Source organism: Rosa chinensis, chromosome 5 (genome assembly GCF_002994745.2).
Source record: "Rosa chinensis cultivar Old Blush chromosome 5, RchiOBHm-V2, whole genome shotgun sequence".
NCBI classification, from domain to species: domain Eukaryota; kingdom Viridiplantae; phylum Streptophyta; class Magnoliopsida; order Rosales; family Rosaceae; genus Rosa; species Rosa chinensis.
The window spans coordinates 13,674,618-13,818,796 of NC_037092.1; the positions used below are offsets into that span (position 1 = coordinate 13,674,618).

At 39.9% G+C, this 144,179-nt stretch overlaps 6 protein-coding genes and 1 non-coding gene across 10 annotated transcripts; 3 read left to right on the top strand and 4 right to left on the bottom strand.

Moving 5' to 3' along the window:
* Positions 1-830: 830 nt before the first annotated feature.
* On the bottom strand, positions 831-6,326 carry LOC112202611 (probable phospholipid-transporting ATPase 5). Its single transcript, XM_024343610.2, has 11 exons — positions 5,659-6,326; positions 3,970-5,423; positions 3,775-3,885; positions 3,380-3,656; positions 3,207-3,295; positions 3,031-3,115; positions 2,685-2,894; positions 2,443-2,568; positions 2,191-2,289; positions 1,916-2,107; positions 831-1,634 (listed from the first exon to the last, which is right to left on the bottom strand). The coding sequence occupies exons 1-11, from the start codon at positions 6,070-6,072 to the stop codon at positions 906-908; spliced, it is 3,786 nt and encodes a 1,261-aa protein (XP_024199378.1). The 5' UTR covers positions 6,073-6,326; the 3' UTR covers positions 831-905.
* Positions 6,327-9,830: 3,504 nt separating this feature from the next.
* Positions 9,831-15,604, top strand: LOC112165860 (multiple RNA-binding domain-containing protein 1). Its single transcript, XM_024302559.2, has 12 exons — positions 9,831-9,972; positions 10,057-11,064; positions 11,218-11,301; positions 11,414-11,537; positions 11,848-12,171; positions 12,797-12,861; positions 13,312-13,468; positions 14,284-14,385; positions 14,471-14,572; positions 14,658-14,828; positions 15,022-15,153; positions 15,243-15,604. Coding segments are annotated over exons 1-12 (2,424 nt in total). The 5' UTR covers positions 9,831-9,970; the 3' UTR covers positions 15,396-15,604.
* A 296-nt stretch (positions 15,605-15,900) lies between these two features.
* LOC121049398 (polcalcin Phl p 7-like) lies at positions 15,901-16,541 on the top strand. Its single transcript, XM_040506560.1, has one exon. The coding sequence runs from the start codon at positions 16,038-16,040 to the stop codon at positions 16,296-16,298; it is 261 nt and encodes an 86-aa protein (XP_040362494.1). The 5' UTR covers positions 15,901-16,037; the 3' UTR covers positions 16,299-16,541.
* Positions 16,542-19,657: 3,116 nt separating this feature from the next.
* On the bottom strand, positions 19,658-21,625 carry LOC112166396 (transcription factor JUNGBRUNNEN 1). The gene is made up of 3 exons (XM_024303238.2): positions 21,204-21,625; positions 20,465-20,775; positions 19,658-20,224 (listed from the first exon to the last, which is right to left on the bottom strand). The coding sequence occupies exons 1-3, from the start codon at positions 21,442-21,444 to the stop codon at positions 19,811-19,813; spliced, it is 966 nt and encodes a 321-aa protein (XP_024159006.1). The 5' UTR covers positions 21,445-21,625; the 3' UTR covers positions 19,658-19,810.
* An 8,724-nt stretch (positions 21,626-30,349) lies between these two features.
* Positions 30,350-37,314, top strand: LOC112164892 (CBBY-like protein). 2 transcript variants are annotated; one of them, XM_040507454.1, is made up of 11 exons: positions 30,350-30,871; positions 31,360-31,409; positions 31,520-31,583; positions 31,974-32,022; positions 32,132-32,200; positions 33,021-33,082; positions 34,593-34,673; positions 35,455-35,609; positions 35,716-35,800; positions 36,196-36,259; positions 36,895-37,314. In XM_040507454.1, the coding sequence occupies exons 1-11, from the start codon at positions 30,618-30,620 to the stop codon at positions 36,904-36,906; spliced, it is 945 nt and encodes a 314-aa protein (XP_040363388.1). In that variant the 5' UTR covers positions 30,350-30,617; the 3' UTR covers positions 36,907-37,314. The 2 variants fall into 2 exon arrangements, with proteins under 2 accessions (XP_040363388.1, XP_024157010.1); XM_024301242.2 differs by having other exon boundaries at positions 30,358-30,871; positions 36,116-36,259.
* Positions 37,315-37,597: 283 nt separating this feature from the next.
* On the bottom strand, positions 37,598-56,967 carry LOC112164891 (protein ROOT HAIR DEFECTIVE 3 homolog 2). 3 transcript variants are annotated; one of them, XM_024301239.2, is made up of 17 exons: positions 56,707-56,966; positions 56,514-56,580; positions 56,315-56,417; positions 55,154-55,221; positions 52,075-52,138; positions 51,908-51,979; positions 49,627-49,674; positions 49,494-49,556; positions 49,343-49,399; positions 48,015-48,176; positions 44,937-45,005; positions 44,323-44,414; positions 44,104-44,185; positions 43,700-43,868; positions 40,072-40,191; positions 39,238-39,347; positions 37,598-38,173 (listed from the first exon to the last, which is right to left on the bottom strand). In XM_024301239.2, the coding sequence occupies exons 1-17, from the start codon at positions 56,852-56,854 to the stop codon at positions 38,090-38,092; spliced, it is 1,578 nt and encodes a 525-aa protein (XP_024157007.1). In that variant the 5' UTR covers positions 56,855-56,966; the 3' UTR covers positions 37,598-38,089. The 3 variants fall into 3 exon arrangements, with proteins under 3 accessions (XP_024157007.1, XP_024157008.1, XP_040375644.1); XM_024301240.2 differs by lacking the exon at positions 51,908-51,979 and having other exon boundaries at positions 56,707-56,967; XM_040519710.1 differs by lacking the exon at positions 49,627-49,674 and having other exon boundaries at positions 56,707-56,967.
* A 48,397-nt stretch (positions 56,968-105,364) lies between these two features.
* Positions 105,365-108,387, bottom strand: LOC112168200. Its single transcript, XR_005810730.1, has 3 exons — positions 107,960-108,387; positions 107,036-107,163; positions 105,365-105,739 (listed from the first exon to the last, which is right to left on the bottom strand). It is a non-coding gene; the product is annotated as an uncharacterized LOC112168200 (transcript).
* Between the last annotated feature and the right edge of the window lie 35,792 nt (positions 108,388-144,179).

Consider the following 144,179-nt stretch of genomic DNA (forward strand, 5'->3'; position numbering starts at 1 on the left):
GATCTGGGACGAGGGACGAGGCCAGTCGATGATGCAGGCGAGCTGGGCTTCTCCAACGGAACAAGGAATTTCCGGCAGGACTGGGCTGGGATCGAGTGGAGGCCGCCAGGAAAGATGGGGATCGTGGGGAGGCCGCCGGGAAAGATGGGGATCGGGGTGCAGCACTGGGCGCGCAAGACTAGAGGCTTGGAGGCGCTGCTGCTGGGATATGCAGGTGGGAGGCCGCGATCGAGTTGCAGAGGATGCGCGCGAGTTGCGGAGGACGTGTACAAGAGCGGGGGCTGGGACGTGCGCAAGGCCTGGCCAACTGCTACAAGGCGTGCCGGATCGAGATCCGTGGGCACGTTTTTTTTTTTTTTTGGTTTGCGGCGGAAAAGAAAAAGCTTTCTAGGCTTTGGTTTCTTTTTTTTCTTAACGGAAAGAAACTAGAAAATAGTGTTTTTTTCTTGGCTATTGGCTCTGAGCGTGCTGATAACGTGTAAAAGTAAAATGACAATTGGAATTGGTCTACTCATTTCATTCATAACCCCTTTATATAGGGATAGGATTACAACGAAAATATCAATTACATTGATGATACTAAATGCTGATTGAGCTGTGATTTGTAATTGCTTGATTCCCTCTTCGTCTGTTTCTTTGACGAAGGCACATAATGTGCTTTTCCTTTAACAAAATCACATTTTTATGTAAATTCAACAATAGAAATAATTATCAGAATTTATTCATTACAGAAGGAACTGGATAAATGTAAACTTGATCATTGACAAACTTTGTTGGAACTTATAGGTAGATTATTAAGCATTATACATAAACATTAATTCCTAGAAATTAATTAATTAAAGAATAGAAAGTGAATACTACAAATTTACCTGCAACAGAATTAACAAAATACATGCATTGATCACTTATATTGGACTGCTTGTCAGTGACCTAAATATTGGACTGCTTGTTACTGATCTATATATCAACTGTCCCTTCTGGTTCAAGTTTTCCTTCATAATCCGAATCCTTGCATCAACTCTAGCCGAAAATCCTATCTGGGTCATCATCACTGAGTTGTTCTGTTCCCTCTCCCAAATTAGATTATTTTTCCCAATATCTTTCCTGCAATACTTCATTTCTTGAATCACATGGTCATCCAAAGGATAAAACGACCGTTGGATCGCAATATGGATGAAATAAGGAAGAAGAGCAACAACCACAACTAGCAATGTGACAAGCCAGTAAATGGGTGCAGGGCCAAGAGCTTCTGAAAGAACACGAAAGCCTCTTTTCGAAATATCAGGAGGTAGCGCACCATAGATGAACAGGAAGATGTACCAGATGATGATGCTGCCCCATATGAAGAGATGTTGGATCCATGTGAAGTGGGTGATGATGAGGGATATCTGGCAATTAACTGTCCATATTATGCATGTGTATGTCATGGCACCGAGGTGTGTGATGTCTGCAACATTACCATCTTTGGCGAAGGCTTTCTCTGCAAAACTACCATCTTTGTTGAAGGTAGAAAGTGTGCATATGTTTGCAAGGAAGATGACTAGAGATGCTACAATGCCGTTGAGTATCCAACCGATGATGCGGCTCCAAGTGAAGTATATGTTCTTTTGGCCCTGTTGGTAGAGAGCCGGAAACTGTTCCAATTAAGGAAAAAAAAAACATCCATTAAATTACTTAGAATGACAATCACTGACCCCAAATGCTTAGGTCTTGGAGAATGTGCTAACTCGGGACATGTACGTACAACCGCACCATAACTCTAATACTACGTGGAGATAGATTAGAGTGTTTTTTTTTTTTTAGTGCTTGCAACATGTGCAATTAGAGTTCTGATACTATGTTAGACAAGCAGTTTGGGAATTGATTCAGATTAAGCTAAATGGAACAAAAGGGTGGCTTGTGTCTAATCTGTTACCTTGAGGCACACTTCGGATGAAACATCTTGCTCAAGGACTCCCAATGATATAACAGGCAAAGATGTCAAAATTACATTGAATAGTGCCATATACCAGTCATCATATAAGACCTCCCCTGAGAAACTTGTGTATACTTCATAGTAGAACAGTGTGAGGCCAAATGCAATGTTTTTGTACACAAAGTAGAGAATCTGAAATGAAAGAAGGAATTAATTTAGTCTCAGAATTTCAGAGTATCATATGAAGATATTATCAACTTTTAGAAATTAATTACCATTTTCGAAATCCTCTTGTAACACCAGTGCCCATGAACAATAAGTAATCTCCCCAAAAATCGGAATTGAGGCAATGAGATGTCACTGGCCATGACTGCCTGTGCAATTTTCAGAAGTAAATGTTTGTAATGTCTAAGCAGAAATGAGTACTTGAAAAGCATAAGCATCTTTGAAACAAGGCTAAAAGAAAATAAGATGATCAGAGAATAGGTTGGTTGCCTAGCAATCCGAAGGTCATGTTCAAAGCTTACCTGCATTCCTTCCATGCCACTGATTCCTACTCCAATATCAGCTTCTTGAATCATGCCAACATCATTTGCCCCATCTCCAATAGCCAAGGTTGTCTTGCCTGTATGTTCCTTTACCAATCGAGTAATCTGGAAACGCCAGATTTTATGACTTGTAGTTATAATAAAATTTATGAATATGCAGTCATTGTACTCATTATAAATAGACTGCATGCAAATTCGTAAAATGCAGATGATAGACCTACCAGAGCCTTTTGTTTTGGAGACACCCTGCAGCATATAACAGAAGCACAATCAACGGCCAACGGTAAGAACTGGTCCTTCACATCACTTCTCAGAGCAATTTCAAGAGCTTTTCCATCTACTATCAAAGCCAAGGGTGCATCTTTGTTGCTTTCTTCAGACTTCACTTTCTGAAAGCCTTCAAGTTGGTTTAAAATGTCTTCCTTCATCTCCTGGAAACTAGAAAAAACAAAATATATGATTTCCAACTTACTTCAATCAAATTCAGGTTTAAAAATGGAAAACTAAGGATAAGAGTAAATAAAGAATTATCAGTTAAGTTTGAGCCCATAACAAAAGTATTTCCACCTTCAGTCGGTTACTAGCTGCACTTTCTTTGCCCAAAATTAGATGAAACTGTTTCATATCCTCCCGAAGTAAGCTGCAAGAAAATCTGTAAAAGAAAAACTCATTAGCTTCGATGAGTATTTTGGGAAGATTATGTCATAGAATTGAACCAAGTAAATGCTCTTCGCAAGCTGTACCCAATATTTATTGCAGTTTCTTTCTTGTCACCAGTGAGCAGCCATATTTTCATTCCTGCTTGTGCAAGTTTATCTATGCATTCTGGAACCTGAATTATATGCAATTAACTATGAGATAAGAGCCTTTCTACCTACAAAAGCCACACAAAAACAATGAGAGATAGTTAACTAACCCCTTTTTGTAACTTGTCTTCAATAGCAGCAACCCCTAATAGAATTAAATCCTTTTCAATCATTTCAGATGCTTCTATTAGTACTTCTTCTCTTTCAGGACCTACTGTGGTCTTAGCCTCGGTAAATATTGAGTTCCATTTTTCATACTCGACAGCATCAAGTTTTCGATAAGCAAATGCTAGAGTTCGAAATCCATCTTCTGCATAATCTGAAAGGTGTAGAGTTGTAGCCTGTTGGTAAGACCTACCATTGTCTGCAAGTCTATCAAAGATAATGCTGAAAATGGAAACAGGATACAAAAAGTCAGGGAAGATAGAGCTTTCCCGATTTAGAACTTGAGTGGAAAAATACAAGAAAGTTATCAAAAGATGAATTACTGATGAAGATAACATACTTATCTGCCCCTTTGCAGAGAAGAAAGATTTCATCATCTTCATTGCTTACAATAACTGACATCCTCTTTCGAGCACTACAGAATTCTAGAAGGTTTAAAAGTTTGTACTTCCTGCAAATAACATATGCATCATGTTTGGCAATAAATAAGTGCAAAAAAATTATTCTAACCAGAAAACTAAAATATGGGATTTACCTCTCAACCATCTTTCCAGAGGACGGATCAAACTCCTTGAGATACATAACGGACTGACTTCTTTGAAAAAATTGGAATCCAAACTCTTGTGCAGCAATTAGAAAAGATACTTCTTCTGGTGACTCTGCCTCATACTTTAGCTTATGAGCCTGATCACCATCAACAGGTATGCCTGTGTGACATAGAGCCATGACTCTAAAGAACATTGTTACATCAAATAAGTTGGACCTATAAACCCACTTTCTGTTCATAAGCCTATCATCCCAAAAGTTGAAACCTTTGATGGCAGGTTCTCCCTCCGCACTAGAGATTCTGGAACAGTCTGCACTCGAGTTCTGCATGTGCTTCTGTCCAGCAAGAGCAGCTTTTTTAGTGCTAACATCCGCCACTGAAAAGTCAAACATTTCAAAGCTTTGGCATTGTGTTTCAAATTCATCCATACTAAAACGATACGACTCAACCTCAACATTCATCCTTTTAGATGCTGCACGATCGATATTATTAATGTTACCCCCATATGAAGCTCCAGCAATAGAGCATTTCCTAAATTCCATCTGATTACACGTCAAAGTCCCCGTTTTATCCGTCAGAATCATCTCTACTTGACCAAGTTCTTCATTCAAGTTGGATGTTCTGGTTTGAACTGACTTGCATGTAACTTCATCATACAACTCTATATCCTTGTTAATGAGCATGGCTTGCAAAACTTTGACAACCTCTATAGAGACATAGAGAGAAATGGGGATCAAGTAGCCATACAAAATAAGGGCCCTTACAAATTGTAGGAAACCAGATACTCCAGGCTTTAATGGTTTAAAGAGTAGATCATCATCTTGCAGAGAAAGGTACCACCACTTGGCCATTTGTGATTTCAGAATCACCGCGAAACCAGTTGAAGTGATGAGTGAAATGAGAAGAAGCATTGAAAAGAGAAGGTAAATGACAAGATCCATCTTTCTTTCAATCCGACTACGCTTGGATGGTGATCTTGTTGAGTTCCTCACTGCTTTTGTGTCAGGTCCACTAAAGATCACAACCCCATAAATGTAATCAGTATTTCTAAGTTTCGAATCTCTTAGAAGCAGTGTGGCAGGGCACAAGGGATGTGTTACACAGTTCAACTCTAAATTCCCAACAAAGGTGTAAAGATGAGGATTTGGATCCTCACAGAGAATTGTGGCCTTGAATTCACTAAAAGCTTGATCATTTGCCAAGTCAAGTGTGGCTTCTGAGCTTCTCTTAACTTTCAGATTAGTTTCTCCATCGAGGTTCATGGTCTCGACATAACATATGCCATCCTCAAAGCTAGAAGATAGCAAGAGAAGATCACTTGGAAAATATTCATTCTTGTTAACTTTAACAACATCTCCAACACAAAGTCCTTGCCATGTCTTTTCAACAAATAAGCCACCTCCAACATGAGCCCTAACAGTTCTTGAATTCACATTCAAATCCTTGAAGAAAAAATAAAATTGTCTCAATACTATTACACACAAACACTAACCACAGACATCTAAAACACTATACTGCAAAAACATGTATGTTTTGAACTACAGTATCAAAATAATGAAAACAATATTTACTAAAAAGTGGAAAAATACTAGGTTCTTATCAAAACAGAACAAGAAAACCAAACGGTCTTGATCATATACTAAACTTTAAAGCTTTTAATCAAACAATGTGACTAACCTGCAAGAATCGGTGCCAATCCTCGACAGCCTCTTTAATCATGCTAACTCCCACAACAAACACCAAAGGAGCAATCAAACTTATTGGATTAAAGGGAGCGAAAGAATTGAGAGACAAAACTGCTGCTAGAAGGAAATAAAGATTGGCAACTCTGCGAAACTGCTCGAAAAGAGCTTTGGGAAGAAAAGTGACAATGTTGTACTTGGTTGTGGATACATAGTTCTTGGGGTACTTGTAAGGCTTAGCCTTGTGCAGCTGAGGTTCATTGCAGAAAACCACCCGGGAAAACCCCGGTTGACCCAGTAGCTGTTGGCCAGGATCAGAATCAAGAGTGTGGGGTGGTCTGAAGCATCCATAGGAATACAGCTTGCTCCATCTTATCTTCCTCTTTCTTCTTCCAGATGACCCTGACATTCTTGAGCTTCACTCTTTAGCAATGGTGCAGAAACCAACCTCTATAAGCTAGAAACCAACCTCCATTACTAATGCTATTGGTTCCAACAAAGTCCTCCATGGGAAACATCAAAATCCAGATAATAAAGAATGAAAGAAGAATTGTCTGTTCTACACTGTCCTTCTCTTGGTGTTGAAATTCTCCCTACCTTTCACTTTCAAATTTTGAGGAGAGAAGCTTCCAATGCATAGATATGCAGTTGTCTTGGATCAAACCAAGCTGGCAGAAGAAGCAGGCCGGTCTTCCATTAGCCTGTTACTTAAGAAATATCACCTTACATAAAATATACACAAATGAAGCTGGTCCAGATAACCAAGCCGAATTTGCCTCTAGATTCGAGATTAGATGAATCAAATAATCGTATTCCATTTCAGAGTTGAAGTGAATTAGAGTTAAACTATCGCTTGAACATGAACATATTCGTTTTGCCATTTTGCTAATGTGAAAGATTAAACTAAGGCAATCAATCTTTTTCACTCTATCATATCCCATCCCCCCCCCCCCCCCCCCCCCCCAAGAGATCCAATTATAAATCACACAAGGACGTGAAGTCAACCAAACCATTAACTTCATTCAAACATAAAATTCATCACTTCTTAAAATAATGTTTGTCTTGCTTGGGATCCAATTAAAGTATTAGCCATAAGAATTTCAAAATCTGTTATTTATTGCTTGAGATCAATAGGGTGCTAACAGGTCTGGGGGATAAGACGCGCAAAGAGAGCATGATCATTGTAATTTTCACAGGGCTAAATGGAGAAAGTCTTCGCAGGGGCAAACAGTGTCGCATGTACGAACACTTATCACATGCGCTAGATACTGCGTAAAAATTTGATCGGTGAGCTAGACATATTACGTGTCACAATAATGCTACTTGAAATAATATTGTAAAAAAATAAATAAATAAATAAATAATCGGAACTCCGGCCTTAGGTAAGGTTTTTTTTCCCTTCTTCTTTTCGACTTTTTCTTGAAACCATTACTGGAGTCCAAATAGTCAGTTTAGCTCATTTTGGCCTAATTTTTTTTTCTTCAAAAGGTTTTAAACTACTCCAGGTCACTTGAAATTTCATATCTATTCTCAAATTTTCAAATTTAAAATGAGCATAGGGCAATTAACTACAAGGACAAAAGTGCATAAACTTACAAAAAGAAAAGTGCAAAATGTACGAATACCTTCCTTGTCTTTTGATGTAACACTTCTTCAAAACTTATGAATGACAAATGGGTACACATGGGTATTGACAACTCATGAATTTAATTACCAACTCTTTTCAGCCGGCCGGTGATACTTGAGACTGAATGAGTTGTGCTACAACAACAGTTGAGTCGAGGTTCTGGTCATAATACTTCGGTGCTAGGTGGAGTTTATGAAGATCTAAGGCTAGACGTACATGGATCTAGTTCCCAATCTCCGAGTTGTTCATGTTAATAGAGAAGCCAATAGGGCTGCTCATTCCTGGTCTAAGCTAGGTTCCCGTTTTCATTCAAGATGTTATAGGTATAGAACTCTGTACTTGAAATTTTTTCTAGTTATCAAGACCTCCTTTAACTATATAAAGAAAAAAAAAACTCATCAATTCGCTTTTCTCTCGATCTTCCTCCTCATAAGGAAGAGGAAAAGGAAGATTTATGGACATATATAAATATCATTCATACCCATCTGTTGAGAATGTGAATCCTATATGAGAAAATGAGACATTATCTATAGGTTTATAAGTGTTTAGGTCAATTTCATTTATTATCAATTGATTTTGAATATGAAGCTCATAAAAGAAAGTTGGGTTTTCCACAATTGATTGGCTTAATTGTGGTTTTCTTCTACTACATCATAGATTCATAGCCATGAAACCTTCAGTTAGGGTCATTATTTGGCCCGCGGGCCTAAAAGCCCATGGGCGCCCGCCCGGCCGGGCCCACAGCAAAGTCCATCTCGGCCCTGCCCATTGGGCACAAGGCAGGGCTAGGGCGGAGGGTTCAAAGCCCAGGCCCGGCAGCAAGCTGGGCTTGTTGTATGCCCATTAAAGCCCGCCTGAAAGTCCTTTCAAATCTTATATCTTTTTATGTAGTTATATTAAACTAATTATTGCATTAGGCCATTTTTTTCTTTAATTTTGTATTTTATTTTGTTCAATCATTAACACTAGCCGTACACGGGTGTGGAAGAGTCACGCTCATGCATGCAATTAATTTCATTGCAACTTTCATAATCAAACCAAAAGTACGTATAGGTAACATAAGCACATATAGAAAAAGATGGATATGAAAGTCCAAATGATATACATCATGAAACCTGAAACAAAGATCAAAACCGTAATTTCTACGTCACTTAGGTCCTTATACTTGCCCTGCTGGTCACGTGTTTTCTCTTCAACTTTATCATAAGACTCTGTTTGTAGGCAAGCTAAAGGAACAAATGAAACAACACAATTCTCGTGCAAGCCAAACTTTAGATAACCATTGCCTTTTCCTTATTTTCTTCCTCGACTTGATTTTTGACCACTACATTGTTCAGGAACAAATAAAAATCACCACACACAAAACAAAAGAAGTGCAATTATAGAAGCAACAATCACTAAACCTGAACCAAAGTAATACAATTAAGAAGACAATTAAATGAAATTTACAACCATCGTTTGTAAGGAGTTAACAGTTAAGGAGGAGAAACTCTCAGTCGCCTAATAAGCCTGGTCTTTATTATATGAACATGTCCACGATGTACATGAACCCCTTGTCGTCAAAATAACAAAGATCACCAGTGTTTTAGCACCCGTCTTTATCCAAGGTCTCAGCTGTTCCCTTGTCATCTCCTACATAACCTGCAGACATCATAATTGTTTTAGAAAGGTCGATTTATTCATGACTGACATGAATTAGAATCAATGAAAAGAAAGGTGTGGGAAATAAGAGCCTTGAAAAAAAAAATTTAAAAGGATTGGCAAGAGGAAGCGACCAATATGCTAGACAAAATACCAAACAGGTCCAGGCTCCAGTCCATTATGCGCAAACACAAATGGTGCATCAGGCTTCTCTCTAAAATGTAGTATTTCATCTTTTCTTTGTTTTTCTCTTGCTCTCTTACGTTGCCCTATCAGAGATGTAATATTTCATATGTTTACAATCAATCAACTAAGGAAGCAAAACAACCAACAATTATCATACCTTTTAAGTAAATTTTCTGTTGGTGAGCTTCTTTGTCAATCGAAGTGCATGATCGTGACGGTGATTCCATAGCAAGGAGAACCGCTTTTGCCCATTCTAGAAAAAGTGGGAGAAGAAAAATTGCAAATCAGTTTTTGATTTAGGATAAAGTGGAACCTGGTTTACTCTTTTTGTCCTTTGTTTATCATATATCAGATTTTTGTAGACTTTTTTAACCTATTGACATTTTTGGTAGTTAAAAAATTTAACCATCCTCTCCAAAATTAGCTTAATTGTTAATAGAAATATTACTTTGCGGTACATACTCCCAATGAAAGAAAGTATCAAGAAATTCGAATTTGTGACCTCATTCAACTTTGTAAATGACCAGTGGACCAATTCCTGGACAAAAATCTTCTCATTCTGTATAGACAGATCAAAACTCCTAAAGTCCATAATCTTCACAAATGACATTTAGTATGGGCTGGCCCAATTCGATCGACTTGCCCTTCTCTTGTTTGCAAAGCCCATACTTTTCTTTTTCTTTTTCTTTTAACAACATCTGCTATATATTTTATTTTTGTGGGAAAAGCCCCGAAACGAAACTGAGACAGTCACCGCCACCACCCAAACCACAGTGTTTGCCGCCGAAGCTGAGAACTTCGCCGCCGCCTTCGATTCATTTTTGGTTCTAAACAATCACACACACCTGCAGCAATGTAAGTTTCAATTCTGGTTTCTCAAGTTTCCGTTTTGTTTCCCCCGGGAAAACTCACCGTCTTTTCACCTCACTAAATTTTCAGGTCGTCGAGGATTTGCGTCAAGAATTTGCCGAAACACGTCGACGATAAGAAGCTCCGGGAGCTTTTCTCCGAGAAAGGAGAAGTCACGGACGCCAAGCTCATGCGAACCAAGGAAGGCAAGAGCCGCCAGTTCGCTTTCATAGGGTTCCGCTCCGAGCTTCAAGCTCAGGAGGCCATCAAATACTTCAATAAAACTTTTATTGATACTTACCGGATTAGTTGCGAGCTTGCTCGGAAAGTTGGGGATCCCGAGATTCCGAGGCCGTGGAGTCGACATACTAAGGAGAAAGAGAAGGAGAAGGAGAAGAGAGAGAGTGAAGGTGCTGCCGCGGCGGAGGCGAAAAGCCGGAGCGGAGTGGGAGGGAAGAGGAGTGAGGATGAGGATGAGATTGATGATCCTAAGCTTAAGGAGTTTTTGCAGGTGATGCAGCCTAGGGCTAAGTCGAAATTGTGGTCGAATGACACTGTGATTGCTAATGTTGAGGGGAAAATTGGGAAAGGAGAGAAGAAGAGAGAGCAGAGAAAGAAGGGGAATGAAGAGAGTTTGGCGACGATGGATGTGGAGGTAGAGGAGGAAGTGGAGAAGGATGATTCACACAATGTGGCCAAGGATAATGTGGTTTCGGATATGGATTACTTCAAGAGTAGAGTGAAGAAGGATTGGTCGGATTCTGAAAGTAGTGACAGTGATGATGAGGAAGAGGAGGAGGAGGAAGGTGAAGAATTAGATGCTAAGGAAGAAGCTGAGGTTAATGAAGAAGAGGCAGGAGAGGAACAAGTACTTGCACAGGGTAATCCTTCGTCCAGTTTGAAAGATGAGAAAGATGAAATGCTTGATACTAGTCGGCTTTTTGTTCGAAATTTGCCATTTACAGCAACAGAGGACGAGTTGGAAGAGCATTTTTGCAAATTCGGGGATGCACAAGTTCATCTTGTTATTGATAAAGAAATGAATCGGTCCAAGGGAATTGCTTATGTTCTTTACTCGCATCCAGAATCGGCACAAAGGTACTCTTTTGTGCTTCACACAAGTGTTCTTAATCTCATTGGATGGGTTGTGGTAACTTAATGATAGGGTGTTTTTGGTTGCTAACTATCATACACAAAAAGTCATTGTTGATTTGTCTTTTTTATTTTTTTATTTTATATTATTTTATGAAGGGCATTAGAAGAATTAGACGGTTCAATTTTTCAAGGAAGATTGTTGCATGTTATGCCAGCAAAACAAAAAAACCCGTCTCCAGGGTAAGTAGTCCTCTGCCATTGGCCAGTTTGCACAACTTCTTGTTCTAGGGAATTTTTGGTGTCATTACTCTTCTAATGGGATTGATTATAACTTTCTACTTGCACCCTATAGGGCTGATGATTCGGCAAACCAAGCTTCAAAGTCTCTTAAGCAACAAAGGGAGGAGAAGAGGAAAGCATCCGAAGCTAGTGGAGATACACGAGCATGGAATAGTTTGTTTATACGCACTGAGACAGTATGTCAAAGCACTGTTGCAGTATACATAATTTCACATGCAAATTTTATCAGTAACTACTCTCCACAGTTCCAGAGATAATTTGGAATTGTTAGGTCTTTTGTTTTTCTTTCTTCTCTCTGTCTTGAGACTGGAATAAAGAACCATGATTATCTGTTCTGTCTTTGGCTCCCTTATAGTGGTATTTTGGTAGCAATAGCTTAATTATCATGAATCCTGCCCTGCTCTGTTGAGTTCTTGTTTGGCTTTGGTTTGATGATGTCCTAAATTTATGCCCTCATTCCTAGTTCTTCTTTGTTTCTTTATATAGGCTGTTGATCACTTAGCTCGGAAGTTTGGGGTGAGCAAGAGTGATTTTCTTGACCCGCAAGCTGATGATGTCGCTGTACGTGTTGCTCAAGCAGAGACACAAGTGATTGCGCAGACAAAAAAGGCTCTTACAAATGCTGGTGTAAATGTAGAATCTTTAGAGAATTTTGCTGCTGGGAAAGGTGGTGATATGAAAAGAAGCAACCATGTTATACTTGTGAAAAACTTGCCATATGGTTCTTCTGATAGTGAACTAGGAAACATGTTTGGAAAATTTGGGAGTTTTGAAAAAATCATTATGCCTCCGACAAAGACATTGGCGTTGGTATGCAGCAAAAAACTTTCTTCATTTCGATTTATTTCTATGAGGATTTGCATTAGCTTAGGTGATGTTTTAAAGTGTATCTCCTATTTAGTTCTGACATCATTGAAGTCATGCTTACTTTGTCTGTGCTAATGAGTAACTTCATCTATTGTTATATCCTTTCCCTTCCAGTAAAATTTGTCTGGCTATTATGATCCAGAGTTAGATGAAATTAAAAAAAAAAAAGGAAAAAAAAAACTGTTTATGATAACTTCTAAGAGCATGCAAGTTGGATTAGTAGGTGCAAGGCTGTTTACGAATTAGGAGAGTGGATGCCTTGCCTTGTACCTGGTAGAACAACATAGCCCAAGTGTGATCATTCAGAGTAATGAGGGGAAGAGTGAATTACATGAGATTAGGTTTATGGTCTTATAGAAATTGGAAGCAAGGTTCTTTTGCCTGTTGACTTTCTTTTTTATTCTTATTTTTTAAAATTAGATGGAGGTTTTCTTCTCATTTTGACACTTGCTGATCAAAATGCTTTTTTTAGGAGCTCCTGCTTTTTTTACTGCCAAGAGGAAGAAAACTTAATGGTTGATGATGATTGTATTGGTACTCTAATTTGTTGCTTCAAACTATCTTTCAGGTTGTCTTTTTTGAACCTTCTGGAGCTCGAGCAGCTTTTAAAGGTTTGGCGTACAAGAAATACAAGTAAGTTGTCCTTGTTTCTTGTATTTTTGCTGCCTAGAAATATGGATACAACATGGCCAGTAGGATTTACTGCATGTTTAAAAATGTTTTAGGTTGAATCTGGCCAGAATTCTTTTATTTTACTTCTGTATAATCTTTAAATTGCTAGAAAGTTTGAAGACAGGTAACTTGTACTGTTTTCAGAATATTCATGTTTTAGAAGTTTTTAAAGGAGAATATTCCCTCGAGCGTCATCTGATGATGAAATTTTTTTGTGGAATTCACATGTTTGGTTTAGAAAATTTCAGTTATTTTTTGGGGTTATTTATGCTCTTTATAGTCTATAAACAAGCATGGTGTTGGGGTATCTATTTGATGCCCACTCCTTTGCTGTTTTTGCTACCAGTAGCTGCAATGGATTATTTAATGTTACAGGGAAAGATAAACTATTTTCCTCTAACAATGGTATAGGGATGTTCCTCTATATTTGGAATGGGCTCCTGGCAATGTTCTTAGTCCAAGTTCAACAGCTGAGAGCAATGAAAAGAAGCATTCTGCTGTTGCTGAACATAAGCCACTGGTGGAAGGAACTCCAGATGATCTTGATCTTGATCCTGATAGAGTTGAGGTTTGGTGTCTCTATGCATTTTCTTTCATTCAGCTTTCTCCTTTCTCCTCTGTAGTCTTCACATGTTATCTCCTAAATACAGAGTTCAAAAATCACAATCCTTTGCACGCAACACCACTTTGTTATCACTTGAACAGACACAATTAGTATATATTAGGAAGTAGTTCTTTCTTCAAGTGTTTATAATGCTGCCTATGTCTGTGTGGTTGGTGTCACCCAGCATAGAGATTCTGGGCCTTGCCTCATTTGTATAATGTTTATATGTGGTCTAGCGTGTAGCTCAGAGAGAGGGATCCTGTGCCAAACACCACAAATTTTCTCTGTTTCTGGATTGGACTGAAAACTGGAAACCTATTAAGGAGATATCAGAAAATAAATTATGTTAGAAAGTTTTGGGATTGCTTAAAAGAAATTTTGATTCTTGGAATTGCCCAAGTGTTGAAGTCTAACGGTTAGTTATTAATAGGTATCTGGACATGATTGTTGTTATTATGGTTTTTGAATTGTAACAGGACCAATTTTTTTAATTTTCAATATTGTATATGGCATTTGATGGTTTAAAGTTGACATAATTCGGTTTAGGCTTAATTTGCATAACAAACGATAATGTGATGAAAACTTCAGTTATAGTGTTGGAATTTAATTGATTCTCCATTACCAATTGGTGCTAGGACGGAATGCTGTTTTTCTTGCATAGCTTTGGGATTGTTGGCACGTCTTGCTTACGTTTTTTTTTTACTCTCACTTTCCTTGTTCTTCTGTTACATCTTGCTTATCTTTTGTCTACCTAATACACAACTATTTTGTGCTTCCAGTCACGAACTCTATATGTCAAGAATTTGAACTTCAAGACATCTGACGAGAGCTTGAAGAAGCATTTTGAACAAGTGAAGGAGGGAAGAATATTGAGCGCCAAGGTGATAATCTGTCTGTGCTGAAACATTACTAATATTATTTTCTTGATATATTTGTATGACGCATATCATGTTTCTCTATGTGCAGGTGAAGAAACATTTGAAAAAAGGGAAGAATCTTTCAATGGGATTTGGTTTTGTAGAATTTGACTCTGTGGAGACAACCACAGAGGTTTGCAAGAGTTTACAGGTGAAGCCAAGAGTCTGGTCAAAATTATTTGCTTCTTATATGCAATTTTTGGAAATTAATTCCACCAAATATTTATTTTTTCTAGGGAACAATTTTGGATGGCCACCAACTTATTTTGCAACATTGTCATGCCAAGCAAGATGACGTGCCAAAAAAAGTTGTGAAGGACAAAAGTTCAACAAAAATACTTGTAAAAAATGTAGCCTTTGAGGCTACAAAGAAAGAGCTTCGACAGTTGTTTAGTACATATGGCGAGGTAACTACTAAATTTCTATGAGTGATAAAGAAACCTAACCAATTATGGATCATCTGATTATATATTCTGTGTTAATTGGTTTATGTGTAGAAGACGTCATTTTAACTTTCCTGATTAATTATCTTTCTGGTATGCCTCTTCAATATCCATATAGTGATAATATACTCAAAATACATTCCTTGTCATATGACAGATTAAAAGCTTGCGGTTACCAAACAGATTGGGACAGCATAGAGGCTTTGCATTTGTGGAGTTTGCCACAAAGCAAGAGGCAGAAAATGCCATCCAAGCGCTTGCAAGCACACATCTGTACGGTCGCCATCTGGTAAGGCATCAAAAGTATTATAGACATGGGGGATTCTTCTTCTATATAATGTAGAAATCAGCTATATGACTGCTTCCTATGAACTTCAGGTTCTGGAGAGAGCAAAGGAAGGTGAGACCTTGGAAGATTTAAGAGCTCGAATAGCTGCTCAGTTCACAGATGACCAAAATACTATTTCCAGGAAAAGGAAGGCTGTCGCAACCTTGGATGAAGATAACATGAAATTTGATATGACTGAATGACGAGTGGTATCAAATATTTGGCGCGTGCAGTGTGAATTTGAGTTGTACTTTGTTGCTATAGGTTATAGTTCATCTGATATAGTCAAGCTAGCTCCGGTTTTGCTTAGTTGGGGGGCTGGTGTGTGTTGTTTTATCACTGGGGCACTCATTTTTGTGAGCCATGTTTTATGTATTTAAGCAAATGCTGAAGGTATGCAAATTTTAGTATACCTTTTCTCTTCTTTTGGATTAAGGGGGATTTTAGATTTAAAATCTCTTCCACCAAAACATCCCCCAAGTTCTTTTCCCAACTTGTTGAAGAAAACCCTATTGGAGGAGGGGGAGCTGTCCGGTCCACAGCTCTAGTTCTGGACTAGTAAACCCTTTATTTTCCAAAGTCATAAGTCGCATTATTCTTGCTTGTTTAATCATCCGTTGTCTCTTGACCGAAGAAAAAAAAAAAAACAAAAAACTATACTGTTTGGACCATGCATGCGTCCTTCTTTTCAGGGGTGATGGTTGGTTTCCTAAGCAATAATACCGGGTCCAAGGACAAACATGCATCCTGTTAATTCGTTACATAAATTCTGTCTTTGGTTTCATGCCAATATTGAAGACAGAAACTGGAAAGAAACTTGTTAGTGCAATCACAATACAAAAACAATGGCGGATGATGCCGATGCTAAGGCTGGATGTGAGCGTATATTTAAACGCTTTGATTACAATGGTGATGCCAAAGTCTCACTGACCGAGTTCGCGGATGCACTTCAAGCACTCGGCACTTCTTCGCCGGAGGAAGTGCGTCAACGAATGGACGAGATCGATATGGATCATGATGGGTTCATTTCACTGGAGGAGCTCTTCGCCTTCCAACGTGCCAACCCTGATTTAATGAAGGAAGTCGTCAAGAAACTTTCACCGTAAAACGATTTGTATCATATTTATGCATCATGTCTCTCAAAAAAATTATACCTTATCGATCGCTTGTGTAAATGTGTAATATATATAATGTGTTACAAACATGTGTTATATTTATATAATGTGACGAATAATTAAATCTCGGATAAACTTCTTCTTTTGTACTAATTTAGTGGTTCATGGATCATTCATAAGCTTCCCTGCCTTTATATATATAAAACTACTAGCTTTTCTGGGTTCATTAATGTATCTCTGCCTGTATTTCTGTTTTGCAAGTTATATATATTGAAAATTGCTTTGCAGCTATTGAGGAATAGAGGGATCACGTGCAAGTACTTTGACCATCAATGATTCATTAAATAGTCAAACTGAGGTGATCATGAGCAAGACAAATAGTCAAAGAAAAAGATGGGAACTTCTTCTGGAATATTAGAGGACCAAGGAGAGGCAAAAAGACTGCCTCAACTTTGCCAACTATATATATATAAACCTTTCGAGGTCATTCATACACAAACATTGACTTCAACGTATGATTTGCGCCTGTGATTATTTTGATTCTGTCTTTTATCGAAGACAAAACGAAGAGGTGGAGGTTAGGGTTGGTTTATATTTGTCAAACTACTGCAAATTGTATTCATTCTTATAACGAAAGACAGCGACCCTTTGCTCAGGGACGGAACTAGGAATTAGATTTGAGGTGGGCTAAGTTTACCTTATGCTGACGAGAAAAATTATTCTTAAAAATTTGGCAAAGTCTACTTTGTTTTGATGGAATATCTCAATTGCATAACATTTACTAAAATATCATTCACAAAATGCATTTTGTTACTCAAATCTAACAATAGAAAATTGAAACAATTGAAAGTTAAATATTCAATATCAATACATATTCAACAACTTAAGTTGTGCTCTTCGGTTACCTGAAGCATAAAACTCATTGATAACCGAATTTGTATCAATAGTATCAACAATATCTCTCTCAATACGCACTGTCATTAAATCTGCAAGAAAATCATCACTCATCTTGATTCGAAGTCGGTTCTTAATGAGCTTCATGGCTGAAAATGCTCTCTTTGTTGTAGGGCTGTAAAAAGGCTCGATACAGCTCGTGTTCGACTCGTATTTGGTTCGATTTTAGCTCGTTCTGCTCGTGTTCGTAAGATAAATGAGTCGAGTTTGAGCTCAATAATAAGCTTGACAAAATAACAAGCCGAATTTGAACAATAATATATTCAGCTAGTCTAACTTATGAGTAGCTCGAGTTTGTTAAAACTCGACTCATGAATTTATAATATAAATAAAAATATAATTTTTTAATCTCTAATTTTTAATTTCTTTTTATTATCTTCCTTTTGAATTGGAAAAGAATCTGAGCATTTAAGTAAAACATATTATAATAAAGTCAAAAGGGATTTGTGTGATGGTTATTCATCAAATTTGGATTATTATTTTAAATTTACTTCCTTCTTTTCTTTTAAAAAAAAAAAAAAATTAAAGTCAAATGAGCCAAGACAAGCCTGTTCAAGCTCGAGCTCGTCCAATAAATTGAGCTGAGCCGAGCCTAGCTCGGGCTTAAGAAAAATATTCAAGCCGAGCCGAGCTTGAGCATGGAAAAAAAAATTTAAGCTTTAGCTCGGCTCGAGCTCAATAAAAAACAAATGAGCCGAACATGATCACCTTGGTATTCGCTCCGGCTCAGCTCATTTACACCCTTACTTTGTTGTAGCCATAGAAACAGGAAGAGTCATCACTAAACGGACTAGTCCCTCATTCAAAAAGAATGGTGTCCTTGTGTTAACAAATTCTTGACATAACTCAGAAAAGGTGCATAAATCTTAAAATTCTGAGTTCAGAGAATTGATACTCAAAATGCTCCAACTGGTCTCTTAGATCATTCAAATCAGGCACATCATGAGGATAGAATTTCGCAGCCAAACAACATATTTTGTCAATGTCAGATGATTGAAAATCAAATCGAAGATCCAATGCAGAACTAAGAATCAAGAGTTCCCTTGTTTGCTCATTGAATTTACTGTTTAGTTCCATCAATTGAAAATCAATTACGGCATTGAATATTTCAACATGATAATAATGCTCAATAGTGACACAATTTTGTAAAAAAACCCTAGCTTCCTCCTAGCCAAGAGCCGCAAGCGTCAAACTCTAGCTTCCTCCTAGCCGTCCGCCAATGCGCCTTCGGGTTGTCGTCGTCGGACGGATCGATCTACCTTGCGAGAGGAGCAGTGGGTTTGATGGGCATGGGACTAGATCATGACTGGTTTTGATGGATAGCGAGGGCTTCTTACTTTTTCCGATCTGGTTTTGTGCAGTGGTGGTGATCGACAGGTCAGATGACTAGGAGACTGGCGGCTGGACTCTTTGTTGATTGGTGAGTGTTGGTGGCAGGTTGGCTGGGCGGGTGGAGACGTCTTTCTACCAAAATCTGATGCGGTTGCATCGTGCACAGAGGCAGCGGTCTCTGATCTGGGATGGGCACAGTGTTGCCTTTTCTGGTTCGTTGGCCTTGTTTTCTGAGTTCTATGGTTGTGGAAGGGAGTCGTCGTCAGTCGTTGGAGCGGGGCGGCAGTGTTGGATGGTTGCAACGCAGATCTATGGCGGTGGTCTCTTGGTTTGAGGCCTGTGGATCTCCTTGATGGGTTGGGTTATGATTTTGGGCCATGGGCCATGGACCGTTGTTCTGCTTCTTGCAAGTCTTTAATTTAGTTTTTAGCTTTTTGTCTAGGTGGGCTTTCCCCAGTTTCGACGCACCTGTGTGCATTATTCGATCTAGTTTTCTTGTCTTAGTTCTTAGCCTGTCAATTGGGCTTGGTCTTCATTGGCTTAATTCTTGGTTTCTCTAGTTGTACACCAATTGAGGTCTTTAGGCGACTAGTTTTACTATAAAGGGGAGTTTGGTTGTGAAGGTTTGGGTCCTTCTGGTTTTTAGGCTCAAATAAGTGAGCACATTTGTTAGCAATGAGGGTCACCTGTCATATGTTTGGCGGCTTGTGCCATCTAAAATTTGGTATGAGACAACTTATGATGTACGTGCTTTCTGGCCATAAATAAGTAATGAAGTTATCTATTTTCTCAAAAAAAAAATAAAAAAAAATAGTGACACAATTTTGTTGTTGAGAAAGACGACTTGTACCTTTCATATGGCGAGCACTAAAATCTGGAGTATCAATTGTATGTGCGTCACAAAATGATACAACTAATGAACCCAACCATCTTCTCTCAACTTTTTTTTTTACCCCTAAAACTTGGTATATATATAATAAAAAAAATTCCCCCAAAATGCTGAGGTGGGCTGCTGGACACCTCAGCCCACCCTTGTGTCCGTGCCTGCTTTGCTTAACCGAAACTGAAACTACTGCAAGAATGATTTTATGTAGGTGCAAATTGAATGATTGATTACATCTTTCAAGCTTGTTTAAATAAAGGAAGACTACTGATATTAATTCAGCAAAGTATTTATTACAAGCTAGGTTAGAGAACATAATTCCCATCTGATCTATCTAAACCGATCGATATAGCGGGGAGGGATTTAGAACGCAGTCGATCATTGGACTCAGCTCATCCCAGTTGGGATTATCTGATCTTAACATCTCATATTCATTTAGATTCCAGAAGTTTATGTATGAGCTGTTCACCATTGGATCAACTACTTCATCTTTTAAGGTCAGCTGGCCTGCTGAGATATGATTGTTCCCTTCGCACAGATGATCATTGTTAAAATTAGGAGTGCTGATCCTTTCAAGTTGATCATTCTTCTGAGCAGCCGGAGCACCAAAACTTCCATCCGACTCAGAACTGCATGTTTTCGAACTTGAATCAGCTGCACTTTGCTTGGAAGTTGTCTTCTGCCAATTTGTTTCATACTTTCTAGAAGAATTGGTTCGTTTCAAAATTCTGCATAGGGTCCAAACTTCCTGCAAAAATCATCCAAAAATTATATTATTTTCAATGCATTGCACACATATACACAAATAACATGGAAGACGTACATGTTATTTTTAGATTGTCCTTCTGTTTGAACTACTAATAAGGTGAAGTATTCTTAAAATGTGTAATCTAGCTATCCTACGTTTATTGAGTGACCGCACAACATGTTACATATCTAATGAGAAGAAACAAGATTGTTAAATTTTACATAAGATTAATAATCTTACAGCTTCTTGAGTAATGTCATTGATATTAGAATTAGCACCAGTGCTTGCATTAGTAGCTGGAAGACGAAATTCGTGCATCATCCAATCTGTTTTGGTACCCTTTCCAGCACTTCCTCTATAGTATACTAGGGATTTCTTTAAGCCAATGCAAGTGTGAAATTCTCCTTCAACCGAATACACAGGTTTGTCAATGCCGGTTGCTTTCCAAAACCCAGATTTTGTGACCCTATTAGGTCTTATGCTATTTCTGTATTTCTTTCCCCTTCTGCAAAAGAAGTACCACTCCTTCTCCCCAACTAAACCACTAGCTTCTGCATTTCACCATAGAGAGAACCATAAGCATATATATATATATATATATATATACTATTACCAAATGTTTAGTTGGCAAAAAAAAAAAAAATTTGTTTTAGTAATTCTCTCACTGTAGTACTGTACACTATGAGTGCATATACAAGCTGTTAGCACTAATTCCTTTTTTAATTTTTTTTTAGAAGATTCGCACTAATTCCTAGAAAGCTTTTTACACCCTTCGATCTGGAGTACATATATACTGTAAATAATGACACTGTTATTTGCATATGCCTTTGCCTTCAAAGGAGTGCAAGAAGCTTACTGGAGAGTGCAATCCCTCATGTTTACTCTTTGCTTTACTCGCAAGTTATCTAAATATATAAAATTGATCAACATAGTGAAAATAACTAGTGATGAAGTAGAACAGGAAGCATGAAGAACATACTTGGAAGATCCCAGGGATCATATTTGTAGATGTCAATAAGTTTGATGAGCTCAAGACGAATAGGTTTGTTCTCCACCTTCCTCCTCAGGTAAAACCTCACAAGTTCTTCATCAGTGGGATGAAAGCGATACCCCGGAAGATAGTCTGCATCATCCTTGGTGTTGTTAATCGAATCCCTCATCATCATCTTCTGCACTTCCATTTTCTGTTTAGCTTCTTCCTCTTGGTGCCTTCTGATCATTATATATAGTCTACTTCAAACCTTCTTATAGCATTACAATGTGAAGAGGGATTTGCTTGGTCAAAAGTCGTGTGATTGACAAAACCAAAGAAAATTATTGTCAGTTTTGGTGGAGATCGATCTTCGAAGGATTTGAGACTTAAAGAGATGATTGTGATATATCTCTGGGGTCGGATGTTTGGACCCGAGAGAAAGAAAATTAAACAAAATTGACGTGTGGATTTGAAAAAAAGTCGCTATTTAATGGAATGGAAGTCTTTGAGAGGAACAAGTTTGACTAAGTTTGCAAATTTGGTTTGTACTGTAAACCTCAGGGGACAATGGGTTTTCACTTTGTCAAAATTGTTATCATATATCCAGTACTTTAGAAGAAACAAAAAAATCATTATGACATAATTATTTCGACAACGTTTGCTAATAATTCATGGAGTAAAAATCATTTACATTATCAACTTCTAGTAGTCCGTTTCCAAAATCAAGTAGGTTTATTAGACTCTAAAACTCATGTCGAAATTAGTATTTTCATCATAAGTCACCCTTGTTAGGTACATTTGATGTTATTGATATCTAAACCTTTAGTAGTGTCAATCAGTGCAATCATATATGGATCTGATTAATTTCCCCAGCGAAATTTTGCATGCAAATTGCAATTTGGCTAGTATAACATCATTAACATTCCACTGCATGTTAGGTCGCCAAGATACTTGACCGGTTCAGTTGACTGGTAACATGACGTACTCCTCATAAATTGTAGGAGCCCAGTAAGTCTGTACGTTGGTCCAGAGGAAGACTGGCTCAACTCCTCAGCCAACAAAGAATGGTCAAACCATAAGAAACTGCGTGCATTTTTTAACAAACCAGCAAACAAACTAGATACAATCTCCCCCTATTATGGAAACTTTACACAGTACGCAAACAAACTAGATACAATCTCCCCCTGGAAGGTATTTAGTGCTATATAAATCAAAAGTAGAAGCTGGCAGAGCGGAAAAGAAAAGTTCTCCTTGCCAAAACTAAGCAATTTTGAGAGTGTGACGGCTATGATATTCTAAACCATTTGTCGTAAAATTTACTTCTTAAAAGACATGATGAAATAATGATGAAGAAAATGTGTTTCAGCTTCAGAATATCTTTGATAGTAAGTATATGAGGATCGATAGCGGGTACAAATTAGGAGGTTAGGGTTTTGGTAGAACGCGCCCCACGAGCGAGGGAAAAACGAAAAAACAAAAGGAGAGTTTTCTCTCCCAGCCGTACGCCGGTGGCTCCCCCACCACTGCGTTATGGTCCCAGAGGGGAGTTTTGTTTCTGCATAGTGATGGGGGTCCATGGCAGCGGCGAGGCTCTGGGTTGGTGGATGGGTTGTCGGCTCTGGGTGTAGTCGGATCGATCTTGATCTGCTACCCCGGTTCATGGAGGTTTTGCGGCGGTGGTGCAGCGACGGATCTTGGGGCTCCGGCGGTGCTCTCTTTTGCCACCATCCCTGCATGTTGGGTTGTGGTTGTCCTGATCTAAATGCGATGGTGCTGATCCCGGAAGGGACTTGTCCGATCTCGTTTTTGGATTTGTGGGGGTTGTCAGCCTAGTGCTGGGGTGGTTTTTGTGGAGTGTCAGGGCAGGGCTGCAGCGAAGGGTTTTGGCGTGATGCTGTTTTGACGCGTGACGATGGTCTGGTGGCGTTGGTGTTGCTGGTGGTCGGTGGATCTGCTGGTTGTGCTTGGCCGTGGTTGGGAGTGGTGGTCTTTGGGCTGAGCCTGATTCTTGGGCCTCTCTGATGTTTTTTGTTTTTGTGTTATGTTGTTATTTTTTGGTAGTTAGTTTTCGGTGGTTGTTTTGGTAAGATTAAGTCCCTCCTCTTGTGAGCAAGGGTTAGGGCTTTGGTCTGGTCTGCTGGCGGTGCTTTCTGGCTATCAACGTGACGATGAATCACCCTTACACGTGGTCTGGCTGTTTTGGACACGGTGTCCGAACAGGTGTAAACAATTCATTGTTTATGTTTTTGGTGAGGTTGTACCACCATAGTTAGGTTTGGTTAAGGGTTAAGTTTGGTTAGGGGTTGGGTCTTTTTGACTCATGTAAGTCATTGGTGGGGTGATGGTCCCGTAACTTTGGTTTCGATGATATTTTAACCTGTATGATTATTTGGTTATTAATAGAAGGTGGTACTTTTCTCAAAAAAAAAATTATATATATAAAAAAACAGTATATGAGGATCGATCGTAAAATTTTGGGTTTCAAGGCAGGGCCGGCCCATGACCAAGGCAGTGGCCTTGGGCCTCAGTTTGGGGAAGGCCTCATCTCAAAATGCTCATTATATATATATATATATATATATAAGTTAAAAGAAAAAAAAAAACCCAAAATAAATAAAACGCATAACGCAGTCTTCTACACTGAAGACTACGCGAGAGACCAATGAAGAAAGACCCGTGACTCTATGAGGCCTCCAAATTTCCTCCTTTTCTTTTGTATTGGTAACTGTCATTGGGTTAAACACCCCAAAAATGTGAAGCTAAAATGTTAGCAGACTATGCTTTTGCAAACTTTGAATTTTTATTAGGCATGATTATCTGGTATGATATGCTATATGTTGTTGACTTGGTTAGTAAAAAGCTACAATCTAAAGACATTATTGGTGATGCTATTAAATTGTTAGAAGACTTGGTTTCTTTTTTTAAAAAGGTTAGAGAATATGGATTTACATCTGCTATGATTTCAGCTAGAGAGATTGCACTTGAAATGGAAATAGAACCTATATTTCATGAAAAACGTAGGACTTGTAGAAAAAAGCAGTTTGATGAGAATGCAAATGATGAACCAACATTATCTGTTGAAGATATTTTTAGGACTGAGTATTTTTTATATATAGTAGATCAAGCCATATCTTCTCTTCACATTAGATTTGAACAATTTCAATTATATGAAAGTGTTTTTGGTTTTTTATGTGATGTGAAATAATTAAAGTCATTAGTTGATACTGATTTGAAAGTAAAGTGTCTCAAACTTGAAGAGTTTCTTACTCATGATAATGTTTCTGATATAGATGGTTCAGATATGCATTTAGAATTAAGATTGTTAACTAATTAAAATGCTAAACAAAGATTCAGATCGAAAAGTAGAAACACCAATTGAAGTTCTGCACTTTGTTCAAAGATGTGATTGTTTCTCAAATACCATGATTGCTTATAAAATACTATTAACTATTCCTGTGACAGTTGCTTCTGCTGAAAGAAGGTTTTCAAAATTGAAACTAATAAAATCATATTTACGATCAACCATGTCACAAAAAAGATTGAATGGACTAGCTATGTTATTTATTGAAAAAAAATTGTTCAAAAAGTTTAAATACACTAACTTAATCAATATTTTTGCATCCCAAAAGGCAAGAAGAGTAATATTCAAATGAAAATTTCTCTTCTTGTTTTTGTCGACATTGTTACCTTCTAGGTTTTTTTTGTTTTTTTTTTTGTTTTTTTTTTTTGAAGAAAAGCCTCTCTAACGCTTGCCTTAGGCCTCACTTTGTCACGGGACGGCCATGTTTCAAGGCCAGTCTGTTCTTGGAATTTTACGGAGTGCTTGAAATTTTGATAAACATTGTACGATTTTCAATACCTTTAACATCACCCTGCACTCTGTTACCCTTATCCTTATGACTTTGACTCAACCGGAGGCCATAAGATGTAGAGTTTTTCTTTCAAATATAATAATACATAAAAAATAGAGTAAAATTGACACAGGAAGACAAAGCTGTAAAAAAAAGTATTTTTTAATAAGAAAGACAGGAAATCAAAACTCGATGTAAAGTAGAAGTGTAGAACACAATGACAAATTGAATAACTAGTTTGTCAAAGTAGAAGCTTCGGCTACAATTATTTAGACATATTTTCTTCTTCATTTTCGGGTTCTTCGAACCTGTACGAAGTTATACCTTGAATCTACTACTAGTAGAGTGGAAATAAGTTAGGGTTTGCAGAAGAACTGCGAGGTTATTTCTTTCACATACGCAAGCAGTAGTGTTTAATTAAAGTAAGGCATTAATGAAATAGATGAGCGTCAAAGTCAGATTAAGAGCAGAAGAAAGCGTTGATGGCTGCTATAAAGAACTGTATACATGTGTTTGTTTCCGGTTTAAGAAAATTTTTGCTGACCAGACTAAGTTAGAAAAATCTTTCTGAATCCGTGGATTAAGACAGTTTACATAATATAATGTTCGATCCCCCCCACAACTCAGGCGCTGATATGATCAAGTATGGCATGCCATGCGAGAGTCGTTAAATCTTGGATCCAGTCATCATAAGAGAGTGATCGAATTGAACACATTTGCAAGTTTGTAATTGGGTTGCTTTCCATTTGAATATCTAGAGTGTTTTACTTTATTTCACTCTCAAACTTATTAAAAGTGTAAACCTGGCAATGTTGCGTCGTGTTTGAAGTTTGTTTCCATGTAAACAGTACCTAAATACTATAACAAAAACTACTATACAGAAATTAACAAGTTACTCACTACATCCGTTAAGACTAACATCTAAGTTTGATTATTTTTAGCCCGCAAATCAAATATTATGTATAAAGCTTCGTTGAAAATTACACCAACAAATATAATTTGCTATGTTATAAACATCTTCTTCTTCTTTTATTTTTCTTATCTTCATTAACAGTGGTGGAACCAGGATCCAAAACCTGTCTAGGCTAAATAGCAATCAGTTAAATTAGACTAATTTCTCTATAATTTATATATATATATATATATATATATATATATGTACAATGCCGATAGCTCACAGCTCTCTGTACAATGACTATAGCCCATAAGAAACCAAGCAGTATCAGCAGAGGTATTAAGAGTAAGTAATTCATTCCACAATTCAAGAAGCTGTTTTTCCTTTTGAGGATACATGTATAAAAATGTAATGTACTAGCGATCAACATTTTTAGGATTAGAGAAGCAGAAAAATGAATATAACGAGAATGTTCAAGAACAAGTGAAATACTATAATTTATTTCATTCCAAAGTAATATCAAGCCACCACATTGCCCATCCGCTGGAATACAACAAGCATTACCAAAAGGAAGCTTAGAAACTAGCTTATCTGAAGCATCCGTATCGAATAGTATCCATTAAACATAAAACATCAAGAGCATCTAAAGAAGAGAGAAAGGTTACTTGAGGGAGAAAACCTGGCTGTGAACAACCACGACAATTCCAACTTAGGATTGTCATTCTAAACTATTGAAAGAAGAAGGTTCTGCATTGGATTCTTTAACAGAGTCTCTGCCTCATTTACAAGGACTTATGAAGAAAGATCCAAAATAAGGAGTCACATAATCTTGACTAGAGGTATGTAAATTTATGCTAGAGTTGAATCCGGTAAAACAAGTACACCATAAGTCTAAGCTTGTAATATGCAGATTAACAAAATCAAGAACAAACAATCAATAAAATTAATTGAGCAAAAGTAAAAGACAAATCTGGCCTTCATGAACTCAAAGCTACAATTAAACATTAATTGATAATTATCCAAGCTGAAAGAGAGAGCACAGTGACCAATTGTATAGGTAAGAACTTGAACCCAACTCACCATCATAAGTAAAACCCAATTGAAGGCAAGGGGGCATCTGCAATCCTCAATGCGAAAGAGGCGCGGAGCCATCAAGGAGTAGAAATAACCTCAACCCAAATGGATATCGAAGAGATTCTCTGGACCAGTGCTGTGTCTGATTCCAAAATCCCCAATTTTCCATTGTTGCCATGCCATATTGTGTTGGTCTCCTCCACAAAAAAACTGATGATCGAGAGATTTATGATTTGGTTCTTCAAATTGATAATCTCTGAGATAGAATTGATTGAACCCGGCCAAGGATCTTTCCATTTGGTCACCAAAGCTACCCAGAATCCCTAAGTTTGTGGGCTCAAGTCAAGTAGCTCCAGTCTCTGGATAGTTTTTTTTTTTTTCCTTTGGGTATGGGCTGAGAGAAAATATACATATACTTGGGGGTTTTGGGTCAAATTCTTGTCTAGGCTGCAGCCCAGACAACCTACCATGTAGTTCCGCCCCTGTTCATTAATAAATTAACAAATCTTACCCCACGGGTTTTAATAGATTATTAACATGTTAATGAAGAGGTTAACCAAGAGGTACAAACAACTAACACAATGACTTCTTATCGTGCATAAAATATCAAATCGATCCAAGAACCGTTAATTATGTAGGACTAAGTTGCTCACTTGTTCCATCATATATCAAATTTCAACAAAAAATGCTTGTTTCCAAATTTGAATATCAAAAAATGATGTAACCCAAAGCATGTTATTTATTCAATCATAACTTATAATAAATTAGTTTTAGATACGAGTGATCAATGATGCTAGAGATCTGTTAGTATAGAGTTGGCATTCCTTCTTTAACAAAACTCTACTCATTATTTTGAGTTTGAAGAAGCTCAAGTTTGAAGCCTGAATATAAGGCTCAATACCATGATTGTTTAATTACAATCTGTTTCACTTTGTGGTTGTCTTGTTGTCGAAGACCAACTTGAAGATCAGTTCTATTGCAAGCTTCTTCTTGCTGTCTTGTCGAAATACCAAACTTGAAGATCAGCTGCTCATGGCTCAGGTAAGCTCATGCATTGCATCTCTTTCATAAAGTCATGGTTTTTCATGGGTTCCATTCGTGTGTCAGCCATGATTAAGGGATTTGGGTGTTGGCTTCTAAGTTTGGTTTTCCAAATTGAAATTTGGAGTATGGGTTTATCTTTGCAATATGAAATTAAGGGTATGGCTTTACCTACTCCAACTGAGCTTAAGAGGTTGATAAGTCAACTGACTGTCTTGTTCTTCCTACACACACATACACAATGTTTCTTCTCGAGCATTGAAAATATTTGGGTTTTCAATCCCTTTGCTTATCAAGAGTTTATCTCTTTGGTTTTTTGCTTTTCAAAGTGTCTTGTTTTATTTTGAAAACAATTTGAAAAACACAAAACCATTCATGCATTCACATTCATCTCTTGCATTCCATGAGCTCATTTGGGTACTGCAAGCTTCAAAGGTGAAATCTTCAAGAAGAACTTGTTGCGTTCATAGCTTATGTCTTTGTTGAGATTTCTGAGTTGTTCATTTGTGTAAACAATTAGCAAGAAGTGAGTACAAACAGTTTAGCGAGTTAGTCTAGAAAGATTGTTGCGATCAATGCAATCGCTGTGTTGTAATCTTGTAACTTGGTTTCATTAGTGATTTGATTTTGGTCTTTCATGAGTTAAAGGCCACACAGATGTTTTCCCTCGATATGGTGTTTCAAAAACTTGTGTTCTTTAATGCTTTAGTTGGTTTGTTTGATTGTAAAATATATTATGTTCAATCTCAGTACTTAGGATCCATCATCCGATTGCAATCCCTAAGTTAGTGTTTGAGTGAAAAAAATTTGGTTGTGAGCCTATTCACCCCCCTCTAGGCTCCTTCTAGGATCTTCAAGATCCCAAATATTTGTACCAAATTTGGATCCCAAATGATGAAATGATGGGGCACATCATTGATTTTTTGAAACTTAATTTCCAACATTTCTCTCTAAAAAAAGATTAAATCCTTTTAACAATATACTTTAAAGTAATAATCTATACTATTATTATTAAAAGAAGAGGTTTTGTTAGCCAAAACTAAAAATTTAAATAGATTTAACCCTGAAAGATTAAAAAACTTTGAGAATAAATTAAATCACAAGGGTATATATGACAATTATAAAATAGATTTTTATTAAGAAAATAAAAAGAAATGATCCCACAACCCCCACTTTTCTCTCCTTTTTTTTTTGAATAGAAATTGAAATCAATAGATCAACAGCCAGAAAAAATGGCTAAGTCTACAAAGCTTACATAAGAAAGCCAAAATAAAAGACTACCCTACCCAAGCTATAGCAAACTATTAGAGTCTCTGATGCGCTCGCAATTTTGCAAGCCTATACAAACCCACTTTTTCTCTCCTACTATTTTATCTCTGCAATAACTGGTTTATTTTCTTTCTTTCTTTCTTTTTTCTTAAAAAAAAAAAAAAAAAACTATTACACATGCAGAGCATGTATGAAGAAGATCGACTAGTATTAATGTTTGTGTTGGAATGCCTTGACTCTCCCCAAACCTTAGTCTCTGAAGCTCTGCATTCCTTCAATGGCGGACGGCGTCGGCCTCCTTACTAAGCCACTTATTGATGGCCCTCCAACACCGATCTTATGCGATGACCACCAAATCTGGCCTTCAGAGTTTCATCACTATGTTTGCTTCGTGCCGTAGTGAAATAGTTGATGTGGATGAGATTGGTCGGGGGTCTAATTCGATGAGACCTAAGGCTAGATGGGTGCGAGAATGGGATTGTTCAATTCGCCCGTGTAGGGCTCAGCTCAAATCGGATCTGATATGTGTTGGAGGAACGCAAACTGAATCACAGAGGGAACACCTTTTCTCCAACCCAATTCTAGTGGCTGCGGGGAACTGCAGTGATGATCATGGTGGTCTGAAAACCTTGGGTGACCGGCGGAGCATGTTTCCAGTCCCCATACCAGAGTGGCGGGCGACATTACACTTCGACCTGCAAGTGTGTTCGGTGCGATGGTCATGCTGTTTGAAGCTGTGCACGTTGGCGAGGCCAGGGGTTTTCGGTATGCAGAAGTGATAGAGAAAAGCTCCCACCTAGTGGCTGCGGTGGCGAGTGGATTCATGCAGTGTTTGGATCATGCTGCAACAAGTTCTTCTGGAAACTTTGCTGGAAATTATTATGTCTAAAATGATGATGTGGCATGTTATTTAATATTGATATTTGGTATAATTTTTTAGTGTCTCAAGCAATTTCGTTTAGATACAATGATGCATTCAGATGACACATCATTTAGTGAACAAATTTAGCAGAAGAATTTAAAATAACTAGCGCTGCTCAATTTCGACATGTGTTTTCATGTTTCTAAATACTCAAACTTTGAATGGGCTTGAGTCTTGCAGCTTTGAGTTAAACTCTTTTCGATCCGGCCCTGTTGAGTTTTGGTCCAATGTGAATTTCAAATCCAAAGGAGTCACAAGAGTCATTTCATATCAAGAAAAGCCATCATAACTGAGATTCTATGGTTGTGCTCTTTAAGCTGTAAATCAACCAGCGTGGACTCCCAGTGGACCAACACACTCACACGGCCATGAAATTCGCTTCCTGCTCTATTCTCAGGCCTCGGTCCTTCTCAACCATCTTTCACGATACCAACTCTCACCTCTATGCTTTACCCAAGAACCATCTCAACTTGCCCTCTCCATTTTCCCCTGCTTTCCCAAAAAACTCATCCTTTCCCGGAAAATGTCTCCACTTTCGTCGCTTCACTGCTTTCAGCTCACTTTCCGGCGCCGACGACCAGAACCCATCTCAGGAACTCGCTGTTCTTCTTGAAGTTGACGGGTAACTTCTCTTTCTCTCACGCCCAACTAGTTTTTCATTGATTTTACTGTGCCTTGAATTGAATGGTGTTCTTAAAGGTGGTGACTTTACTTTAACTTGCATAAAGTTTACTGCTTTACCTGAGTTTTTTTTTTTTTTTTTTTTTTTTCACTTGGTGCATGTTTAGTTTGCATTGTTGTATTTGGTTCTTATATTGCTTCTAATTGAATCATAGAACTTAAGTGATTGGCTAGTTACACTTCTTTGGAAAATTTTCATTTTCTTGATCAAGTTGGTTGCATTTTCAAGCTATCTGATGAGTAATATTGGTTCTTACCAACTCCCTTCTCACTTACTTCTTGTCCTAAAAGTTTAATGATTGGCCTAAAGACTTAATCTGATATGCAACTTGCATCAGGATTCTGTTTAGATTCTAACGTTATTAAGCTTATAAAGTTGATGTTGGTTCTGCACGAAGACTTTTTCCTGATGAAATCTGTTTCTTTCAGGGTTCTTATGGATGCGTATCGTTTGGGTAACCGCCCATCCTTCAATGTAGGTGCGCAGATGCAGTAATTATGTGAAAATTTCATGGAAGGATTCAGTAACTATGTATGATGTATGCAATTATGTGTTTATGTCACGCTATTATCTTCTTGATACTGTCAGCATTTAAAAAGCTCGGGCTTGACTGTGCAAACTGGACCGAACCTGTTTATTTGGATCTCTTAAGGTGCGACATAAAAGTTATGAGCAATTTCTTCCACAACATGTTATTTTTTTTTCTTTTGGGAAGTTACCTATTTTTCTTTGCCATGGGAAACTCCTAAAGTTGAAATCAGGACTTGCTTGAGTGTTGTATGACACATGCGTGATTTGCTCCTAATTACAATAGTTTTAGTTACTTTGATTACAATGGCATGTCCGCGTGTGCATCTGGGTCATAAAAGTTTGTCCATATGGAGTGTCATACACTTGTGGCTCAAACTACTTTCCTCTTCTGTGCTAACATGCTTTGCCTTTTTCCCTCTTATTTGGTTTTAAAATGTTAGAATGTCTGGATTAAGGTTATTGACTTTGATGATCTGAAGTTGTTCAAAGCAGTTTTACATTAATTTTTCAGGAAGTGTGCTGGTGATGAGGAAAAGATGCTGATCATGTATTTTAATCGGGTGAGTTCCTGTTTTGTTGTCTTTGGAAAATATGAATAGCTTATTTTTGCTCTTTGAAACTTTACATCATTCTGTATCGACTCTTTTTAATGTTTTATCTGCTTTGCAGATTGGTTGGCCTTCGTCATTGCCCACCACTGAGAAGGAATCATTCGTAAAAAATGTTCTGCAAAAAAAGGTATACATATAAAAGATGACAATCTAAGTAGGACCCAAGCTAGATAATTAAGCTCAGTGTTCAGGGATGCATCTCAGTGGTATTTCTTCTAACAGCTGAGGTGGCTGCACGAATGTGCTTTAATGTGTTGATAAGATTCTGCTCATTGATCAAAGAGTCAAAGAAATTTTAAACACTTTGAATCACTGTTTTGATCATGTATACCTGCTAAGCTAGAAGAGAAACTGTCTAGAAATTTTAAATGTAGGTCTGATACTTCCGGTTACTCTAATACTGTCAAGAAAATTGGTTTATATTTTATTTTTTCAGGGCAACTAATTTTTGAATTCAGCAAAATAATAGAAACCTGAGGCGATGTTAGATTGAATATTATCCACAACCTTAAAGTACCTTAGAATGAATTGAGAAGCAAATATTTGATGCACCTCTGGAAGATTCTACCTATAATTATGTTGATTTTACAAAAAAGCAATAGCTACTGTGAGGTTAACTACAAAATCTTATTGCACTTGATAGCTCATTAATTTAATCTTACAATACAAGGTAAAACACATTTAATAAACAGTAGCTGTGGGAACTGGATATAATACTATTATTCATGTTGAGAGTGATGTTGGACCTAAATTTATTTTGATGTTCATGTCTACAAAATTGGTTTAGTCATGACTCGTGAGTTCTTTTTATATTTGATATCATCTTTGAATTTCATTTATATTATCAAATTATGCGTTGCTGAAATATTTTGGATGGTCATGCAATCTTTTAGCTCTACCCACTAAGAATGACACCAGCTGATTGATAATTGGTTAGTTTTTGACAGAAAATTGCAATGGATGAGTTTCTGATGTCCAATAGTTTACCTTTGCGACCTGGACTTGAAGAGTGAGTTGTCTCATACTGATTAAATTATAAGTTGTGCATCTAGAGTGTTGAGAATATATATACATCCCACATGGGAAAAATGGGACCTTGCCTACAGGTTTATAAGGGTTTGGGCCACTCCATCTATTGCCAATTGGTTTTGGATGTGAACCCCAGATTACTTTATCATGATATCAGAGTGGGTTACCCACGTGTGCATGCCTAATGGCCACACGGACTCCACGTCACCCAAGTTGTCCACGTGTATGGCTTGAAAATTCGCCACACGTGCGGGGGCGTGTTGAGAATATATGCATCCCACATGGGAAAAATGAGACTTTGCCTATGAGTTTATAAGGGTTTGGGCCACTCCATCCATTGCCAATTGGTTTTGGATGTGAACCCCAGATTACTTTATCATGGTATCAGAGCGGGTTACCCACGTGTGCATGCCTAACGGCTACACGGGCTCCACGTCACCCAAGTTGTCCACCTGTATGGCTTGAAAATTCGCCACACGTGCGGGGGCGTGTTGAGAATATATATACATCCCACATGGGAAAAATGGGACCTTGGTTTATAAGGGTTTGGGCCACTCCATCTATTGCCAATTGGTTTTGGATGTGAACCCCAGATTACTTTATCATAGAGCTTGTATTTTTCTGTTTGAAACTTAAAAGATATATATGAAGTATCCTCAAAGCAGAATCCTCCTCTCTTAGATCATAGGGTGTATCTTGGAGATCTTGGGTTAGTGTTTCGCTCCGACTTATGGTGAATGTTAGTGCAGTGACTTGAATTATTTGGATTCTTGATTAATTGTATGAACCCTTGATCAAAACTTCTCTATTAGTAAATTCATATAATTTTATGACCATAACCAGCCCATTGTTGTAATGATTCTCAATCTACATGTACTGTCTTCTTAGGTTTGAATAGCTTAGATGAAAACCATTGTGTAAAACCATTAATGACATTGTTACCCAAATAACATTCTTAGTTCACCTATTCCTTTTGGGTGTTGAAAATTTTAAACAAGCATAAAAGGCTTAGGAGTATGAATGATAAAAGTTCCAACATAGTCAATACATCAAAATCATAAATCCTATGGAAATGTTGTCAGAGAAATTATGTGAATATGTGATATTGAATGGAGCTTGCTTGTTGTTGCCAATAGATCAAAATGCTGTTGTTTTCTTTTGAAAGGTCTCGACAGCATGATTGATTATCAGAAGTTTGCGCTAGGGCAAGTCCTTAGACATGTTGGGAGTCTTTTTTCTTTATTACTGATCAAAGCAATGGAGTTTTCTGGTTGATAGTGTGGGTGAGCTGTCCCAGTCCTAGGCACTTAGAAAGTTAGAAGTGACGATCCACTGCACGACCAAAACACCATCAGTCAATTTTGTATATCACTTAACTTAGAGAGACCTCCCTACACATTCCAACATGGGCTTGGTTTTGCCAATTTTGCATCCCTTTGTGATTATCAGCAACAAATAGTAACAGTCCTATTTCTGATTCTCATTTGCAGATTTATTGATGATGCATACAATGAAGGAATACCTGTGGTCATATTGACATCCTATAGTAAAAGTGGGGATGCAATTTCCAGGTAATAGCCATAATTTTTTATTTTGTTGATATATTTACCAACATGCTATGGCTTTGGATATATTACAATGCACTGTAGCCATTGTTGGACAATTTTAAGGTTGTCATTGTGGGAGAGGTGTCCTTAAAGGTGACGCCATGAAGAATTCAGCCACTAATAGCTCCTAGTCTGTTTCTATATTTCTGCAATATCACAGATTCTAGAGTTGTTGCTTGATAGTTTATACGCTTTGCATTGTTGCAAATACATCAAGGAATTATGCTCAAGTAAATCCAATTGAAATTTGCTGATATTCTTATCGATATGTATGTACTCTTGATAGGAAAACAAGTACACTTTGGCTACAAGGTCTGGTGGAATTAAGCTTCTCACATATAAGAGTAAACTGAAATATGACTTGTTTGATTAGTGTGAGTCTAATATGGTTTATGGAGTTACACCCAAGGTAGATAATAAATCAATAACTATATGTCTATATCCAGTGATGTTTGCGCTAGTCGTGTGGGACTCCGCTTAGCTCAAGCTTGAATCATATGTAGTTTAAGCCTCATTCAAGATATGACTCCCTGTTTTTGAATTTAAGAAACTTTTTTTGACCAAATAAAAGAATTTAATAAACCTTTTGTTGCTTTTTAAAGTAGTATAAAGTGTTTTCTTATCTGTGGTTTTCCTTTACAACATTTTATCATTATCACCATTATAATGGTTCTAGTTCAGCATGCTCTACTTTGCATGTTATGGGATCAAGCTAATACTGCAACTTTCTCTTTATAAATGTCAGATCCGTCATTGAAAAGCTTGGCCATGAAAGAATTTTGAAGCTAAAGATTGTTGGGGATAAGGAGGTGGAACAGAGTTTATATGGTCAATTTGTATCCAGTAAAGTCTTTTCTTCAGGTGTGGATGAGGAACTAGCTAAGGAAGCAATGAAAGCAGGTAGATTCCCTATCTATTGTTAATGGGAATGTAAATGTTTTGTGATATACATTCTTTCAGTGCAGAAATTTGGTACTAAAGGGTCTGTTGTTGCTTTCTGGGGCAGTTTCTGCTGAGAAACAAAGGATCGCTGAGGAGGTTGCATCAATGCTAAAGTTGAATGTAGAACTTGATACTACCTCATCTAAAAGGTTAGTCCATTTTTCTTTTTACCTTCTGTTACTACCTTTTGCTTACATTATACTTGGAAGATTCTCTGTCAATATTACATGATGTGTGGGGTTATGGTCCAGTCAAGCATGCACAAGATTGTTCATAACCTCGCTACATAAATCCGCATGCTGAGCCTGATTTATCTGATGAGGGGAAAACGACAAAAAATTCCGATCAACAAAAAATTGTTTTGTTTTGTTGTTACGTTCTTTAAAGATGTAGGTTGATGCACATAATACGGAGTTTAAATACATGTAATTCAACGTTAATCTGGTGCTCTAATGGTTTTTCAGCTTACAGAAGATCATAGCTACCTTGAGGGCAGGGGCAGAAAATGCTGGACTACCTGTCTCCAATTGTGTTCTAATTGCAGGAAGCCAGTCAGGTGTAGTAGGAGCTCAGCGAGTGGGCATGCCATGTGTTGTTTTAAGAAGCAGGTATTTTTTCTTGCCACTCAACTGAACTCAAGTCATACGATCACCACCTGTGAGCTCTTCTTTTTATGTATTCACTTCAATTCTTTACCATTGATCGCATTTAGTAGGATGGTTTCAAACCTTCAGTATGAAAATATGGAAATACTATGTCCCTCAGCATGGCTTTTAAATTTCTTAGCACTGCATTGAATGGAATTGGAATAATTGTATAGAATGCACCCTGATGAAATGAAACTGAAGTTGTCAGCTAGCTCTTAAGTGTGATGATAACTTTGGCTAACTAACCAAAGGTATAATTGTACTGGTTATTCAAAATGTTGTAATTAAGGAGTTCCTGTTGGTACAAAAAGTTATCACAGATCGTTATAAGCTTGTGGCCTCATTTTGTCTGTTGCAGAAACTCTCCACTTTATTAGGAGTTAAATGATTACAATAGCATAAATTGCCTTATTTCCATTATCTTTAAATCATTGTTATTCAAGGGTCATGACTATGGAAATGTATGATATCCTATTTTCATTTGATCTATCAGTATGAAAAAGTATGATGCGGAGAAGATGCTAGAGTTGTTTGCTTTTGTATATTTATGTATATAGTTGGCTTATTATTATTATTTTTGGTTCTGTTTTGTGTAGTTTGACGGCTAGAGCTGAGTTCCCTTCAGCAAATGTGATAATGGATGGATTTGGAGGAGCAGACCTAACTATTCCTAAACTTAAAAACAAGAAATGGTTATGAAATTAACTGGACCATGTCTTGTTCCTCATCCAATGAGCCTGCAAGCACATCAACAGAGTTGCATTATCTTTCATCACTGATGTTGGGAGGGATTTATCTCCCAAAGAGGTATCTCAAGCACCGAAGACAATTCTATGCGTATATGTAGCTGTATCTTGTCCTTCTATGTCACTTGTTTGACGATTCTTGCTGGAGCTAGGCCTGTTTGCATTAAGGTCACTCCTGAATCATTGGATATCTTTTGATATTATCAACAGTTGATATCTCATAGTTAAATTCCATCCTTTAATTAATGTTCCAAACAAACCCTTTACAAACTCTCATCAAATTTAACTCATCCTTTCAAGTTCTTTGGTGTAGCAGCACTACTATAATTCTTTTTGAAGTCCCCATAAACTTTAAGCTTTACAAACTTCGAATCCGTCAGTCAAGTACTTTCTAGACAAACTAACACTTCTCTCTCCAGTACTTCTTTACGTATTGTTTTATTGTATTGTATGTGAAATTAGTTTTGTATGTAGGTTTATTGTGTTTGGAGGAACATCAACCCCATGCATGACCAAAATTCTACTGAATGATCCAACAACCAGGAATCCAGGATAGAGTAATGGAGATATATCGACTTACCAAGTCTGAGATTTGTTATTGTAGTTTAAAGAAAAACGAAACCACACTGCACACTGCATTACATGAAATAACTAGATTTAATAGGAACCCAGCTTGAACTTGAACATCTTCCAACCTGAATGAAGGCCACCTTCATCCTCCGCTAGCAATGATGCTGCTTGTTCTTGCATTCATACGACTGCCGCTATCCTGAATTATTTAACGCCATAAACCTTCACCAAAGGCTCATCAGGGTGCGGTGATTTAACCATTCACAACATTTCCTGTAGTTGATGCCCCAGCTAGTAAAGCCTCAACCAAACCAAAAGGACTTCGAGCCTTCTCTAGTAAACAAGCTATAAATGTGACTTTATTCCAATCAACTATAAATATATATCCTGTTCAGACCGAACTTAATTACTTTACGAGCATAAATTCGGGAAAACCAAGAACGATCACAGTCGCGTCAATGGGCGATCTAGAAGTCTATAACCCAATCACGGAAGCTGCGACTCCCAACACTCGCCAAAGCCATTCACTCCACCCCACCTTGTATTCTTTTTCAGCGTCCTTAGAAAAACAAAAGCAGGCGGCATTATACCAATTAGAACATTTGAAGTTTTTTTTTTCTTTTTCTTTTCGCAGAAGTCCATTTAATAGTCCGGATGAGAAATTTTTTTTCATATAAGAATAAGCTAGTTCTTCAACGCATTGCAAAATAATTGTCTAGATTGAGTGTTCACAAAAAAAAAGTCCTTGTCGGGAATACAAAAAAAAATTGTCAAAATGACAAATTTTCTTAGGGAGTGAAATCCACACTCTCCATTACAATCCACAATCCACACTCCATGTTTCTTTTTTTAGTATAATTAAGTTTTGTTATTTTGTAGTGTGAATAATAAACATGTGATATTAAGATATTAAAAAGGAAGAATTTCACAAATTATCACTCAACTATGACTCATTCGACACTTTGGATACTCACTTTTTAAATGTATTACTTTGGTCACTCAGCTTTAACTCTGTTATTCATTTTAGTCGCTTTGTTAATTTTTTTCATTAAAAAAAAATAATTTATTTGCCACAATATCAATGATATTTTTGTCCAACCAATTGTGAAAAATTGAGAAATCTGAATTGATTGGGAGAAATTATTAAAGTGAGACAAAATGCTCATTCGGTGACTAAAATGATTGACAGAGTAATAGTTGAGTGACCAAAGTGATATATTTGAAAATTGAGTGACCAAAGTGTCAAATGAGTCATAGTTGAGTGACCATTTGTGACATTATTCCTTATTAATAAAGAAAATATAAAGTGTGGATTGTAAAATTGAGAGTTGATTTCACGCCTTTTTTTTTTTCCCTAATATATCTATATTCTACATAAGTTAAGAAGTACGCTCCACCACTAGAAAACTAGTGTAGGCTTCTGAATAAGTGAGTTTTATTGTAAATAGTAAATGGAAACACCAGTACCTAACAATCTAACATGTTTGATTGATAATTAATGAGCAGAGGAAAATTATTGTAAAGGTTGACGTATCGTTCTGGTCTTGAAATTAATAATATTTTTATCTATACCGAAAAAAAAAAGTATGCTTCACCACTTTGAAACACTATATAGATTATTACCTCAAATTTGGCATTACCGTCCATGAACAGCTTCATGAACAATGTAATTGCATGCAGATTTATGTCATTTTGAAGTTTCATCCGAATGTTTGATGCATCCCAATTAACACCTGAAAAGAAATTAACGTGGGTACTTTCTTTATTGAATAAAAAGCCACGACTACATTAAATTTGAAAAAGATTATAATAGATAGATATAGGAATTACATTAAAATTGTTTATAGAGAGAACAATATGAAATGCCTTAAGGACATAACTAGATGCAGCAATTTTGCATCTAATAAAGCACTAAATTAGTTTTTACTAGCTCCCTATGGCCTAATGGTTTTAATTATATAGTACAATCATCTCTCAAATCCTTTTGTCGGTGACTGGGTAACTGGGTTAGCTAACATAACTAACATTGTGGAGTATGGATTCAAATCTCACCATCATTAAGGATAAGTCAGGTTTAGGATAGAAGAGGTGAAGTGGGGATAGTAAAAAAAAAAAAAAAATTCGTGCGCACACACAGCTGATGTAAGTTGGGCGATGTAAAAAGCTACTGGTGGCATGACCAACCATTATAACTTGTTTAATGGGTACGAGGGGTGAAAAATGAAAAATGGGTGCAAACTTGGCAATGTAAAAAGCTACCATTATATGATTAACTGGTATAATTTTTTTACTTTATAACGCAAATTCATCGACCTTTCTCGGTATGCTGAAACTAAGAGTTCAATATTCTATAGTGTATGGCCAACGAACATTCGATCTAGTGAATAAAACATAATAAAGATCTAATAAATTAGAAAGACAAACCAAAAAACTTACAAAACTAAAATTTCATCTTACCTGATGATGACTGTTTATTATGAACCACATTACTCACTCGCTCATGAACCGCATTAAACACTCGCTCATGAACCGGCTTTCGCTCATTGTTGGAGTCCTTGGGGATGACTACTAAGTACTCTGCATCGAAATCAGGACGCCAAGAATTAAAGTTTTGGCAGAAGTATTAAAATTATGGACAAACTGCTGAGTTTGTAAACCCTCTTTGGGTGATTAATGATGTGGGTGATATTTTTTAAATTTTTATGGCTATATAGGGGTCTTCTGTACTTCTTTTTCCATTCCTGGCTACCTCTTGACATTAATCAGATAAAAAAAAATAGGTACAATGAGACTTATAGGGATGACAAAAATCCCCAACAGGGCGGAGCTCCGTTAGATATCAGCCCCTAATAGGGAAAGAATTTGGGAACAAATGGGGAATGGGGATGGGGATCCCCAATCTCCGTTATCTAAGATTGGGGATGGGGGATGATATTGTGATCTTCATCCCCAAACCCGTCCCAATAATATATACATATATTCAGGGCCGGCCTTGCCCATAGACAACGTTGGCGACAGCCCAGGGCCCAAGAATGATGGGGGCACCAGATTTCTCTCCCATTTCTCTATACTATAGTTTTCTCTAATAAATTTTTTATTATAAAATACAAAATAGTCAAAACCCTACCCTATGCCCTGTGGACTCCCTCACTCCCATTTCTCTATGTCTCTCTGCCACCACCGTACTACCCCATCTTTTTCTCCTTCTTTGTTCTCTTTTTCTTTTTAATTATACTTTATACTATATAAAACCTTTTTCTCTAATAAAATACAAAACATACCCTATACACTCCTATAATATCTTTTTAATCCCTTTTCCTTCTTTGTTCTTTTTTTCTTTTTAATAATTTAAGTATACTTTATATACTCCCATCTCTTTCCAGTTTCCACTTAGCCGCAAGCACGCAACCATTCTTCTCCATGTCTCCAGATTCTCCTCTTCCTCCTCTTTCTTCTTTACTTCATCGTAGCAGCTAGTGAAAAGAATAGTTTTGGCAAAAGTCTCTCTCTCTCTCAAGTCCCAAATCTTGAAACCCAACAAATTTTTTCTTTAAATTGGTTGCAACGTTTACTCAATTTCAGATTTTCAAGTATTATGCTCCAATGTTTATCAATTATTATTCAAAGTGATTTCTAACAACTTGCTCATTCATCGGTTTTAAATTTTCAATATTAGGTGAAGTTAGATTTGCAAGTCAGTCTCGATCAGAATTGAAAAGCTATTGTTTGAATCTTGAAACTGCTTTGAGAAGTGGTGAGGGTTTTGATATTGATGCGAAATATTTGCTTATGGAGTTACAAATTTTGCAGGAGATGTTGCCAAATGAGGCATATGAGATAGATAGGCCTTGGACATCCATTTAAATTATGGAGTTTGCAAAGAAAATGGATATGTTTCCAAGTGTTATGGTCATCTACATGATTTTATTGACTATACCGATGACGGTAGCATCAGCTGAAAGAATTTTTTTCAAATTAAAATTATTAAAATCAAGTTTTTTGAAATTAAAATTATTAAAATCTTATATGCGGACTACATGACTCAAGATAGGCTGAATGGATTAACTATTTTAACCATTGAAAGAAATATGTTGGCAAATGTTGACTATGAAAAGATAATTGATGATTTTGCTTCAAGAAATGCAAGAAGACATCATTTTAGATGATTTGTAAACTTTTTTATACGGAGTTCTGGTTTTATCACTTTATGTTCCCGTTGTATAATGTTTCTCTATGTAATAGCCCCTTAAAAAAAGATTTAGAGTATGACATTTGAAAGAATTATTACATGTCTATTTAGACTAGTTGGGCACACACAAAAAATTTCGCCCTGGGCATCAAAAAGCTCAGGACCGGCCCTGCATATATTTTATTTATATATAAATGTTAATTTATTTTTTATAATATAAATCACAAATATATACACTTACTACTTTACTTTAATGGCTACACTTTCGCTTTAATGGTGTTTTGACTTTTGCAGTTGCTGTCTCTCTGAATTATAATTTATGAATTTAATTATGTTTTAATTTTATTTGTTGTAGATTTTAATTTAAAAAATGATAATATGAGAAAAAAATTATTTTATTTATTAAATTCTTATTGGGGATTTGGGGCGGGTTGGAGGCTTAGTCCCCAGTGGGGATGGGGATAGGGAATCCCCAATATATTTTTATTGGGGGTGGGGCGGGGATGGGGGTGGAGAATGACCCGGAGGATAGAGATGGTATTGTGATCCTCATCTCCAACCCACCCCATTGTCATTCCTAGAGACATAGGCTGATAGGCTAATATACTTTAACAAAAGCAAAATAAAAATCATATAATCCGAAATGTTGTTAGTTAAAGAGTAAAACCCACCACTAGGGTCAAAACTTTTCTCCACCGGACAAAATGATACCCAACTTTTAAAAGTAATCAAAATGATACCTAAATTTTTAAAAGTGATCGAAATGATACCTAAATTTAAAAAAACAAATCAACTTGATACCCAATTTTCAAAAGTGATCAAAATGATACCTAAAGTTTTAAAAACAAATCAATTTGATACCTCGGTTTAATTTTTTGTAACTTTTTGTTAAAATTGATCACGTGTGGTGCAGTATTTTATGGGGTTATAATAATATTTTACACAAAAAAACTATTTTTCAATTATTTTTTATTTTACTTTGTTAATTCTCTTCTTCTTCTTCTATCTCTGCCTCTCTCTCTCTCTCTCTTCCCATTTTTCTTTGTTTTTTTAGAAGTTGGGAAACATCCGAACTTTATTTGTTTCTATTATCGATGGTAGAATTGAAATTGAATGGAAGATTTTTTTTTTTTAAAATTCTATAGAAGAAGAAGATTGGGTTATAGATGATTGATGGCCCTCTGACCACAAATCACTTCAATTTTTGTGCTTGATTTTGCATTTGATTTAACAAAGAAGTTAAAAAAAAAAAGGGCTAAATACTGACTACTACATAGTTTGGGTCTAAAATCAATTCAGTCCCTAAACTTCTAATTTCATCAAGAACACCCCTGCACTTTCAATTTTGATCTAATAGGTCCAATTTGTTAGTCTTCCGACAATTGAGTCATTTAACTTGTTGACGTGGCTTATATATGGCCTATGTTTTATGATGTGGTGTTGAGGTGGTCTGCATAGTTGAGTCTCACTATAAGAAATCTATCAAATAAATAGTTTTTCAACAAATAATCCAACTATAACTTGAACCCATAACAGAATATTAATGAATTTGACCTATTAGATCAAAATTGAAAGTACATGGGTGTTTTTGATGAAATTAGAAGTCCAGGGACTGAATTGATTTTGGACCTAAACCACAGAGTAGTAACCAGTATTTAGCCCTAAAAAAAATAAACTGAGGTATCAAATTGATTTGTTTTTAAAACTTTAGGTATCATTTTGATCACTTTTGAAAGTTGGGTATCAAGTTAATTTGTTTTTAAAAATTTAGGTATCATTTTGATCACTTTTAAAAATTTAGGTATCATTTTGATCACTTTTGAAAGTTGGGTATCATTTTGTCCGGTGGAGAAAAGTTTTGACCCTAGTGGTGGGTTTTACTCTTAGTTAAATTACCTTTACTTCGTTTGTCAAACTCCGAAATGGCTGCTTCAGTATAAGTATAAACAGAGTGAAATAATTCTTCTTTTCTTTGTGTGTTAACCTGATCCACATTGGCTTTAAATTTTTCATATTCTGTACAACGGAGGTGTTCGAGCATGCTTTCGTACGCAGGGTAAACCACCTGGAAATTAAAGTCAGATTAATTATACTACCATATGCATATTGGCCAAAGCAGAAATTAAAAGGAAATGTAAGTAGTTTTCAGCATCTTGCAAAGCTCAAAGAGAATGACAATAACCATAACATATATAGTTTAATTGGAGATAATCAAGTAGTTTTCAGTTGTGGCAAGTCTATGTACAATTTCTTCTAATTTTATATATATACATACAGAGAGAGAGAGAGAGAAGCCATACATCCAATGCTTTTCTCACCAATACTTCTTTACGTTTTGTTTTCCTGATCTTTTTGTCAAAAAATTGGACCTCCTCATCATATCTACAAAATGCAATAGCATGATCAAGGCATAGAAATATGATGATCAGATACTAGAAATTATGCATATATATTGCAGGTAGTATGGAGAGTTGGAGACCTGCTAAGCATAAACATATTCGAATCACATTGGAACTTACTCAGAAAGATAGGTGGCAATAATTGAGCTGAGCTGCTTACTAAAGTCCCGTACTGGTCCAATTTTGACACGTCCTTCCAAGTTCAACCATTCCTAAATCATGTTGGTTTATTCATGTTAGTCTCGATCTCAATTATACTATATATATATATATATATATATATATATATATATATATATAGACACACACAGGAGTTCTTGGTTACGGACGTCCGTACCTAAGGATTAGGTACGGATTTCCATTCCCCCCCCTTCCGATTACACATTTAAATTTTAACCGTTCAGTTTTTAGGTCATAATGTATAGATATTCTCTGCAAAATTTCAGCTAAATTGGTAATAGTTAAGGCATTCAAAACTATAATTTACAATTCATGGTGAACCGTTTGTTTTCATTGTTGTAAATTACAGTTTTGAATGCCTTAACTATCACCAATAGAAGATCTATACATTAGGACCTAAAAACTGAACGGTTAAGATTTAAATGTGTGATCGGAAAGGGGGGGAAAATGGAAATCCGTACCTAATCCTTAGGTACGGACGTTTGCACCTGAGAAACTTTGTATGTGTGTTTATATATATGAAATTTCGTTAATCGAGATAAAATGATATGTACCTGATTCTGGTGCAACTGATCTACTTTTTCGTCGGCAATCGCTTCACAGCGAACGGTGGAAATCATTTCCTAGTTAATTTAGATGTACAAATGTATACGTATTATATATGAATATTTATGATCAGAAATGAAGATCCACTACCATAGTTCCATATTGAAAAAATTGAGACTTAATAAATGCGTTTATAAGAATCTGGGTCACTCCAATCATTATCAATTAATTTTGATTGTAAAGTTCATTACGTACTTTCCACATTTTTTGTGAACAGATTATATCCCAATAGGTTCTGGTTCTCTTTGATTACTTTCCACATTTTTTGTGAACTAAACAATCAGATTATGTGTTCTAAAACTCGGCCACCCAGGCTGTCTAGGAGCTGGGCGGTGGGTCTCCACTGCGAGTAATGGCAAGTAGGTGGGGGTGGGCGTGCTAGGATTTAGGCAGCGGCCTAGACGGATGACAAGCCGCCTAAGCAGTTGGGCGGATTGGGCTAGGTGGGTTTTGGCCTAGTTGCTGCTGCCGGGTTTTGTTGGCCGTCGGCGTTGGAATTTCTCTCCCTTCCTCATCAGATCTTGATACCCGACTGCCGAGACATCGTGAGCTCCTTGACCACTCCAATTCATGATTCATCAACGCTATTAAGAGGGAACATGTGGGTGGCCACAATCATCTTCTTCAAGCTCAATATTTTTTCCGCCGTTGTTCAGTTTTCATTTCAGGAATTGGTTGTGGGTGGATGGATGTTTGGGACGATGGGTAGAATACGGCTTGTGTTTGGTTGATCTGATAAAATTCTTTTTGTGGAAAATTGATTTTGGTGATCTGTGAATTGGTTTTAGAAGATTGAAGGTGCAGTTGAAATTTTGGGTTATCTAATATGTTGGGTTTGTGACTTTGTGTTCAACATGCATTGGAATTATCTTATAGAAAATTCCTTTTATGCCTATACTAGCCGCTTAACATAGGGCTGGGCACGGGCCGGGTTCAACAAAAAACTTGCTGGGCCAGGGCCCGGCCCATTTTTTAAGGTTCGGGTCCAAAACCCATTTTACACTCAACAGGAATCAGCCCAGGACCGGCTCGTTTCATTTTGGGCCGGCTTCCGGGTTTACGGGCCCAAATTGAAACTGAAACTGAAGACTTAAAGCATCGAATTCTGGCGGTGGATTAGAGGCCGCAGATGTGGTGGAAGGTGTAGCGGTGCTAGTCTAGAGACAGGGAGTGAGGATTTAGGTGATGAACCCAAAAAGATAAAGAACTGAAGATTTGAAGAAGATCTGGGTGATGGGGAGAGAGTGAGGATTTCGGTGATGAAGAAGACGGACTCAAGAAGATCTGGGTGAGGGAGAGAGAACGAGGATTTGGGTGATGTTAAAGAAGAAGAACTAAAGAAAATTCGAGTGAGGAAGAGAGGGTGAGGATTTTGGTGTTGAAGAAGAAGATCTCGCGATCTCGTTTCAAGAAGAAGAATTGAAGAACATCTCACAATAGAAGTGAGAGGAGCAGAAGTCTAAACTAATATGCCCAACAATAATCCACTCAATTTTACATGAATTGATTATGCCCAGAAGCTTAGAATGTCAGGTTGAATGAGAGAGAGAGAGAGAGAGAGAGAGAGAGGGATGAAATTTGTGAGTGAATCGAGTCACCCTTGAGGAGCTGAAGATTTGGATCGAGTGAGGTGGAGTGTAGGAAAAAGGTTTTTAAGCCCTTCCATTATGGCCAATCAGATAGAGACACATGTCTCTTACTAACTAATACCGGCCTAGCGGGCTTTTTCATTTCTGAAAGTCCAGGCCCGGGCCTGAACTATATTTTGAAAGTTAAGTTCCGGCCCGAATAGTTTTGATTAAAAAAAATGGGCCCAGACCGTACGGGTTGGGCCTTGACAGGCCGGTCTGGGTTTACGGGTTTTCACGCTTAAATGCCCAGCTCTAGCTTAACATGTGCGGTCAATTGACTTTTATTATTATTATTTTTTTAAATTAGAAAAAGTTATAGCAATTTCTCTCCGGATTTTGGGGAAGCTTCTCCTTTTTTCATGAGAGATATTCAATTTTTTCAAACATGATATAATCTATTGACTATCTTATCCTCGTACAGAAATTATTTGTTTACTAATATCTATATTATATAAGGGCATATACGGTAGTTCAAAAATTTAATCATTCTCTCAATAATTGGCTTAATTATATAAGATATATATATATTATTTATATGTTTATATGCTTTAAAAATAAATTAAAAAATAAAAAATAAAACCGTCTAGGCGCTGCCTAGGATTCTGAGCGCTAGTCCCCTGGCCACCGCCCGACTAGTGCCTAGCGATTTTTAGAACCAATCGCAATAGGTTCTGGTTCTCTCTTTGCTTACATTACACATTTGTTATAATTAACAAGGATGCAGCTATTACCATCCTACTGAACACTTAGTTCACCCTACAATTTATTTTTAACCCATAAAATTCAAATTTTGTCCTCAAAAATCAAAATTAAACTTTATTTTTATATTTTTTCTCAGAGATGATATTCACTCACTATTTTCTTTGAAAAATACTAACCGTGCACCATTTTGTGTTCTAATGAACTCAAAAAGGTGTGTGAATATCAACTCCTTTTTTTTTTACCTAAAAATATAAAGAGCAGAATGTTAAAGAAATAAATTAAAACAACATATCCACTGTTCTCTTTGCCGCTAACCAGACCTACATGTATCGATCTGATGTTCCTTCTTATGCTCTGAAAACATGATGATCAATGTTTATATATGGAAGATTACTGAACTGATAAAATCACACAGTGTCGACTACTCCATTTTCTTTCAATGTTTTTCACGGGTCGACCACATATGAACTGGTTAGAGGCTTAAGTGAGATGCATATACAGGAGACTCAAGGCTTTGGGAGGGAGGGGGAGTAGTTTTTTTTTTTTTTTCATAAAAAACAAAAGAGATTAATTCTTTATTATTTTTTTTACAGAAATTTAATCATAGGGCAATATTTAGAATATCTAATTTTAAATTGTTGTAAATATGGTGAACTGAGTAGATAGGTAGATAGTCGCTGCCAATTAACAAACCTTGTGTGCAGGAAGATTCAGGTTCTTATTTTCTTTGATTACTTTCCACATTTGTTGTGAACTATACGAAAATTCCAAGCCAGGGACCACAGAGAGAGACTCACCACCTGCAAGCCCTCCTTCACAGGTAGAATTGAAAAAACGCAGCCTCAAGTGAGCAACCTGCACAAGAATGAAGTCATGGTCTTGAATTAGGCTGGACTAAACTCTAGTGTTTAGGAAATTTTGTTATCATTAAGAACTGATTCTGAAAAACAAAATACTGCCTCAATTGTACATTAGTAATTAGTTTATTAAAATATATGAATAAATTTACTGAGATAGACACGATCATTTTAATTTTTTTTTAAATAAGTAAAATTGTCCTTTATTACCTTATGATTTTTGATATTTTGCAATATGCGTTGTCCTCCGTAAGTTTTCATCTAAAGATTCCATTTAGTGAGGACATTACTAATGTGAGACCTACCATTTTAATGAGATGGCCTCCATGAAGACAAAATATTATTAAAAAAAGTTCCTAACTCGACATAAACGCTATCCATTCTACAATTAACACTTCATTTTTTTTACTAATTTAAAATTTATCTTTTTACAAGAATTTAATAAAAAAATAAAAGACTTATTGAATTTCAAATAAAGGAATGTAAATTATACACACACACACACACACACACAGATTTGCTTACCTAAGTGACAGTTTTAAGGGATTGTGAGAGACAAATGCATCTCAACCACATGTATTAAATATAAAAGCAGAAATTATAACAACTTAAAACTGTGCATTTATTTTCAGCCGTCAGATTCACTTGTCCCTCACAGTCCCTTAAAAACTATTTCTTAAGTGAGCAGGCCTTTATATATATATATATACACACACAGTCCGTCTCAGGTGCGGACGGTACGGATTTCCTATTTTCGACCACTTTCCGGCCACATTTTTACATCTTAACCGTTTAGTTTTTAGGTCCTAGTGTATAGATCACCTCTGCAAAATTTCAGCCAATTTGGTGATCGTTAAGGCATCCAAAACTGCAATTTACCATTATAAATATGAACGGTTCCGATTCAACAGATTCGGTCCGTTCGTGTAAAATGCAGTTTTGGATGCCTTAAAGATCATCAAATTGGCTGAAATTTTGCAGAGGTGATCTATACACTAGGACCTAAAAACTGAACGGTTAAGATGTAAAAATGTGGCCGAAAAGTGGTTGAAAACAGGAAATCCGTACCGAAAATTCGGTATGGACGTCCGCACCTGAGAAAATTCCTATATATATATATATCCCATATGATTTAAGGACGCAAATTGTAGAGGTGACATATACCTCCTCCTTAAACTTCTCCCTCTGATGGATGTAATGAGGCAAACCAACCACTTCCACCTGATAAGGTCCAACAGTGTTAAAATTAATAAGACCGCAAGCTTAGACAATAAATATTGATGACAAATCTATAGAACACTAGCTATACATTTACCCTAAAATTATCATCGAATCGGCTAAATTTACGGGCCAAGGGCTTCGGAACTTCATCCCATATCTGCAAAATTTACAACATGATTAGATAAATGAGCACAAATAAAATAACAAGCTAAGGAAGACAAATTTACCTTATGTATATCTTTCAGTAAAGATTGTTGTAGCAGTTCCAACGGAGTCTAACCCAACAGCCAAAACACACACACACACACAAAAATAATAATTAATTCATGACTTAGGAGTTGGGACAACAATATAATCTCTACAACTATAAATGGAGCCCCTTTTGGTGTCAAAGGCTTCACCACATTTTGAAGTGCCTATAATACTCTTCAATAACATAATTATCAAATTAAGTTAACAAAATACTAGCCCCTTAACATGTGCTCCGCACATGTCAATTGGTTTTTATCTTCTTCTTTTTTTAAATTAAAAGTTTTTTTTTTTAGAAGATTTAAATTTAAAAAGTTATAGCAATTTCTCTCCTGATTTTGGGGAAGTTTCTCCTATTTTCATGGGAGATAATGCAATTTTTTCAAATATGATATAGTCTATTGACTATCTTATCTTCATATAAAAATAATTTGTTTATTATAATCTATATTGTGTGAGGCCATATACGGTAGTTCAAAAATTTAATTATTTCCTCAAGAATTAGCTTAATTATATAAGATAAATAGATAAAAGTATAAATTGAAAAAATAGTCAAACCACCATTATTTTATGTCCAAAAAATAAATAATCATTATTCTTTTTAGTCGATCTATTTTCCATTAACATCACAATATCACCCGTGAGAAAAACGGGCACGTTGCTAGTATATATAATTGGCTTTTTTTTTTTTTTTTTTAAAGTTAAAAAATTATGAGCAGTAATATATTTTCTTTTATTTATTTTTTGTTTTATGAAGGACTTTTTATATTTTTTTCTCTCTTATTATTGGGGAAATTATAACTTTTTTGTGGGAAATATAATTTTATTACTCTTTTATCCTTATCTATAAATACAGTAATGTTCACCTACTCAATAACTGTGCAAGAAAATTATGCTTAGTCAGCATTGGATCTAAATCCAATGGTGAAAATAATTATTGTGAAGTTTGAGTTGTGATATTTCCTAGCTATCATTGGATCAAGATATGAACGTGACTCAGCATAATTTTCTTATTCAGTTACCGAGTTAGTGAATACCATTGTCTATAAGTATAAATATATTAATATCTTTATTATGTGAGGGTATATATGAAAGTTCAAATATTTTACCAAGAAATGATGAGAGAGTTGGCTATTATATAATAGATAGAAGAAAAAAAATTAGCCACCAACATTCTCTACCTCAATTTCTACACTCATTGGATGTGTGGATATTTTTAATCAATACTATTATTAAGAGAAGAGAAAGATATCTATCAATCTATTTATTTATAAAGTCAAGTGCTCAGGCTCAACCAAATTATGAATTGTCTAAAATACCGTTTTGTCTAGAAACTCGATGAAATTATATAAATAGTTATTCTAGTAAAATAAAAAGAGTAGAAAAAACATGAATGTAAATAGTTTTTAACATGTGAATTTATAAAGAGAAGATGTTATATTTCCCAAAATTTGCCAACTTTTCCTATATTACCCCTTGACATGAGATAAAAGTAGATCAAATTTTTTTTTTTGATCGGATAGTTAGCTATTAGTAACTCACACACCCATGCAGTGGTATCCCAGTGCCAGGACACCTGCACCAACATTGCGGCGAAACCCAGGCAAAGCCAGACTAATCCACTGCACCGCAGACGGACGAACCCAAAGGGTCCCTCAAATCTGCTGGCCACGGGATGGAGCTGGGATTTGTACGCCAGCAGCGTTCCCCTGGTCAGCAGCTGACCAGGGGAATGAGATTGTTCAAACGCTAGACCTAGGGGTTTTCTCTCATTTCCACTTTTTTCCCATGTCCTTGATTCATAAAAATCTTTTTGGAAACTTTCCCCAGTTATTATTTTTTTTCAATTCCTCTTTCACTTTTTTCTTCTTTTTTTCCTTAAATTTATTAACCCACAGTTAAACAATTCTTAATCAAAATAAAAATAATAATTCCCACACACATACTCTGCATGTGTAAAAAAAAAAATTTCTGCTGTAATTTTCCTTTAAAATTACTTTTAAAAAATGAAAAACTAGAAATTTAGCTACAGATAGTGAGTAGTTTTTCCTACATACTTATCTATTTCACTATTTTTCTTTCTTTTCTTATTTTTATGTTTCTCTTGTAATTTGACTATATTATCCCTATATATTTTATAATTACTAAAGTTTATTAATATTTCAAGGTTATTTTGGTACATTTTTTCAATTTTGGCTAACAAAGTCTATTCTCTCAATAATAGTATAGCTATTGGACGAATTTGTTATAAGCTCGAACCTCTTCTAAATCACGTATAATAAACATTAACGTCGTCTGACGGCGAGTACTACTCATTGACTGCAACATGACCTACATAAGTACAATAATTAGAATACTACGTGAATATAAATTAGACGATAATAGAGATGTAAATATGGTTATAACTTTCGATAGAGAGCTGGTACCTCAAAAACCGTTCTCAGTAAAGGTTTGTTCGCAGCATTCTCTCGACCAATGTCACTGCAGCGCCTGTATATGTATAGATCGATGATATATACATTATATATATATACCCATCCAATCCATAAAATACGAGTATACATACTATTTACTACCAATTACATTGTAATATTCGGTGATTAGCATCATAGCATGGGAGTAAGTTTAAGTTTGAACCTAGTTTACAAAGTTTTTTTTTTTTTTTTGGGTTTTTGTCCATTTACCCTAATTCTATGGTCATTTATCCCACTTACCCCATTAAGTTTTTTTAATTCCCCTTACCCATCAAGACTCTAATCAGATATTCTCTAATAAACAATTAAGTTTTTTTATTAAATTTTTTTTTTTTGAGATTATTTTACTCTCACCCCTTTGTTACAGAGAGATACACAGAGACACAGAGAGAGGGAAGCCATAGGACACTTTGCCGAAGTCCCGTCACAGGTCGCTGGATTCCGACCAATGATCGCCGGTGCCCGGACTTCTCTGAAAACCTAACCGGAGGTCCCCAAAGAGGTCATCGGATATCTCATAGGTCACCTGAGAGGTTTATTGCCCCCTAATAGACGTTTATTGCAGACCTGTAAATGGATTGGATTTGGAGCAGATCGACCTAAATCCGAATCCGTTTACTAATAAAAAACTTTTACCCAACTCGCTCTGTTAACCCGGTGGATCGTTGATTGCTCAATCTAAATCCATATCCGCTAGATTAACGGATACCTGATCCGCTAATTTGATCCATTTATAATTACGAATATTTTTTAATTTTTAAATAGTAATATTAATTTTTATCATGGTACCTCATAAAACAAGGGTATCGCCAAAAGTTGAACTACGTTATCAAATTATTCCTTAGAACAATAAACTAAAGTAACAAAAATACTAAATTTCTAAAGTATTCTTAAAATATATTATAATTTTTTAAATAATAATATATAAATAAAAAATAATATTTTATTATTATTAAACGAACCGGATCATTAACAGATCGGATCAACCTAAATCCGTGTTTGATCCGTTAAATAAATGGATTAACGGATCAACGGATCAAATTTTTCATTCCAAACTCATCCAATAACCATAGATCCGAAGCGGATTCAGATCAAAATCCGCTCCATTTATAGGTCTAGTTTATTGCCCCCCAATAGACCTTTATTGGGGGACAATAAAAGTTTATGAAACCTCTCCAGAGGCCCCCAAAGATGTCTTCAGTGATTTCATAGGCAGCTAGAGATGTTTATTGCCCCCCAATAGAACTTTCGGTTGCCGGAATGGAAACTAATCCCCCTAAAATTAGACAATTAAACTTTGATGAAGGAAAAAAATAAGGAGATTACATCAATTCAAAACATTTATTGCCCCCCAATAGACCTTAAACAAAACTCTATTGCCCCCCGGATAAAATAAAAAAAATCTTTTTTCTTTCCTTGTGGGTCTTCTGCCCCATTTTACCAAAAAAAAATTTGATTTGGGCACCCACGTCGACTTCTTCTCCCTTCTTCGCCGATTGCAGACCCGGGACTGGATGCCTAAGTTCATCTTCGTCTTCATCATTCAAGCCACCATTAAACTCACCCCTAACAGCGGTACCAAAACCTAGAACCGAAACGGTGATCTAGGTTCCCAGCAATGTAGGTGGTGGTGGAGGACTCGTAACTGAAACAACAAGCGTTGCAGTAGACCTTTCTTTCAAACTTTGAGCCGTTTTGGTAAACCTGAAAGCTCTGTCGATCTGGATTCCTCCGATGACGACTCAAACTCACTCAGCCAGAACAACGACGCCGCGAGCCCCGACCCAGAACAAAACCAGGACCTGAACTCCAGGACTTGCAGAGGCTGCAATTGCGACGATCCTCTTCTTTTTCCATCTTCTTCGTGTGGTGGGTGCTCGGAATTGGAGATGCAATAGAGGTCGACAACTACGGCAACTGAGCTAGCACACCGTTGATCGAAAATCGAGGGGGAGAGGAATGACGGAGAAGATAAAGAAGAGGAAGAGAATGTTGTGGCAGAGGACATAATCGGACTTGGAGGTCGAGTAGTTAAACCAGAAGGTCTCGGCGAAGGTGTTTCGACAATGAACTGAGAGGTGGAGAGAGAGTGGCATGAATGTATTTCCTTAATTAAGTTGAGGGCAAAGTCATCTTTTTCCTTTAAACTGGGGTAAGTGATTAAAAATCTGTTGGTGGGGCAAGTGAGGTTATTTTGGTGCTTTGGGTCAAGGACCCTTTTTTTTTTTTGCTCTCATTCTATTGTATCAATTAGGCAATCAATCGACCTAAAAACCTTATACCATAAGGCCCAGTTTGGTTGGCAAGAATGTCAAAATAGGAAAAGAATTTATTTTCCTTTCCATACTGATATGGAATGGAGTAGGTTTTGGTACTTCCATGTGGGTTTTTGGAACATTACTGAAAATTAAATTTTCCATTCCTATTATAGAGTTTGGTAGGTCATAAGAATGAAATATAAAATTTAAATTTTCAATAACACCTTTTACTAATTAAAGTACAAATATGACCAGATTTGCTCACCTAAGGGATAGTTTTAAGGAACTGTGAGGGACAAATGCATCTCAACCACATGTATTAAATATAAAAGCAGAAATTATAACAACTTAAAACTATGCATTTATTTTCAGTTGTCAGATTCACTTGTCCCTCATAGTTCCTTAAAAATTGTCGCTTAGGTGAGCAGGCCTTCAAATATGACATCAACTTGTAACGAATATTGGCAGGGGAATATAAATTTTTTGAGGAATAATTTATGTAATTTTGCCTTTGACAGTGGGAAATGGAAATAGAATACCACGCCTGACTAGGTAATTCTATTCAGGCTTTATGAGGAAGTTAATTTCCAGTTAGATCTCAATATCTCATCTATTATTTCCTTTCTAATCTCTTATGACAACCAAACAACACCTCTAAATAGAAAATGAAACTGATTCCCATTTCATACCATGATTTTTTGTTATCCAAACGGAGCCTAAGAGAATACATCTACAATATACATACAAATACCTCGAAACACTGAAAAACTTACATATTTATCATTAGAATGTCTGAAATTGCTAGCGCAAGTAGGGCAGCTTGTTTCTCAAATGCAATTTCCTGAAAAACAATAGGATTCCATAGCAAATTTTACAAGCTTAATAAAGGAAATATTTTCAGTACTATGATGTTATTGTGGTAATCCTGGAGTAATTTTTCATGAAATTACAAGAAGTTAAAACAATGGTGTAAATAGTTTTTGAAAAATATAAGATGCAACTCTTTTATATGAGAGTTTCTATTGAAACCTCCAAATCTGCTCACTTGACCTCACTCTATTATGAGTTATTAAATGACATATATAACCTACTATAAAATGATTATTAAGGACAATAATTATTCCAAAAAAATATTATATTTATTTTCTGTAGACTTTCTAATTCAATAATATTAGATTGTATTCCTTATTATTTTCCCTATCTATTTTCATTTTCCAATTTCACTACATACTCATTAAAGCATTCATATATATTTAATAAGAATTAAAAATATGATTAAGATCATGTGACATAAAAATGTATGATATATGTTGATCGCATATTGGTGAGGGAAAACAAAATAAATCCTCTTATGATTTATGACCTAAATCTAAGTCAATCCATTATATTTGCAAAAAAAAAAACTAAAAATATTTAAATAATTAATCATATGGTACAAAAAATACCAAAAAAAAAAAATTAAAAAACGAATAAATTTTTTTTTTTGAGAATAAGAACAAATCATTTTTTTTTTTTTTTTGCACAGCTAAAATATAATTTTTTTAAAAAAAAAGCATAATAGTTTATGGCATTTTCTTATTGATTAGACATTAATTTTGAAACTCAAGTTTGATTAAGAAATGTATATTTAGTTAAGATTTATAGAGTGATTAAATCATTGAAATGACTAAATTTTTTATTTTAAAGATAATAATTTGTTTGTAAATTATATGATTGAGGTTATTTGGGGAAGTTTAGTGAGTAAATGTAGTATTTGAAAATTTGATAAGAAGTGTAAAAAGCATAGAGGCCAAGTGAGTAAATTTGGAGGTTCCAATAGAAAAATTCATTTTATATTTATATGCAAAGCGTATAAGCGGACTGATGTGGGGAAACCGGGAAAGTCAATCCTCCCACAAATTGAAGTAGGAATTTAGCGTAAAGTTGATTAATACCTGGCCTCTCTCCTTGCCATCGTTGCCCTCCAAATCCATGACAATCGTGAAAGGCTTAATCTCAACACACTCGGCCAGCCAAATACCCTGTGTTGTTTGACTTCTGAAATAAATGTATACTTCGATCATCAGAAATAGAAAATTCAGAGGATGAACTTGTAGTAACTGTACGTAAATTAAGCTCATGCAGAAACCGAACCTTCCTGCTGCTGCATTCATCTCCCTAAATTTAGTGTGGAAAAGATGGTTCAATAAAGTGCTCTTCCCTGATTCATAGGCAACCAACTCATCAACAAATGAGGACAATAATCATAAATAGCTATATAAACATATGAATATGGCTGAAGTTCGATTAAATAAATCGACTGAAGTAAAAGGGTAGCTGGGTTTACCGCTACTCTGAGGTCCCATAATGGAAACAACAGCATAGGAGATTCCGCACTCAGCAAGCTTCACTTCCTTCACAAAGTTGTCCAGACCAACAGCATTGAATATGCCATCGCCGTCGATTAGTTGCATGACACTGTGATCGTCCTCCATTCTCGATCGTTAGCCTTTATAAAGAGAAAATCCTTGAATTTGTGTTTATTTTTCCAGGTAAGAGAATGAGAAACTGGATGTCAATAATGAAGCGATGTACACACACACACATGTATATATATACACGGACAATACTTGGCTGATCAGTCATGGGCAGCCAGTTCTGACCAACCCCACTCAGGGTCCAACACGTGTTTTTTTTGGCCCCTCTCCGGGGTACTACCCTGCTTCGCAGCAGTACTATGCTTGCTTCCTCAGCACAGCGCCGCCGCCACCGACTGGATCGAGTGCGTGTGGAAGGCTTAATTGGCTTGGGGGAACACGTGTCTTCCACTTAGTGGTTATGGTCAGCCAAAGCTGACCGGTATGGTCAGCGAAGTATATACACCCCACGTACAATCAGATCGATGATTATCCTTATACTGTTTGGACCAAGTCTCATTCATATCACCTCAAGTCCTGGCGTATGTGCTTTTTTTTTGGAAGAAAGATTTCATTAAGGGCAAAGCCCAAACAAAGACCCAGCAGCTTGAACACAGGTCCAAATACAACAAGCAAAGAAAGTTGACTTCCAACTAAATCCACAAGACCGAAATAGCGACAGAAAGCAAATCCAGAAACAAAAACAAAATAAGGAGCAGTCGACCACTGCCGTAATCAAGTCGCTGCTGTGCTGCATGTGGGCAAGGTAGCCCATCATTTCTCAAAACCACTGGCGTATGGTTTAATAAATAATATTTTAGTTTTTTCCTGGCAGGTTCATTGATATTTGTTCGTTAGGTCTATGCTAACTATTTGTATACAGTTCTTTCTGAATCCCTCGAAATAAAATGTCTACTTGTACGTACGTACCAATTCCGTTGAAAGAGTCTAACAGATACAAATCCAGAATGGAAAGGAAACCGGACAGCAAGTTGTGAAATTTATATCTCTAATTAAAAAATAGGAAAAGACATGATTATAATATAGAAAATTACACACAAGTGATCTTTTGAAACTTTAATTATTGATAAGGCCACTTAATTTTTTTTATACACATAAGGCCACTTGTTTCCACAAAGTAATTCATACCTGACAATTTTACCCTCCCTCTTAAGACACCCAATTAATTCCCATCGGTCTACGCCCTTACCCCCACCTCTCTTTCTCCGATCACAGTTTCTCTCTCTCTCCTCGACCACAGAATTTCACGCCTTTGGTCTCCGCCTCCGATTCCTGCAACCACCGGAACGACGCTCCTCTCTCTGATTCCGGCGACCACCGCTTCCGATCTGGTGAGATTTCAATCGATCTAAGCTTGCAAAACCTCGAAACGACGCCGCCTTACCTGTGTCTGACCTGCGACTCAAAGATCCATGGTGCCAATAAGCTCGCGTCGCTCCACCAGTGCGTGTAGATGTTCAAGGATTGCGAGCAAGCTTCGGTCGTCATCACTAACAAGGCCGACGTCGCTGTTATCTGAATTTGGTGTTGGAGTGCTCCTGGATCTCATTCTCGGTGTAGATCCGAGCGTTGTAGGTGTTTCTCGGTGTTCGGCCATTGACGTTCCTAGCGTTCTCGTGCTCCCATGCCTCACCTCGATTCAGACACCTGCAATTTCAGCTCGCCTCCGACGGCGGCCACTGAACCGGTCTCAATCCACGGCTGCGATTGCGTTTTTTCTAGAAGCTCTGGCAATGGGAGCTTCCGTGGAGGCTAGGGTTTCGGCAGGGAAGGCTCGATTGAGTCGTTGCTGTTGCGCATGGAGAGGATGACTGTCGATCAAGCGAAGGCGGGCCCACTCGAAAGGGACATTCACTTGGTAAAGTTTCCTTCTCTCTCGAGCTCAATTTCACTTTTCGAGTTGAAATTGGTGGTGATTGTTGACTGAGAAGCTTCGGATACCATTGTTTTTTACTCTTCGTCTTATAGCTTTGGTAGTTTTCCAGTGCTGCTTAGTTTTGTTTGAGTTTGGACTAGAGCTGTATTGATGAAATAGGTGAGTTAGATTTGTTAAATAGCTTATGCTGGCATTAGTGTTCACAATAAGTTAAAATTATAGTAGATTATTGAACAACTAGCTTTGGATATTATCATTTTTATAGCTTAAGCTGCATTGATGAAATAGGTTACTCAAATTTGCTTCACATGACTTATCTTCATATATAAGCAAGTAATTGCACTCTTAATAGCATTTCCTGGACAAACTGTATGGTTTTCAGTGTGCCTTATTGGATTCTGGTAGTGAATTTTTTGGGTGCCCTCTATACACCTAGGAGATAACTCAGGTTTTTCTGTCTACATTTCTGTATGAAATTTATGGCTGCATGGTTCGTTTCTACGCTGCTTCCTTCTGCTATGTGTACATGGTTGTGTGTGTGTGTAAAGAGATAAGGAAAGAAAAAAAGTAAAAGAAAGTTCAATGAATGGAAAAAAAAAATTGATAGTATAAGACTGCAACCACTTTGCAACCAATGAAGTGATTGACTAATATCTAGTGAACTTGGGTGAAGTTGCTTGATGGCCGGAATAAAATTAAACTCGATGAACAATTGTGTACATATCCATAAATGGAAAGGCTTCACCTATGATCAAATGAAACTTAGTTTTCTTTTGTTTGTGATTTTGTATCTCTACCATTTCTTGATTGAGATTTGTGTTGCACTATCAACATGGACAATCATCATATGATGTTGTGCAATAAATTTCTTTGTCAGTAGCTTTTTATTACTAGTCAAGTAGCTTTGTACATGTGTCATAGTAGGTTTATGTACCTATATCAGTAGCTTTTTAGATTACTTGTTTTTGATTATCTAGTTAATAAAGAGTACCACATTTACAGTGCAGCTGCACGCTGCTGATTTTAGTTTGCATTTCAAATATTAATATTTTGTTGTATCTTTGTTCCTGAATTCTTTCCCTTTTGCATTTGCAGTGCCAGATTATGAAAATCATGTCAATTTTGGATAGTGAAGGCTCCATTGACCAAGAGGTCATTCGGTCAGCTAAGAAATGTTGCAATGAAGTCTAGTGTTGAAGGTGGCAAAAAAGGCCTAAGGTTAGCGTAGAGTGGTAGAGCTTGACAAGAAGAAACATCAATGGTGGCCATTTGAAATATGACACTAGCATTACCACATTGACAGTAGCTTTCTACAACTATTGTAATAGATTTTCACAACTATGGTTGTGGCATTTTACAACTATGAAAGTAGCTTTTTACATAATTATATCATTATTGAACCCTGCATACTTTTTATATCATTGAATTTGTTTTCTTTTTCCGATTGCAGTAGCTTTTTTATTTTAGCTGTATCATTTACATTTCCATAACTTTGTTAGTCTCTGAGAATAGTTTTCTCATTATCTGGGAGTAGCTTTTGTTCTACTTGTTTATTGCTTTTGGCGTTGTTGAGAGTAACTTTTGATGATGGTTATAGTAGCTTTTGTTACTGGTGAGAGTAGTTTTCTGGTGTTGGTGACAGTAGTGTTTGTTCCTGGTGAGAGTAGGTTTTGGTGTTGGGGACAGTAACTTTTGTTGATATGGATAGTAGCTTTTGGTTTTAGAGAGCGTAGCTTTTGTTAGTGACAGTAGTTTTTGTTGCTGGTGACAGTAGTTTTTGTGACCTCGTTGGAAATCTCACCAGCGTAGCTTTTTGTTTGTGATAGTAGCTTTTGTTACTGATGATAGTAGCTTTTGTGACCTCGTCGGAAATTCCACCAGCGTAGCTTTTGTTGCTAGTGACAGTAGTTTTTATTGCTAGTGATAGTAGCTTTTGTGACCTGGCCGGAGGTTGCCGAAAATCTCATCAGAGTAGTTTTTGTTGCTAACCACAGTAGCTTTTGGCGGTAGTGACAGTAGCTTTTGTGACCTCGCCGGAGGTGGCTAGAAATCTCATAAGAGTAGCTTTTGTTGCTAGCCACAGTAGCTTTTGGTGTCAGTGACAGTAGCTTTTGTGGTCGCCGGAGTTCGCCGGAAGTTGGCCGGAGATCCGCTGGAAGTTGGCCGGAGGTCGGTCGGAGACCCGCCGGAGGGAGGAGAGAGAATAATTGTTGATTTTGTACTTTAGTGGCATTTATGTAAATATGTTGGTTTTTAATATCCAAAATATAACATCTTTTTTAGTCTAGTGGCCTTATGAGGGAAAAAACTAGTTGGTGGCCTTATGGCTAAAAAAACAATCAAAGATGCACTTATATGTAATTAACCCATTATAATATGAGCCCAACTGGTGCCCGCGACCAATTGCCTATTTGGAATCTATTAAAATTTAAAGGTTTATTATTACAAATGGTACCTGAATTTATCATCTATTTTATCGATGATACCTGAACTTCAATTTTGATCACATTTTTTGATTTCATTTTAAATGGTATCTAAGGCCACCTTCGGTCACTATTCCGATCAAAAAACTAAATCTAAAAAAGCAAAAAATAAAAAAAACAAGTTCAAGCAAGTCTATTACCAAAAAATCATCACTATATATGATTGCAACTCTCGAAATCATCAAAAATCATTACTATGATCGCCTCTCATGCCCTTTTTAGTTGGAATAGTGATCGGAGGTGGCTCTAGGTACCATTTAAAATGAAATTGAAAAGTTCGGGTACTGGTTGTGATCAAAATTGAAGTTCAGGTACCATCGATAAGATTGAGGTATAGTTCAGGTATCATTTGTGATAATAACCCAAATTTAAAAGTAGGGCGGCCACTTGGTTTGTTAATTACCAAACCGACCAAATATCAATTGATGTTTTAGGTTGGGTATTCGGACACCATTTTTCTTTATTCACACACCCCCTCTATTTTTCTATTAGTTTAATTTAATTTTCTTTTAAAAATTACCCTAACTACCATTCCTTATAATTATGTTTATTTTTTATTTTTTTTATTTGGTAAGTCAATCATCCTCAAATCCTAAATCCTTATTTTCCTGTAGACACAGAGGACTTAAAAACTCTTTTCAATTCCCTTTTTTCTTTTTCATTAAAAACTTCTATAGTATAGTCATTCTATCTCTCTAATATGATGATTTGAAATTTAATCATGGTAGAACAAGAAATTTTAGACCCATCTTTTGAGAAAATTTTACATTTGATTTGCAATGGAGACATGGAAAAAAAAATATAAGAGTTCAGTGATCATTTGAGCCCCTTTGATTCCATTATTCCCGGTAAGATTCTAATTGAAATTATTTAGTGAATCCAGTGAATCCATTGGGCAACTATAGAACTTTACAACAGCCTAATAATGATGGCCTTTTGATTAGAAACATGATTTGTTCTACTATATTATGCTAGTAGAACATAATTTTGTCCCCATATGAAGATTGCAACTCATTGCATTCAATATTATGTAGAGCATCTCCAAATTTTGTGTACATGATCAAGTGTGGAAGCTTGTGGCTGAAGTGGATAAAATGTTGATTCTATATATATATAGAATCATTCTCAGGTGCGGATATCCGCACCTAAGAAAAAAGGTGCAGATTTCCATTTTTTCCCCACTTTCCGATCACATTTTCACATCTTAGCCGTTCAGTTTTTAGGTCCTAATGTATAGATCATCTCTACAAAATTTCAGCCAAATTGGTGATCGTTAAGGCATCCAAAACTGCAATTTACACGAACGGACCTAATCTGCCGAACCGGAACCGTTCGTGTACATTGTTGTAAATTGCAGTTTTGGATGCCTTAATGATCACCAATTTGGCTGAAATTTTGCAGAGGTGATCTATACATTAGGACCTAAAAACTGAACGGTTAAAATGTGAAAATATGATCGGAAAGTGGGTCAAAACTGGAAATCCGCACCAATGAAAAACTGCGGACGTCCGCAGTGGAGAAGGCCTGTATATATATATATATATATATATATATATATATTTTAATTTTTTTTATTTGAGGATGATGCACCTAGATTAAGAGTAAGTATTGAGTTTGATACTTTGCAAAGTATGAGGACAAACTTTACAATTTGAATTCAGTTGGGTGACGGTGATTACCTGGGAAACATATTATTTGTCTAATACTACAGGTTATTCCACTTAATAAACGTATTATTTTTCCACCATTTATAGGAAAAAAAAAATTTTAATTTATCGTATAATGATGTTTGATTCATGATTGAATTGCCAAATAGAAAAAAGAAAAAAGAAAAAAGAAAAAAGAAAAAGAAATAGATTTACAAGGGAGGGTAGTTAGGGTAATTTATAAAAAAGATTGAATTAAACTAATAGAAAATTAGAAGGGGTGTGTGAATAGAAAAAAAAGGTGTGTGAATAGCACCACCTGATCACCCTTTAGGTTTGGTAAACCGACTTTTTGATAACCGAGACTGATAAAATTGAAATCGAAGATTACCGAAAAGTTGGTTTGGTCTTGGTAAATACCGAATCTATCAATTATCTAAATATTAGCTTTATAAACTATGGTTTTCAATACACATACATATATATTAACAAATAAACATAAAACTTTTGATAATAGTATGAACATTACTACATATGGTACATGTATTTTAACTAACCTAGTCAAAGATGGTTAAATAACCTAATTTTATTGAAAATAGCTAAAACTTGATGTCATAATACAAAAGAAAGCTATCACTACTACAAAAAGTTAATCACACAACACTAATCACACAACAGAACAAAAATTATCTGTTGTGTGTTTAAGTAAGCTCGATTGTACAACAGTATTAGGGATATTCTGTTGTGTGAATGTCAACAAAGTGATAAATTTTTTTATCAAAACTACATTACACAACGGAATTAAGTAGTGTCTGTCGTCTGAGTGTTAAAAAATTTAGCGGCAGATTTCCCTCCACTTTGGAGTCTTGGTTGGCTCTTGAAACACTAAAATTTAGGCTACTAGGTACAACGGGTTTCATTATTTCCGTTGTGTGATTGAAAAAGTAAGCACCAAAGTTTGAGTAAGCTTGCTTGAATGTCTTCCCCTAGACAGGCCTAGTGTAAGCTGTGGTCATCAGACAACAGATTTAAATTTTTCTGTTGTGTGAACTTGGAACTGGGTGGCAACATTTTGAGCCAAAATATTGTAGGCGCCAGGTTTCCCTCCATGTTTTGGCATTTTGATTTTATGTAGTGCACTCATACAACAGTTGGTGAGGTTTCTGTTGTGTGAGCGACTTTAGAATTTATTGAAGTATAATTGTGCCCGGCCTCACCCAGTCCTTGCCACATAGTGTCCGAAAGAAAAGAAAAAAAAAACATTTCCCCTCGAGCTCTCTTAGTTGCGAACCCCTCCGGGCCCTCCCTTCTCTATCTCTCTCTTCCCCCGAGAAACCCCTCTCTCTCCTGAAACCTCTCTCAGTCTCTCGATCTCCTTGCTTCTATTCTTTATCCCTCGAAATCCAAATCCTCTTCAGTGATGGAGGAGATAGTGTCCTAGATCTACTCTCTCTCTCCTCCTCGTCTGAGATGCATAAGAGGTTTTAGGTCGCCGATGGTTCTTCAGTTAAGGTTTATTTCAAGCGCGGTGACTCCATCGATCACCCTCACCTTGGCCCTTCCAGGTTCATTCCAATTTCATTGAATTTCCTTTCCAATTTCATTGAATGAGGCTTAACATTGAAATTCTAATCGAGTTTTCCTGCAGTTTTGGCAAGAGACGGATAAAGCAGCTTATCTTGTGAGACAAGACTTCTTGAATAATCTACATGAGGAAGAAGAAGAAAGCAATAGAGTAGAAGAAGAAAGATGGCGAGGTACGATAGGGCCATTACAGTTTTTTCTCCCGACGACCAGCTCTTCCAGGTCGAGTACGCCCTCGAAGCCGTGCTAAAGGGTAACGCCGCCTACCGACACCATCGTTCTCGGCGTCGAGAAGAAGTCCACTGCCAAGCTTCAGGACTCGAGGTCCCTTTTTGCCTCTCTCTCTCTCTCTCTCTCTCTCTCTCTCTATCTCTATTTCTCTAACTCAGATGATTGGTTTCTCTTTGCTTTGATCTAATGGATGATAAATTTAGGTTTAGGGTTTATGTATGACATCGATTTCCAATATTGGTTTCCAGTTTCTACAATTAGCTTAAACTAATTGAATGTAGGATTTTGATTGGGTTTGCACATATTGGGATTCAGGTTCAGGTTGCTTTTTTAAGACTTTAAGATGTTAATTTTATTTGGAAATTTCGGTCTAATGAGTGAACAGAGATAGATGGGTAATCTGTGAACTCATAGAATTGCTCTTAGAATTGTGGAAAATTAAGGAATGTAGCACTTGTCCCATATTGAGGGTGTTTGAGTGTCTGCAATTTCATATTAAGCAAAGATGTTGAGTCTTTGATACTATCTTAACTGAAGTTTGTTTTTTCATTACATGGGTTTTCAGTTCTTTTGAGTATAGATTGAGGGAATAGTTGTATTTTCCATCTGGGTAATCTCTATTCCAAGCTGTAGTTGTGAAGGGGTTTATCTTTACAATCTAATGCTGAGTTTTTATAGTCACTTAAGTTTAGGGGTTCTTAAGGGCTGGTTACTGTTGGTTGTTAACTGTGGTAGTCTCGTTGGTACTCCTTCTGTTGTTATTGTTTCGTAAGAAATTGTTGTTATCTTATTGTCACTGTTACTTTAAATCATACTTATAATCTGAGAGAAGATAATGACATTCTTATAACCTATACATACTTGTTATATCTGCAGGGAATTATAATCTATACATACTCATATATATCTTCCGCTTTTGCTGTGACATGCACTCAGAACTGGAGCCTGGAGCCTCAAGTCTGAAGCCTGAAGAGAGCAAAGCTAAAGAAGTCGTAAAATGGAGAGTAGTGAAGGAGAAAAGGTTTCCTATCATTAAAGGCATCACTCCCCAGTCCAAAGTTGACTCTGTTTACCAATCCTACACCGAAAAGGTTTCTTCTTCTGCTTCCCTCTTAGTTTACTTAACGATAAATTGTTGGACATCAGTAAAACACTATGCCTTTACTCTTCCTCCAACTTTTCTCTAGTTATCAAAGCTTGCACATTTGGGTATCACATGGTGTATTCCATTGTTTCGATCAATTATTTTGGACCCAGTTTCGAGCACTTTGAGCTGTTTGAGAGCTCGCAATTTTACATTAACCAAAATGTTGAGTCTGATACTTTTTCAACTGAATTTGTTTCTTTATTACATGGGTTTTCAGTTTCTTTGAGTATGGATTGTAAGGAACAGTTGTATTTTCCATCTGGGTAATGTCTATCTTCTTCATTGTTTTTTATTCATTGTACAAAAAATCACTACTTACTTAGTTTTCTGTTAGTTTAAAATCTCGGCATTGTGAGTTTATGTCCATTTTTTTCCTGAGTTGTATGCAAAAATGTGTAAAATAGTTTGAAAGTATTATTTACATGAGCTCATTTTCCGTCCTTTTCTCTTCCTTTGAAAGTATAGCTTTAATCTCTCGATTCCTTATGGGATGCAATATGTTAAATTTTAAGTTGTTTGCTCTGGGTTTTGTTGACATTTAATTACTTTTGTTGATGGATTTTGGATCATTCATTGTCAGACTGTCCAATGACTGAGGATATAAATTTCATCTGATTAGGTTTGCTCCATCCCCTGATCCATCACTAAGTATTGAGTTTTATGATTAAACTCCAGAGCAACAATCAGTCCTAGGGTATGTTGTTGACTCATCACAAACAGGACATGCTCATGACGTAGCATCAACGAATTCAATTGGTCTTGACCAGGAGCACAGAGTACCTCATGGTTCCATTGGTGCAGTAGCTGGTCATCGAGCCATTGCTCAGACTAATGCTGAGGAAATTTTTGAAGCTTTGTTTCAATACTCTGCACCATAGCAGGTACATCAACTATTAGATAATTATTTTCATTTAGTATTCGACAATTCTATATCTATGTGTCCATTTATAAATTTTTCAATTGTACTTTTTCCCTTGTATGTTGACAGGTGATGAGTTCCCATCAACATGCGGAACTTGTACTGCAAAATGTGAGACTCGAATGTTTGTCACCCATATCTTTGTGTCTTTTTACCCTTTAGATTGTGAAATAAGTTGCGAAATTCTGATGCTTGTGGTTACCGCAATTCTGAGGTTTGTATTGATCTGCTTGTTCTCTCTCTCTCTCTCTCTCTCTCTCTCTCATGCTTCAATGGTAATTGTTGCTCTTGTGCAGTTGTTTAAAATCCAGTGATTTCTTATTCAAAGTATCTTGTATTGCCTTCTCCTTTTATTTCCTTCTATAATGTTGAATACTGAGTGTGTCATCCGGAATGGTTTTAGGGGTCTCTTCTAAGGTTTCCACTTACTGATCAAACTCTCAATGAGAATTCAAGGTATGTTTGTTCTCATTGGATGGGGCTTATATCAGATGAATTCTATGAGGTACTTTCGCCTTCCAATTTCTACTTCATTATTAAGAATATAATTTCTTAATATGATATCAAAGGTTCATTGACTTTGCAAATTGATACTCTGCGGTTTAATGGATGGATTATCTAGTATAAGTACCAATTGATGGTGTTGCCTGCTTTTTCCAGGCAGTTAATAATGAGTATATTTCTATGCAAGGAATTAGTTTTCTATGTAAGTTGTGTTAATGCTGCTTGGGCTTTATGCAAATAACTAAGCTTATTTTTAATGATGTTAAGGAAACATTGGCAATGTGTCTCTTATTCTGATTGCAGCTTTATGTAGAGACTTATCCAACCCTCTTTTGCTGACTGAGCAACATGTAGCACAGATGGGACTGCCAATATTTCGTTTGGCCAGTGGGTAGGCATTTTGCATTTCACTCTTGATCACCAGAGTTTGTAACTGAAATAGCCAGTCTTGATGCAACTTATCATATACATCTGGTGTTTTCTTGATCCTATTCATTTTTTCCCTTTTCTTGATCCTAAACATATGAACTTAATGATTCACACTGTTATAATTGATATTTTCTCTGCATGTGTGCAGTATATATGAGTAAGATTTTAATGTGCTTTGACTTCATACTTATAAAAGCATGCTACACTTTTACATACTAGTCTTGTCGAATGTGATGTTGTGCATTATTTTCTTAGACTTCGTCTTGACCACATGCATTTGGTTTACTCTAATTGATTCAATGAAGACATAAAAATAAGGTCTTATGCATGCATGTATCTCGGAGAGGATGCAAAAGCATTAAAAATAAGATTTTCAGGTGTCTAAGATCACGTTGGTATTGTAATGGATCATCTGCCAAAAGTTAGAAACTGGACCTAACTTTCTTTGTTTGTGTTTCTGCCATGTTCTTTTTTTTATTTTTTTATGCAGAAATATGATGTTGACACAGCAACAAAGGCAACTGTCCTTGGCATCCAAGTTGGGTGTGGATTCAGGCCTAAGATTCCATGTAGGAGATGAATCTAGAGCTAATGCTGCACAAGATAATGAACTTTTCCATCAGAATCCTCAAGCATATGCTGCACAAGATAGAAATTGGATTGCTCGTATTGCAGCATTGCTTGTGGGTGAGGATCGAACACAATCTTGTATAGCTTATGAAATTGGAAGGCTTAGTTCAATGAAATGTTTAAATGCTTATAAAATTGTATATAGTGAATCAATTAGAGTTTGTTTTGATGTATCAAAGTTACTTTTAGCATTAATATAAAATTATTGTTTATTGGTAATAATCTCTAGCATTGATTTTGTATGATTTCACCTAGCATTGATCTCATACAACACAATACAAAACAATGTATTGGCTATTAACACCACAGCTAACCAAATATTAGCCAATCTGATTACAATATTCACACCACAGCTAACCAAATATAGTGGTTGTGTGAACTAACAACCAACAACAAAAGAAAACAAAGTTCTGTTGTGTGAGATTCATAACACACAACAGAAATAAAATCATCTCTGTTGTCTGAGTAATCAACAGACAAGGGAGATAAATTCACTTCAGTTGTGTGTTATTAATCTTAGACAACAAAGAATGAGTAATATCTATTGTGTGATACATATCTCAAACAACAAAGAATGAGGAATATTTGTTGTGTGTTATGAACCTCAGACAACAAAGAATGAGTTATATCTGTTGTGTGTTATGTATTGAGACAACGGCGAATTCTTTCTTCTGTTGTCTGAATGTGTCGACACATCCCCGCGCATGCCATGCCAGGCACATGCCTGCGCAGAATTCACACAACGGAAACATGTATTCTGTTGAGCAAAGTATTGTCACACAACGGTGAAATCACCGTTGTGTGATTTTTTAATCACACAACACTCGTTTAGACCACAGTAAGACTAGTCATCACACAACTCCAAATATTTGTCGTCTGATTAACTTATTGTAGTAGTATAATTAGTAGGTGAATACAAAGTTTATGGCTATAAAATTGAAAAACCTAGTTTTATTCATTCTAATTTATATTACAAAGAATTAGTTATCATAAAGTTGATAATACTGAAAACCGAAATACCAAATTTGGTAGATATGATTAAAAACTGAAAATTTTAGTTGGTAATTGGTGGCTCAATTTTGAAACCGAAGCTTTGGTTTTGAAGTTGGTAATACCTATAACCGATTCGAACCAACCAAGTGACATTAAAAGTTTAGCAATATCCCAATTGGTGTTGGGCATCAATTAAAAATTAAAAGTTGGGGATATGCAGATTTGACCAACTAGAAGAAGACGACCAACTCAAAGTCTCAAACCCACAATTGTCCTCGTATTAATCATTTAATCGTATTTCAGAAAGGGGAATTCACTCCTTATTTTACCATCCACACTCTTTATATTAACTACGTGATAGGATGTCAATTAGCATGACTCGCTCTACGACTTCATCCAAATTGTGACTTTTGCCCTCGTGACATTTTTATTGGGATTTGATTTGCTCACCACTTAATCTTTAGTCGTGATAATATCATCCTATTAAATACTATCACGTAATGCACTAGTTAACTATAGTTAATTGAAACCACCACAGATGGCCGAATTGGTAAGAGTTTCCAAGTGTGGTACCCGCACATCTGAGTTTGAATCCTCCCGACTCATTCTCAATTTATTCTTGGTGGCCAAGGAAAAAAAAGTGTTTTGACATAATCCTCAATAAAGATTAATCTCTGAATCCAGAAAACCTTAAAGGAACCGAGTGATCTCGATGAAAAAAATATATAATTAACTTCAAATTAATTGAATATATTATAAACCCTTTATTATTTATCACAACCTCCTCTCTTCTCTCACCATTTCTTACGGCCACCCTTCTTCGTTTTAATTGCCACCACCGTCTTTCTCATCCACCGCAGCCGCACAAACCCCCAGCTCCCTCTCAAGAGGACGGCGTTCTTTGATTTGGCGAGGTCGGAGACGGGGACGATCTCTGGCATGCATAAAACTAATTCATGATACAAGCGTGCAGAATAGTAGGACTAGCTAGTAAATTCAATTTGAAAGATAAACAGACACATCTGTCGTAGTTGTCTGTCTGAAATTAACTAGGATGAACTCTGTAAAACCCCTCTGTGGGCTGTAGCACCGTCGTCTATGGCGGAACAACTGGGGAAAGAGACAAACAGAGCAAGGAATAAGACGAACCAATTCCTATCTATATCCTGCAAGTGGTGGAACTACTTGCTTGGGCGGTAATTATCATGAAAATTCTGTCTATATTATCCTGCATTGATTGTTATTCCTGCCTGCTGCCCAGACTTGAAAAGTTGATAACATATATTATTTCACTTGACTATTCTTTGCGAATTCATAATAGACAAACTACAAAGGAGTAACAAAGGACTACCAGACAACCTTTCTGCTGCCCAGACTTGAAAAGTTGATAATATATATTATTTCACTTGACTATTCTTTGCGAATTCATAATTAGTTAATTTGCTTATGTTGGGGTTCCGGCCAGGAAATCAAGAACTTGGGTTGGACCAATACCTCTTTAGGGTTGTTGGTGGTGGAACTACGTCACTGCTAGAAACAACCTCATAGAATATATAATTTTTTTTTTGTATCTTTTGCTTCAAATGATATAAGGGTATCTAAAACTCATTAGGTACGGTGCAGCCACATAATGAAAAAGAGTATTCCCTATAACAGGTTCCACTAACCAAAAGTCACGCTTAGAACTTCAGTATCTCTCTTTTTTCTATTTTATTATTTTGTGTTAATTTCTTTTTCTCACTCCTCATTTGTATTTTTTAGAATTTTTTTCAAAGTCAATTTTTTATTTAATTATGGTCATATTCAATTGCCCGATTCCGGTGACGAAATCCTCTCTTTCTCCGGCAATTCTTTCTTTCTCCATTTATCTTTGCATCTCTCTTTCTCTTTTTCCAGCCATTTTCTTGCTTAACTATCCACCCATCGTCATGCCCTATAGAAATAGATCAAAATGAGAAAGAAGTCAACTAACTCATAAGATCACAGAGTATGAAATAGAAAGGGTCCTTGACCCAAAGCACCAAAATCAGCTAAAATTGTCCCACTTACCCCAACAACAAATTTTTATTCCCACTAACCCAATTTGTAGTAAAACGACAATTTTAGCCTTATTCTAATTAATAAATTACATTTTAACACTCATCTCTCTCTCTCTCTCTCTCTCTCTCTCTCTCTCTCTCTCACTACCTCCGGTGCGGTGTCAAACTCCGGCACAATTTGTATCCAGCACAATTCTTTCTCTCCCTTCCCGATCTCTACCAGTCTTTCTCTCTCTCTCTCTCTCTCTCTCTCTCTCTCTCTCTCTCTCCATATCCGGTGCAGCGTTGAACTCCGGCATCACACCTGAATCTCAAATCACCATGTCCTGGTCGTCCTCGTCCTTAGCAGAAAAGAGACAAAATCTCTGGTTTCCCGTGAAATCTGATCAATTCGACCTCTCTCACCTCAATCTCTCTCACGGCTCTGCACATGATTATAGTTCAAATATGTCTTTACCGAAGCGACTGGCAGCCCCCAAGCCGGTATGAGTTCGACTGCATCCGATCTCCCAGAAATCCCGTCCCGGGCTGCAACTGTTGAAGTCGAAGACTCCGTCTGCAACCGTCGAAGTCGAAGATGGGAGGAGAATAAGATGTGGGTGCCCAGAGCAATTTATGGGTGCCCAAATATTTTTATTTTTTATTTTTTTATTTTTTAAAGTAATGGGGCAGAAGGAAAGAAAAAGAAAATTGAATGTCTATTGGGGAGCAATAGACGTGCAATAAACGTTTTTAAATTAATATAATCTCTTCGTTTTTTTCTTTAAATAAAGTTTTATTTATCTAAATTTTTGGAGATTAGTTCATATTCTAGCAACCGAAAGTTCGACTGGGGGACAATAGACGTCTATTAGAGGGCAATAGACCTCTATTGCCCCTTTATTGGGAGGCAATAGATGTCTATTGAGGCAATAAACCTTTCCGGTGAGGTTTTCTGAAAAGTCCTGTGGCGATCGGAATTCGGCAATCTATGACCGGATTCCGGCTAAAATTGGTCGGATTCCGGCGGCTAGTGACCGGAATCTAGCGGCCGGTAGCCGGATTCCAGTTGCCTGTGATCGGATTCCCGCGCCCGGTGATCGGACTCCGGTGAAGTCTCCTATGATTTCTCTCTCTCTCTCTCTCTCTCTAAGTAACAAAGGGGTGGGGGTAAAATGGTATTAAAAAAATTAAAAAACAAAAAAAAATCTTAATGGGGTATTAGGGAAGATCTCCTTAGAGTGTTTTGGGTAAGAGAGAATTAAAAAACCTTAATGAGGTAAGTGGGAAAAAAATCTCTAGAAATGGGGTAAATGGACAAAAACTCAAATAGAAAAGAAAGTAGGAAATCATAATCACAAAGAAGCTAACCAAACATGGATGACCATGCATGTCGATTTGATGCCGCTAAAGCTCAGTCTAATCTGTAGAAAATAATTCCGTCAAGATTAATTATGAGTATTGCTTATATCTCAAAAGAATCAAGATTGGATTTAAATGGTTCTAATACCTGGTGATGAAGAAGATTCAGCAAATTCTTGAATGCTTGAGAGAAGAACTCTAATTGTAGAGAGAAAATTAGAGGGAAAAAAAAAATTAAGGGGAAATGATCATTTACCCAATTTTGGAGTTAATTAACCCTACTTACCCAAACACTCTAAGAGATTGACTACTTAAACAACAAGTTACACTTTTTAACCCCATTTGCCCAACTCTTTCTCTGTCAGCCTGTTTTCTTCATATTTTTGGACCGTTTTACCCTTTTCTAATGGTCAAAACTGAAAAATTGAAACAGAAAGAGATTTAGAGAGAGAAGCTTCCAGATTTTAGAGAGAGAAGCTCTACCATTTTAGAGAGAGAGAGACGAGCTGCGTAGTTTCTGGAGAGAGAGAGAGAGAGAGAGAGAGAGAGAGAGAGAGGAGCTGTACTGTGATTATCACCGTGGACCGAGATCGAGCTCTTGCTTGTGTTCCTCTTTCATCGTGGTTTGATTCTTTTCTTCATCAGTCTCAAAGTGTTTGATTTTAGCTCTGTTTAATCTATTTGATTTCAATTTCTAGGTCTTTTTGTGTACGTTGTGTTAGTTTTGAATTTATGTGTTAATTTCGAACTGATTTTGGTGAATCTGAGCTTCGTGTTAAGTTTGAACTTTGCATTTTCTAGAGAGGGAAGCTCTAGGATTTCTAGAGAGAGAGGAGCTGTGCTGTGATTATCACCATAGACCGAGATCGAGGTCTTGTTTGTGTTCCTCCTTCATCGCGGTTTGATTCTTTTCTTCATCGATCTCAAATTGTTTGATTTTAGCTCGGTTTAATCTGTTTGATTTGAATTTCTAGGTCTTTTTGTATACATTGTGTTAGTTTTGAATTGTTGTGTTAATTTCGAATCGACTCTAGTGAATCTGAGCTTTGTGTTAAGTTTGAATTGGTTGTATTGTAGTTTTGACTACATTATTGAGGGGCAATAATATGTCTATTGGGGGGCAATAATGTGTCTTAATTGTTATTCTGTCTTTATAATTGCTGTTTAGTGATCTTTTTCTTTGTGTTAAGAGCAATTTGTTACGATTTATGAAGTGTTTTGGTAGTTCTGACTACATTATTAGGGGGAAATAATCTGTCTATTGTGGGGTAGTAATGTGTCTTAATTGTTATGAGGTCCCTATAATAGTTGTTCAGTGATCTTTTTCTTTGTGTTCAAAGTAATTTGTGATTGTTGTGGTAGCTCTGATGTTATTATTGGGGGGCAATAATCTATTTATTTGGGGTCAATAATAGTTCTATTTTGTAATTTTTTGTAGGAATATGGGTGATCCTTTGGTTGCTAGGTGCATTTGTTCTGGCAAGGGTTATATGATTCCTCTGAAGCAGTAGTACATGTTTTTGGAAAGGATTGTTAGGTTTTATAATTTTCATTGTGAGTCAATAATAGGTTTATTAGGGGGCAATAATTGTTTATGTTTAGGTTCATTGTAACATTTTTCTTTTGAGGATGATTGATATTGACTTTTATTTTGATTTCTTTGTTGCTTTTTAAGAAATTGATTAAATTTTGAACATGATTGAGTTTGCAGTGACTCCTTATAAGAGGTTTATTGCGGAGCAATAGTATTGCCCCCAATAAACCTGATTATTTGGGGACTTTAGTTCACCAAGTATTGATTTTGAATACCGTGGAAACTAATTTAAAACCCAACTGAGTTACTTCTAACCATCTTTATAAAGATTATTGGGGGGCAATAAACTTTTTATGACCCCCCAATAAACCTATTTATTGAATCTATCTGCAATTTGTTGAAAGAACCTGTAATAATTTGAATGCAATAGAAATATATCATATCATCCAAATTATATCATTTCACCGTAATTGGAAAATAAATTGCATATGAGAATGTAAAATCCCTATTTTCGGAATCCCTAAGTTAAATTCCTATTTTCAACATAAAGATCCTACTTTACAGTACATTAGAAGTTAGATATCATGTTTAGGATTTCAGTTTTCACTTTCTCCAAGCTCCATCAAGAGTCATGATTCACTCAACTGTGTACTTCCTCTTCAGAATCACTCAACAGATTGAATCTTGGTCTTGCTGTTCTGCGCGCAAACAACATCATCATCTTAGACTTTCAAAATCAAAGTTTCTAACATTATTGACCTTGAATAAAGACATTATTGGGGGGGCAATAATCTGTCTATTGCCCCCAATAGACCACCAAGAAAACTCAATTTTCAATAAATAACAGATTTGTGTACTTTAATAAACACAAAGAAACAGAAAACTGTTCAAAGCCCTAATTTCAATTATTAATGAACCTACAGTTAAGACATTATTGGGAGGCAATAATTTATCTATTGCCCCCCAATAGACCACCCCAAAAATCACTAGTTTCTATCATTCATAGATTATTACACTTTAATAAACTCAAAACAATATAAGACTTTTCAAAGCTCTAATTTCAGTGTTTAATTAACCACAGTAAAAAAAAAATTTGGGGGGGGGGGGGGGGGGGCAATAATCTGTCTATTGCACCCCAATAGACCACCAAGAAAACACTCCATTTTCAATCAATAACAGATTAGTGTACTTTAATAAACAGTGTCGTGATTATTGCCACCCAATAGACATATTATTGGGGGGCAATAATCTTTTTTTTTGGTTTCAACTCCACAATCGGCTTTCAATGAGTCTCCGTTTTCACTCAATTAACAGTTTATAATCAAATAACAACATTCACAGCAGTATTTCACACATATGAACCAGAAACCCCGGATTTCACAGATTTTCGCACATGCAAAGTCTATTTTCACAGATTTCATAGATATGAACCCCAAATTTAAGCTATCAACAAGTTTAAATCAAAGATTTATGTAATCAATTTCACTGAAAACTGGAAAATTTGAAAAACGAATCGGAAATTCAATTTTGACCTCTTTCGATGTTTCTGAAGCCGGAGAAAATACAACTGCTACCGGACCTTGAATCTTAATCACCGTTGTTCGGTGATTATCGTGATCGTTTACTCGAGAGAGAGAGAGAGAGAGAGAGAGAGAGAGAGAGAGAGAGAGAGAGAGAGAGAGAGAGAGAGAGAGAACTAAAAAGGAAAAATGAATTGAGTCGTTCTATTAGTGGGTAGGGGTAGTGGCATGGTTTGTAATTTGTTTGTTTTCGGAACCCAGAAGCGTCGTTGCACTATTAGTTTGGGTAAGTGGGCACACATATCTCTTGGTGGAGTGTTTGGGTTCCTGTTTGGCATAAATTGGGTAACTGGTCACAGCCCCAAAGATTAAATAACTCACTATCCTTATCTAGAGTTAAGAAACCTAAAGCAATTATACATCTTTTCTCTTTTTTTTCATTTATCAAAAAAATATCTCTGATAAATATTTCTGATATATATCTTTTGGGTTCAGATAAAATATATTTATGGATTAAATTATATTTAGTCCCTGTACTTTGTCCCTCTCATCGTTTCAGTCCTTGACATTCTAATTTAATTTAAAACTCTTTGACCTCACAATTTCCCTCTAATAGGTCCCTCCCGCATCAAATTAAGAGTTGGCCTTAGGTGAAATGTCCAATATACCCCTTTGTTATTTCTTTTTCTTTTTTCCTTTTTTTTTTTTTTTTTATCATTTTTCCCTTTTAATTTCTTTTAATTTCCTTTTTCCTTGACCATCGTATTATGCTGCATCAGTAGCGTCACGTCAGCGAACCAATCCAGATAGACCCGAAACCCCAATTCTTGTTCTCCACGCCGGCGGCCCTTTTTTTTTCTTTTTCCTTTTCCTTTTTTTATTTTTCTTTTTTCCTTTTTAATTTCTTTTTTCCTATTTCTTTTCTTTTTTCAGTTTCCTTTTTAATGACCATCGTACCTTGCTGCATCGGTAGCTCCATGTCGGCGAACCAATCCAGATCAACCCGAAACCCCAATTATTGTTCTCCACGCCGGCGGCCATTTTTTTTTTCCATCGCTATTCTTCTTCTTCACTTCTGGTTTTGGTCAACTTGGCCATCAAAAACCATCATTTCAACCAGACCCAAAATCTAAATCACCATTTTGAGTATGACCGAAAAACTTCAGGGTCTGAAAAAATGGTAGTTTTCAGTGAAAAGTTTACAAATTGAGGCTTGATGTGGAGAGAGAAAGTGAGATTTGACTGGGAGAGAGAGAAGTAGGTTGTGAAAACAAGAGGGGAGTGGTTTAGCGGCGAATTTCCGAGCTGATTGAGATCTGCTTGTGTTTGGGAGATAGCGTCGGCGACGATGGAGGCGAGAGCGGATCCCAACAGAGGGAGATGGCTTCAGAGAAGGTGAAGAAGTGATCGATCAGCTCCTAGCCTCTTGCTTTTGCTCGATGTCCATCTCTGCACTGCCAAGCTAGGTCTTTGCTGGGTTTGGTTTCAATTTGGAGAGAGAAACAAATGGGTTGTGGAGTTTGATCGGAATGGGATTGATGGGTTGAGGAAGGAGAAAGTAGGCAAAATGAAAAGAAAAAAAAAAGGAAAAAAAGAAATTAAAAAGGAACAAGAAAAAAAGAAGAAAAAGCAAAAAAGAAATTAAAAAGGAACAAGAAAAAAAGAAGAAAAAGCAAAAAAGAAATTAAAAAGGAAAAAAAATTTAAAAAGAAGAAAAAGAAAAAAAGAAATTAAAAAGAAAAAAGAAAAAAGGAAAAAAAGAAATTAAAAAAGAAAAAGAAAAAAAAGGAGAAAAAGCAATTAAAAAGGAAAAAGAAATAACAAAGGGGTATATTAGGCATTTCATCTAAGGCCAACTCCTAATTTGACGCGGGAGGGACCAATCAGACGGAAATTTTGACGTTAGAGATTTTTCAGATTAATTGAGAATGTCAGGGACTGAAACGAAAAAAGAGTCATAGTACAGGGACTAAACATAATTTAATCCTATATTTATCTATTTAAAGCAAATAACAACATATTAAATATGTTTCTATATAAAAATATATATTAGATAAAAATTTGATATGAATTTTAGTGGGAGAAATTGAAAGTCACGGTTATAATAACAGTGTGCAAACAAAAAATATGGATAACGGTGAGATCTATCAGTTTTATATAATTTTATTTTATTTACTATTATCTTTTCTTAGATACATACTGATATTGGTATCTAATAAGTCTCAATATTTGGATTTGTTACAGTTACATGTATCTGTTAAACAAATGAAACAGAAAATAACAAAGGGTGTCATTTGCTCTATCAAAGGATACTGTTACAAAAGTGTGTCTAATAAGGGGGTGGCTAGTGGCCAATTTTCTAGTAGTGTACCTACCTGGGAGGGAGCATAGGAAATCGGTAGTGATGCATGACAAATTGCCCGTTTAGAATAGAAGAAATTCATGAATCAAAAACAAATTCGATGTAGGAGAGAAAAAAAATGATATGGCAATAAATCATATTCATTAAGTTGCTTATCAACTTGAAATCGGTTAGGGTAGTGTTATTAGTGTACTATGTGTAATGGTTTTTTCTGACGTTCATTTGTGACAAGTTATTCTTGTACTGCTTGCTAAACAACATAATTGATGACCTTTTCAATTCAAAAAACATACGATACAGTGTAGTGTGGTCCAAACTCATGTAATTTGTACAAAGGGGGAAAAAAGATCAAAACTTGGCCACCTAACATGTTTTTCCCATCTCCAAAACCTAGCCGTCGGAGCTTCACTTTTCGCCCATGGCGACCAAGGCCGGCCTCCCATCTAAGTGGAACTTTTCTCTCCACACTCTATGTTCTGTCATTAGCCATTCAAAGTCGTTTCTTTTCGACAAACACTCAACCAAGAAAACCTCCCGGTTGGATTGGATCTATTGATCCAAAACTTTTGAATTCTTAGGGGTATCAACGAGAAGGTCCGGCCGGAATTCTGGGGGCTACCATGAAGATGGTGGCGTGGCATAAGGTAGCAGAAACAACCACTGAGGTGGGTCGAGTGCGACCACGTAGAGCAAGGATCAAAGCCTATAAAGGTTGGTTTACATGGATTGCCGTGTAGGCGGTGTTTGGATTTGGGATCCAATCTGCAGAGGAGGCAACGATCCAATCTGCCGGTGCGGTCCAGGCGTCAAGACGAGCTGCATGAGGGCATGTCAGCTTCTATCCGGGCCACGATGTGCTTCCAATTTCTGGAGGAGGAAGGAGAGATTCTTGGTGATTGCATGTGCAGCAGCGCAGGCGGTGGATGGTGTTGATGATGGCCATGTGCAGTGATGGGGATAGGAGCAGAAGGAGGGGAGCTCCGATTATTATGGAGACCCAACTCCAAGTGGAGGCCCAATCCAATTTGGGTGGCCCATATCACGTGGGTGGCCTAAATCAACTGCTCGGAAGTTTTAGGGGTCCAAGTTATTTGGGAATGTTTGGATTAGGGCCCAATTGTGGACCAAAATAAGGAGAGCTAATTCCTGAGGGTTTCGTATCTGGGATCCGGGTGGTCTGATCCAACAATCTATGTTTATACCTGACACATGTGGTACTAGCTAGAGTCGTCTGGAGTATAGGCTTCAGGAAATTTATGTTTTGTTTGAACTTAGCCTATTTACTATGTTTTCTTTTCATAGTGTATAGGCTTGCTTTTGAATAAGTGAGCATTGGTTGTCTAATGAGTGGTGCTAGCATGCCACGTCCGAAACTTGCCCATGATGACAAGGGAAGGTATGTATCCGTGCCATTCTGGCTTGAGATTGAATGGAAATTGATCTGTTGGTTCAAAAAAATAAAATAAAAAAAAACTCATGTAATTTGTTTATATGAAAAATATTTTATATTTTTTCCCTCACCATCTATATTCAACCCCACAAAACTCGAGCAATCTTATTGGCTTAGTCTTTCACATTACACTATTATGTGGTAATCGAGAGTACAAATTCATTTGAAACAAAATTTTACCATAAAAAACGAAACAGCTACCCTCCCTTCCTATCTTCAGCCTATCCAAGATCGAGAACCAGATAAACCTATACGAACTCCTATCTGCGGGGTCACCCCATATGGCATAAACTCTCGCTATTCTTTTTCTCTCCATCTCGGTTAGGTTGTAGGCTTGATTCCCGATGGCTTGAAACATACGTACTCGTCAAATGCCATTGCTTGTTATGTATCTACCATCGCCACCCACACCCCCCCCCCCCGGCGTGAGAAACACCTTGTTCCTCCACTTCTTGATCTGGGAAGTGGGCCAGTCAGTAACAAGGGCTCATAGTCCCGGGCACTAAACAACATGGACCCCTGGCCCATTTTCTTCTTCGAGTACGACACACGGTACACTTCCCTAAACTCGTTTATTGAAGGCCACCCTTGCTTGCACAAATCCCACATAGCCATCATACTAAGGATCTGCCACCACGCATTCGGTGTTAGCTACCTAAGTGATAGGTTTAACATCCGGAGCAGATACTGTAGGCACTGGGGCAGCGGCATAGATAAACCTTGATGGAACAAGTTCTCATGGAGCGACACCCACCTTTTGGGTAGGTTCGACGCTAGCTCACCGGGTTGCAGCAGCCTCAGAAGTACCTCATCCGATATCTCCCACCTTCGTCTCATCGAGCTTATCTCCTTGATGGTCATGCTTCTCACAGGCTCATCGCAAATAGTTCCATCCACCAACGTGTACGCAAACTTGGGTATATCTTTGGGAATAGCTACGGTCACCTCCCTATCCCCAGAACCCTCGGTTTCTTCACTATCAGATCCTTCAGTACTTCCCATACTCTCTGAGAACACTCCTATTGAGGACCTAATCTCCTCTGCCCTAGCACCTCCCCAGGTACTTATCTATGTCCACCTCCGCTTGCCTCGCAGAGGTTTGATGAGACGATCCCGCTTCCCCAGCTACAGCTCTCATCTCTGATTCCATCCTAAGCCTACGGGTACCCTAGCCTAGCTCAAAGTCTGGTATCTGGAATCAGAAACATATGAGTTAGCCTAGAATTTTAGATCTAGGGATCTGTTGAAGTGTGGATCACTCCACACTCAAACTAAAAACCCAGATACACAACAAAAAACCTACAAAAACCCAGAAACTCAGAAGCACCCAATTCACTATCTAAACGATTTCTAGCCAATTTCTTGCATTCTATCCGTTGGTTTCGAAAAACAGTTTCATTGTAGCATAACTACAGCCAAGGCAGTCCAAATTTCACACCCACAAACGAAAACCCAGAAAATCTACGAAACCAAAACCATAAACAATGCAATTTTTTTTTCCTAGAAAAGGGGCGGAGTACTTTACCTCTTTTGCTGCAGTCGTTCGCCTTCATGAAACCAACCTATAGTCGCTCCCCTCCTCTCCCTCCACAAATGGATGATTACAGAAAGTTGCAAAGAATCTCCAGAAAATTGCAGAAGAGCTTCAGAGAGACAATGGCAAAAAGTGAAAGGACGAAGTCACTTTCCCTCTTAAGTTCAAGCTTGGGGAAATCATAACCGTGGAAGGCCAATTGTCTCCAACCGTGGGATCATGCCACGTGTCCCACTATCTCCCCCTACTCCTCGAACAAGCAAAACCGTCAGAATCGAGGGGACGCGCATTTATTACCCTCTCCGGAATCGACGCACCTCGTGTCTGGTACCATAGGCTCAAGCCCTCACTCAACTCTATCGGGTACCAGAGGCCCAAGCCGTCATGCATCCCCATTGGGTACCGAAGGCTCAAGCCCTCACTTATCCCCATTAGATACAAGCTCAAACCCTCAACGCCATTGGAAACAAGAGGCTCAAGCCCTCATCTCACCCCATCAGGTATAAGAGGCTCAAGCCCTCACTTATCCCCATTGGATACAGGCTCAAACCCTCAACCCCATCGAGAACAAGAAGCTCAAGCCCTCATCTTACCCTATCGAGTACAAGAGGCTCAAGCCCTCACTTAACCCCATTGGGTACTGGAGGCTCAAGCCTTCACTTAACCCCATTGGGTACTAGAGGCTCAAGCCCTCACTTAACCCCATTGGGTACTGGAGGCTCAAGCCCTCATCCCGATTGGATAAAGGCTCAAACCCTCAACCCAATCAAGTAGAAGAGGGGCTTGTTCTCACCCGATCGGGTACCAGAGGCCCAAGCCCTCGATTATCCCCATTGGATAAAGGCTCAAACCCTCAACCTCATCGGGTACAAGAGGAGCAAGCCCTTATCTCACCCCATCGGGTACAACATGATCAATCCCCCCGAGACTTCATCCACCTCCAACCGGTTCCGCTATAACTTAGCTACCTACAAGTGACATAACCCGATAACACCCGATCAAGACATTACTTCATCGAGAACTTGAGGGACTATATATGGGCACAATCTGTCAAACCTTGTGCCAGAATTTAATCAAGTCCCTACCCAAGAAATATCTTGAACGGGAACTTGGAGGACTTGTACATACCAGCAGTTTACTACAACAAGGTTTGACACCATCACTAGATCCCGCGAGACTACCCAAATACCATACTGGAGGTTGGGTCCTACACCCTCCCTGCCGGTGCTCCCAATGGGAAACACTTTGGGTGACAAAGGCCCCAAGGCTTTACAGTAGAGCTCAGCAAAGTACATACCAGAAACTGATAAAACTATGAAGGGATAAGCTGCATCCCACATCGAAGAAATGGGAAACTCCTTTCCCATGCTCAAGTATAAAAGATGAACACAACCACCTTCAATAAGGTAATAACTTCTTTCCCTTACTATTACTCTGTCAAAATATACGTAGAGCCATACTTAAGCATCGGAGAGGCATAAACCGTCTGATACGGTTTATACCTCTAACGTTGTGCCTTTTGGTACAGGGCTTTGGAGTTATCTTGATACCCACGGGCAGTATAGCATTCTATGTGACATACCCGGAGAAATCCACCAGAAATAGGTATCATGTAGATAAATATTATTGTTAAATGATGGATAAAATTAGTAGTGTAATAGAATCCTGGCAAGGAGTGAATAACTTGTAGTCAAATGCAAGAAAATATTAGTGCGGGGTATAACAAGTCAAATGTCCTAATGCATGCCCATAGATTCTAAGGCCCCAATTATTTTCTGCTCCCCAAATAAAAGAGTGTAAACATCACATAATACGTCTCTACTTGAGCTACATTTTCTCCCAAATGACAAAAGGCATTGAAAACATGATTAGACTTGTGAAAGCAGATGGTCCAGATGAAGGCAAGAAAGACTTACACGTTAACTGGTGGTCGTCTTTCATATCATCAATCACGGTGCAATGAAAGAGTTAGCCAACGCGTCATCAAGAATTAAAGTAAAAGGCTCTTCTAAACTCAAAAGCTGCATTCAATGGAGAGGGTCATGAACAAGCGAAAGAATTCATCATCTGAGGAACTAGTTGTAATTTGTAATTTCTGAGTACTTTTCTTGTACTCCTATTTCATCCTCCAATGTATCATCTATTGTGAGAATTAACTAGTCCACAATGTCTGTTTCAGTTGTCTCGAGAGGAGTCTGATCCAGCTGAACACAGGTTGTATCAGTCCGTAACTATCGCTACCGGTCTCGTTTATCTACAAAACAGATGAAGGTCAGAGGGAAGACCGGGTGTACCGGCCTTCAACGCTCCGATGCCTAAGTCAGTATTGGATAAGATAATGATAATGATAATGGAAAGCGGTAGTAAACAGTTACCTCTATAGGTTGTTGGAGATAACCTTAATGTAGGAGGTTTGTAGGAGCTTGGTTCCTTTTCTTTCAGTGTGGGACGCTCGGGATCCCGATATCACCTGAGGGGTATCAGAACCCTCTGTTGGGAGCTTATCTCGCTGGTATATTGGCGATACGAGTCTTGCACTTTCGATACTTGTGCCTAGGAGGTATGTGTATACCAACAAGTCCCCCAAGTCCCCAGTCAAGAGTTCTCTTGGGTGGAGAGTTTGTCGTTGGTGAAAGTATTAGAAGTACAAGGCGAGTTTATGCCATGTGGTTTCCGTACAACCTTTACCCCCAGTCTCCCAAGTCCTCACTGAAGAGGAGTCTTGGCTGGGGTGAGTAGGTTATGTTGGCATTCGACGTTATGTCACTATCGCAAATCGGTGAAGGGGTGCATGCGTCTTTTGGCGCATAGGCGATGCCCTTATGACACATGTGGTGATCCCATTTGTTTTCGTGTGCGGGAAGACCGGTGTACTGGAGTCCGTAACTTATAATAATGGTGTAGTGGTGAGGAGCCGAGGCGATGGCACATGACTTCTGTAATACTCAGGGATGTCGGACATGTGGTGAGATCTGGGGTGGTCTTCCATGCACGTCCAACGATCACGGTGTTCTCGAGGTCCTTATATAAAGACAGAGGAGAGATATGGAGATGGTTGCTATTCCTGTGTTCATGTTGGAGATTGAGACAAGAACTGGGTGAATTTTGGGCCGTTGGTGTGCGGAGAGCTAGGAGGTTTTCGTGAGGTGGTCGGAATTGTCGTATTGTGAGCGCCGTTGTCTCTGTGTTTCAATCGGAGGAGTGAACAAGTACGCTGTCTCTTGACCTTTCTAAGTTTATCTGAGTGCATGGGTCTTTGTGAGGGGTCGTATTCCGGGAGTGAAATTTACCGTCTGGTTCTGGGTTGGGTTAGGTCCGGTGAGATTTTGGAAGGGGTTAAACGTCGGGTTGAGTTGGGCTTGTTGCTGTTGCTCCAGGTGGGTGTGAAGATTTGAATTTTTTTTTTCGGGGGAGCGTCGAGGGAGGCGATATAGAATCGACTGAGCAACTATCTATATCGCTCGTGGTATAGCACGGGAGAACTATAGTCGAGGAAGGCGAGAGGGTTCCTCTCGTGGAGGGGAAAAGATCTCTCGTGGTGGGGGAGAGGGTGCTTCTCGCGGTAGTGGTCCCCGCGAGAGAGCCGCTGGTGGTTCTCGGGTAGGTGGGGCGGGTGCTTCTAGAGCAGGTGGGGGGGGGGGGGGGGGGAGCTCATTGTGGGAGTATTGCGGGGAGTACTTGAGGAAGCAGCGAGGGTTCATCTCGCAGAGTTTCGGGTACAGTTGAGCTATCGGTTATGGCTGATGTGCCTGAAGCGGAGGGTGTTGGAGTATCTAGGATTCCGCATTCACCACGGGGGCGGTTGCTCCTAGGCGATACACTTATTGATCAACCTGGTCCGAGTATGACAGAGGAGCAGATTGCCGAGATGAGGCAGGAGGTAGACATGACCATTTCCCAAGGGAGCGAGGGGATTCTATCATCTGTGCTGACTCCCGATATTCGAGAGGTTTGAGCTGGGGAGGTTTTCGGGTGAGGGGTTCTCTGTTAGGTTGGTGTTTGGTTATGGGTTGTGTTGTGGTGATGCTAACGTTGTATGTTTATTTTGTAGTGGATATGTCGAACGAGGCCTCTAGCAAAAGTGACGCCCCATATGCTGATGTAGATCCTAATACCATTATTCAGGGGTTGTTGTGAGAATCGCAGACGGCGAGACAAGTGGACGTACGTATGACTGATCATCGGGTGAGTATGTCGCTGCCCGATGAGATGTATCTAAGGTTTCCCGATGTTGTGCTGAAGTATCTCAATCAGTAGGCCGAGGAAGAAACTGGTGCCGAGGGGTGTGAGGTTCGGGGTGCTCGGAAGCCGACTCAAGATCCCCAAGAATCGCCCATGTAGGCTGGTGAGGCGAGTGAGCGTCCCCAAGTGTGTGGTGGAGAGCATCAGTCCCCCAAGACTCGGGAAGTGACAAGGCAGTCCCCCCAGGTCTCGGCAGTAGGGGAGGATCTTGGTGACTTGGAGCGGTGTTAGAAAGATACTAGTGCTCATGCTTGCTTGGTGTAGGATGCGGTTCTGGAACAGCTACAAACCATTTTTGGGGATGAGATTGGCGATCCCGTCTCACGGGAGGTGATTACAGTGGACAGTGGAGAGGCGGAGGTGACAAGTCAAGCCGTTGGAGAGATGAGACAGGTCTAACAGCTGAGGCCCCTAAGGTGCAACCTGGGTCCGTGAAAGGTGTGGTTGGGGTCGCCCAAGTTACCGAGGTGGGGACCCACGACCAGGATGGCAAGGGGGATGAGATCCGAGTGTCGGATACGTGCGCTCGTAAGGATGGGGTTGGGGAGAAGAAAATGACCCCCTAGTAGCTACACCTCGGGAGTCCCCCAATTGGGGTTGGTGTCGATACTCGTGGTAGCAAGAGATCTCAAGTGGATAACGTCTCGCGCTTAAGGTCCACGAGTGGGGGTTCGCGAGGTTCTTGTGATGAGGTAGCTGGGGGTCTCGCTCGCACCCTGGGTGAGATCAAAATTTCTGATGGTGCCATCCTTCATATGGTTGCCGACTTGTGGAATTGTCATCCCGACCTCAGCCGCGTGAGTGCGAAAGATCCACGCCTAGGGTATTGGGAGGCTCAGGAGAGACTGATGAGGGTATGTATCGTTGTTGGTTTGCCTCTATTCCCCATTGCAGTCACGTAAGTATACTGTCATTGGTATGTGATGCAGGCTGTGAACATGAATTACCATGCCTTGGGCGAGTTGGTGGCTCATTATGATAAGGAGATAGCTCGGCTGCAGGGGGAGCTGAATGCCGAGAGGGAGCTAGCCTGTGGGCTACAGAGTGCGTTAGACCAAGGTCAGGTGGAACGCGAGGATATGAGGCGAGCAGTCGATGATGGGATCGTGAGAAAAATGGAGTTGGAGCGAGAGCTCGTGGTGGAGGAGGCTCGCCGCCAAGAGGCCGAGGATGCTATCGCTCCATTGAGGGAATCAAACCTGGATCTTACAGGGAAGCTGTAACGGGCGGAGGATGGTCTGAGATTGGTAGATCAGGTCAGGGCCCGGGTGAGCGAGGCTGAAGACCATCTGCAGGACTTGGAAAGGCAGGTCCAAGAATGTGATGTCGAGTTGGAGCTTCAGGCTGCTGCCTTGGAGAGTTTGGCTCCTTATCCCGATCGTGTGGTGCATTCGGAGGGGCAGGTTGGTAATCTGCAAAGGGAGGTTGACCGCCTATGGGATGTTGAGCTTGAAGCAGGCGAGAGTGGGGTAGAGATGTAGCGGCTCAGGAAGGAGTTAGCCAAGCAATAGACTCGGTCGAGTAGCTTTGCCGAGGAATTCATTCGCTTGTGCGTTGCTGCCGAGACACATCGGGACAAGCTCCGCAAGACCAGTCAGGATGGGGCGGACAAGGCGGTGGATCTCTATCTCCGATCAAGCCATTTTCAAGAGAGGATGAACAAAGCCGTCTCGGATGGTGTTAAGGTCTAAGATTTAGCGGTGACTAAACCTTGGTTAACGCTGGTTTGATGGGCAGACCGCTACTCGTGATATACTCAATATTTCCATTACCTGTCAAGTAAAATACAACGGGCGTCAGAGGGAGATCGGGTTGGGCGGTCTTCTCTTCTCCGATTTCTAGAGGAGAGAACCTTTTATAGGTGGGGAAGAGGTTGATCTCTTCCATGTTTTCAATGTGGGACTGATATGCTTCAGTTCCCAGCTTCTGATGCCATCTTGACGCAGCGCGTGGCGGCCTGTCGAAGTTGATTTGGAGGTGAGCCGGGGCTCGGGCGGTAGCCTGCTTGGCTGTGTTTCCGTAGGTCACTCCGCTGATGGGAGTTGGTACCGCTGGCGGTAGCACGAGCGTGGCTTGTTAGAGATAATTATGCTTGGCAAATGCTCATGTAAGTACAGATGGGGACTTGCACTAGATTCGAGATGGTATCGCTGCTGGGTGGATTGACCAGGAAAAGATGGTGTGTGACATGCAGGCTAAGAAGGCAGTGAGATTGCAAGCTAGTGCAGTGAGTGGTGGTCGAAGTTCTGGGATCGTGATCCGGGAGCAGGCTGTGTCGGATAGTGCATCGGGTCAAGAGGGCTAACTCGAGGCGGAGGGTGTTGTTGGCAAGCGGGAAGTCCATGCAGATATCCTGGGTGTGGTACAAGGCGAGAACGCTGGAGAGCGAGACATAGTGGAGGGGCGTGATCGGGTAGAGGAGCAGACATGTAGTGCCGAGGGCGAGACCAAGCTTTTTGTTTTTTTTTTGCTAGCGATAGGTGTTTATTTCCTTGTAAATGCTTTGGATTTTGTTGGGATATTTGACCAAGTGGTCTGATTTTTGGAATGCCCGCTTGGTATTGGGGATACGTAAGGTTCATGGGGAATTGATAGTGTCGGGCGATAGTCCCCCGTGCGTTGAATATATTTATTGCCTTGTCATTAATGCAGGTCATTAAGGCAACGCGACCATTGGTTGTCTGAAGTAGGTTGGTGGTGATGGCGTTTCCCTATAAATAGGCAGGTAAGGAGATGTGTTGATCATATTTTCAACATGGCATTTTCCATGTTCATCATTGTGCTTCTGCTTCTGAAATCTTCTCTTCTCTTTAGCCAATATGTGTTTCTAGATTTCTAGGCTTTATAGCTTAATCTCACCTTGGGTTATGGGCTTTATAGCCTAATTTCACGAGGATTCGGCTTCATCACCCCTTTGGGGATTGAGCAATTTGTGCCCCCTGTGGAACTGAAAACCGAACCAAGTGAGAAACCTAAGGACTAAGATCACTGGAGGGGCGGCAGGCTACAACGATGAATATCAGGTGGCGATATGGATGAGAGTGGTGCGGTGCAACTGCCCCCCAGTCTTTCGCACCGGAACCCGGCCAGCCTATCAATCCTCCAATACAGTTATCTTCATTCTTCTGCTGAAGCTCCTCAAATTCTAGAGAATCAGACGTGATCGGAGCCAGCCTGTACCGGACTCAGGAGGACAAGTGAGGATAATTGCATGTGTATCGTATTTGTTTGAATATGTAATATGTTGTCGTTGTGTATCGAATTTGTATGGAGTATCAATTGGTGTATCGCTATTGGCCGCAAAGTCTTTTATAATAAACATCCCTTTTGGAGTATGTATCGCCTTTTATTTCTGTATGAGCTTTTCGTTATGTATTGCTTATCGCCGCGGTGGAGTGCGAGTGTAGGCGCCATATTTCAAGACAGTATAATATCAGTACTGGAGGCAAGAGCGAGTGGTTAGGCGTTGACATTGGGTAATCCGTTTGGCGTGGTATCGCGTTGGCATTGGCTGTTGCTGCCTTATATCTTGTATCGTTACAATATTTAAAGGGCTCATGAATCGTGATGTGTCGTGTGGTAATAACTTTGTTCGTGGCGATGTATCGTCCACCATTCATTCAGTTGCTTCATGGCGAAGTATAGTGTAGCATGCATGCATTTATTCGTGGAGACGTATCGCGTATCGTTTATTTAGTTATTCGTGGAGACTCGCATAGCAGTCATTCATTGACGATGGAGTATCGCATATCGTTAACATTCATTGATAGGAGCATTCATTGATGGTGGAGTATTGTGTATCTTTAACATTCATTCATTCATTCGTCACCGTATCGCGTAGCGTTTATTCATTCATTCATTTGATCGCAACTAGCAGCGCAATAGGTCGTGAGGGACAGCAGTGTGCTGTATCAGCGGAACCAGCCGTGAGTGATATCGCATTATTATGTTTTCAGTCATTGGTCGGCGTATCGCGTAGCATTGATTCATTGATTCATTAGTGTATCGCTTAACAATCATTCATTCATTGGTGTATCGCGTAACATTCATTCATTCATTTGATCACAACTGGCAGCGCAAGGGTTCGCGAAGGACAGCATTGTGCTGTATCAGTGGAACCGGCTGTGAACGATATCACATTATTGTCCATTCAGTCATTGGTCGGCGTATTGCGTAGCATTCATTCATTGGCATATCACGTAACATTCATTCATTCATTTTATCACAACTGGCAGCGCAAGGGTTCGCAAGGGATATCATTGTGTTGTATCAGCGAAACTGGCCGTGAGCTATATCGCATTGTTATGCATTCAATCATTGGTTGACGTATCCCGTAGCATTCATTCATTCATTCATTTGATAGCAACTGGCAGCGCAAGGATTTGCGAGGGACAACATTATGCTGTATCAGCGGAACCGGCCATGAGAGATATCGCATTGTTATGCATTCAATCATTGGTCGGCGTATCGCGTAGCATTCATTCATTCATTTGATTGCAACTGGCAGCGCAAGGGTTCAAGAGGGACAGCATTGTGTTGTATCAACGGAACCCACTGTGAGCGATATCGCATTATTATTATTAAGAGTGTAGGCAATAAGTTGGGATTGTTATACAGCGTGCCCTTGCCTGTTGTGTTATAAGGGCCATCTTGAGGCCTATGGCAATGATGATTGAAATGTGACCGATCATTGGTCGGGAGGCGATAATCGTTAGCATTCATTTAATTCAGTGGGTGGGTGTGGTGAATAGGAGTGTTGTATTCATTGCGATAGCATTTGATCCATTGTTAAGATCATGACATTCAATACTGCGTGAAGGTAGCTGCAAAGTACATTTGATTCAAGAAGGTAAAAGGAGTGCTGATACTTACAAGCATTTTTTTGGGGGGGGGGGGAAGCATGGGGGCGAGTTTGGATCCCTTGCCCTATTTGGGGTAGTATCGGAGATGTTAGATGTTCGACGGATGTGGGAGGGTGATACTATCCGCTCCCCTCAAGTAGAAAGTTGTGGGTCCAACAGCTCGATGATTTCATATGGTCTTGAGCCAGGTTGGGGTTGGCATTTTCTCCTTCATCACCCAGTCCCCGACGAAGAGGAGTCGGGGCATGACCCTAGCGTTGTAGTAGCAAATAATATGCTGCTTCTTGTTGATGTTCAGTAGATGGGCTCGCTCACATAGCCCTTCCAAGAGGTCGAAGTCAAGGTTCAACCCCTCTGAGTTGGTGAGCCGGTCAAAGCATGCGACTCTCTTGCTATGCACCTCCTATTCGACAGGAATCACGGCCTCGGTGCCAAATGATAAGTAGAAAGGGGATTCTCCATTGGCCTTCATTGGGGTTTTTCTTATTGCCCATAGTATCGAGGGGAGTTTTTCGGCCCATAAGCCCTTGGCATCGTCGAGCCTCTTTTTCAAGTTCTGCTTGATTATCTTATTGACAGCTTCGACTTGGCCGTTTGTCTGAGTGTGCAGGGGAGCCATATCGGATCTGGTTGCCGTACTGGCCAACGAAGTCCTTGAGAGTATCGTTATATAACTGGGCACTGTTATTGGTGATGATTGTCTCGGGGATTCCGAATCGGCAATATATGTTCTTCCACAGGAAGTTGACGACCTTGGCAACCGTGATTGTGGCCAAAGCCTCGACCTCGACCTACTTGGTGTTGTGGTCCACTGCGACGATGGCGAATTTGAGCTGTCCTGATGCTGTTGGGAACTTGTCGATAAAGTCCATACCCCACTGGCAGTATGCCCAAGGAGCGATGATGATCAAGAGCAGTACAGATAGTGCCAGAGGGGAGTTGGCGAACTGGTGGCACTTAAGGCAGGCGTTAGCGATACGCTTCGCATCGTGCTCGATTGTGGGCCAATAGTATCATGAACGTAGTGCCTTGAATGCCAAGTTTCTGGCACCCTTGTGGTTGTCGCAAACTCCTCTATGCAGCGATTGCAGGACTCGCTGTCCCTCCTCGAGGGAGATGCACTTTAGCAGGGGGAAGGACCTGCCCTTCCTGTATAGCTTGCCCTCTCAGACTGTGTACAGCGTTGCCCTTCGGCGGAGCCTGGTGGCAATAATCTTGTCTTGTGGCTCGATACCCTTGGAGAGGTAGTCGATGAATGAGTCCAGCCATGAAGGTGGTAGCTCGCTCTCGGTTAAGAATATCTCTGAGAATGGCTTATCGATGCTTGGTTTGTCTAGGATTTCCAGCTTGAGGTCTTCCATATAGGTGTTTGGGGGCGCTGTGGCTAACCACGCGACGTCTGCTTTGCGGTTCTGTTCCCGAGGGATCAGGGCGATTGTATGGTCGGTGAGACGTCGCTGGAGTAAAGTCTTGGCGCGGGATTGGTAGTGGGATAGATATGGCTCCTTGGCTTGGAAATCGCTGCCGACCTGGTTGACGACGAGTTGGGAGTCGCTAAAGAGTGCCAGTCTCGTGACTCCTAACTCTTTGGCCAGTTGGATGCCAGCAATCAGTGCTTCGTATTCTCCTGGATTGTTTGAGGCCTTGAACTTGAATTGTAGTGCATATTTGTATGTGTGCCCTTCTGGGTCAGTTAAGACTACCCCAGCACCGCTAAGCTTTTTGTTGGAGGATCCGTTGACGTTAAGAGTCCAGGTGGGGGTGACCTGGGGTTCGAAGGTAGTCTTGCTCGAGGACGCGGCATCTTCTAGGGATATGAACTCAGCGATGAAGTCGGTAGAGGCTTGCCCTTTGATGGTCGTACACGGCATGTAATGAATGTCGAACTCACTGAGTTCGATGGAACATTTGACCAGCCTTCCCGAGGATTCCGATTTTTGGAGGACTTGCTTTAGGGGTTGGTTGGTCAAGACATGTATCGTGTGCGCTTGGAAATATTGCCGTAATCACCGGGCGGCAATCAGGAGTGCGAGGGCGAATTTCTAGATGTCAGAGTACATGGACTCGGCATCGTTGAACCCCTTGCCTATGTAATAGACTGGCAGCTCATTGCTATCATCTCGCCTGACCAAGGTGGCGCTGATCGTGGTGACTGATACGGCTAGGTAGACATATAGGACTTCTCCTGGCACAGGTTTCGAAAGAGTGGGTACTGATGCCAGATAGTCTCGGAGGCTCTGGAAAGCCCTGTCATGTTCGGGTCCCCAATTTATCATCTCGGTATGGTAAGCTTTGAGGAGCTTGAAGAATGGGGCGCACTTGTCAGTTAAGCGCGATATGAATCGGGTGAGAGCGACAACCTTCCCAGTGAGGGACTGGACCTCATTCTTGGTTTTTGGTGGTGCCCTGTCGAGGATTGCCTGTACCTTCTCGGGGTTGGCCTCGAAGCCCCTCTTACTGATTACAAAACCCAAGAACTTGCCTCCTAGTACTCCAAACACGCATTTGTTTGGGTTGAGTCGCATGCCATATTAGAGTAGGATGTCGAAGACGATGCCCAGGTTCTTAATGTGATCTTCAATGGTGACGCTTTTGACGAGCATGTTGTCCACATATACCTCCACGATCTTACCGATATGATCTGCGAACATGGCGTTAACCAGTCTCTGGTAAGTGGCCCCGACATTCTGTAGACCAAACGGCATTACCTCGTAATAGTACAAACCCTTAGCGGTGGTGAAAGATGTGTGCTCCTGATCGGAGGGTTCCATGGCGATTTGGTTGTAGCCTGAGAAGGCGTCCATAAAGTTGAGGAGCTTGTGGTTTGCAGTGGTGTCGACTAACTGATCAATTCGTGGTAGGGGAAAATTGTCCTTTGGGCAAGCCTTATTCAAGTTGGTGTAGTCTACACACATGCGCCATTTTCCGTTGGGCTTCTTTACCATTACTACATTGGAGAGCCATGTCGGGTAGGATACTTCCCAGACAAACCCGATGTCTTGGAGTTTCCTAACTTCGGCCTGGATTGCTTTGTATTTTTCTTCCGTGAAGGGCCTTCATTTTTGGCTAACTGGGGGAACGTCTGGTGAGATGGTGAGTTTGTGGGTCAACAACTCTGGCGAGATTCCTGGCATATCGGCGTACCACCATGCGAACACTTCCTGTCAGGTCTTGAGGAAGGCGATTAGCTTCACCTGGAACTGTGGATCTGTTTTGGACTCGATCTTAACTTTTCTTTCTGTATGTGCATCGAAAATGGAGACCGATATCAAGTCTTCCAAAGCATCTGGTCTCGGGTGCTTGAGCTTGCGCTTATCGTCCTTCTTTTTGCTGCGTGTGTCGCGATTGGATGGAAAGGGTAGGTATGAGATTAGAAGTACCTCTCGTTTGTTGTGTCCCCTCGTGACTGTCAAGGAGTTACATTGTCTCGTGAGCTCTTGATCGCCTCTGACGGTGAAGATGCCGCCCGAGGTAGGTATCTTCATCATTAGCATGTGTCTTGCCACAAAGCATTGGAGTCCCCATATGGCGTCGCGTCCCAGGATGACGTTGTAGGAGGAAGGGCAGTCGACAATGATGAAGTGTGTTGTCATGGTAGCGATAGTGATGCCGCCGCCCAGTGTGATCTGTAAATTATCAGATCCCAAGGGCTGTGTGATTTCTCCTGCGAAGCTGATTAGGGGTTCGTGGTCTGGGGTGAGTTTCTTTCCATCTCGGTTGAGGCCTTCCTAGTAGCTGCCGAACATGACGCTGACCACTGCACCACTATCGACCAAGACCCTGTGGCACCGATAGTGGTCGATGACCATGGTGATTAGGAGTGGGTCGTTGTGGTGCTTCTGGATGGTGTCCTCGCTGCGATTAAAGGATATGGAATCCCATTGGACCTGGGGGGTGTGGCAGCCATGGCTGAGTCCCAATATCTCCTGGCCCCGAGGGCATTGTAGCTTCTGTGCATGGTGGGTCTCGGGTGTTCGTGGGGCACCGCAGTGTATCTTTAGGATCTGGCTGTAGACTTCGATGGCATTAGCGCCAATGGCGGGAGTGCGATATTGCGAGAGCTGGCCGCTATGAATGAGGTGCTCTATGGCATTTTTCAGTGCCCAACAGATATTGGTGGGGTGGCCGAACTCCTCATGATATGTGCAGTATTTACCTTATCTCGTGTTTTGCCTAGCCAGGTTTGAGCCGTGGTGGGCGTGGGATGATGTCCTTGTGGTTATTCCAGATATCCTCATAAGAGGCGGTGAGGGTGGTGTAAATCTCGTATCCGGGTGGCGCGAAACGCTGGTCATCCCTGTGCCGGGCACTGCTGTATGGTGCATAGCGATGTCGACTACTTGAGGAGTTGTATTTTGGCTTCTTAGGGCTCTCGCCGTATTGCTTGTCCCTCTTATCGCTATACCATTGTCGCTCCCTCTGGGCCCTATCGTTCCGCTGGGCATTGTCTCGGTTGGTGTCTTTGTTCCTGGTATCGAGGTTGTTTACTTGAGGTACGGTGACTGGGTGAGCATTGGCTTTGGTATCGCACCCAAAGGTATCGTACTCGGCCTGAGCAAAGGCGGTAGCGGCGTCAAGGAGGTCATCATATGTTGGAGGGGGATTGGTATTGATCTGCACCAAGAAGTATCCAGGCTGGAGTGCTTGCTTGATTGCCGATGCTGCTAGGACCGGGTCGAGGGAGCAGCACTAAGTGGCCTGCTTCTGCCAGCGGCGAACAAAGTTTCGCAATTGCTCGTTTGGCCGTTGCTTGAGCCGAAATAGGTCAGGTGTTGTGCGATACCCGCTGCCACACAAGATGAATCGTCCTAGGAACTTGTCCCCGAGTTCTTGGAAACTATCAATGGAGTTTGTGGGTAGGTTAACGAACCAGTGTAGGGCCTCGTCTGACAAAGTCTCCTCGAACGCGTGGCAGGCCATCGTGTATGTGTATCAGGTTCCATGGAGTATGGATTGAAAGACTTCTAGATGGTGATATGGGTCTCGGGTCCTATTATAATTTTCGATCTTAATGGGCTTGGCCTCAGGTGGGCGCTTCTTGGCCTATATGCACGAGATGAATGGTCCCGTCTTTCCCTAGAAACCAGTCGCAATTGGCTGCCAGCCAGCTCTACTTTCGGCTCTTTCCACTCGTGCCTGTAAGGAGGTGATGACCTCGCTGATTTGGAGCAAGAGCTGAGTATTGGGGTTGGGTGGGTGTACATTGGCAGTCGCAGCAGTGTTTGCACCCGAGATTCCCACCGTGCTGGCAGCCGATTGTGGAGGCGGTGCGGCGCCAAGTTGGCTTGGAAAGAGGGGGAGTTCAGGTAGACCATCGGAGGGTCTGTGCTGGTGCTGTTATGCGTGGGGCCAGCGGGGCTTCCCAACATAGAGTTCGTGGGCATGCAGGTGCCGGCGAGGTCGGTGGCGGGGTCAGCAGTGAGGATTCGTCCCTGTGTGGGGACACCGCTGATGGTCGGTATCGAGGTTTCCTGCTGGTGGGCCCTTTCTGAGGCGTCGTCCCGTGATACTCGCCGCTGGAGTGCTTTTAGTAGGGTGCGGTTCTGGTTGGTCATATTTTCGATCTCTCAGTGGGCCGCCATCGACCTCGACCTGTGAGCTCATCTCCATAAGGTCGCTCATCGCTATCTGTAGCGCCATGGTGGGATCGGTGGTCATGACTGATTGAGTCTCGGTGTTCGGGGTTTGAAACTAGAGAGTGTATTGGACCTTGCGGGTTACTGCCTGGCTAGGCGGATCATCGTTGCTGGTATCGGGATTGCTGTAGCCATCAATGTGTTGTCCTGTCAGCAAGGAGCGAGGGGAGCCCTCCTCCTACTGCCAAATGTTTCAGCTATCTCGAGAGGAGTCTGATCCAGCTGAACATGTGTTGTATCGATCCTTTACTATCACTACCGGTCTCGCTTATCTGCAAAATAGACAAAGGTCAGAGGGAAGACAGGGTGTGCTGGCCTTCAACGCTCAGATGCCTAAGTCAGTATCGGATAAGATAATGATAATGGAAAGTGGTAGTAAACAGTTACCTCTTTAAGTTGTTGGAGATGACCTTAATGTAGGAGGTTTGTGGGAGCTTGGTTCCGTTTCTTTCGGTGTGGGACGCTCGAGATCCCGATATCGCCCGAGGGATATCAGAACCCTCGGCTGGGAGCTTATCTCGCTGGTATATTGGCGATATGAGTCTTGCACTTCTGATACTTGTGCCTAGGAGGTATGTGTATACCAACAATGTCACCTTTTATTCAACGTAAACTAAAAGGCTATTTTTAGTCAAATTGATGATCGTTAAGGTATCAAACTCGATTAAATCAATGAACGAACAGAATCTGTCCAACCTGAACGGTTCGTGTTCATAATTTTAAATCACAGTTTTGGATGCTTTAACTATTATCAATTTGGCTGAAAATTTACATAAGTGATCTATACATTATGACCTAAAAACTGAACGGTTAAGAAGTGAATATGTGATCGAAAAGTGGTCAAAATATGGAAATCTGTTCCTTAACTAAGGAACGAACCTCCTTAGCATAGAAAGAATGTATGTGTGTGTGTGTGTATTACATACTACTAAAGTTGGTGGGATGGTTACTGTTACTAAGCCGAGTAATAGTAGCGGCTGGAGCCGAGCCGATTATCGAATGACTGTTATATCCTTATTTTGTAAAAAATTACATCGTTGCCATTGGTCCTGGGTATTTGCATCTGGAAGCCTCTATCAGATAGAGTCTATCTACACTTCTAGCTTTATCAATTATCAAGAACGATCGAGAGAGAGAGAGAGGATATCGGTTGTGTTTCTTTGCTTTGCACGAAGAGATAGAGAGAGATCGGAGGCAAGTTCTCACCTCATCATCTGAGATCGGAGTTTAGTTGCTCTTCTTCAAGTTTCAACCTTTATTGCTTTGGATCGTTCGTCATATTGTTTGTTTAGAACACCCTGCGATTGGGATCACTTTGTTTTGAGCACTAAAACTGAATCTGTGAGTGGTTTATGTGATTATGGGGACATTTACCTTCTTTAGTCCCTACTTTCGAATCTGTGTAATCATCTATTGACCATAAAGATCCAATCTTGCCTTGCGTGTTTTGATGGCTTCATAGGTTTTGTTTCTCCTAAGTAGTTTGAATCATTATCTGGAATATATTTATTTATTCAGCTATCCTAATAGGAGACTTCGATTCATCATAACTGCTTGAGAAAAGTTGTCCTTTACAAAGGGGAGGATGAGTACACCCGAGTGGCAAAAGTGATGAAAGATGATGTTGCCTCACTCCTAATTGATTCTGTACCATTGTGAGGATGGCCTTTCTGATTAAACACTAATGTTCTGTCCATATCCAGTTGTTGATTGGCTTTAGCCCTTATTAAAATATGGAATATGGGATGTAGTTTGTTGGTATACTTTTGCATGGCTTTTGATGGTCTTACTGGTGAACAAAGAAGTTAGTTCATAGCCGCATTCTTTAAATTTAAGTCCAAGTACCTGTGTAGAGGTTATCATACCTATGATTATAAACCGAATTTCAAGGCCAAGTTAGTGTTTAAAGATTTCCACCGAGTGTTAAAGCTTGGGACAAGTTGGTTCAGTTCTTAATTCCTCTTTGTTTTGATAGTCAGTCAACCATATACATTACTCTTTGTCAGGGGTGAAGACTGCATTATACTTGAACATGGTCTATGTAGTAGATATTTTCAATTTATGATTACCCAACTTGGATCCTTATTTTCCATAAAAGATCCAAGTGATCTCCATTGTTTATAGGCTTGGGAAGCTGTAAACATTCTGTTGGTCACCATTTGTCCTAAACTAATTACATTTCCGATTTAATAATTGAACTTTATGTGCTTTTACTGGTGGATATAGGGCTGGTTGGATATCTCTACGAGGTAGGCTTGGGTTCGTTTTGGAAGAGGTGTGTGCTGAGATTGTGATCAACTTTAGGAGACGGGCTTTGGGAGCAAAAGAGGTATGTGTTTTGTTGCTTTCTCCAGTCTGTCAAGTCAAGGTTGGTGTTTTTTTTCTTCTTTTGTATTTGCAGATTTATTAGAAGAAAAAGGAAGAATTATGAATATGAGAAAATTTATAATGAGCTTATTGTTTAGAACAGGTGTGTCAATAGTGAAAAGAAGTGTTATTGTTTTTGGGTAATCAGGTTTTACTTCAAATAGTGTTACCATTCAACCAAAGGTGATCTTCTTGGCCACTAAGCACTTTGTAAAGGAATGGAAATTTTTTGGTGGTGTAGAAAGAACTATTACTAACATTGGTTTGCCATATCAAGTTTGACTAATAAGGAAATTGAAGTCAAGAGTGAGTTGCCTCCAAGTGAGATGGTGGTAATGCCACTGGATGCACAACTATTAGACAGCTAAAACAAGAAGCTAAGAGTGTCCTGAGAGATACATATTAAAGAAGTGTTTCTGGACCAGTTGAATCGGGGACAGTTTGTTTCTCTTCACACAAATACTATTCCGATTAATGTAATATACAGTATTTTATCAGTTTGATCAAGAATAAAATCATTTTCAATTATATTTTTCATTGTTGTACATTATTACCAATAAAAAATCCCGCGGCAAAGCGCAGGTGCCATTGCTAGTATATCTCTAAAAATGCTATGTTCAAACGCATTATGAGTCTAAATCTAACACCACAATACCACATGATATGTGGAGCAGGAAAAACAAATTTATTTACTACACTTGGGGGGGGTGTATTGTATATGGAATTAGTGGAACTTTTAAAGAAATCTATGGAATTTAAAAGTCTGGGTGTATTCAATATAGACTTTTAACAGTCCATGAAAGTCTTGAGATATTCAATTAGGATTTTTAAAGACTATGAATTCTACTAAAATCTAGGGGTATTCAATTAGGACTTTTAAAAATGAATAAAAGTACAGATGTATTCAAAATATCATTCATACTTATGGAATTAGAAAATCATGGATAATCATGGACTTTGTAGTGTTAACTATACATACCAAACTCTAATAATTTTCCAGCCTGCAGACCAAAGATTTCAAAAACTCTATAAAAGTTTCCTCTTCAAAAAAAAAAAAGTCTATCAAAATTCTTCTCTCTACGCACGAAGAAGTTTGTCTTTCATCATCTCTCTTTCTTAATTTTTTGTCTTTTCTCTAATGTTTTATGATATCAACCTTTTTTGATACCCAACATGTTCATTGTAGTTGTTGAATGTGATTTTTGTTTTTTTTTTTTTTTTCAATTGTGATCCTTCGAACCCTAATAACAATTAAAACGATTTATGAAACCCTAAAACTCAAATATTGTGGTCTAACCCTAAGACCTTGAACCATACTAAATTTTATCTTATTAATTAATTATTCTCATTAATTTGAATTTATATTATGGTTCAAAAAAAGGTTGAACAATTGAATTTCAATTAATTGATTATAGATCAAGACATTGACCAATATTGCTACAATATATGTTAATTGGCGAAAATAAAATTGATGAGAATAATTAACCATAAACATCAAGTGATCTATATTGTATATTTATGTTATTGGGAGATTAGGAATGAGAACAAACTCGCTAGACAGACTAACAATCATTCATTTATTTGAGTCAATTTCTATTAGAAGATACTGGAGCATTAAAGAGACAACAAGTTATTATTTTGTTTTGTGTTTGGGCTGCATTTGTTTTTTTTTTTTAAATATTTTGTACATCCTAGGAAATCTGTAGAAGTCATTCATAATAAAGTATATAGATTTTCATGAATCAATAAAAGTCTGTTGCTAAAATCAATGGTTTTAAGAAATCCATAACAGTCTTTCAACTTTTTAAAAAATCTGTGGACTTTTCAAAAAGTCTGTCATTTAAAAAAGTCTGCACAAATCCAAATACAATACACCTCCCTTAATTGACTTGATTGACTAACAATTGTCCATTTTCCTCTAATATAGGCAAGTTCTGCTACGTGGGCATATCTATTTATTATAAGTTGAAAATGGTTTGGCTATGTGGAACATGTATGTTTATCCTTGCACTAAAATTTTGTCTGTTAGCTACAATATCATAAAGTAACTACATTTTGCTACTAGAAACAAAAAGTCAGTCCTCATTTATCACAAGTTGGGTCCGCCACTGCATGTGGTGGGTGATAGAGTTGTCTTCCAAAGGTTGACTAACAATAGTCCATCAGTTATAAATCGCTCATCTGAATAAGGATTTACATTTCGGTTTCAGTTTTGATTTAGGTAGTTTAAATTTAAAGAAATTTCGGAGAAAATTTCAATTTGATGGAAATTTCAGTTAAAAATGAAGAAATCACATTAATTGCTTTATAAAATGGTATTTTTGAATGAAAATTTTTACATAGATTAAACTAACCTATAATAAATCTGTTTACAATGTAACCTCTTTAAAATTGTACATTTATAATAGAATTGTGATATGTTGAGCCAATACTTGAAGGACAAAGAACAGATTCGAAGGAATTAAAAAAGAAATCTAGAGAGAGAGCGAAAAGCGAGTTTTTGTCCTGTCCGATGGCTAGCTTTTTCTCCCTCGTCGGACGGGCTTTTGTTGAGCTTGTCTAGGTCTAGAGTGAACCGCTCATTCGGTTGATGTCAATTCTTTCATATTGGGGGTTTGCGGTGACGGGTGGTGAGGTGAGGAAGGAGGAGATCAAGGCGGTTGGCGGGTTTTGGCTTAATCCTCTATGGCCTGGTCTACAGAGTGGGTTGGTTCTGCAAGTGTGGAGGTTGCTAGGTAGTGTCGTGGAGGCATGGTGTGGTTCGGATCAATGGCTGTTGGATCTTATCTCGGTGGTGTTCTATATGGGATGGTTGGTGGCGAGATTCGGGTTGGGTTCATGGATCCGATCTGAGCAGGTTAGAGCGTGATTTGGTTATGATTTGCTATGGTCGTGGTGGTGTGAACTGGCGTGGTTGTCATGGCAGCTTGATCTGGCGGGGCGAGGCAGTTAGTGGTCCGTCGGCTGTGGGAGGTTTGGGCCAGGCTTGGCTGGCTGTTGGAGTCTCCTCTGTTTCCTTGTTTGAGGCTTTGGCTTGGGCCCTCTTTTTGGGCCTAGCCTTAATTGTTTTTTTAATTTCTGTTAGTAGTTTTGTTTTTAATAATTGGTTAGTTTTGTCTAACCTTTGGCGTGTAATAAGTCTTTGCAGGTATCTTGCAGGGCTGGTCAGGCTATATGCATGTGTATGCACTCTAAGTGTCTTGTCTGTCCTAGTGAGGCGACGCTCCATGATTAAGTGGTCGCAACCTCCTAGTGGCAGAATGAAACTCAGTGTCGTCGGATTACTTTTCCGGTGGCAACATAATATATAAGCTGTGATTTTGGTAATTATGATTCATTATAATCGAGTTATCTTTCCGGTATGTCACCGCTATGTCAAAGCAAATAGAGTAGTTAGTCGCACACTCTTTGTTAATTGGTGTTTGTTTGAATACTTGTATTTTGTAGAGAATTACCTGTGAATGTCTCTGATAAGACCTTCTTCAACCCATGAGGGGAAATGGCAAAAAAATAACCCAAATGGTGTCCAACCCATGAGGGGGAGGGCTAAAGGGCCAAATTTGAGAGGCAAAAGGCAACCCAAAGGGGTATTAATAGCCCTAACAATAGCCTTTTAGCCCTTGGAAAAAGTGGATCAAAAAGTGGGTGGCCCACGTTTGGGGCAACTATGACTGTTGCATGACGTCAGCAACACGTAATGTAGCCTTTGTATTATTTTTTAATTTTTTTTAACATATAGCCTTTGGTTTTTTTTTTTTAGTATAGCCTTTTTTGGTTTTTTTTTTTTTAATTTACATTATAAATACATATCACCTCAACCTTATTTTTCACATCATCCTTCTACTACCATGTGTCATATTTTCAATATTTATTTTATTCATGACCTATGCCACATATATGAAATCGTATAAGAAATCTACAACATTACTTATGAAGCAACACATGGAAATTGAAAAGTACACTCGGAAAAGTATTTTTTATCATAAAAATGATTTCAATTACTATAAGTAAGAATCTGATAAAAAATAAGAACATATATATATATATATATATATATATATATATAACACATTCAAATATTTAAAATATATTTTAGGGCTAAAATTTAGCCCTATGGCTATTTTTAGTCCTTTCGGTTAGAGATGACCTAAGCATTTTTCTTCTTTCTTCACGGTCCAAATACAATTACTTGTGTACTAGAGGGGACAACAATTTCATTATTGAAATCCGGTAAGCATTTTTCCTCTTCTCTCTCTCGCGTGTTCCACACTCCCCCCCCCCCCCCCCCCCCCCTCTCTCTCTCTCTCTCTCTCTTTCTCTCCATAGACCACGTGGCGGTGCGGCTGCCCAATCAGAACCAACCAAAATTTTATTTCATTCTGAAACTGCCCCTGCTTTTTTAAAGTGAAATACTTAAAATACCCTCCTGCTAAGGGTCTGATTGGTCAGCCCGTACCACTTGTTCCTTGCCGTACGCAAGACTTTCTCTAAACCAAAATGTCTCTGGTAGGCATTTTTCTTCTTTCTTTAGAGCTATGCATGGTCCATATACAATTACTTGTGTACCAGAGGCGACAACAATTTCATTATTGGAATCCGGTAAGCATTTTTCTTCTTCCTTCAGAGGAGGTGCAACTTTTGAGGGGACAACAATTTCATTATTGGAATCCTCTGACAGTCTGACTCAGCCTTCCACTATGGACGATCCAAATACAATTACTTGTGTACTGGTTTATGCTTTATATATCCCATGAGACCTTTAGCGAAAATGAAACTATATAACAGACTAAATGCCCTAACGAGGGAAACGGATTCTATGCACCGACAATGCACTTACACTGACGAATATTATAATACTAAGAAACAATCTCAGCCATTAAATGTGGGGTTGGTCATCTATGTAATCTAAGCCATCTATATATGCTAACTTTTCATTAACAATCAACGTCTATGTTGAAGAAATTGAAAAGGTAAACCAGAGTAAGAACTAGAATTAAACCAACACGAGGGATTTAGGCTCAGCAGGTAGCGCCGTCGGGAGACCTCATCAGGATCGTGCCGGATCAAGGAGGAATTCCTTGGCATGACGACTCGATACGAATCCGGTGACGAGGGGTTCTGAGGGTCTCATCGTCGACGGTGAACTAGTCGGGTAAGAGAGGCGAGAGGGTATGGGTCGGGTTTTGAGTTGAAACATGGCTAGGTTTGGGATCTAGTGACGGTGATGGCTAGCAATTGTAATTGGGTCTGCTACTGATAGCCTAATTAGGTCTGATATTGTCTGATGGATTGATACAGTCGGTGACGGAGAAGATCTGAAATCTCCGATTGAATTTTCATTTTTTTTTTAATTATGGCATTTCCATGGTTTTTATATAATAGTGGGTGATATCTGATTGCCCCAGCTAATCAAGCATGGGACAGTGGCTAAGGCATACTACTGCCATCGTTACTACGTGGGATCGAGTTACCTAGAGTTTCTGAATTTTTTTTTTTTATAATTTAATGTTTTTAAGTTTTTGCTTTGGTAAACTACTACTTGAACAAAACTTTTTGGGCTATTATTTTTATAACCTACGTTGCTTATATGAAATTGATAAAGAATAAAATATGCATGCTACTTGTTATTTTCAATTTTATACGTTTCAATAAGTTGTTGTTTTTATTTTGATTGACCAAGTGGATCAAAATTAAAAAGGATAAAATCTGTTTAGTCCTTATAGTTTGCCTCTCTCATCGTTTCAGTCCCTGACATTCTAATTTAATCTAAAAACTCCCTGATCTCACAATTTCCCTCTAATAGGTCCCTTCCACGTCAAATTAGAAGTTGGCATTGGGTGAAATGTCCAATATACCCCTCTGTTATTTCTTTTTCCTTTTTAATTTCTTTTTTTTTTTCATTTTTTTAATTTTTCCTTTTTTTTTTTCCTTTGTAATGACCATCATATCCTGCTGCATCAGTAGCGTCGCGTCGGCGAAATCCCAATTATTGTTCTCCACGCCGACGGCCATTTTTCTTTTCCATCACTATTCTTCTTCTTCACTTCTGGTTTTGGTCAACTTGGCCATCAAAAACCGCCATTTCAACCAGACCCAAAATCCAAATCACCATTTTGAGCAAGACCCAAAAACCTCAGAGTCTGAAAAAATGGTAGTTTTCAGTGAAAAGTTTCCAAATTGAGGCCTGATGTGGAGAGAGAAAGTGGGATTTGAGTGGGGGAGAGAGAAGTAGGCTGTGAAAACAAGATGGGAGTGGTTTAGCAGCAAATTTCTGAGCTGATTGGGATCTGCTTGTGCTTGAGAGATGGCGTCGACGACGATGGAGAAGAGGGCGGATCCGCTAAGTGACAACGGAGGGAAATGGCTTCAGAGAAGGTGAAGAAGTGATCGATCATCTCCTAGCCTCTTGCCACTACTACAAAATGTTAATCAGACAACGGTGAATTTATGTTGTCTGATGACCAAGTCCACCGTTGTCTAAGTCCGTGTTATGTGATTGAAAAATCACACAACGGTAATTCCACCGTTGTCTGACAGTAGTTGGCTAAATAGAATAGCTATTTTTCCGTTGTATGAATTCTGGGCAGCAGGTGCCTGCCATGGCATGCGCAGGGATGCCTGGGCCATTTAGACAACAGAAGATAATTTTTTCTGTTGTCTAAGATTCATAACACACAACAGCCATAACTCTTTCTTTGTTGTCTGAGATTCACAACACACAATAACTATAATTCATTCTTTGTTGTTTGAGATCAATAACGCACAACAGTTATAACTCTCTCTTTGTTGTCTGAGACACATAACACACAACAGCTATAACTCATTAATTGTTGTCTGAGATTCATAACACACAACAACTATAACTCATTGTTTGTTGTCTGAGATTCACAACACACAATAGATATAACTCATTCTTTGTTGTCTAAGATAAGTAACAGACAACCAAAGTGAAATTATCTCCCTTGTCTGTTATTGCATTCTGACAACAAAGACAATTTTATTTCTATTGTGTGTTATCAATCTCACACAATAGAATTTTTTTTCTTTTGTTGTTGGTTGTTAGTTCACACAACAGCTACATTTGGTTAGCTGTGGTGTGAATATTGTAATCAAATTGACTAACAACCGATGACTGTTGTAGAAGAAGCCTTAATTTTGAATCTTCTGCGCGCAGTCACACAACACATTGATTTGCATTGTGTTGTAAGACTATTGGACAGTAATTACAACATAAAAAGTACTCAAATCCATATCATCCAATTACCATTTTTCAAACATCCATACATTCAAGTAACTAGATAATGTACCAAACAAGAAAACATTCCTAGCTAGCTACACATGAATCAAAAGATGATATAATATCTTTTTGCTTCAACAAAACCTTCTTGTGCCATTTTATCAAGCATCTTGTGCACTATATTCTCATTTGCATCACCTCCAAGCTTGTTGTGAAGCTTCACAAGTTAGCACATACTGCAGCAGAAGAGCATGATACATTACCAAAGGGGGTTATCAACTTTGTTGGTTTTCCGGAGGAATGAAGAACAAGAGCATGTAACCCAAGTTCAAGTGCCTTTTCCCTACTCACTAGCACCAATGCAACTGCACCATCACTGTCCAAGAGAAAAGCAGCACCCATTATGCACTGTTAAAAATGAGAGACCATTATGAGAAGTTCCTAAACACTGTAAAAAAAGCATTGCTAGCTGTAACTGTACCGCCATAATATAAAGTTTCTAATAGATGTACATGGGGTGTGGGTAATTATTTTCTCTGTAAAAAAGGTAATGTACTTCCTACTCAATGCACTTGACAAGCACAACCAAAATTTTCAGGTCCGACAGTTTTATGTAGAGAAGTCATGATTTAGAGATTCTTTTCCTAATGGACAGATTGCTATCAGCCTAAGCTATTACCACTTCTTTATGTTGCTGATTACATATACACAAACTCAGTTTGAAATAAGAAAGATCCCAAAACTAACCCACACAGCTGGAAAGGAAAGCCATATTCACCATAAAATTGATCTAGACGAATGTTACTATATGCAAACTGATCGATCAATATCAAAAACAAACTATGATGGAAGTAAACATGGCAGAACTTGTATTTGTCACAATTCACAAGCCTAATATATAGCGTCCTACAGTCAATTACCCTCTTATAACAAGATTGATAAATAGAAATCAAAACGAGTAGAGTAGCAGAGTGCTTATCCTAATCGATCTATGTGAGGATAGCCGAGTACTTTGCCTAATCTATGTGAGGAACTAAATTGTGTGAACTAGCCAACATTCCAGACTAGGCATATCTAAACAATGTAAAAAAAAAAGTATCTAGGATGGAGTCATCAAAATGAGAGAAAATGAGAATGCAAAATTCTGAATTATGAAACGCTGGATTTTAAGGTGTTGATGAACCTTGTTGGTGCCGAGCCATTTGTTGATGCATTCACTATGGTAAAGATGCTTGCAGGGCAATTTGATTTTTTGAGCTTCTCTTTTGTACATCCCCTAGCATATTACACATCTGCTTTTCCAAACAACATAATTATAAATGAAAAAATGCCAAAAGATTTTAGGGAAAAATAAGGATCCCCCTGCCTCTACTTCAGAAAAGAATGGACGAAAAATACAAAATGAACTTTCACAACCAGCACTACAAAGTATTTATTTTATATGGCATACCAGTGAGCTTTATCAATAGCAAGAATTCCAAATTTAAAATAATTGCAGAGAAAATTTCAGATTGTCTAAACAGGGAAAGGGAAAAGAGAGGCAATCATATTTACTTCTACTTATGAGATGTGGGGTAAAAAGGCAATGGAATAAAAAGGTTTGAAAATAGGTTTGCTGCTTTAGCAATATAAAAGTCAGCATTACTTGAATGCCTATAAGTTAGAATGTTACCTCTCTCCAGATCTCTTTCTTGAGAAAAAGCTTACACACTTGTATTTGGTTGTCGGAAGCAAGCTAATGAGCTCGTCAGAAAGCCCTCGGCTTTGAGTACCAACTGCCGCACCCAAGTCGAGTAATTCCTAGGACCAATATAAAACTACACATATTAATGACATTCTTAAGACCAAAAACGTATGTGTGTGTGTGTACATATACAATGAAGTTTATAGGCAAACCCTTGCCCTTCATACCCATATTTGTTTCCAAGTTTCAATCATGAATCACCAATTAATCTAAGACATGTGATAATCTTTCAAACTCAGTCTATGTTTCATACAATATACACTTAAACCAGAATGTCATAAACGGATGACATTGACAACACTGCAAATCCAATTACGCTTCTGTATAGAAGAAAAAGATAACTGCATACTATGAATATGACATTATATATATAGATAAGTGTATACTATGAATATGATTATATATATATAATGGCCACCAGCCTTGGTCCCGGGACATAAGAGATCAAAGATCATAATTCATTCACTCCTTGGCTTTTACGTTTTCTATCAAGTTTTGCATACTCTAAAGCCAATTCTAATCTTGTTAATGCAACACATTTGTGATTTGATTATCAGATTGAAAATCATTGTTCAATATATTTTGAAACCTATAGATCCATCAAAACTCAAAATAATTCGAATTGAATCAAATCGAACAAGCTTCACTTCAAATCAATCAATTACAACTTAATAATCAAATACTAACCACGAGCTTGGCGTCGTCATCTAGAGAGTGAAGATTTCCAGATTCAAAAACTCAATCAAAAATACAAAGAATCGTCGAATTAGAATTGCATCACCATCAATTATGAATTTTAAAGAACTTGAAGCTAAAACTCATAATGAAATTCAAAGAGGTAGAATTGCATACTTGCACTTTTTCAATGAAGCTTCGACGAGTCCTTAACAACTTTGAGGTGGTTGACTACTCCCCAGACACATCCACTACTCATCTAGCATTCGAAACACACAACAACAAGACCCAATACAAGAATAACAGAGAAGAAATTAGAGAAGAATAGCCCTGTCTAGATCCTTATCCACCAGCTATTTAAATCAAAAGCCAAACACCCATCAATTATCCCATGAATTAGAGTAAGATAAAAACTAATCTAGGTTTTGGAATCGAATTTCGAAAAGTTCCTAGAAGCTTACCTGAACATTCTTGGCTCTGACGTAGGGGGTATCACCCACAGGGACCTTATGAGTCCCATGGAACGACTCAGATCGAGTCCTTGAAACTCCGAGAGGCTTGGCCAGAGAGGAAGGAGCGAGCCCCAATTTGAACCCATGTGGGTTTGAAACCGGGTGGTGCATTCCACATATATATATATATATATATATATATATATATATATATATCTTCGAATCCAATATCGATTTCAATCAAAGATGAAGAGCGAGCCCCAATTTGTTTGCACTGGATATTGCAGCTCCAAAATATGCAAACCTCGAAAATTCAAAGTCATCTATATGCCAAACAAATTGGAAAAAGAAACAGACTCAAGCAAAATCAAGACCCATGAAAAATTTCTACTAATCATTTCAAGATTTTATTTCTTTTTCTCCATTTCACAACTTCCTCAGCAAAAACTCAGACTTTGAATCCAATTATTCCACACAAATCTTGCTATGAAATGTAACAATTTCAATCCTTAAATGAACTAAACAATAAAACAAACAACAAATGCTCCATAGTAGCAAAAGTAACTTATTCAAAATTACTGCAATTGAACTAGTGGACAACAAATGCTTACCTGAGTGCCCCACTGGCCTTTCAAGCAAGAGCTGGAGTCAATGGCACCATCCCTGACGAACCCATCAGCTGATTATCAAAGTTGATAGAAATGGTGATGACGAAATCCACATGGCACAGATCGGAGAAAATTCTGAACCGGAAAGGCATCGTCTTCCTTTTTAGGGTTTTTTTAATAAAGAGAGAGGCAGACAAGTGCAGGGGAGGAGGAAGAAGAAGCGAAGGTTCTAAGGGTAGAAAGCGTTTTGGGTGTTTGGGTGATTTGAGATTTCAATGTGATTATGAAATTTCTGGAGAATTTTGGGGTTTCAGAACTACGAGAGAGAGATGAAAAGAGAAAGATATATGAGAGAATGAGGGACTTGATTGTTTGATGGCGTCACGATAGTCGTGGCCATCGCGTAGCTTGCGTGCTCAGGGAAGAAAAGGCGCAGTTTGAGGTTGAAATGGAGTGATTTGGGAACTGGCCGGGGTTCTTGGGAGGGATTGAAGATGAAAAATTGGGTTTTTAAGGTTTGATGGAAGAAGGGAAAGGTTCAGGTCGAAGAAATCTTATTTCGACTCAAGTGCGGAAGGGAGAAAATGAAAGGAAAAGAAATGATTTGAACTTCAAATATTACTTCTCAAGTCGATCCCACAACAGAAAGACAACACGCTGTCGTAAGAGTGTGTGACATAAAATCAAAATGTCAAAACATGGAGGGAAATCTGCCGCCTGCTGCATTTTGAGCCGAAATGCTGCCGCCTGTGTTCCCACTTCGCACAACAGAAAAGTATAACTTCTGTTGTCTAATTTCTACAGGTTGCACAAGGTTTACCTAGTGGAAGATATCCAAGCAAGCTTCCTCAAAATTTGGTGTCTAGTTTTCAATCACACAATGGAAAATGTCAAGCACCGTTGTACTAAGTACCCCAAATTTTAGATTTCAAGAGGCAATCAAGACTCGAGAGTGGAGGGAAATCTGCTGCTAAATTTTCAAGGCTCAGACAACGGACAATACTTAATTGTGTTGTGCAATGTAGTTCTGAGAAAAAAAGTTATCACTTTGTTGACATTCACACAACACAACATTACTAATACTGTTGTCCAATAGATTTTACTTAAACACACAACATAAAATTTTTGTTTCGTTGTGTGACTAGTGTTGTGTGATTAACTTTTTGTAGTAGTGTGCTTTTGCTCAATGTCCATCTATACACCGCCAAGCTAGGTCTTTGCTGGGTTTGGTTTCAATTTGGGGAGAGAAACAGATGGGTTGTGGAGTTTGATCGGAATGAGATTGGTGGGTTAAGGAAGGAGAAAGTAGGCAAAACGAAAAGAAAAAAAAAGGAAAAAAGAAATTAAAAAGGAACAAGAAAAAAAGAACAAAAAGAAAAAAAGAAATTAAAAAGGAAAAAAGAAATTAAAAAGGGAAAAGAAATAACATAGGGGTATATTGGACATTTCACCCAATACCAACTCTTAATTTGACGCGGAAGGGACCTATTGGAGGGAGCGAAATTGTGAGGTCAGGGAGTTTTTAGATAAAATTAGAATGTCAGGAACTGAAACGACGAGAGGGAGCAAAGTATAAGGACTAAACAGATTTTATCCCAAATTAAAACTACAACGAATTGACTGAATGTTTTACAACATGCATAAAATATTATAATCCTATTATCAAATGGTCGGTTTTCCCTATCTCGTACGCCTCTATGGGATTGCCTTTTGAGGAGTTTGATATATAATTATAGGTTTATGAAAGTAACTATAGTTGACCAAGTAGATCAAAGTCGAAACAAATACAATATTGGCTGAATTTTTACAATAACCATGAAAAATTATAATCTTCCCATCTAACGGTCAGTTTCACTAAATTCATTTTCCACCTTGTTATCACTTTGGAAAAGTCTACTTAATTTCATATGCAATATACAAGTTATACAAAATTAGTAAACACATTGGTATTTCTTTTTATCGGAATTGAAAAATTTATTTTCAACCATTCACAAGTGTACTTACATAGGCATTTGCAAGCATAATTAGCTATAATGGGCCACGCTCATACTACCACCAGCGGTACCAACTCCCGCCAAAGGAATAACCTACGGGAACACAGCCAAGCAGGATACCGCCTGAGCCCCGGCTTAGCCCCAGATCACCGCTGACGGGCCGCGCCAAAATAGCATCAGAAGCTCCAGAAGCTGGGAACTGAAGCATGTCAGTCCCACATCGAAAACATGGAGAAGATCAGCTCTTTCCTCACCTATAAAAGGTTCTCTCCCCTCTCCTCATTAATTACACATTTACTACTTACCTACTGTTACATTGTCAACATAAATACATTGACTAACTTAGGCATCGGAAAAGAGAAGACCGCCCAACGCGGTCTCCCTCTAACGTGCTCTGTATTTCACTTGACAGGTAACAGAAGCTCTGAGAATATCATAAGTAGCGGTCCGCCCATCGGACCAGCGTTAACCAAGGTTTAGCTACCGTTAAATCTTAGACATTAACAACAAGTATCCATGGAGTAGTTATATACGTCATGTGAAAAATTTGGCACAGTTCGTGGTCGTTATGTCATCGGTCAATCAAGAGGTTATATATGTCATTTCGGGTTGACTACGTGGATCAAAATCAAAACTATGACAAAATTGGCTAAATTTTTTGTAACATGCATATAATATTCCAATCTTTTTATGTAACGGTTGATTCTCTAATTTCTTATGTATTGATTGATGGGGTTGCTCATTGAAAAATCCAATTAAAAAAATATATGGTTATAAAGGTGATTTTTGTTGACCAAATTGAATGAATTTGAAACAAGAATGTCAAATTTAATGATTTTCAATTTCACATTAATTGAAAAGATAAAATTAAAAATTAAAAAATTAAAGAAAAGGTAAATACACGGGTGGTGTCAAATTTATCGATTCAATATTTTTTTTTCTAGATTACGCAAAATATGAAAAAAATATATATACCTACTTTTTTCTTTGTGATTTCATCCGAAAAATTAATTCATTGCAATTTTGTTTCTTCTATGAATATATTATGGCAAAGATGAGTTTTCATGATTTTTTTTCTTCTAAAGAATCCATCTCCACTATTGAAATTAATATGCATGCGTTTTTTTATTATTAAAAATATTATTATGTTAAGTAATGTGTAGCCATGGAATCTATACAATGAAGCATGATTTGGAGGTGAAAGTGATGGGTCGGAGTGGATCCAGAGGTTAGGTGACCCAAGTCCGGAGTCAGGTCCAATTTCTATAATGGACAGGTCGGGTTTGAAGTCGGAGGTCAGTTTGGGTGAAGTGACAGGAGCGATCAACATTTTGAAATTTGGAGGAGAGACAGTAGTCATTCTTTTGGAAGTAAAAAATCTATTTTGGAGTTTGACTAACGTCTGACTTGGAAACACTAACTGCCACGTCACTCAATCTGTGATAATGACCATGCACTGATGGTAATATGCATGTGTGATTGTGTGAGGGGGGTGAGAGGTCGTGATCAGAGCTGATCTTATTCGTATTCAAAGGCGGTGAGCAGTGACGGACCTAGAATTTTAATTTTGTAGGGACAAGATTTCTGGTTAATGCGAGATGTGAAAACAGTCAAAACACCAAACTAAAATATATGTATGTGAATAGATATAGAACAAAAGCAATAATAATTATGTGTTGCACCAGATGAGTACAATAAAATTTAAGAAATATATAATTAATATATAAAAGCTATAATTATGTTCTAAATTTCATTTTAAATGAGGGATGCCCATCATTTTTATTAAATTTTTTCATAGCATATATTTGTAAGTATATTAATTAACATAAAGTATGCAAAGTTTTAAGTGACAGCCCCTAAAATATTAAAAATAAAAAGAAAAGAAAGATGTTTTAAGTGATGGGCAATAGCCTTCATTTGGGCATGAGGTGGGTTCGCCCATGGGGCCTGAGGTCATGGTTAAATTTATATTTTAGTTGGTTTTACTTTTTTTGTCTTATGACCACTAACTCCTTTAGGACTAACAGAACCCCACTTTTTTAACAGCCACGTGACTATCACATGGTCAGTGTAGTTGCACATAGGTGTATGGAATACACTCCCCCTAACGAGTCTTCGGGTCTTCGTGAAGGGGAGTGTCGGCGTGTCGCACGCTATTATATAAAGGTATGTCTACTTTTTGGTGCAGAATGCACTGTAGCACATGTGATAGTTTCATTACATGGTATCTGAAATATTATGAGAAAGAAAGCAGAGAGACGAATCAAGACATGATTTATTTGCTTTATTGGGTCTTCTTCCAAGTAGTCAAAGTTTTAGAGCCTCTCTCTGCTTTATTGGGTCTTCCAAAGTTTTAGACCTCTCTCTCTCTCTTTCTCTCTGCTTTATTAGGTCTTCTTCCAAGTAGTCAAAGTCTCATAGCCTCTCTCTGCTTTATTGGGTCTTCCAAAGTTTCAGAGCCTCTCTCTGCTTTATTAGGTCTTCCGAAGTTTCAGAGCCCCTCTCTCTCTGGTTTATTGGGTCTCTCTCTGCTTTATTGGGTCTTCCAAAGTTTCAGAGCCTCTCTCTCTCTCTCTACTTTATTGGGTCTTCTTCCAAGTAGTCAAAGTTTTAGAGCCTCTCTTTGCTTTATTGGGTCTTCCAAAGTTTCAGAGCCTCTCTCTTTCTCTCTACTTTATTGGGTCTTCTTCCAAGTAGTCAAAGTTTCAGAGCCTCCTGGAACTTGCCAATCCTCTTCCCCTCTCTCTCTTTCACTCTCACATGCCACGTGCTCCATCCATTATTTTTCTGAAGATAATTGTCTTTCTGGATCTCTCTCCTTTCGACCCCCCTAATCAGTTATCCCTTTACATTATTTTCTCCCGGATCTTTCAATTATCATATAATGATATGCTAGAATCAAAGTAAGTTCTAGTATGGACCAAGGTGCACCATGAACATTATTAAGAATTAACCCAAGACTCTTCATAGAATTAAGGGCAAAGCAAATATTATGGACTCTGAAGATTTTAATTCGAGATATTCAACATCCAGCTCAACAATTTCAAGATTTTATCTTTACACATATTTTTAGAGAAACAAATTTTGTAGCCGATCATCTAGCAAATTTATCATTTAATTGGTCAAATTTTAGAATTTGGTTTTACTCTCTTCCCTTTCCGTGTGTCCAGCGTTCCATTTGGATCAGTTGAAAGGAGGTATTTGTCGTGCTTTTTCTTTTTCGTTGTAAGTTTTTTTTGGCAATTAAATTTTTTTTTTTTTTTTGTATCGATGTGTAGATTGAAAAGAGAGATAAAAACTGTCCCTGGGGTGGTCGGAAGTTGCTAGAAACCACCGCCACAGGCGGCGGCGCGTCAAACTCAAAATTTGGCAACAATTCCTAAACCAAAAATCTTCTTCACAACATGTACAACAACTTTCCCAACTGTACTGAAGTTGTAGATACCTCTACTAGCAAGGCTAGTTTGCTACCTCACCAAGCATAAACAACACCCTCATGGGATCCAAACGCTACTTGCATCTTGTACCCCTATGTTCAAGCTACGTTACGGTATCCGGAAGTCGTAAATCCGTTGTCGGGAAGCCACCTTCCCGGCCTTGCCAAGTTGCCTCCACAATATGCTTCTCTAGACTAGAATAGTGACTTTGAGTCCCACATCTAAGAAAATGTAAATGAGGGAGCCTCCTTCCCCTATAAAAGGAGACTCCTCCCACAACTCAAGACGATCCCATTACATCTTTTGTAATCCCCTCGGGCCGCAAGGCTCAACACACTAGTGTAACATTCAAGTGGATGTAGTTTCCTGCTAAGACGGGAAGCGAACCACTATACACCTTGTGTCAATCTCTCTCTCTCTCTCTTTACTTATCGTTAATTAGATCCCCAACGGATCCAAACGTTAACATTGGCGCCGTCTGTGGGAAGCCAACACAAAGGCTTCGTCACCTACCACGAACTTTGACCCGAAAATGTCGAGTCGACGCTCATTCAACATCAAATTGGGGCCGGTCAACGCCCAACATGGCTGGTCAACGCCCGGCAGGGTCGGTCAATGCCCGTAGGCAAAGTCAACGCCCATCAAGGCTTGATCAACTTTTGGTCAACGCTTAACTCAAAAAAGGTCAACGCTGAACTATTCACTTGGTCAAAGCCAACAAAAAAAAAAAATTTGGCGGCAGACTTCTCTGGGCACCCCTCCCTTTTTCAACTTTTCCCGCCAGTTCCTATGTCTCCGTCAAAGCTTCAGTTCCGCCGGACTCGATGCCCAGCGCCTCCGCTGAGGTTGCCGTACCTTCCGCCGGACTGTGCTCCGCCGGACACCACCGCCCAACGGAAAATAAACCGCCTGAGATCCTCCGCCAACCTCCAGGTCACCGCCGAGCTCTTCCGCCGAGCATCTCCGCTGAACTCGAGCTCGGAGCCTCAGCTCTACTTTGCAGCTCCGCCGGACCCAACTGCTGCTCCCTCCGCCAGCCAGTACTACCGCTGCACAACCTCGGACGGAAAATCTCCCGCCACACTGTGCACCGCTAGCCTCCTCCGCTGAGCTCCATCATCACCGCTTCACCGCTGGGACATCACCACCCAACTTCCTCCACTCCGCTTAGCACCGCCAGCAAGCTCTACTGCTACCGCCAGTAGGCCATCCTCCGCCGGAGAGGATTGCTAGCCAACCTCCAACACAAAATCTTCCGCCACACTGTACAATCTTTGGTGCACCATCTGCAGAGCAATTCACCGCCATCTCCCGCTAGCAAATCTCAGCGGCAAAACCTCCGCTGAACTTCTCCACCGCTGGTCTTCCTCCGCCTAACTTCACCGCTGGACTGCACCACCGGGCAGCCTCCGCTGGACTGCACCATCCGAGCTCCACTGCCGAGAGATTCACCGCTGAGCTTCATCGTGAAGTTTCACCGCTTGTCAAAAGCTCCGCTCCGCTAGACAACAGTGCCTGCCTAGCCCAAGGTCATGGCAGTATCCGCCGAACTTTTCCCGCCGAACTATGGACCACCAAACTATGGCCAGCGGCACCGCTCATCTACTAGCTCGTCAACGCTCCAACCACTTGGCAGCCACCGTTGGCCCCCTCCGCTGACCAAGCTTCGCCGGAACAAAATCTCCGCTAGGTAACCTCGTCCGAGCTCCCCGGCTCAGCTTCAACTCCGGAAGACCCCCGCCGGGATTCTCCTCTTGACAACCTCACCGCTGAGTTTTCCTGCTGTGCTCTGGTCGCTGCACTGCATTCATTTACACTTTTGCAGCAAACCCAGCTGTCATGACTCGACCAAAAACAGAAGAAGGATCTTGATTTGGCTAGCCTTGACACCCATCTGGGCATTCGTCCTCGAACTATTAGACAGCTCTTCAAAGAATTTCAACCAATCTGACAACGAGATAAGTTTTTCAGCCTTCTTCGTGTAAAGTAGAAACATGCTTTATATGCCTCATATACTTGTTTAAACTGTGAAGCATGACCTCAGGGCATCTTGACTTGTTGTGTAGTGTCTATCCCGCCACGTATCAAGTGCATGATACACATGTCTTCTCACACGTACAATGCCTTGCACATGCATTTTGTTAACACTACTCTTGAATATGCTTTTGCATGAGATTAGCTATTGCACGTATACATCATGTGACTATCTCACATGTGATATGTCATATACAGTTGACACGCTCATGGCTCATGCATAGTTGCTGTGCTTCCGGTATCATCATCATGAGTCATGAACATTCATTCAACCAACTTGAAATTCAAAACAGATTTATGTATGTGGTTAACTGACTACATGGCTTCCATACTTTGCTTAAATTTACGAGGTACTTATAAATCTCTTGATGTGTATGACTTAACTGGGTTAATAAAGCACATGATCTTCTTGTCATGACTTTATATTTCAACCGCATTCTTACCTTTGGTCAAAGGTTTTCTCCCAAAAACCAACTTGCATAAGAAGTTAGTTCTTCATAACACTCTACATATAAGCTCCGGTACACCTATATTATGATTCAAATCATTCAATGCTTCTCCAAGTTTCATTGCTAATTCAAAATTTAATTTTGAGGCACAAGTAATCATCATATGGTGTACATTCTTTCTTTGTTGATCTATGTGTATGTACAAAGAAGCCAATCTTTCTTGGTTAAATTAAACTATTTCAACCAAATACTAATCATTTATTTTGTTCGGAGGAAACATGAACATTCATTCAACCGGACAACCTTTCATGAGAGCAAGGCCAAAGCGGGCTATTTGTGGTCGTCGATCGATTACATGGACCGTCATGCTCGACATAAGATAAGTAACTCTATCTTATCTCTTATGCTCTTGCAATTAGAGCCTTTGCCATTGCTATACATGTCTCCATGACCCTTAAGCATGCCTACAAAATGTTATTAGCAACTTTACTACAAGTACATGCTACACACATACATGCTTAAATTCAATTACTTGTGACATGCATCTAGAAGCTTGTGACACTTACGACTTAATTAAACATGCTCGGATAAACGACTTGCTCGGGTTACGACTCGCTTGGGTATCGAGTATGGCCACGACATGCGCTTGGGCCACGCCTCGCATGCTCGCACAGTGCCTACACACTCAACTACACCCAACTTGCTCGATCATGTCCAACATGTTTTACTTAAGCCCCAAGTTCACAAACGCTTCATTCTATGTCACCGGGACTACTCCCACAAAATTACTTTGGACACCCATTACACTTGCCACTATCTATTGTGCGTGTTATATGGCCATAAGATCCACATATACAACTACCAATATTTTACATGTTCATACACATTAATGGAATATTGAGTTCTTCTACCATTTGTTGTTTGCAACAAAACGAATTCTTTTCGCATTCCATTAATACGAGCGGTAACCAATACAACAAGCATTCTACATATGTGCGTTTTTGTCTCATTGTGTAGGTTAAAAGAGTCCCTTCTTGCTTATGGAGCTCGGGGACTTGTAGGGGCTAGGCGCCTCTCGGACATTGTTTATGCTTGATGTCTTCATGATTATAACTCCCCAACCAAGAAGCTTCTCTTACTCGGGGACTTCGGGGACTTGTAGATACCTCTACTAGCAAGACTAGTTTGCTACCTCACCAAGCATAAACAACATCCTCATGGGATCCAAACGCTACTTGCATCTTGTACCCCTATGTTCAATCTACGCTACGGTATCCGGAAGTCGCAAATCCGTCGCCGGGAAGCCACCTTCCCGGCCTTGCCAAGTTGCCTCCACAATATGCTTCTCTAGACTAGAATAGTGACTTTGAGTCCCACATCTAAGAAAATGTAAATGAGGGAGTCTCCTTTCCCTATAAAAGGAGACTCCTCCCACAACTCAAGACGATCCCATTACATCTTTTGTAATCCCCTCGGGCCGCAAGGCTCAACACACTAGTGTAACATTCAAGTGGATGTAGTTTCCCGCTAAGGCGGGAAGCGAACCACTATACACCTTGTGTCAATCTCTCTCTCTCTCTCTTTACTTATCGTTAATTAGATCCCCAACGGATCCAAACGTTAACAGAAGTCAAATTGTAAGCCAATTGATCGAATTTTAGCTTGAAAGAAAGAGAGCCGATTGAAACCCTAGAATTTCAAATCCTCGATGCGTCCTTGACACGTGAAATTGTTGCAAACCACCTTGGGGAAACCTTCTACGATGTCTGGGCTACAAAACCCCTCAAGAAACTCCGCTTATGGTGGCTGGAATCTTCAGTTCTGATGAAGGCGATTTTGCAGCGCCGCCGCAGAGCTTCCCCGCCTTAGCACGCCCTCCACAGCTCGAATCTTGATGCAATTCTTCCATAGACTTATAGAGGAGGACGAGACGAAGAGAACCCAAGTTGTTTGACGTCCTATGGTGGCCGGAGGAGGAAGAAATCGTTCCGCGAAGTGGAGAGGACGACTCAGGCTCGGGGAGAGAGAAAGAGAGGCCGGTTTCAAAATTTGGAAATCTGGCCTTTTTTTGCAATTTTTGAAAAGTTTAGGGCTTTATACAAAAATAGAAACTTTTTCCAAAAGTCATAACTTCTTCATACGAACTCCGATTCTCGCGTTCCGCATATCGACGCGCTCTACAACTTTCGTGAAGGAAGTTTTCACATAATCCAAACATTTAAAAAGTCAATCCTTAAATCGAAGCTTTTCGAGTGAATAATTGTCCGAAACACTTCCGCTCTACCCTCGAACCACGAACTAGTACTAACGAACACTTTATTAATTCCAGAAAATATTTAGAAATTAATAACGAATTTTCGGGGTCTTACATTCTACCCTCCTTAAAGAAATTTCGTCCCAAAATCTACCCAAGAAGATAGAGAGTCCCACATACGAGAAAAGGTCACAAATAGAGTTAAACCAAGTAACATTGCAAAGGCATAATGATAGTAGGGCAGGATATCCCCGCCCTCCGAACCAGATGTGAAGAAGCTGATATGGGATTAGAGGGACTATCTTAGCCGGGTTCGACTTCTGGGTTCCACCTCTTCCAACCTGCAAGCTTTGCTTGAACTTTCAGCATTAGTTCCTTGGGGTCCTTCCAAAACACAATGTTATAGATCCCTACTTCGTAGTCTCCCGCTCAGGTACGGCCAACCTCATCCTCAAATCCAGTCCTTATTCCTCAGCAAGTAATGCTCTCATCATGAAGTCTCCACAAGATATTGTGCAAGTCAATTTCCCTCGATTCAAGTTGTTATGTAGTCCCATATGGAAAACAAGCCTATCATCCACAATGGTTGCATCAACACCCTTTCCAATTGTACCACAATCAAACACACTGGATCCATTGTAGTCTTCATCTTCATCATAGTCACCTCAATATGTTTCGCACAACCGGAACACTAGGAGATAAGGCAAACCTAATCGTCGAATCTCCACCCTTCACCACAACACAATAGGTCTAGCAGACCTCGGTCTTAACATCACGTTGAAGTTAAAAACACATGCTCTCAATATAACCTCCAACACCTGATTCACTCATTCAGTCCGTCAATAATCTGCGGATAACACGTTGCACTCGCACTTCGAGTAATTCTCCGTAACTTTCTAGAAAAGTCTTTAATCCTCGAAGTAAGACATGTCTAGATCAAACAACTGATATAGGTCCAATACCTAGTATCACCACACTAAGACATCCTACCACTCCACTTGGTCGTAATTCAAACATTTCATGAATCTCATCCCTGTACACAACACCACAACAACTGTGCTAACTATAGCATTGCACATAGACTACTCAAGAATTCAGAATCTTGTGCTCAAATAGTATATGCATCAACACATCGATAATGCAACACTAGTACCACTGGAATTGAAAATGAAACGTTCATTTCAACTCAAATCAACAATACACAGTTCTTTCACAGTTATAATATCATTAGGCCACATCAAGCTTTTCATATGTCAAACCATACAGGAAACTCTTTCATAAAGACAATAGAGTATGCATCATAATTTAATAAGTGTTCTACCACCTCAGAACACAAAATCATGCTAAGCTCTAGCCTCAACTAACCCACACACAAATCATCATATGACATTACACACATAATTATCCTCACACAGACCACCGCCCAGTACTACCACACAAGCACTACAAGTACTGTCATAAAAGCTGCTACAAAAGTACTACTAGGACTGCCACAAAGGCTGCAGCCACACAAGCACTGCTATAAAAGCTGCTTGTCACACAAGTACTGCTATAAAAGGTACTGCCACAAAGGCTGCCACACAATCTCTACTACCACAACCATGAAGGGTGCATCACGCAACCAACCACTCACAACAACCTTCAGCAACAGGGAGTCACACGCAAAAGTCTAACTACAAATATCAAGCAAAAATCCAACACCACACAATCATAAAGATGTATCACCAAAACAATTCATTCTCAAAAGCACACCAATAAAACAAGTCAACCAGTGATCTAGCTAGAATCATTTGAGTTAACCAAACACAAAACAAATGTGCAGAAATCCAATGCTCCACTAAAATCAAAGAACTAATAATTATTAGACGCCTCCCAGTCCGAAACATCTCAAGGGCGTTGTCTACTCAATGAGTATAGTTAAACTAAGTTCAGCGGCCACACCAGTTAAAGCCTGTTGATGGGTTCTCTGCCATTTTCAGGGCACACCCTAAGTACCTAACGTACTAATGCACTCCGCATCTGCCTTTCCCCTATTTCCATAGGAATTTCCCTCAATTGTCATCTGCTTCCAAGATGCCTGGAGTTCCCCCTCAAATGCCAAAGCACTAACAAGGATAAGTGCCACATAAGGCAGCTAAAAAGGAACCACTCTCTATGATCATCAGACTCAAGCCCTACTGAAACTTTCGAGTCAAGAACACTGGATCCATCGACCTAACAAATCGGTACAACTGTGGGAACCGGGCCTCATAGTCCCTGACACTCATAATCTCCTCAACTAGAATAATGAAGTCAATCTCCAACATCTCCCTCACTGGAGCAGAAAAGTACAAGTCCCAAAAGAGTTCCACAAAATCCTCCCAAGTCATGGTCAGTATAATCCTAGTTCTTAGCACAAAATCCTACCACCTTCCTACCTCATACTCGAGGAAGAACGTAAATATCTTTTTCTTCCTCATGTCAGTACATATGACCATATCAAAGTAGGTCTCTATGTTCTCGATCTATTGTTCGGCCAACAAGTAATCTGTACCACCCTGAAATGCCACTACTCTCCGTAGTGACCTCCCTAGTCAGCCTAGATAGGTGAGTAGCATCAACTGCCTCATCAACAACGGAACAAGTTGTACTACCTCATCCACAAAATAGAACTCCTCCTGAAAGGGAACCATACCTTTATTCCTGGCTCAGCCTCTCTGAGCATTCATCACCTAGTGGACATAGCGTCCCCACTAAGAACTCAAATAGCACACAAGTTCCGTATAGATACCTCGGAGCCACTTTAATCAAATAATCGTACGCTTAATAGAATGCTCTACTAATATGCCTCTCTGTTAAAACTAGATATCTATCCCCTGATCAGTACCTTTCACCCAAGAACATCTGCCGACCCAACTTAGGAAAGCACAACTACTATCGATTAAATACTTGCACCAAAACTAGATACAAGTATAGGTCAAACTTCATAACCTTAACCAAACAACTTCAATTGTACAAAAGGACTTCATTTCCATGAAACAATCCTCGCTGACTCAACCAGAGTTCAATCCAGAGGTTCCCATTCCTCAAGGATTGCAACTCAAGGAAACTATACTTGTTTCCAACACGAACTTACAGGACCCTACAGTTCTAATGACTTACACCCTGACCAAACCCACACTACGACATACCCAATGATTATACCAGTACCAAAGAGTATATGATGGGGATCCGCTGCAGACGGGCCATCATTAGAGTAGTACTGACTATCACCAAATATGTACCTTACGCTCTGATACCAAACTGTCATGCCCGAATTTTGAACAAATAAATTCAAATCTGAGACGCGAAAACTTAACAAGCACAAGAAAACACCTAGAATTTTTTTTTTATTTAAACTAAGTAATAAACAAACCAAGCTCACAAATGTCAATATCGACTCGTTCTTTAGAGTCACATATTACATCACAGGGAGTTTACAAATTAAAATGAATGACAATTCTATATGTAAACACACCCACCACAACTCACTACATAGCGGAAGACTAAAACCAAAGTACCCTTCTTCGTCCTAACTACGTCAGCTACCAAACCTAAGATTCGACGACTGTTACTCTGATCTGCACAATAAATCCTACACCATGGAATAGTGCACTAGGTTGCAAACAACAAACTCGGTAAGCTCATGTGAGTAAACTCCAAACAACCAACATAACACATGCTTAAACTATCTTAACCTAACAAAATTGATATGCAAGAATCACAACAAAAAAATCAAGTTCATATCCTACAATATCATGCTCACATAAGATAACTCAAAACTAAAACCCACATGCTCTGACTCTTACTCATGCATCTAATTTCACATAACTTCAACTGTACCTACATGTGCCAGAACGAGCATAATTAGCTATAAGGAGCCACGCTCACTGTACCGCCAGAGGTACCGACTCCCACCAAAGGGGTGACCTGCGAAGGCACGGCCAGGCAGGCTACCGCTTGAGCCCTGGACAGCCCCCAGATCACCGCTGACGCGCCGCCACACGCCACGTCAATATAGCATCAGAAGCTCCAGACGCTGGGAACTGAAGCACGTCAGTCCCACATTGGAAACACGAAGAAGATCAACCTCTTCCTCAACTATAAAAGGTTCTCTCCTCTCTCCTCATTAAATACGCAATTACTACTCATTTATTGTTATGTTGTCCATATACAGTGACTGACTTAGGCATCGGAGCAGTGAAGACCGCCCAACGCGGTCTCCCTCTGACGCCTTGTCTATCGTGTTGCAGCAAACGGGAACCATATAATCCTCGGAGTAGCGGTCTGCCCGCCGGACCAGCGTTAAATAAGGAATCGGCTACCGCCGAACCTGAGCATTAACATTGGCGCCGTCTGTGGGAAGCCTTGAACAAAAGGTCATCCCGCCACAATCACCATGACTAACGACAGTGGGGGAACGCTGCAGAGCAGGCAGATCAATCCGCCATTCCCCAACCCACCAACCCAGCGGTAGGCATCAACCGCGCGTTATTCACCACCCCGGTCAACCCCGGCGGTGAGACAAACCCAAGTAGCAGCCGCCCGCCAGGCCAAGACCTCGCCTCTCTATATGAGCTGGCACTGGCGGATCTTCACAAAGCAAACAGGGAGCGTGAACAAGAACGCAAGGAAAAGGCCGAGGCTCAAAGGCAGGTGGCCACGCTTGTGTCCCTCTTTGATGAGTTAAAGAAAACGCTGGAGGCCACCGCCAACCCGGCCCGAAGCGAGCAGTCACGAAGCACCAGACACAGCCGACCTGGTACCGGAGCATTGATACCAGCACCAGTCGTGCATCTTCAGGTCCCGCTGCACCCACCAGAGCTAGCGGGAATGGGACCCCCTGTACCCCAGTTAATGTTGGAATAGGAGGCGGAGTCATCACTGCACACCCACCGCTCGAGACCTCGGGCGAGAACAGAGGGAAACCCACCCGCTCCTAGGCGAGGATCAGTTCAGCGGAGTACCCGGCTAGACCCCGCCGGCGATGTAACCGCTCAAATACTGGAAAGGATGCAGCAGTTGGAACAAAGGTTAATCCGGGCGGAATCAGGCACCCCGGCACCAGCTTCAAACCCACTTTTCGCGTCCAGGCCAGGACCATTTACCGCTGCAATTTTGCTGGCCGTCAGACCAGCGTATGCAAAGACCCCTAAAATGTCGCATTACAGTGGTAAGACTGATCCCTTCGTCCATATGGACACCTTCAAGAAAGTCACCAACAACAAGGGATTCGATGATGCCACCCTGTGCCACTTGTTCAGCGAAACGCTGGACAATGAGGCAATGAATTGGTTCTTCGAATCCCCGCCAGGATCCATTGACTCATTCCAGGCATTGTCGCACGCTTTCCTTTCCCGGTTCATCCTACTGTCCGTCGGGCACCACAACACAAGCCAACTGTTCAACGTCAAGCAGGGTACGGAGGAGACACTTAAGGCATTCGTCACAAGGTGGCGAGCGGCAGCATCTCAGTGCCGTGATCTTGATAAAACAATGGCTTCGGCGGCTTTTAAGCAAGGACTCCTCAAAGGGCCATTTCTCTATCACCTCAACTACAATCATCCAAATGTTGTATACGACCACCTCATGAGTGAGGCGGTCATTCATGCCCAAGCAGAATTCATCACATATGGAGAGACCCCACCGCCACCAGCCGCATTAGCAAAGTCGGTACAACCCTCCTCCAGTCAACAGGGGACCGCCAACAAAGCCTCCACACCGCCAACTGACAAGAAGAGGGAGTGGCAGCAGGGTCAGTACCAAAACAAGCGGCAAAAGGACCAACACTACAAGGGAAACCGCCCATCCCATGGGGACAACCGCAACAAACATACGGAGTCTTCCCAGCGGTATGTAGTATTTACAGTCCTCACAGCTTCGTATGAAGAAATATACAATCAATGCAAGGATCAGATCCCACCGCCGCCCCCGGGAAAATACCCAAAAACAGGAAAGCCAAGAAACACCGGCAGGTGGTGCAAATACCACGAAGACAGCGGTCACAATACCAACAGCTGTAACGCCCTCAAAATAGCCATTGAGACCTTGTACCGTGACGGCAAGCTTGAGCAGTTCAAGGTGCGTCAACCGCCACCTGTGATCGCCGACATTGAGCCCATGGGCCGCATCAACACAATCGACGGAGGTGCTCCAATCACCAACATGTCTCACAGGGCTAGAAAGCGTTATGCGCGAGCTAATCACCCAAAGGAAGTCTGCAACATCCGCTACGAGCGATCCGCCAAACTCCCAAGGTCTGGTTGGGAGCCTATTACCTTCTCAGAGGAGGAGGAACGCGGAGTACATCTGCCCCAAGACGATCCTTTCTTGATCGACGCTATTCTCGGCAAAATGTCGGTGGGAAGAATCCTGGTTGATAGCGGTTCCGCTGTCAACGTTATATTCAGTGGTTGTTACAACGACCTTAAGCGGAACAGAAAATTGCTCCAAGATCATGAACCACTGCTCAGCTTCTCCGGTGACGTCACACAACCGCTGGGCTCTGACTATATGCGACTAGTTATAGGTACTAGTCCATGTATGGCTGAAATCCATACGAAGTTCATAGTTGTCGATTGTTTCAGCTCATACAACGCCATCATTAGTTGGCCAGCGCTCAACAAACTCGAGTGCATCATCGCCGGGTATATGCTGCTCATGAAGTTCCCCACACCCAACGGCACAGGCTGTGTCAGGGGAAGTCAACAGTTGGCACGCGAGTGTTATTCTACTACTATAGCACAATCAACCCGCCGCCATGAGATCCTAGCGGTAGGCAGTCAGGCACCACCACCAAACATTTTTGAGGACCCCAGGGAAGATGAAAAGAAATACGTAAGGAAGGAGCCTGTCAACCCAGAAACATCACTAAGGGTTATCAGCATCTCTGACAAGCACCCTGAGCGGACAGTCCGCATAGGCGCTCAATTAGACCCAGAGCTGGCGGCGGAGCTCACTCAGTTCCTGCGTGACAACTCTGCGGTCTTTGCCTGGTCGTATGCAGACATGCCAGGCATCTCCCTTGAGATCATCACACACAAGTTAAGCATCAAACCATCCTTCCACCCTATCAAACAAAAACGCAGAGGCTTCGACGAAGAGAAGTACCGTGCTATAAGAGAAGAGGTTGCCAAGCTCCAGGGCATTGGGTTCATCCGCCAGGTCATCTATCCCTAGTGGATTTCCAACCTGGTTATGGTAAAAAAGGCTAGCGGCAGGTGGAGGATGTGCGTCGACTTCAAAAACCTTAACAAGGCATGCCCGAATGACAGCTTCCCACTACCCCGCATCGATCAACTCGTCGACGCAACCGCTGGACACGAGCTCCTCAGCAAGATGGATGCATTCTCCTGCTATAACCAGATCAGGATGCATCCCGACGACCAGGAGTGCACCACCTTCACCACTGACAAAGGCCTGTATTGTTACAATGTGATGCCTTTCGGTTTGAAGAATGCAGGGGCAACTTATCAGCGGCTGATGAACGCCATGTTCGAGGAACATCTGGGCAAGATAATCGAGGTCTACGTAAAAGACATGTTGGTCAAGAGTATAAAGGCCAGCGGACATGTGGCAACAGCTGAAAATCATAATAACCATCCTCTTGGCCTACGGCATGCGCCTCAACCCGGAAAAATGTTTCTTTGGCGTCACCGCCAGCAAATTTCTGGGGTATATTGTCAGTGAGCGGGGCATCGAGGTCAACCCTGACAAGGTACAAGCCATCCTCAACCTGAAGGACCTGGAATGGAAGGTGCACGTCCAATGCCTCCAGGGCAAGCTAACCGCCCTGTCTCGATTCATCTCCAGACTGACCGACAGGTGCGCCCATTTTTCAAAGTCCTTAAAACAACCCACAAGAAGGTCATCGATTGGAACCCAGAGTGCCAGGCGGCGTTCCAAGGCCTGAAGGAATACTTGGCGGCAGTTCCACTCCTCTCCATTCCTGTCCAAGGAGAAACATTGTACATTTACCTAGCGGTATCTCAATCAGCGGTGAGCTGCGCCATCGTCCGGCGGGAAGGCCAGGACGAGCTCCCAGTTTTCTATGCCGGCAGGGGTATGAATGGAGCAGAAACACGGTATCCTCCATTGGAGCAGCTTGCTCTCGCACTCATCGTAGCCGCCAGGCGCCTCATCCAGCACTTCCAAGCCCATACAATCCATGTGTTAACCAATCAACCGCTGAGACAAGTAATGCAGAACCCTGAACATTCGGGGCACCTCAGCAAGTAGGCCATTGAGCTCAGCGAGTTTGACATAGATTACAAACCACGAACCGCCATGAAGGGCCAAGCGGTGGCAGACTTCATTGCTGAGTTCACCGAGCGTCAGCCCGAAACCAGGATCGATGTATCGCTCGGAATGGAAATAGTTATGGCCGTGGAGCTGGCTCCCCAACAATCAGACTGGAACCCACACGTGGACGGTTCCACTTCCGCCAAGGCCAGCGGTGCCGGAATCATCTTAACAGGACCAGGGGGCTTAGCGTCGAATACGCGTTAAAATTCAACTTCAAAGCTTCTAACAACATGGCGGAATATGAGGCACTCATTGCCGGCCTACTCCTCGCCATTGATTCAGGGGCCGACAGTGTCAACATCTTCAGTGACTCTCAGTTAGTTGTTAACCAGGTCAACGACAGCTTTCAGGCCAAGGACCAGCAGTTAGCGGCATACTTAGGATACGCCAAGACGCTGCTTAAGTTCCACACCATCACACAAATCCCCAGGGAAAAGAACGCCAAGGCTGATTCACTGGCAAGACTGGCAACCGCCCAGCCACACCAGAGTCCAGCGGACACAAGGGTGGAGTCTCTGGACAGGCCAAGTATCACAAAAACCATGGCGGAGATCTTTAACATTGAGGCCAATCCTAGCTGGATGGACGAAATTATTAAATACAAGCGCAACGGGACATTGCCAGAGGACAAGATCAAGGCGCGACAGCTCCAACGGAGAGCAACCCGTTACAACATGCAGAGCGGCAAACTTTATCGCCAAGGATCCACTCACCCCAACCTCTGCTGTCTAACCCCAGAGGAGGGAAAGGTCGTGCTGGCAACAATACATGGCGGGGAATGCGGAAATCATTCAGGCGCCAGATCCCAATCGCACAATGCGACAAGGCTACTTTTGGCCTACGCTCGGTGATGACGCCAGGCGGATAGCAAAATCTTGTCACAAATGCCAACAATATGCTGATCTTCCACATGCCCCGGCGGAACCTCTGTCGGTTATCGTCAGTCCCTGGATTCACTTAACATGGGGCCTGGACCTTATGGAAAAATTCCAAACCGCCAAAGGGCAGTTCAAATACATCATTGTCACCATCGACTACAACAGCAAATGGATAGAGGCGGAACCTTTGACAGCAATAACTACCGTCAAGGTAATTCACTTCCTCTGGAAGAACATCTACTACCGTTACGGTGTCCCGCACGCAATCATCACAGACAACGGCACACAGTTCAACAACAAGGAACTCATCTCTTTCACCGCCAACTTGGGCACCAAGATGCGTTTCGCATCCGTCGCTCACCCCCAAACAAACGGCCAGGTCGAAGCGGCAAACAAGATAATCAAGAAACTGTTACAGAAGAAGCTCGACAAGGCCAAGGGTTTGTGGGCAGAGAAGCTCCCGGAAGTTCTATGGGCCATCAGAACAACCCCAACTTCCGCCACAGGTGAAACCCCCTTTTGTATGATGTTCGGAACTGAGGCTGTCCTGCCTATCGAGGTAACCCAACCAACCGCTAGGGTCGAAGGCTACTGCCCTGAGACCAACAGCGACGGCGTTAACCTCGACAGGGATCTACTAGAGGAAAAGCGAGACGCAGCCCATTTGCGCAATCTCCAGAATAAGCGGCGGGTATCACGTTTCTACAACGCCAGGGTCAAAGCTCGCAACCTCCAACTGGGGGACTGGGTAATGAAAGAAGTCATACCACCGCGAACAAAACTCCGCCCAACTTGGGAAGGTCCATACAAAATTGTAGAGGTCGTTAGCCCAGGCACCTTCTACTTAATAGACAAGGATGGCGTCACAACGACCCACCCTTGGAATACCGAACACCTTCGGTATTACTACAAATAGTCATACCGCTACCCAAGAGCATCTTGACTTAGCTAAATTTTTGTTCAATATTTAGCTAAGGGAAGCTACCCAATGGGTACGACCCCGCTTTTGTAAACGTTGTTCAGACAGCTATCAATGAAACGAGGAATTATTCAAACCATTGTTACCAAGTCTAGCACTGAGGGCAACTGGCAACACCAGTCAGCGGACTACGTCGGCTACATTGTGCACTTGGACCAATTTTAATTCCTTTAATGTTTCATTCATGGCCAAAAGCATCAAGACCTCTAGCGGCACACACATTAACACAAACAAAAAGAAAAACAAGTACAGGAGCTGAGGTTCCAAAATTTCATTTATGCCTCAGCGGCTACAAAAACTTTCCTACTCCTATTTAGGGGTTGGCGGGGTTGGCAGGGTTGGCGAGGTCGGCTGCGCTACCTTCGGCATTTCCACTGGCGGATGGGAGCGGCTCGTTTGGTCGGACCCTCGGGCTGTGGGACTGGGGGTCTCTATTGTGCCATCCGCCCGGGTGTGGGCCGCCAAGAACCCAGCGCGGGACACCTCGGACTGCGTAGGCGTCCGCTGAGAGTGGCCCTCTGGAAGACCGCCACTCTCCCCGCTACCCGAGCAAGCTCCAACGTGACCAGGTGCGGCAGTAGGAGCGGTACTTGTTGTCGGCGGAGCTTCCTTGGATGGCTGCACGACCGGCATCGACTCTTTCGCCCAGTCGATGGTGCCCTTCTGCTGCAGCATCTCCACATTGGCCAGGGCACCAGCCTTCACTGCTTCGGTCAGCGCCTTCTTGTACTCCGCTGACTGCTTGTATGACTCAACAGCAGCGGCTGCAGCACGGCTCCCCTCAGCCTCGAGGCGAGTGACTTCACCCTCTAGCCGCTTAACCTCGGCCTGTTTGGCGGCGGACTCCCGCTGAAGGATCTCAACCTTCTTATCCTTGGCGGCCACCCGATCTCGCAGCAGGGACATGTCTTGCTCCAACTTGGCGAACTGTTCGTTCCGCTCCAAGTGCCGCTCAATGGAAACGTTCAGCTTGCCACGTGCGTCTGCCGCATCACAGTCGGCCTTTGTCAAGCGTCGCTCGACGTCAGCCAACTGTTCCTTGGTCTTCCCCAAGTCCCTCTATAGCCCCGCCACCTTCTCCCTGAGCTCCCGCTCAACCAGGGGCTGTTTTGACGCCGCCTGGAACATCTCATGCAGCCCAACGGCGATGTGCCCAAAGGCTGTGCTGAAGGGCGACTCACTGACGGCGGTCGATCGAACAATCCCTTCCAAGCCGCCGAACCCCAGCCGCTCGCAAAGGTGATACAGGAAGTCCCGCTCACCGTCATTGAGGAACTCCGCGTAGGCGGCAAATGAGTCCAAGCCGCTTGTACCCACCGCTTTCGCCACGTCAGCGAGAGCCTCGGGCGGAGCCTGCCTCGACTTCTTCGGCTGCTCGCGGGCCCCTGTTACCTCCACTTCCTCCTCTTCCCTGCCCAAGTCTGGCTGACGGAGTTTTCGCTGAAGCACCTGCGTGCTTCCAGCAACGGCAGGCCTCGAACCCCCCGTCGGCGGCTCCAACCCCGCTATGGTAACACCCTCGGTGGGGCGCACTGCTTTCTTCGGCGCCCCGCGCCGCAGGGCCGGCACTCTCTCTTTCCGCGGCGCCGCCTCACTCACCGTGCCGGTCCCCGCCTGAACGGCAGGCAGCCCGTCACCACCAAGATGAGAGTGGTGCGGCATTGGCAGCACCACAGGAACCTCTGACTGGCTCAGCGCCAGCATCTCTGGGTCCACCACCATCTTCTGCGCCGCCATCCCTGAAGCATACATGGCTTCAAGGAAGTTGTCGATTTCAGCGCGGTCCATGGCTTTTGCAAAAGCGTCACGGCTAGCCTTGTTTCCCGGCAGAGTCTCTACAAAAAAATTAGTGGCAGGCCAGTTAGCATGAGGCAACCTCACAAAAGGTGCGATACAGTGGAGATTACTCACCAACGGCACGCGTCAGTTGTTGAGCTACCAACTCCCACCCGCTAAGGCGACGGAAGTCCAGCAAGTTGCGATTCCGCCAGCAACCCCTGATGCGTGCTACCCGACACTCTTCCTCACGAGTCAGGTTGTACCGCAACCCCGCTACACAAAAAAAAGGTCATTATCAGTAAAGTACAAAAAAAAAAAAAAAAAAAAAAAAACAGAAACCCCGCCAGTCGTGTTCAGCGGAAACGACAAACAACCTCGGATGGGCTGAAACTCCGACTTAATTCTAAACGTCGACTCCCCCTCATTGGACCCCTCTTGGTACTACCACCCCGCCGTGGCAATGCAGAAGGTACCCCGCCAGTAGGACATTGAGTCCCTCAGGTATTCGATCAGCTTAGGCGCTCCTTGGCGACGACTAAGGTTTACTTGCCCTCTACAACCCTGGCGCTTCACGTACACCAGTTCGTAGAAGTGCAATACCTCCGCCACGGTCGGTCCTTCGCAACCAGACAACCTCCACAACGAGTTCAATGCCAGCAGTAACCGCCACATGTTAGGGCACACTTGCCCAAAGGCGATGCCGAACTCGCACACCAGGATCTGTAGGTTGGGCACCAGCGGGAAGGTCACTCCCTCGCGGAATATAGCCTTGTGTACCGCGGCGTGGCCCACTGGAAGGATCGAAGCCTTCTCCTCTACCGTCGGCGGACGCAGCTTCACCACGCCAGGAAACCGGAACACCCGCTTCAGCCGGTTGACGGCAACAGCGGTCATCCTACCTCCCGCCTCGTCAACAGGGGTGCCGTCCTCGAACAACCACGCCGACTCGGTATCCTCTCCCGCTACACCTTCCCCGCCAGCGGAACCGCTGGCAGCACTATTACTTTCTAGCCGCTCTTCGTGCAAAGTGTGTGCAGCGGCAGCCTCCCCCGCCCTAGAACTCTCCGGACGCGATGCACGACCCATATCTACGTCCCACGGAATGGTCTGTAGCGGCTCGACCTCTAGCGGTTCTGGCAGTGAGGTTCCTGCACGGGCAGACGGACACAACGAGTCAATAAAATTTCTATCCGCCACGCTGAACGACACTTCAGATCCGGAATCCTCACTGCTCGAAATCTCTATGACGTCGGCCATCCCAAAACCCTAAAACCTAAATCAGTTAGCTCACACAGGATCTAACCTATCGCTATATTAGTCAGTGCCCAAGAACATCAACAACACCCAACCCAGAAAATACCAAAACATGAACAAACGCACTCAAACCCAGATTCGACCATCTAGAAAATCCCTAAAAACCCAAATTCTGTCAAATACAGCAACCCATCCCCAAACCCACTCTCACATCCTCACAACACTTCAACAAAGGACATACCACAGAAACACCCAAAAACCCAAAAATCACCATGCCAGACATCCAATAAAACAGGGATATAAGTCAGAATACTAACCTCAACGATGGTGTCTCTGACAGCAGTGAGAGCACTTGTCTTCGGGGCTGGAGATCGTCGGTTCTTCCAAGTACGAAAACTCGGCAGTATCGCCTCAACCTTCTTCTCCGATCTCAGACGCAGAAAGCTTTAAGACGACGAAGCACAGTTCAATGTTTAGAGCAGTGTCAAAAATGCTAACTTCCCCTCCCCCCCCTTTTATGTCAACGTCAGACAGTCCTACGCCGTCCATTGAAAAATGACATCAGATGTCAACCGTACACGTGTCCCACAACTACAGTTACTCTCCGGATTAACCGAGGCGACGCCTCGGTTACAAAATCCATCATTACTAACATTAATGGCGAGGAGACGGCTAGGCGGAGGAGACACGCCTCCGCACGCTAACCCTTTAGGGGTTCGCCACGTGTCAACCACCATCAGACAAAGCGTCTGGTAGAAGTCACGACTTTTGGGAGGAGGCACCAATCGTCAGTGGATGCCGCTGAGCGAAACCCCGCCAGCGGAACTTCTCACTTATCATCTTCCACGTGTTGAAGCCCGCTGAGCGAAACCCCGCCAGCGGAACTTCTCACTTGTCATCTTCCACGTGTTGAAGCCCGCTGAGCGAAACCCCGCTAGCGGAACTTCTCACTTGTCATCTTCCGTGTTGAAGTCTGCTGAGCGAAACCCCGCCAGCGGAACTTCTCACTTGTCGTCTTCCAACTATTGAAGTCTGCTGAGCGAAACCCCGCCAGTCGAACTTCTCACTTGACACCTGTCGAATTCTCCTATGAGCGGATCCCCACTAGAAAACTTCCACTTATCAATTCGCAAGAGGCAGCCTCAGCTATACGTGGCACCGCCGACAAAACCCCTTCCATCTTGCAAAACATGTGCGTTCCTGAGCGCAACTCCGCTCACTAACTACCACCAAACACGTCTACGCGACGCTGTTTCCTGCTATATCCAGCAGGGGGTATCCTCCAGCGGCGAATCCCGAGGCTACGCCTCACTCTGACAACGACTGCCACGCGGCTTTACGGTCAGATCGTCCCTACGGGACACGGGGACTTGTGATGCGCTCGAAAGCAAGCGCATAATTTAACCCTGAAATGTCATTAGTAGTATGAAGTAAATAGGGATCGTTCTATTCCGGGGATTGAGGGTACACCTGTCATTGTCAAACAATTAAACAATTAAAATTAAAACAAAGTATAATATTTACAAAGATATAACTAAATATATACATATTTACGAAAATAGGGGGGATTTTGTTTTTGGTTTTCTTTTTTCGAAAATAAAACTAAGTTAATAAAACAATTAAAATGCAAAAACATAAAAACACAAATGGGATGTGAGTACAAGGATCAAAGTCGAAACTCATGATTAAAATTGATTCAAGTTCATCATTGTTCATCATAGTCATGCAAGAGGAGTTGATCATGTGAAACGTTAAAAGCAAACAATTTCCCATATTTTACTTTTCAATGCTAATGAATCTAAGTGAAAGCACAAAGACTAATCCTATCAAACATGCATTCAAGCCCTAGAAAGCTAGTCAATCATACATGTTTAAGGCAATAAGCACCTAGAAAGGCTATCAACTCAAATGTGCAATTTAGTATGAAAAAGTTCACCTAATTGCAATCTTCTTTGATTAAATTCGGTTTTTGCACAAAACCTTTACTACTTATTGATTCAAGAACACAAAACCAAAAAGTTGATCCATGTTTCTCAAATTCGTAGCAACATTCACATAAAAACCCTAAATGTTTCGAACCATTCAAGATTATCATACAAAAGATTTCTATCATGCAAATTTAATCAAACACTCACACAAAAGCAACCATAAATCGCAATATATGAATCTGAAAATTAACAATTAATCATAAAATTTCAGAAATCAACAAGTGTTCAAACATATGTGTCAACTAAGGCATAACCAACGAAAATTACAAAGCAAAGGTTACAAGGAGAATCGGATTACACCGTGATGAAGATGAGATGAATGAAGTGATGAATGGTCTCTTGAATTTCGAAAGCAATCTTCAAGGATGGTGATGGAGGTGGTGCACGGCTTGTCTTCTTCTTCCTTGGCCTTGCTTGCACTTCGTGGTTGCCCTAGAGGATGGAGAAGAGCACGGCTAGGCTAGAGAGAGTTTCTGATTTTTTTTCTAAAGTGTCGAATGTAAAGGAGAGGAACCCCTTGCGTTGAGAAAGTGTGAGAATATATAGGGGACGGCCCCTAGGTCTCCAAGCCGTCCAAAACCCTAAGAAACCTCACGGCATGTGATGCTTGCTCCACATAATTTCCTCCAATGCTTGCGTGCCACATAAGCCCTATGAGGTGGTCCAACCAATCACAAAATTCCAATATTAATTCCCTAAATAATCTTGCCGAAATATAGAGATAATTTCTGATTTTTGTAGTTCAATTCGGCCAAACTTCCTTTAGGGAATTAAGGAATGTATCTAGACTTCTTTGAGCTTTTCTTGGTCTCCACTTTTTTTTCTCTTTCCTTATATTTCTCCCTTGAATATCTCCTTGCCGAATTCTCTAGGGTTTTACACGGCAAATCCTTCTTTTCCTCTTGCTTTGGACGGCAAGGAGTCTCCTAGGGATTATCTTTCCATAAATATTTCCCTAGAAAATCTCAATCGAAATCTTCTTTATATTTTCTGATTTTCCACGTCATTTTCCTTGTTTCTCTCTTGGCTTTGGACGGCAAACTCTCCTAGGGTTTAATCATTGCGTCACAAACCCTAATTGTTTGGGCTTTCGTGGGCCTTTGATCCAATTTGCCGAAAATCTAATGAGTCTTAAGAGTTCTTGGGCCTTGTTGCTTCAACTTCAAGCCTTGTCACCTTCCAACGTTATAACACTTCATTTTTCCATTTCTTTTTCATGGTAACGTTGGAAACTTCATAGGTAAGCTTTCCTCCTTTTCGCAGGGTTTCCTGGTTGAAGCAGGAAAACTTCTTTTCTTCATTTCTGCTCATTTCCGTGGTTCATTGTTTCTCATTTTTGCTCCCCTTGACTTTCGCAAGCTTCTCTTTCCATTTATGAGTTCATTTCCACTTTTTAGCTCCGAGGTCCTGAAAATAGAAACTATACTGAAAATAGAAACTTTCTACAAATGAAAAATAGAAACTTACTAAAAAATGAAAAATAGAAACTTTCCTAAACTGAAAATGGAAACTTGCCAGAAATGAGAAATGGAAACTACAAAAAAAATGGAAACTTTCTACAAAAAGGAACTTTCCCAATCAAAGAATGGAAACTTTCCCAAACAGGGATTTTTCAAGGAAATGGCGCAGAAAATGTAGGGAAAAACAGTTAAAACGTCGCATTAAAATGCTCCTATCAACTTGTCAATAGTCTACGACGACCCTGATCAGGTACGTTGACTCCCGTCACCTGGGTACTAAGATTGGGCTCGCTACCCAACACCCTCTGCTCTGCGCAGCTTCCCCTCAACAAACAATTTGCCAACCATTCGGAGGTCCGTCTTGGCTAGGGAGTGGAGGACTCCCTGGCGGGCCTGGCAGGGCCCACCCGAAAGGGTATAAAGTGTTCGCTCAGTAAATCCATGGTTGACAACGCACTGACGCTAATTATGCTGTTGCAAGTCTAGCGGAAGTAACGCTTCACACCGCCGATCAACTCCCCAACCAAGATTGCCCTCCTTGACTAGGGACTTGGGGGACTTGTACCTACATGTGCCAGAACGAGCATAATTAGCTATAAGGAGCCACGCTCACTGTACCGCCAGAGGTACCGACTCCCACCAAAGGGGTGACCTACGAAGGCACGGCCAGGCAGGCTACCGCTTGAGCCCTGGACCGCCCCCAGATCACCGCTGACGCGCCGCCACATGCCTCGTCAATATAGCATCCGAAGCTCCAGACGCTGGGAACCGAGGCACGTCAGTCCCACATCGGAAACACGAAGAAGATCAACCTCTTCCTCAACTATAAAAGGTTCTCTCCTCTCTCCTCATTAATTACGCAATTACTACTCATTTATTGTTATGTTGTCCATATACAGTGACTGACTTAGGCATCGTAGCAGTGAAGACCGCCCAACGCAGTCTCCCTCTGACGCCCTGTCTATCGTGTTGCAGCAAACGGGAACCATATAATCCTCGGAGTAGCGGTCCGCCCGCCGGACCAGCGTTAAACAAGGAATCGGCTACCGCCGGACCTGAGCATTAACATCAACTAAACGATCAAACTCATGTAACATTTTAAACATTTTAAAAACACGACAATCTACAAAACCATCGTCCACTTGTCTCAACAAAAGTAGTTGTCACCTCAGTGACGTTTCAAATCATTTTCAGTCTCAATGACACAACCACGAAATCACACTCCTCTCTTCTCAACATAAAGCATTTGTCAAAATTATGACCTCACAACTCATTTCACAACTCGCTACAAATCTCAAACCGCAATTGCATTCACAATTGAATTAAGTAAAATTAGTAATCCCTGCATAGAAACTTAGTTCACGAGATCACATTAAAAACAATTAATAGAAATCATAGTAATCCCTGCATAGAATTTAGTTCAGGAAATTACATTAAAACAATCAATTCAAAAAGCAGTAATCCCTGCATATGATCTTTAGAAGATTACATTAAAATCAACAATAAGAGTTCATAGTAATCCCTACATATAATTTAGTTCAGAAGATTACATTAAAATCAATCAATTCAGAAAACAGTAATCCCTGCATATAATTTAGTTCAGGAGATTACGAAGGAAAACAAATCATTCAAAAATAGAAAAAAACTAGAAAACAATACACAATCATCAACTCATCACACCAATCACCACATCAACAATCTCAACAACAACCCACATCATTTACACAAAATCATCATGCAGATCATCACACGAATCTTCACACAAATCACCACATAGGTCACACAAAGGTTGTCATATAATATTGTTTCCTCATCTCCAACAGCCTTAAAACAATAACGAAACCAATTCCAAAATACTATGTTCTCATCTCAAAACCATCATCAAAATCGTACACATTTCAATCAAAGCTCAAACCGACAAAAACCTCTTTTCTTTCAAATTCTATTTATTTTCCTCAATATCACATCGCACAATAAAAGTGAACAACACGCCCAATTCCACCAAGATATATATTTCACGTAAATATATATATATATATATATATATATATATATATATATATATATATAGACACACACACACACATGTAGTCATCTGCTCAGGGATGCCACTAGTACCAACTATAGTTTTACAAATTAACTACTCGAAAATCATTTTATATCAAAACCATGTTTTAACTTACCCATGAACCGTTGTCGATCAAGTTCATATATTTTAAAACAAATTATTTGTTTTGATAAATACGATTTTAGATGCTAGCAATTTAATTTAGGGTCTTTTCCCGTATACCCAAAAAGCCTTGGTATTTTTCCCAACTGCCCAACACTTTGGTATTACACTGTTGTTGATAGAGAAAGACTAACAGGGATGGTTTTAACAAACAAATGCCTTTTGTATCCAATGTTGACCTTTGGACTCTTCTACAGTTCTATTCAACAAAAAGGGATCAGTATTTATAACATCAAAACGAAAACAAGACTAGCCTTCAACATGCCACATTTCGCCTAACGACTCCTTGTCTAAACGGCTACTCACAGGGCGGAATCACTGCTACTTGTCCTAATTTTTTCTGTTTCAAAACTGATTCTTTCAGATGAACAGTAAAGTTTTAAAACCTTGGATTTCCATAGGATGCATGCATTTTAAAAAGTAAATTATGAATGACAATTATCATGATAGATATGAACTGATAAAATCAAATGAACTGATAAAAACAAATGAACTGATAAAAACTATATTGGTTAAAGAAGTGGGTGAACAACCATCTGAATTTATTCAAATATACATATAGTTAAAACATTCAGAGCCTCATTCTCAGGTAAACAGCAAAAGCTGTTTAGCTATTCATAAGAATGAGAACAGGTACTTACTTGATGAATGCACACTACTTCACACCTAGACGGAAAGGAAGCACACTGCTATACTATTTGAGAGAAGACTTTTCTACTCAATTCCTAAATTTTATCTAATATGAAGGTTATTCGATGTTTTTTTGAATGCCTTCTAAGAGAAGCTAAGGCTCCTTATATAGAGAGCGGAACTCAAACTAGAATACAAAAATGTACAGAACTACTCGGTGACTCCTGCTTTTCTGAGTGCTCCTGCTGGTGGAGGTCGGACAGGGAAAAGCAAAAGTGGTTAGGGTGAAATGTTTTTCTCTTTCTCTTTTTGAAAAAGCAAAAGTATCTTTTGAAAAAGAAAACAGTTGCCTTTTGTCTTGGAGCTTTCTTCTTTCACCCGTGGTTTCACCCGTGATGCTACATATTTTCATCTGTTTCAGACTGGTGGCCAAAGACAAAGGAGTTGTTGTCTGCCTGGGCCATGCAAGTGGTTGTAGCATTGTCCTCGACGTCTGTATCAACATACATTTTGTGGTGGTTGTCATTTTCAAGCTTTTCCACCCAGCGCATGCATGCCATTGTCGAGTCTATCTCTTTTCTGGTGAGAGATAGGAATAGGTCACTGCTGACTACGTCAGGATGATCGTAAGCAGTGATGATTGTTTTTTCTCCTGCTGCCAGGAAGGTATTGCTGATATCTTCAGCGATGATCTTCTTCATGTATTCCAGGGCCATGGCCTTCATCCAGGGAATGCTTGAATTTGGTTGACCATTGTACCCAACACAGGCTGGTTGAAGATATTTCCTTGGGATGATTCTCACATAGTGATATGGAGAAATATATTCAACTTCACCGTTTGCCTTCTAGATCCATTCTGGAGGAGTGGATTTGAACTTCAGACGAAGCATACAGTCATTTTTCCTGATGTTTTTGACTGTGTTGACAATAATAGGTGGCAAACCCTTCAGATCATCATTAGTTTTGGTCCACAGACTATGGACAAAACCATTTTCAACAAACCAAAGCTTGTGTTCCTGAGGATGTTCACTCTGAACATTAACTAAGTACCTTCCAACATAAGGTCCTGACACAATAAATAGAGTTGGAGGAACTAGTTCTTCTGGATTGTGTCTTCCTATCAGACAGTGGAATTCATGCCAGTCTGATTCATAGAGTGCCATGATAGGGACCCTAGCACTTTCAGGGCTTTCCAGGAAGTGAATTTTCTCTTTTCTGACAGCACTCTGCCGCATATGAAGCTCTTCACCTTGTGGCCTTCCATGCTCATAGAGTTCTTCAGCTAATGCAAAGAGACCTGGGAACATCAGACCACTGCTTCTTTCTTGAAAGGCAAATAAGAGATTATCCAGGATCGCCTTCTGGTGATAAGCTAGTCTCCTGCCAGTTCTGAACACAGGAGTATCAAAAGTTCTTAATTCATAATTAAAAACATTTATAACTCCACTTGGAGTTTGTCTGCTTTTTGGCAAAGCAGTAGCCATCAACGGTCTTGATGAGCCTTTACCGTCTGCCGTTTGAGACGGGCTAGCCAATCATTTACCCTGGGATTGATCAGTTGAGGCCAAGCCTTTTGAGCTTAACAGAAACCTTTTAAGGATTTTCTCCTTGGTTTCTCTTGGATCCTCTTCAGGTTCCTATTCTTTCCTAGTCTTTCTGCTTCTGGGATTACGACCTTCGTCGTCTTCTCTTTGGCTGAACATTGCCATTTCTCTGGTCAATGCGTCTGGAAGATGGTTCTTGTTTCCTGCAATTAATTCAACAATATAATCGTATTGGTTAAGAAACAATTGCCAGTTGGCTAATCTTCCTCTATCAGCAGCTTTGTGAAGTTTAAAATTTTTTAAATTCTTTACTCTGTCACAATCGGTGAGGACAGTAAAGGGTTTTCCAAGATATGCTGGACAATTTTAAATCGTTTTCTTGACAGCTAAAATTTCTTTTTCCCCTGTGGGATAATTCAGTTCTGCAGGGCTGAACTTGCCACTACAAAATTTGCAGATCTTTTCAATGTTAGTTCCAGGCGCTCTCGCCAGAACAACACCGGACCAGTAATTATCACTCGCATCTGTCTGGAGGATAATTTCATCATTCTCTTCTGGTTGTTGAAGAGGAGGGAGGTTTTTGCAGAGATTTTTTATCTGCTGCACGATCTTTTCATCATCTTCAGTGAAGTTCCATTTTCTTTTGGAACTTGTCTTTGGAGATAACATTGCTGTTAACCCTGAGATTTTGGGGATGAAATCTCTCCCATAATTTATGACACCAAGGAATCTCTCTAGACTCTTAGCATCAAGAATTCTGTCTGGAAACTTCCAGATCTTTTCAAGAATATGTGGTTGGAGTTTTATGACTCCATTCTTGATGTTTATCCCTAGGAAATCAACTTCATCGAGGATAAAGAAGATTTTCTTCTCACCTAGGATAATTCCATACTGAACTATCAGCTTTACTACCTCATGGAGGTGTTTCATGTGTTCTTCTCTGTTTTTGGAGAAGACCAGGATGTCATCTATGTAGATGACGCAGAACTCCGCTACATGCTTGAAGATGTTGTCCATCTTTCTCTGGAAGATTGAGGGAGCTTGCCTCAAACCAAAAGGCATTACCAATCATTCGTAATGACCTTGTGGTGTTCCAAATGCAGTGAGAGGAATGCTCTCAGGATGCATCTTGACCTGCCAGAAACCCGATTTTGCATCGAATTTCGAAAAGACTTTGTCTCCTCTGAGCTGGTTAATCAATACTCTTACTTGAGCGATTTGATAACCGTCTTTGACAGTCTTCTTATTGACATCTCTGTAGTCAATAACCATTCTAGCTTTTCCTCGTAGATTTTCTGCATGATTTCTCACGTAGAAAGCTGGAGCATGATGAGGGCTAGTGGAAGGTTGAATTAATCTCTTGTTCAGGAGATCTTCAATATCACTTCTGAATTCTTTTTGATCTTCCTCTTTGTACTGAGGAATGGCTTTGACATGACAGATGGCATTCATGTCATGCAATCTCAATTCACAGATCACTGGGTCTTTTTCCCAAAACTTCTGAGGATTTGTATCAACATTCTGCTCAAGTAGTTTCTTGATTTTTTCAAGAGTGGGAATTTGCTGAGACTCAAGCTTGTTTTGAAAGTGCTTGAGGTTATGCTCATGGATGAAACTAGCTTTTTCATCTTCACTAGTTTCTTCTTCAGAAGAAGAAGATTCTTCAACAAGTAATTCTTCTTGTTGTTTGATCTGGAGTATAGGCTCAAATTTGGGCTTGTAGGGGTAAGATCACCACTATTCTGTTGCGATCTCTGATACTGAGTAGTAAAACCAGGACCTACCACACTTTTTGCTTGTGTGAGTCGGTCTGCCCAGAACACCCGTTCTCCTTTCCTAAAGTCTATCGCTTCTTCATCCTGAATGAATCTTTGTTGGAGAATAAAATCATTTCCCAACAAGAAATCAGATCCTTGGCCTTCAGATTGCCAAACATTCTGGATGATCAATGTTCCTCCACCAATGGTGATGTGAACATTTTTTGCTACTTTCTTCATGGTAAGATGGCTTCCATCAAATGTAACACCAGTAGCTGATTTTTTCTTATCTTCTTTCCAGAGTTCATCTGGAATTGCAAATCTCTTTGCAACAGTAAATCCCGATCGATCCATTATCTACAAAGGCATGTAGATGATATTTTCTGTGATCCGGGAATTTTAGTCCGATCTCTATGTAGTTGCTGTATCTACTGGTAGAGACGACCTTCGTTTGTTGAAGCTCATTTTCCTGAGCTTGTTCCTGAGGAATGAATGGTTTACATTCTTCTGGAACAATTTCTCGTGTTTCAACCAGTTCAATATTTTCATCGACCTTTTCTTCATCGATGATTTCTTCCTTTATTTCTGAGGAAGATGGTTCCGTGGTTTCCTGGAACAGAGTTTCAACTTCTTTCGCCTTTTTCTCAGCGAAGTACTCTTCGTATTCTTGTTCAACCAATTGGCTGACCTTGCCATTCTTGGTTTTTCTTCTTGCTTCTGCTATGAAACATTCTTTGTGGTAAGTCTTCTTAGACTCTTCACAAAACATAGGGAGACCATTCTTTTCGTGACAAAAGCAGAAGTCACAAACAAATGTACCAGGGTTCACCTGATAAGAAGACAGGAAAGATTCTGTCTTGCTCTCTTCCCAGTTCTTGATTCTTAGAACATTCATTTGTCTGGATTCGAAGTACTCTACTTCAGAATCTATCTCAGACTCAGATGATGATTCTTCTTCTTCAGACCAGGTAGAATAAACTGACCTGTCGTCTTCTTCATCATCAGAATAGGCTATTTCGTAGCCCTTCATGTTTGCTACCTCTACTATTTGCTCATATTCTTCAAAGAGAGCTTTAGTAGATTTTTTACCCTTTTCAGGGCATTCATTGGCATAGTGCCCTTCAGCTTTACATAACCAGCATCTGCAAGCTTTCTTGCTCGGTTGTTGTTTATGCTGATGGGAATTCTTCTTCTTCTTAAAGAATTTCTTCTTAGGATCTTCATCCTGTTGTTTCTTGTAATTGGAACTTCTCTTGAATTTCCAATCTTTCTTCTGATTACTCTTTTTGAATCTTTTAGAGTAATATTTTTCTTTTTTCTTTCTGCGGAAATTGGATTCATGACATCCCCAGTTTGTGGGCATATCCAGTATTCCATAGCAGAAATTCTCAACTCCTTTGAGTTGCTTCTTGGCCATCTTAGCTCTAGGATTGGCTTTGCATTGCTCCTTCAGTAGTTGCCGGATTCTGTCGGCAATTCCTCCAACTGAAAATCTTTCAATTGGTTTCTCAGCCATGCTTTCTGTCACAGCTGTTCTCCATGGTTCAGGGAGCTTCTGTGCAACAGATTAACTAGATCAGTATTCTCTAGTTCACCAATTGTACAGTAATATTCCTGAAATTCATTCAGGTATTCTTCGAAATATCTCATGTCACAAATCTTGAGAGCATAGATATTCGACTTTGCCATTTCTTTGGCTTTCTCACTCAGATTTGAAAGATCTCCACAGAACTGATCGTACAGGGGTACTGCAAAATCATACGGAGACTTTGAATTCTTGATCTCTTCAAGCCAGTCTCTTCCTCTGGCAGTTTCTTTGAAGGATAGGTAGTACTTTTTTGCCACTCCAGTAAGAGTAGTCTCATAGTACACCTGCAAATCTGGTGCTTCAAATTTGCCAAGGGTAAGTGCAGAAGCCATCATCAGGCTATCTACCCATTGGTCAATGGTTTTTCTTTTGTCTAGACTCTTGTCTAGATTTAACCAGATGTCGTAGTTCGTGATCGGAACTCTTGGCAGATTGTCCTCTAGGACAAATCTTTGGGAATTTCTTTCCCCTTTTTTACCCGTGGGGGCTTTCTGTAATGGGAGTTTTACTTTCCCTTTTTCTCTATTTATGAAAGTTCTGGAGCTCTCTCCATCTTCCATTTCAAGATCTTGATAAGGAAAGACTTTTCTCGTCTTTCTAATTTTGAATTTCTTTCCCCTTTTTTACCCGTGGGGGCTTTCTGTAATGGGAGTTTTACTTTCCCTTTTTCTCTATTTATGAAAGTTCTGGAGCTCTCTCCATCTTCCATTTCAAGATCTTGATAAGGAAAGACTTTTCTCGTCTTTCTAATTTTGAATTC

Excerpts from the sequence above, each read along its gene's own strand:
- LOC112164891 (XM_024301239.2), bottom strand. The coding sequence starts at position 56,854 with ATGGAGGACGATCACAGTGTCATGCAACTAATCGACGGCGATGGCATA. Across the intron at positions 56,581-56,706 it reads TATGGGACCTCAGAGTAGCG|GGAAGAGCACTTTATTGAAC; the intron begins GTAAACCCAGCT and ends CCTATGAATCAG. Across the intron at positions 51,980-52,074 it reads TACTGAGAACGGTTTTTGAG|GTCATGTTGCAGTCAATGAG; the intron begins GTACCAGCTCTC and ends GTACTTATGTAG.
- LOC112202611 (XM_024343610.2), bottom strand. The coding sequence starts at position 6,072 with ATGTCAGGGTCATCTGGAAGAAGAAAGAGGAAGATAAGATGGAGCAAG. Across the intron at positions 3,296-3,379 it reads AAGACAAGTTACAAAAAGGG|GTTCCAGAATGCATAGATAA; the intron begins GTTAGTTAACTA and ends CATATAATTCAG. Across the intron at positions 2,108-2,190 it reads ACAAGAGGATTTCGAAAATG|ATTCTCTACTTTGTGTACAA; the intron begins GTAATTAATTTC and ends CTTTCATTTCAG.
- LOC121049398 (XM_040506560.1), top strand. The coding sequence starts at position 16,038 with ATGGCGGATGATGCCGATGCTAAGGCTGGATGTGAGCGTATATTTAAA.
- LOC112166396 (XM_024303238.2), bottom strand. The coding sequence starts at position 21,444 with ATGATCAGAAGGCACCAAGAGGAAGAAGCTAAACAGAAAATGGAAGTG. Across the intron at positions 20,776-21,203 it reads TGATCCCTGGGATCTTCCAA|AAGCTAGTGGTTTAGTTGGG; the intron begins GTATGTTCTTCA and ends GGTGAAATGCAG. Across the intron at positions 20,225-20,464 it reads ATGACATTACTCAAGAAGCT|GAAGTTTGGACCCTATGCAG; the intron begins GTAAGATTATTA and ends TGATTTTTGCAG.
- LOC112165860 (XM_024302559.2), top strand. Across the intron at positions 13,469-14,283 it reads TTGATCCTGATAGAGTTGAG|TCACGAACTCTATATGTCAA; the intron begins GTTTGGTGTCTC and ends TTGTGCTTCCAG. Across the intron at positions 14,829-15,021 it reads TGTTTAGTACATATGGCGAG|ATTAAAAGCTTGCGGTTACC; the intron begins GTAACTACTAAA and ends GTCATATGACAG.
- LOC112164892 (XM_024301242.2), top strand. The coding sequence starts at position 30,618 with ATGAAATTCGCTTCCTGCTCTATTCTCAGGCCTCGGTCCTTCTCAACC. Across the intron at positions 31,410-31,519 it reads CCGCCCATCCTTCAATGTAG|CATTTAAAAAGCTCGGGCTT; the intron begins GTGCGCAGATGC and ends TGATACTGTCAG. Across the intron at positions 32,023-32,131 it reads TGATCATGTATTTTAATCGG|ATTGGTTGGCCTTCGTCATT; the intron begins GTGAGTTCCTGT and ends TCTGCTTTGCAG.